The sequence below is a fragment of the Telopea speciosissima genome, chromosome 1 (assembly GCF_018873765.1).
Source record: "Telopea speciosissima isolate NSW1024214 ecotype Mountain lineage chromosome 1, Tspe_v1, whole genome shotgun sequence".
Classification (NCBI taxonomy): Eukaryota; Viridiplantae; Streptophyta; class Magnoliopsida; order Proteales; family Proteaceae; genus Telopea; species Telopea speciosissima.
The window spans coordinates 86677115-86820613 of NC_057916.1; the positions used below are offsets into that span (position 1 = coordinate 86677115).

A 143499-nucleotide genomic window follows, 5' to 3' on the forward strand; every position below is an offset into this window, starting at 1 on the left:
CTATTAATACCCTATAAACCCCTTTCTCAATATCCAACCCTAATCCTAGTTTTGCCCTAAATTACTAAACCCTAACCCAATCGGCCAGCCTTTGTGTGTGACCCCATTACCCTGGTTCCTAATGGGATTACTCCTACCTAGGACTACATTACAACACTTATAAGAGTTGTGTGGCAACCTATGTGCAATACTACAACAACACTATGACATGGCAAGACTTTGTGGCACGATATGGAGATGAATACTTAATTCGGCAATATGGCATGGGATGATTAATGTAGTCCTAGATTTGTAAAAGACCAACTAGGAGCCAATAGACCAGGATTTGTTATGAACAAGTAAATCGGCTAGGTCAAAATAGGTTTTTGGTGAAATTTGGGGCTAGGGTTTGGATCAATTATTCCTAGTGTAGGAAATGAAATTCAATTCAGGTATGGTGTGTTTCTAATGGTTGGATTGGTCTATGAAGAATTTTAGGTAAAGGGATGATCTCCAGATATAGGTGAGACGTTGTGGTTTAAATGGGGTAATGGGAAAACAGCTTGGTTTGAGATTCCAATTGGTCAGAAGAATACTTGATTCAATCATCTAAAAGTGTAGTTAGCTGAATGGTTTGTTAAGAATTTTAGGAGATGGGATGGTTTCAAGAGATTTGGAGGGGGGGAGAATTAGGGTTTTGGGGTGTTTGGAGGATTAGGAGAAGAATGGGTATCAATGGGATGATTCAAACTTACTGTTATTGCGAGGGCGGCTCAGTAGGTTAAAAGATCTTGAATAATTCTTGAGTTTGATTTTGAAATTGAAGGAGAGCTTCAAAAGAACCATTCGGGCTTCACAACGTAAGGTGTCAATCGGATCAAACACCAATCCAACCAGCCTTGATCAAACACAAGACAAAAATCTTCAATGTAGAAGAAGAGCAACAAAAGCTTTCATTAAAATCAAAATTTGTATTTAATGTTTGCCCCCCTTACAACCTTATATAAAAGACTCAAAAATCAACTCCTACACTAAAAAGGAAAGGTCTAACCCAATCCTTAACCTGTTAGGTAACTTAAATTAACTAGGAAACTGAAATGGACTCAAAACAGAGTCTTAATCTAACCCAACTTAAATACTTAAAAGAAAACTACTAAAATCACTTAAATTGAATCATTGGTTGAACCGGTTCAATTTATGAACAAAACACCAAAATAAAACTAAGTATGGAACTAAAACAACTAATCTCGTATGTAACCTTAATTACCCATATTTTAGACCCATAAAAGTGGCCTATTATGTAGAAAACCCATGGGATCAAAGGCCCAACATGTATATACCCAACCCTAGATTATTCCTAGCAAAGAAGCCCAGTTTGGTGATAAATCTGTATCAATGATAGATGTAATATATTAAGATTGATGTATTGTACACTTTTACATTTGTAATGTTTATTGTTTTATGTTAATTGTATGATTTGATTGCATTCAATTACTAAATTATGTGTAGAATGGGGCCTAGTAGTACATCGTCGCCTACCAACTGCCGCCTAGGCGGATTTCTAGGTGCCTAGGCGGCTAGCGTCTTTTTGTAGGGCATCTTGCACTGGTTTAATTGGTATCAAACTAGGTTCCGGCACTGATTTATGCCAAATATCATTTAATAAATCATTTACTTAAGATATTATTCATAATTAAACAAAAAACCCCTATTTGAATCCAATAAAAATAGTTAAAAAATCAAATTCCAAAAGGATAAAAAGTCAACTCCCCAATTCTAAAACAAAACTAGATATTTGACAGTAGGTGAAATTTTCAACTTTCTAATGCTGGAATTTTTCTCAAATCTAAAAATTCCACAAATCTTAACATGGTGAAACATTGCTAAAAACCAAAGTGCGGTAAAATATTCATTTGTTTTGATATCTAAAAAAATATTTTCATTCATAGCGATTTTGACAACATTCGTGCACACCAAATAAGGTTTGACCGGAACATAACTCCTTCAATATTAATCAGATTTAAGCAATCTTAAATTTGTTGGAAAGCTGGTTTTGTGCTCTACCTAATACAAAAAGTCTCGTGTAAAAATTAAATCATTTGATCAATCAAATTTCATAGAGAACAAGAACATTTCTCTAAATAGAGAGCAAGTTAATTACTTATTGATAACATCATATTTTCTAAGAACAATATAATCCAAACGTGAGACTAGGTGTATACCTGAAAATGACCAATTCCAAGAACATATAAACCAAATGTGTGTTTTGATAGTTTCACACATATAATTGATATATTAAAAAAATTAATCTTGAAACGCGATTTAGGCCGTCTAAGCGCTTAGGGAAGACCTCGAACACCTTGGATCACCTAGCGCCTTGACAACTATGGTCCGAAGTAAAACTCCCATTTGGACTTTGTTTTTTGGAAAATCTGATGGGGTCATTGTGTTTAAATGGCCTAAAATAGGCTGAGTACCAAGTTTCAACCCCAAAATAGGTCTAAAACCCACCAAAACCAGCCATCGAGTTCAAAAAAAAAAATTACCCCAACTCGCCGAGATCTTGGCCCAACTCGGTTTTTGGCCAGGGCGAAACCTGTACTGAAACAGAGTTCTTGAACCTTGGAGGAAAGACATGCAAAGTTTGGGCCTTGTCTCAAGTACGGCCTCGAATAGAGATGATTGGAGGAGGGCAAGGATCCATGTAGCCAACCCCATTTAGTTGGGATAAGGCTGAGTAGTTGTTGTTGTTGATTACATTAGCAAACTCATTACCATGTATTATTACTAATGGAATTATGACGTATTGAATCACTATGTATTAGTACATAGTGAAATTTGCACTGAAATGTTTTAATAGAGTTAAGCAAGCATTGTGAGTAGCACCTTGGATCTAAAGATAATTGTAGTTGTGAGTATGGGAACTTTGTTAATCCTTCCTAATTTTTTAAGCTAGGTAAGAGAATAGGTAGTAAGAGTCCCCCACCAATCCACAGACCACCTTAATCATAACTTAACCATTAAGCCAAATTACTCAAACACAAAGCCCTTTGTATTATATATTAAGCCACACAACCACCAAGTCTAAACATTTCATTTAAAGAACTACCCAGCTAAGCTAAAGTTAATTCATTTCATCTCCAAGTCAAAGGGGATCTATGTCTTGAGTATTATGCGTAGAACAACAACTCAGCCTTATCCCAAATAAATGGGGTCGGCTACATGGATCCTTTCAAAAACAATGTAAGATGAATGAAGAGGAATGCAGGTTAAAAATGAAGAAATGGGATAAGAAAAATAATTAGTGGAAAATGAAAAATGAAAGTAAAATGAAAGAGGATAGCATAGGAATCAAGAAAATCTCAGCTACATGGTGTCAATAACATGGATCCTTACCCTCAAAAAGGCTCTATCTAAGGTCATACTTGGCACAAGACCCATACTAAGCATGTCATTCTTCACAACCTCACCTATCATCATTATGGGCCTGCCCCTAGCTCTTTTAGCTCCTTCAATCGGCATCAAATCACTTCTCCTTACTGGGGGTGTCCCCAAGCCTCCATTGCACATGGCCAAACCACCTCAAATGGCATTAGCAGAGCTTGTCGCTGATCGGGGCAACTCCCACATCAGCTATAATATATGCATTCCTCACTTTATCCTTCCTAGTTTTGTCGCACATCCATCTTAACATCCTCATCTCAGCAACACATAGCTTCGCTATATGGCACTTCTTAACTGCCCAACATTCCGCCCCATACATCATAGCAGGTTGGACAACAGTCCTGTAGAACTTTCCTTTAAGCTTTAATGGAATGCATTGATCACACAGTACTCCAGTCGCACCTCTCCACTTCATCCATCCCACTTTAATTCTTTGTGAGACACCATATTCAATGACATTTGTATCTTTAAACAGAAAATAAAAGAAGAGGTCTTTTGTCATTTGGTTTTCTCCTTAATTGCCTAATCTCCTCTACTATTACTAGCAGACATACATCAATCCTGGAACCTTTTCCCCTTAAATACCTACTTAATGTGTTACTAGGGACTATTTAATTGCCTTATATACATTTCCTTTTTAGAGTTGACTGTGTAGTATAGAAGTTGTTAATATTGAGAAATTCAAATATGACAGTGTGAAACTATTAAGGATAACATAAAATATGGATGGATAAGGCCCTTCGAGATCTAGAGAACCTGGCATCGGTTTCTAATTTAAGATTTTATACAAAAACTTTGTCTTAGATGTTGATCCTTAGGGAATGTAAGTCACTTGAAGAAAATCCTATTACTCTTAACATCAAAACACTAGATTGGTATATAAAGATCTAAAGATTTGCAGAATTCTCTTTCTGAAGAAATTGTTTTCAGTTGGCCACTATTAGGATCAACTATATGTGAACCAAAGCTTCTTGAACCATCCTATCAGGAAAATCTAGGAAAAAATTGGAACTCTTTATTGAGATCAAAAGTACACAAACTTCGGAACTTTTTAAGATAGTTTACTTCTACAAAAAACCTAAGTATCCCTATAACAATAAGAAGTTTAAAAAAAAAAGGACCTGAAAATAGAAAGAGATAGTTGAACCACAACTCAAAACCCTAATAATGCAATCTACTGACGTGAAACATGCTACTGAATGTTCCAGCTTTCTACATTTAAAAAAAAAATAAAAATAGTTCCTCCAAAGAAAAGAAATTACGGCCTCTTCAGTTTGATTTCAATTTCTCAATTTCTAGGAATTTCTACTTCTGGCCCAAAAATGATGCTGGTTATGCTTTCTGAAGGCTATGAGAGAGAGAGAGATTCCCAGAAATTGAGAAATGGGTTGAACGCTTTTTCTACTTCTAACAGAGAAACTTTTTCCACTTATTTCTTTCACTAGTTTAATAAGCACATGCTTGTAATGCCTAAAAACTAGGGTCAGATTTGTCATTTACTAATTTTGAAAACAAAAGTCAGTAGGGTTTCCATTCCAAATCATCGAGGGAAGAATTTGCTGCTATGCAGAACCCGAACACAGCAAAGTCATCAGAAAATTCTCAAGCAACCAGATTTTCTTTGCTCCACAGGTAGTTTTCACCTCAGGCACTGTATTCCATTGGCATTTATGGCTACAAGCATTGATTCCTCGAGAAACTGAGAGGGAAGGTGTTCGATCTTAAATTACTTCTCTCTTTCTCCCCCTGTTTTCTGAGCATTAGATATCATTCTCCCTGTTTACACCTCATCTGCTTGTGCACTTTCAGGAGGTTTCATCAATAAAACTTGCAAGGCAATGCAAGAATTCTGACATCATCAACTTTTTCTGTTCTACATCTCCAGAACTCATTGAAATGATACACAGCTGCTCTCAAAAATTACATTTCTATTGTCGACAAAAAAAAATACAGTTATTTTGTGACACATTCACATTGTATATTCTAACAAGTTTTGAATGAAATTATTAACCCAAAATTCTGCTTGGTTTCCCATAAGTCCTTGATCTTGCACAATAGTAAAGGGCAAAATATTTACATCACAAAGGAATGCGTTTTCCCAAAAACTCAAAAGACTACCACTGTCCCTAGTTAATGAAGCAGTAGACATGCTTGATATTTAAAATCATGATTAGAAACATAATTTCAAAATTCAAAGCCTCTGTCAGCCTTCTATAAGCGACTTGTCGAGTCCCATTCAACCTAGTTGAGGCTTTGCTTCTTGTAGTCGGCCTGTAATTCCTCCCTTCATGTGCTTGCCTCCTTCCAGCTGATCGTAAACCACTCTCCAGCACCAAGTCTATCTTTTAGGCCGGCGCGGGAGCTACCGCTTCCATGACAAGTCGCTTCACCCCAAATAACAATATGTCTTTGCCTTTGTCTTCCTCTGATGCAGACCATCCAGCTGATCCAACCAATAGCCCACCATCAAGAAGGCCTAATCACTACTTTGTTAAGAAGTATGCTAGGCTAAAGGCCCAGTCCAAGCCCACAGCAGCCAAAGGCCCAGCCCAACTAAGAATTCATGTGCATAGGCCCAAGCCTGGCCAGCAGTAGCAGGCCTAGCCCATAGCTAATCCTCTTGGGCCTAGGACCAGATCAGACCACCTTGGCTGGCCCTCTTTATTCTTGTCTTTTGAGTTTCCCTAAAGTCATTAGTAGTAGATTACTAAAGTCATTAGTGGTAGGTTACTAAAGTCATTGGTGGTAGGTTACTAAAGTCTTGGTGGTAGGTTACTAAAGTCTTTGGTGGTAGGTTACTAAAGTCATGGTCATTGGTGGTAGGTTACTAAAGTCATGGTTGTAACCTAAAGTCATTGGTACTGGTTACTAAAGTCATGTTTGTAACTTGTAAGTCATTGGTGGTTGTAACCTATAGGCATTTATGCCTCTATCCTCATACTATATAAAGAGACTATGGCTGCTCATGGAAGGATGAATTACAACCAACAAATCAATCTCCTTGTGAGTTCTTTACTTGTTAACAAGTGGCCTTAGGTGGATCTCCCTTGGTGGTCTAGGTGTGACTCCTACGGCTGGGACACTAGTGGGACTCTAATTGTCCAATTTATCTTTTATTTATCATCTTTATCCTCAAGCATCCATCATCCATTACAACAGATCATCTTTAAGTAAATTATCAAGATATCTTATATTCTGTTCCTGTACCCTTCTTCCATTTGCACCCCTTTGTTGCCTTTTAACCCTATACATAACCCTCTTTCTATAACCCTCTAGCCGTGGTTTTTCTTTATCTCCATTCAAACCAGCAGCCAACCATCCTAATCAACCTTAACCTAATCAAACCCATTCCAGTTCAGACCCTATTCTCTACTAGTTTTCGATCTTGGCGTGCTAACAACTTCGTGCAGACCTGAAATGGTCAGCACGCCAAGATCGAAAACTGGGTTTGATTAGGTTAAGGTTGATTAGGATGGTTGGCTGCTGATTTGAATGGAGATAAAGAAAAGCCACGGCTAGAGGGTTTTAGAAAGAGGGTTATGTATAGGGTTTAAAGACAGCAAAGGGGTGCAAATGGAAGAAAGGTGCAGGTACAAAATATAAGATATCTTGATAACTTACTTAAAGATGATCTGCTGTAATGGATGATGGATGCTTGAGGATAAAGATGATAAATAAAAGATAAATTAGACAACTAGAGTCCCACTAGTGTCCCCGCCGTAGGAGTCCGACCTAGACCACCAAGGGAGATCCACCCAAGGCCGCTTGCTAACAAGTAAAGAACTCACAAGGAAATTGATTTGTTGGTTGTAATTCATCCTTCCATGAGCAGCCATGGTCTCTTTATATAGTATGAGATAGAGGCATAAATGCCTATAGGTTACAACCACCAATGACTTACAAACATGACTTTAGTAACCTACTACTAATGACTTTAAATTACAACCATGACTTTAGTAACCTACCACTAATAACCATGACTTTAGTAATCTACCACCAATGACTTTAGGTTACAACCAAAACTTTAGTAACCTACCACCAATGACTTTAAGTTACAACCAAGACTTTAATAACCTACCACAGATGACTCTAAATTACAAACATGACTTTAGTAACCTACTACCAATGACTTTAGGGAAACTCAAATGATAAGAATAAAGAGGGCCAGCCAAGGTGGTCTAATCTAGTCCTAGACCCAAGAGGATTAGCCATGCGCTAAGGCTGCTACTGCTGGACAGGCTTGGGCCTATGCACATGAATTCTTAGTTAGGCTGGGCCTTTAGCTGCTGCTGAGCTGTAGGCTTGGACTGGGCCTTTAGCCTAGCATACTTCTTAACAAAGTAGTGATCAGGCCTTCTTGATGGTGGGTTGTTAGTTGGACCAGCTGGATGCTCTGCATCATCGTCAGCCCCAAATCCTTTAGTTGAGTGCCGACCTACCAGCATTGAAAGGATAGGTTTCCAAAACTCCTGGTATGGATTCTTATAAGCAAATGGTTTTCTTTCTCCCGCTTCCTCATCTACACTCATCAAGCCAACTTTGCTTTTTGGGAGGTGAAACAGCGGTTGAAGTGGACATTTTGACCCCACGCTGAATGAGCAGATTGATGAGACGATAACATAACGGATGAGCAGTTTGAAGGATCGATTAGGAGAGAGCAAATAGGGCTTTTGATGGAAAGATTCAGACAGTGTTGTGATCGATTGGAATGGATTTCGATCAACAAAATCGTGGGATTTTTTGGGGTTTAATCTGTCATGTAGGACTTTGTAGATCTTGTTTGTATATACAACTAGACGATTTCTTTCTTTTTTTTTATAGAATGTTTTATCAGCTGCTCTCAAAATTACATTCCTATTGTCGACAAAAATAAAATAAAGTTCTTTTGTGACACCCTCACATTGTAGATTCTAACAAGTTTTGAATGAAAAGACTATGACACCATTGAAAACTTAAAAGGAAGGAAAAGAAACATTTCTGTCATTTTTCTATATGGAGGTTTTCTGTCAATGTTAAGGAGACTTCGATTTTTTAAATTACGTTTCTAACCATGTTTTTAAATATCAAACGTGTCTGCTGCTTCATTAACTTAGGGACAGTGGCAGTCTTGTGAGTTCCTAGGAAAACGCATACCTTTGTGATGTAAATATTTTTCCCTTTACTATTGTGCAAGATCAATGACTATGGGAAACCAAGCAGAATTTTGGGGTATTGGATTTTGTTATCTTATTTTCATAATTTTATAAGTTAAGATAATGTGATTCTTTTTCTAGATTTTCTATTGGTTTATTAATATTGTTTTATGCAATGTGATACATGGAATCACATATCTATTAAAATAAATACAAGATAAAATCAAAAGTAAAAAACATATGAAAATCAAAGACTAAGAAGAGTAGAACGGGTAGTTGCTAAACTCTCAAGTCTCGACCCTAACCCTCATCATAAAAACGATAAAGATGTCAACGGATAGTCGAAAATTCGTATTCGATCCGTGTTCATATCCATTTAGGAGAATCCGTATTCAAAAAATCACTATCCGGAAACTACCCAAATCCGGCCGAAAACCGATAGGATATTATCCAAATCCGTTTGAATATAATCGGACACGAATATGATAATGCCACTATCCGACCGAATTCGATCCATTTACATCCCTATTTATCTGTCGTAGCACCTCAAAATTAAAATTTGGAAGGAGCTTGATGTCCAACCATTGGATGGGCATGTATGCTGTGAGGTGGTGACCTGGGAGTTACGTGCAACACAATGGCCGCACAATTGAGACTGGATCCTCTGTTGTATTGCAGGGTGTGCGGTGCACACATGACCTCTACTGTACCGCAGGATATGCACCGTACACCCTGCAATACGTCCAAATATAATCGGATACGAATATGATAATGCCACTATCCGACCGAATTCAATCCATTTACAGCCCTATTTATCTATCATAGCACCTCAAAACTAAAATTTGGAAGGAGCTCGATGTCCAACCATTGGATGGGCATGTGTGCTGTGAGATGGCGACCTGGGAGTTACGTGCAACACAATGGCCGCACAATTGAGACTAGATCCTCTGTCGTATTGCAGGGTGTGCGGTGCAGACATGGCCTCTACTATGCCGCAGGATGTGCACCGTACACCCTCCAGTACGGCAGAGGATTTTTATACCAGGCAGTAGAGGAGCCCGATCATGCATGTCGAATGTATACCAAACACAGCTTTACGTGTATGATAATAACTGTACCTCAACCATGTCACGGCTGTAATTAATCAACGTAGGCAAAGCTCTCGTGCCTGTTTGAACTTCTGCAGATATGCTCAGGTTCTCAAGATGTAAGTTATCTTATAGATGTTGTATTTATGCCTGTTAGAAATGCAAATTATAGTATTCATTCTTATGGGAATGAAAACCATTGAGGGACATCCGAGGGACAAATAGAGGTCTTTCCCATGACAGGTAAACTACATTAAGGAGGATATACTGCAAGAACCTTGTTTTCGGCCCCGAAGGGTTGCTACGTTAGTTTGTGGCGTATCCTAATCATATATGGTCTAATTTCCTACATGATGCATGCAATAGGTAGGCTGATAGGACAAAACCAATATACCTACCGCTCGTGGTAGTGAATTGCCGGCACGTGGTTCTTTTAATATACCTGGAGAGTAGGTCACACGATCTCAGAGTAATCAAACTAATGCCCTTTTTGAGTAGCGGAGTACCCCACGGCACACTAGCAAATACCCTCGTCGGTAATTCTAAACCCGTACAGTAAATATCAAGGGCTGTGGCTTCGACCCCGAATTACCCATGACTACACATGGGGTTCAACGACTAACCACGGGGCTGTGTGTTCCCATGAAGTGTCGTGTGTGCGTGATAGTGGTGCAGGAAGCGGGTATCATCTGATCTCAGAGTATTTAGTATGTTGTACCCCACCTCCCTGAGGGCTGGGGGTAGAGGCATAACAGGGAGTACCCTCGTCGTTTGATTTCACTTCGAACACGATGCATGATGCAGTTAGTACAACAAAAGGGGTTAGTCAAACATGTTTCAATCAATCAATGCAGAAGGGAGAAAATTCTTGCGTTCAACGGTAGGGTAGCATCTAGTATTGAAAGCTTGACCATTAGTTCCCAACAGAGTCGCCACTGTGAGGATCCGTTCTTTTCCCAGGTGGCTTGCGGGCGCACGGAGCCGGAGTCTTCTCTTGGAAGCTGATCCCAAACCCAGTTGACACTCCTTTGATAATGTGTAAAAAAGGGCATACCTAGTGCACAAGGCTTCCACCAATGCAGGGTCGGGGAGGGTCATAATGTACGCATCCTTACCTCCATCTGATAATGTGTATTTTGTGTAAAATGCAGGTGGAAAATCCTGTTCTAATTGATATCTAGCCCAAAGGCAAGGAAGGACAATGCTCCAAATCATTTGTTTAGCAAAGGAGAAATCCAGAATCCACATCAGATAGATAGCCCATTTTACTATGTTCTGAGCTCTTCTTTTTCACTTCTCTGAGCACATAAAAAACTCTGAAAGCATTGAACTGATAAAGAAGCTTTACAATATCATCCTTTGCAGTTGTATAGCCACTGGGCAGGGACATCCAAAGTTTGAATCGCCTTATCAAATGTCATAGAACCCGTTTGCTATGTAATAGCTGCTGCTCCACATCTCAAAGCCACCTCATCTCACAGCTCTAGTCTTCGCTAAGTCAGTTGTGCCGGCACTTAGGCTGCGTTTGGTAACGATTTCGTTCTGGGAACGACAAAATCATCATTTGTCATTTCTTCATTGAAAGATCATTCTTTACCTACTGTTGAGCGTTTAGTAAACCTGTTCTGGAACCGTTCTCGGGATCGTTCCTGACCCTGGGATGGTAACATGCATTCTTAATAGGTTCAAATTATCTACAGCCAGTCTTTGGCATGCAACATGTTACTCTGAATCTCCTAAGATTAATTCCAGCATGTGATCAATCTCAAACACAAAAAGGAAAGAGATTTCAGAAAATCATCAATGCCAAAATAGATAACAAACAGGCAGCATAATTTTGATCATAGAAACTCGAATCACAGATCCGTCCTCGCCTATTATCCATGAATCTGACGAGACCGACCTTTCAGTTAACATTCATGGCAAATAAAAAATGCAGCCTTCACATGCATGTGAAATCGAATAACATCGAAACAAAATAACCATCAAATTTAATCAAAAAAGAGCTTGAAGGTTGCAGAGCTAGATGTCGCAAAGACCCTAGAAACGATTTAGGGTTACTGTGGGAGAGAAGAAAGAAGCCAAAAATGGAGAAATTATCCAATCAATTGAACCAAATGCTTATCTGTGGGTCATTGCAGTCACTAATGCCGGCGAAATGAGCAGCAAGCGGAAATCCGTGAGTCAAATTTAGTGAACAATAGAGAGAGAGAGAGAAGATTCTCCAAACCTTCTCTTTGCAACAGCGACTTCCCTTTGCAGCGGCGACCTTCAACTGAGAGATACGAATGAGGGCTTTCTTTGGGTGTTTCATCGGGTTTTTAGGTAACAACTTTTCTTAAAAACTCATCTTCCACTGTAAAACATGGGTCAACATATTTCGTAAAAGGTCATCCCAAGATGACTTTTGCACGTGTTTGGTTCTTGGGCACATAAACGCTCACCTGCATTACCAAACGCTAGATTCCTTCTTTTTGTTCCAAAAGGACCAAAAATGGAATAAAAAACATAAAAGACCATCTTGGGATCGTTACCAAACGCGGCCTTAGTAGCTAACAAGCACCCTTGTAGCACTAAGCCAGCCTTTCAACCTACCAAGAGAGGATAGGAAGAGAGAAAACTTAAGAACGAAAAAGAAAAGGAGTTTTGGAGAATGTTAGTATTGCACTAGAGAACTTGGTTGCTTGGTGCATGGTTTTAGGAAATGGGAGCTAATCGATGGAATCGACCAATTCCGATTCCAGTAAATTCTACTCGGCCAGTTTTGGGTATTTTTTGGGGTTCAGGCGATTCTAGCCTATTCTGACTGACTCGGAATCAGATTCGGCAAAGACTGATTCTGCTTACTTGAACCATGGCTTGGTGCCTTAGCCATATGAGGCCACCCCTAGTTATAGGCACTCAAGAATACAACGGATGGCCAAGATCATGTGCACTTGTCCTCCATCCAACGGTTAGGAACATTCAAGCCAAGGAGTCTAGAACCTTCCCACCTCCTCAAATGGAGAACTCTAGAGCTATCTACATACTCCTAGTATGTACAAGTACTTTCTTGAATCAACTAGATGATTCTAGCGTATTGTAGCCATCCTCCGCCCACATAAGCTGCTTATTGAGGCGTTTTGGTGCGGCCGATATGGAAGAGCCTCCCGAAATTAGCCATTGATGACATCCCCACCCAAGTTGACGACGCCCTCGGGCCTCGTCTCATCCACCTCATGGAACTTTTGTATCTCCTTCTAGAACTGCCACAAAGCATCTGCTGATTCCCAACTCGTCTCTCTTTCTTAGTAGCCCTTTCCACTTCACCAAGTACTCCCTACAAGTTGGAACTCCTTGCCTTCGAATAACTCGATCAACAATGATGTATTCAGCCTCCTCCTCATAGGAATCAGCTACACCCATCGGTACTCTAATTGAAGTTTCGCATCCTGGGCTTCTACGTATCCATGATATGGCTTGAGTAGACTTGCATACAAGACTGGATGTATCTATAGTTTAGGGTGTATGCTTATCTAGTTGGACACCTTGACCACCTTACGGTCTGAAATGGACCTTCATACCTACAAAGCAACCTTTTGTGCACCTTCCTTAGAGACTTCCAACTGTTTAGGTATGAGTTTGACGAGTACCAAGTCTCTAAACAAGAACTTTTTGGAGAATCAGTTTTTATGGTTACATTCAGAATCTTATTTTGGGAGGGGATTCTAGTTAATTCTAAAATAAAAAATTCTACTATAACTTTTTGGAATTCCATATTGCATTAGGAATTTGTTATCAATCCCCTAAACTTGCTTTATAATTACTTAAACTTCCCATGAAGGACTTCTTTTGTGAGGATCAAAAAAGGTATATTTCAACCTCTCTTTTACCCCCTCATACTTTAGAGTACCTAGAATACCCCTCTATATTGAGAAGCGCAACGAATATTTCGCTATCCCATTTGGGCTGGTTCAATTGGTCTAATATGCAGTTAAGTAACCCTAACGCATAGTTAGGGATATGAAAGACATACTACCCAGCTACGTATTGTGATTACCTAACATGTGTATTACTTTGTAGTTTATGATGTATGTGGCACTCCAATTATGGCATTATAGTTACCAATAAGAGTTTTCTCATTTTCCTTCAAACAAAGCTACACTTCCCTAACTACATATTAAGACAATCTAACTGCATATTGCCTCATACCATATGATATATTTGGCCTTCTAATTGTGATAAGTTCCTATAATACCAAGTAAATGTCCTACTTTTATCCAAAAAAAAAAAAAAAGTGAAAGCCCTAATACCATCCCATACTGCCTTCTAATTATTCAATATGTCAAGAGAGTTTTCCCACTTTCATTCAAATAAATCCCTAACTATGTATTTGGATTATCCATACTGTGATTGGTCCAATTGAATCACACTAATAATAACCAGCCCAAATGGGGTGGGAAAAGACTGGTTTCCCTACTCAATAGAGGGATAATCTAGGAATTCTAAGGTATTAAGGTACAAATAGAGGTTGACGTTTGTTTTTTCAAGGAATTAGATTAGAAATTGTAATAATATGAAACGCCAAAAAATAAAAAAATAAAAGACTTCTCTTATGTAGCAACTTCCACCACTTGAAGGAGTGTGTACCAACTTTGTTGAAATCGGACTTTGCTCAATTCAGATCTGCAACACTCGAATGGGTTGAGTCATGCCAAATGGTTACTCTCCTTAAGGTTGTAGAGGTCCCCTATAGTGCAACCGGTTTTCTCATTCCAATCAACCCCCAAGATAAAACAACTCCAAAATATGTGCGGCTAGTAGTGATGCACTTCACTTAGTAAACCAACCAAGGTTCTAAAACTCGGTCTCAACCAGGTCAAGTTTTCCGAAATCTCGAGATCTCGATGAGACAGTGCAGTTTTTTTTTATGTTTCGGTGGGCGTATGGCCATAGTTGGCTCCGAAACTTTAAGGTAAGCTTATTTTAGGCTTAATAAACATATTTAAAGGTTCAAATTGAAAAAACAAAAACACCAATTTGGTGTTTTGGATTTGCACCTTTGGTTGGCAGTAAAGGTCGAACCCTTAATGTAATATTGCCTATTCTATACATTGTTTGAATGATATGAGACATAATTGACAAGTAAAACAAGTAAATTATGCACATGATATTGAACAATTATATAAGAAATATTAAAGACTTAAAGTTTCTACTACAATCCACAAGATACAATAAAGTGTTCACAATGCATATTACATAGACACCCAACCTAAGTACAATGAATAATACATAAGTCAAAGACACCTTACTACCCTAGTCTTCTACGTCTTAACTTCCAAGTCCCAACAATACAATACCATGACTCCATGAGTACTGAGGAGGTCGAGATTCTCGAAATATTCGAGACTTCACCGAGATTTCTCCGAGATTCTCGAAATATTTGAAACCTCGATCGAGTTTTTCGAAATTGTGCATATTTTGTGTCTCGTATGTCATCTCGTCTCGAGAACCTCGAGTTTTCCGAGATCTCGCCTGAACTATGAAGCCAACTAAAGGCACCGAGAGCTATGCTCAACACTTCCAAAAACAAAGAAGAAGAAAAGGGGAAAGAAAACTTTAAAACTCTTATAGGAAGAGTAAACATTTTAGATTGAATGAAAATGGCAGCCATCCACCCTCTATTTATAGATGTGAAAGTGCCCCTTCAGGTGTCTCTATCAAAGGGTGTGTTCAAATAATTTGTGGTGGTTATTCAATCCCTTGGAGAATCTAAATCAATGCTTCTGGGTCTCTCTGCAGAGAGACGGCCAATATGAAGGGGTATTTCTAGAAGAAAAGACACAAAGATGTATCGATTCATATCAAGCCTAACACCATGCCCATGACTTAAATAAATACAAGTCAAAATCAGGGTCAAATGCTCAATAACTATTTGAGTCCATTATCAAAATAGAATAAGTTAATGGACCCAAGCCCAAGCCCACACCTTACCAGCCCGGCTCGGCACGCATGTGCGAAAAGCACCCCGGACACCCCAAACATTGAAGAGGAGAGATACCTCTCTTTAAGAACCTACCCTTATCACCCATACCATGGGGTGGTCAAGGGTTCAAATCTTGAAGCCAAAGAACATGCAATAGGAGAAATGTTTTCAAATACATTTTGAAACTGGAATAACACACATAAATACAATAATTCCCCCCCCCCAACAAGTTTCAAAATGTTGAGCATATAAGAGCTAATAGGACACATTGTTGCAAATGTCTTTTGAATTTTAATCTACTCTAGGTCTTATAGACTATGTTATAAAGTATGGGTGAAGTTAGACTTCTTGAACCTTTCCTCGTCAGTGTAGCCAAGGGCTTTAAATAAAATAAAAATATGTCCTATAGGGGAATGTTTCAAAATGCCTAGAGAGGAATGTTTTCAAATACAGTTCGAAACTTAAAAAACACATAAATAAAACAAAAATTCTACGTGGAGGAGGTTGAATAATTATAGGGCAAGCTTAAAGGCAGTTTTTCCAACCACAATTGATGTTTACTAATTTGAATAAATTGGAATGTTATTGTTGTAATTCGGGTATTAGTGTGCATAGTTATCAAGGCAACCAAGGCGATTGAGGGCCTTCCTAAGCGCCTTGGCGATAGGGCAGCCGCAAGGTGTGCGTTCTTTTTTTTTTTATATAACCATTTTATTTGGCACAAATAGTATATTAAAAATTATATAATTCAACTTATATGCTAAATAATTATTAAAGATTCATACCTAGAGACAGATACGAAAACAAAAAACAAAAAACAGAGGGACATGGGCAGGGGCAGGGAGTAGCATAAGAAAGAAAAAAAGGGTAAAAAACATAGAAGAAAGATCAAAGAAGAAGAAACAGAAACGGAAAAAAAAACAGAGGGGCATGGAGGAGCAGCAGCAGCGTAAGAAAAACAGAAGAGAAGAAGTAGAATAACACAATAGTACAAATGTACAATACACTAATTTACTAACCTTGCTGGAGACGAGATAGCCGGAGGAAGACTCGTCGGAGTCAAAATAGCCGGAGAACACTTGTCGGAGGCATAATCGATGGAGAAAATCACCGCTGCCAGTGGTTACTGGATTTCTCCGAAGACGTTCGTGAGCAGGGACTAGGGGGGAAAAAGAACCAAAAACAGCAGAAGATAAGAGATAAAAAAACGTAAAAATAGCCGTGAGCTGCGGGACATGGAGCAGCAGCAGCCTAAGAAGAAAAAAAAAGGAAAAACAGAAGAGAATATGAAAAAGAACACAATATAACATATTACTTACCTTGCTGGAAACGGGGTAACCGGAGGAAGACTCGTCGGACTCTAAATAGCCGGAGAAGCCTTTCGGAGCCGTAATCGATGGAGAGAATCACCGCTGGTTACTGGATTTCTCCCAACCAAAAGACGCAAGATGAAGTCGAGGGTTTTAAACGAAGAAAGAGGCTTTTATAGCCTTTATCCAATGAATATCAGTGTAGACACTCTATATGCGCATTCTATTGACTTGTTAAGAAATAGAATAAATCAATAAAATCAAAAACACATATATAAAGTGGGCTTTTCATCTTACCAACAAACAGTAGGCTTTTATAGGCTTGATCTAATGTATTTCAGTGTAAATATTCCATATACATCCGCCAATAATAAGTTAAGAAATAGAATAAAACTAAATACAAAATATTAAGTTAAAAAAAATTTAACCACATAAAGCTACCACACACGTTGTCATAAGGCGTTAGATTGACGAATTTTTATCCTCTGCTATTCGCTACCCGAACAGCACAGTCATGTTCTCTCACATGGGTGCGAAATGACGACTTAACCTCCCTCGGGCAATGTGTTCGGGCAGAGAGGTTAAGTCATCATTTCGCCCCATGTGAGCGGACAGCAGGTGCTGTTCGGGCAGCGGACAGCAGAGGATAACAATCCTTAGATTGACCGCCTAGGCAACACGCCAACACCTAGGTGACTTGGGGTGAAACAGGGCCGGAAAAAACCCAGCCCAACCCTTGAGTCTTCTTAGCTCAACCCAAGCCCAATCCGGCCCTAGGTCGGGCTAAGATATCTCAGCCCAAGCCCAACTCTGTTAGGTTCAGCCCAACCCGGCCCTAATTGACCCTGATCGGGCAGGGTTGGTCCTAATTGGCCCTGTTTTTTTGCCATTTAATTGTCCTATGCATTAAAAAAATGAGATACATGTGGTTGGGTATTGGTTTGTTTCATACTCAATCGACTATTAGACTTTCTTTGGGTTAAAAAACTTAGCTCAATCTTAAACTTGTATATATTTTCGTTCAATAGGTAATAAGTCTTTTTTTTTGGGTAAACCAACAGATAATTAGATACTAAACAAAAATTTCAAAATGTTAACAATAAATTATAAAGCATGACCTAACACAGGGTTGGCCCGGACTGGGCTTAGCCCGAAGCTTCAACCCTGACCCAGGGCCTGAAAATTTCAACCCTAACCAGCCCTCAGGGTTGAAAAATCCAACCCAAGCCCTGTTCGGGCTCAGGGCGAGCTCGGGTCGATAGGGCCAAACTTACCCCCCTATAGGTGACCAAGGCGGTCGCCTTTCTTACTCCCATAAGGCGTCCCACTACCTTTAGCTATTTTTTCCGCTTTGGCGAGGCCTTGATAACTATGTTAGTATAGGTATATCCTCTCTTGAGAGTATATTTGTACTTTGTACCATGGTTTAAGAACTCGCGAGATCTCGGGGGTTTTTTTTGAGAAATCGAGTCGAATTCCAATACGATATTAAAAAGTACACTATCTCGGCGAGAACTCGGATCCCCGGTCGAGATCTCGGGTCGACCCATAACTTGACCCATCTACCTCTTGTTTTACTTACCTAACTCGACATATCTCGGTCGAGTTCTATCCAAAACTCCCAACACTACTCTCTTCTTCCCCAATTGAAGCTCTTTCTTCATTTTACCTATAGATTTGACCTTAGCTGTACATTTAAAAGATTCAACTATACATTTTCAAGATTCATCACAAATTTGAAAGATTTTTCGAAGGTAAACTATTTTCCCCTAAATCTATATGACAATAGCAGTGGATCTCACGCCTCATGGCAACCGCCTCTTCCATACCCTAGGATAGGGAACTTGGCATACGTTGATGACAACATTTATATGACTGTTATGGCAAACTATGGCAAAACTACAGCAACACTATGACATGAGAATTCTTTGTGGATCATGTTGGGACTGAATATATTAACATATCACATTTTATGTAACATTTGTTTAAAGATTGATGTATTGTATACTTTAAGTCATTAACATTTCTAATGCTTATTTAAGTTGTTTTACATTAATTGAATGTTTTGATTGCTTTCTATTACTAAATTATGTGTAGAGTAGGGTATTTTAGTACGTCGTCACTTACCAACCTATGGTCCGAAATGAAACTCATTTAGACTTTGTTTTTGCAAATTTTGATAGTGTCATTGTGTTTAAATGGCCTAAAATATGATGAATACCAAGTTTCAGACTCAAACTAGCTAGGTCTAAAATCCATCGAGTTGAGGCTTCGAGTAAGAAAAAAAAAATGCACCAACTCAGCGAGATCTCGACTCGACTCGATTTTTCAAAGGGTCGAGTTGGTACCGAGTTCCGAGTTTTACTACCATGCTTTGTACTCATTCTCCTTTATTATAAATAAAGTTTAGCTATGATCCCTAGGGACACAAGTCATCATTCTCCCAATCAATTTAATCATGTTATCAAAGTAGGAATCAGGCTTGGGATTCCCATCTAAGTACCAATGTCACTGCCGTCGTAGTGAAGCAACACAACAATACCGCCTCTCCCTTTCTCTCTTGCCTCCCTTAAACCACCGCCACTTCTCTATCTCTCTCTCTCTCTCACCCCCCCCCCACACACACACCACCACCCTCCTTTTTCTCCTCTCGCGACTCACTACTATCCTTCTCTCTACCGCCAGCCCTCCGCCTTCCCCTTCTCTTCCTTCTAAAGCCCTCTTATCTTCTCAGAGGGGGGCCTTCTACATGACCTAACCCTCAGTGGTTATTTTTTTCCCACTGATGTCCCTTTTTATAATTGGTTTGCTTCTAATGGCCTAAACCAACGATTCTTATTTCCGCTAGAGTCTTTCCCTGTGATGCTCCTTTGTTGCATCCACTTTTTCAACCTTATCGTGCTGTAGCGAGCAGATGGGATTACCTTTTTTATCAGCAATCATGTGAGGCAATAGTACGATCTTAACTAGCACTGAAGGTATGAGTCGCAGCATCCATAGCGAGTTTCCCTCGTTCCCTGTGAGCTCCATCAAGTTGGATAGCAGCAACTATTTGATGTGGTCATGCGCTTGCTTCCTTTCTATTGCTACCCATGGCTTTACCGGATACCCTTACAGGTGACGTTGCAAAGCCTACGACTGTTGGTCCTCAGTTGCAAAAATGGAGTTCTGATGACTCCCTTGTTATGTCATGCTTGATTAACTCTATGCAACCTTCTATTGCCCGTGGCTATCTTCTCTTAGACTCTACTGAGATGATTTGGAAAGTTGCCAAGAAAGCGAATTCTCAGGTTAGAAACATTACCCAAGTCTATGAGTTGCGCAAGCGAATTCATGGGATTACCTAGAAGATGTCATTGTCTCAATACTATTATGAGTTGCGCAACATGTAGCAGGAACTCGACTTCTATGAGACCTTTTTCAGGCTGCATGTCCTACCGATGCTGCCAGTTTCAAGAAACATGCAGACATGATTCGCATTTATGCTTTTTTTTTATCAGATTGAATGTTGAGTATGATCATATACAGTCCCAAGTTCTTAGTCGCGATCCTTTCCCTACCTTGGAGTAGTCCTATGCTCTTGTTCAGCTTGAGGAGAATCGACGGACAGTCATATTACAACCTGTTTCTCGGGAGAGATCTGCTCTCTACACTGGCTCTGTTCTCAGTCTCGGGGTGGTTTCACCCATTCTATTGATTGTCCTTCATTTGATCATGACCCTATCAAATACAAGTATTGCGAGAAGGAATGTAACACAAAGGAGTATTGTTAGAAGTTACACGATCGTCCTACTTCTACACTTGGGTGTGGGCGTGGTCATGGTCATGGACGTGGTGACCTAGATCATCCACACCATACTGAGATGACTCCTACCGCATCCACAAGTGGCCAGTTTTCCTAAGATGAGTTGTTGGTTCTTCGACGTCTGATGTTCAAGTTGGAACCCACTTCCTCACCTTCACAAAAGCTTTGAATTAACTGTTGCAACGTGGATAGCTGCTGGGTTATCTCTTTTTCACCACGTGTCAATCTCGTTTCACCACATCAAGTATTTATTTATTTTTGGTAGAAACCACATCAAGTATTGCCTACTGCTTTGTCACGACATAAAACTGCAGGTCCACAGTTCCTAATAATACAATTTCTTTTGGTAAGTTTCCTAATATTACAATTAAAACTAATGGGGGAAAGATTAGTGGAGAACTGAAGAAAGGAAAGACAAAGACGAGAAATGGAAAAGGAAAAATATTGTAAGGAGGGATAAGGGTGGTTGAGAGATATTTCTTTTATAGGGAAAATTACAATAAACCCCCTGTAGTTTGAAAAAATTACATCAATTCTCTTCAAAATTACACTCCCCTTTGGAGGGATAACGTAATTTTGAGAAGGATCGGTGTAATTTTCACAAACTACAGAGGTGATAAACGTAATTTTCTTTTTTTATAATTTAGGAAATTGCCACATCTGATAAAGTCATGGCTGTTTTGGCGGTTTTCCCCCCTGCAACTAATGAAAAATCCCAACGAAATTCGAAAAATATTTGGTATGTAATAAGAGTACTTATCCATGTAACTGAAGAATTTGATAAGAGGAATTTGAGATTCTTCGTCCTTTTTCACTTCTCTCCCTGGTGGGTTTGTCTTCGGATCTCAGAACACTTGGTTGCAGACTGGAAATCAAGCTATTACCGATTTTCCTCATCTTCTTGGATTAGTGGGAATCTAAGCATTCAATTCTTATGCATGAATTAGTCCATTAAAGAGAAGAGAAGAGAAGAATGTTCTTAATCAGGTATTTCCTCCTCGAAAGAAAAACTTTACTCCCTCCCCTTGTTTCTATTTTCATCTTGAAGAAATTGTCAATGTTTCATGTCTTGGATCTGTGAAATTTTCTCGCCTTGCTATTGACGAGTTTGATTTTGTAACATCTTATGCTCCAACTCTTGCTTCTTGCTTCTTGCTTCAATATCTCTTTCCCTCTCTGTTTTTCAGATATATATTTTTCTTATCGGCCTTGTGATGGAGCGAGTATTGTTCTCTTCTCTCTTTCCAGCCGTGTTGGATGTGTTGGGTATGTTTTTTAACTTTATCTTCTGGCATTGGGGATGGTAGAGTGTGCGGAGTGGGTGTGTGTACAAATTGGGATTTTTTTTTTTTTTTTTTTGCTTTGATGAGGTTCTGAAGTAGTTTTTGCTTTCCCTGCCGCTTGTCGGTTCTGACTGATGTTGTGAAGTAGTTTCTGGATTCAGTGTTGGCTTGGTTCACTTTTAGTAGGAGCCTCTGGCTTCGGGGATCTGGTGATTAAGTTTAGATTTTCATCAGTAATGTGTCTGAGTGTGTAAATCTTAGTTGGGGTTGTATTTACTTCTTTTTTGAAGTAGATTCATTTCACTGATTGTTAGATTTTCACTGATTTTCTTAGTTTTTCAATGGATAAAATAAGATGAACTTCTTAAATGTAATATTTATATTTCTATGTGTAGCTTGACTACTTGTTGGGGACAATACTGAATTGGGATGCTGGATTTTCCTTGGGAGTTCTAATCAACCACTAGCCTTCCTGTTAAATTCATGACCAATAAAATGAGAAAAACCTAAAATATGAACTTCCGATGCCCTTATTGTTGTTGGGCATAATTCATAAAGAATGTTTAATACATTAGAGAGAGACATTTTTTTGCTTCAAGTGATCATTCATCAGTGAATATTTGGGTTAAAAAACAAAAAATGATCAATCATCAATGTATCAATCTGCTGGTGAACTTGATTTGTTGCCTCAACAAATTTTGTTCTCAGACATTGAACTCCTGCAACAATTCCATCAGAAGAAGTTCTCCTTAATGTAGCTGGCAACTTGTACTTTCACTTGGTTTTGGAATTTCTTTAAAACTATGTTATCTAGTGAAGGAAAATCATTTCTTTCTGACTAAGATTAAGAGCTTTACTTGTTAATGGTACTTTAATACCTGACAGTGGTATGATCACCCTGCATCCCTAATCTTGATGTAGCTTCGGAATCTTGATTGCAATTGTTCCAATATCTTGAAGTAAGCATCTGGATTAATTTTGCAGTGTATATCTCTGCTGTATCTTGCTTTTTGGAACTCATGGATATTGTTTGATTGATTTAGTGCCTTGGATCCACATAGCTTTCTGTGATTCTGATTAGGTTGTATCAGTCATAGTGCTGAACTTTTGCAGTTAATATCCTAGCACCTCCCAAGTTGTTATATGAGAATAACTATTGCGGGTAGGAGAATTAATCCATGACAGGTATAGAAAACTTTGTATTCTTGTGGTATTGGGCCAGAATACAATCTTATAAAGGATTAAGGTTACAAAGAGGCTTGGAGGAAGTGAAATATAAATGTTGGGGGGAGTAACAGAATATGAAAGAGTGTTGTAGGTATATATTCACTATGGGTAGGGAAGGGAAAAACTAGAGAACTCAAAACTAAGAAGGATTCCTAGGTAGTGAGATTTAAATGCTACTATAGTATAAACCAATCCTCCTTGTGGCTGAAGAGGGAGGAGTTTCCTTTCAGCTTTTTGATTAACAAATTGCTATAGAATTTTTTTGTAGGGAAACCAGCTTTGAACAGAAAAGAAAAGTAACATATCCATCAAGAGTTGCTAGATGGTATGTTGCAAAATGTTTCCATTTGGTCCATGTGCTTATTAGTTATAATTCAAATTAGGTATCTAATTTGACTGATAAGCAAGTTGCAATACCTAGATCAATGTTGTTAAATGTTTCATCAAAAGCACTCTGCAAATTAAGTTTATTTCTTGTATTATCCACCATAAAATTCAACAATTTCAACATGCACACAACTTTTGAAAGATAAATAAATGAAATAGCATAAGTACCTCAGGACAGATAGTATAAGATGTAATGGGTTAACCTAGCTGTTAAGGTGGCATCTTTTATCTGTTATATTCAGTCTTTTGCTTTACCTTACATTACAGTCTTGAATTATAAATGATGAGTTGCCTATATCATGTTCCAACATCATAGAAGAGTCTAGCTTTTTCTCTTTTCCCATAGTTTTCTGGTGAATGCAAGCAACCATTTGCAGAACAGTATCTGCATGTTATGAGTTTCATTTAGCCGAAGACTCATTCGCGGAAAGTGATAAACACTGAAAATTTTGAACTAATTACCACTTCGAATCCCAGATATTTAACATTATAAGAACGTTCTTACCAATAAAATGTGTGATTTATTTTTCTTATATCTGAAGACAGCTTTGGAGTGGGATAGTCCTGTCATAAATCTAATATACTAATTAAACTTCACGTATGGACTTATTGGTCTTTGTTCTAGGTCCAGGAAGCTTTTTTGTGAGGTATTTATCATGATGGATGGTTGTCTGTCAACCTTACTAATTTTACCACATCAAACCTACCATAGGGGCCCAGTTGATTGATACACCACACATTAAAATGATAAAGCTCTGAATATTTGTTGGTGAAATAAACAAACAGTTTCCTGGGATGTAGAATGGTTTGATATTGTAATGGCTTATATGATAGGCTGAAAGGGACAGCCAAGCTGTGACACTTCACATGACCATGTAAGTTGGAAACAACTCCACAAAGATCCATACCACAGATCAACCAACTTTATCATAACCATTCACCAAAACCTAGAAATTGTTTGTCTTTTCTTTGCCAGTGATTTATCTAATCAATTAGCAAGTTCCCATTCTTCTGCTTCTTTTTTTTTTTTTTGTAGAATATACCATGATCATCACCTTTTCTACTAACACAAGCAAGTGAACTTTGTCCAATAAGTCATGGATCGACGTTAAAGATCAACAACGAAACCTACAGTCGATTAATTAATTCACAAGAAAATAACTTATGCCAAACAGACATTTTTTTCCAACAAAAAGCTGTCACCAGCAGGTCTTTAGTCAACCATAAAATAGTAAAACAAAACTAGAAGATAAGTTGAACTTTAATAAAAAAATTTCCCCTTGATGAATAAATTCAGACCCAAGATACAATTAAAAGGGGAATGGTAGAGCGTACACTACAACATATTGGAAACAGCGGAGATAATGGTTGGAGGAATTGAGGAAAGTAAAAGGTTATTATGTACACAAAGATACTGAGCTCTCTCTCTCTCTCTCTGAAGTAGAGCCAGTTGCCACTGCATTTTCCCATGTGTGATGTACTAATTTATATTAAATATCCAGGAATTCAGGCAGAAACAACGAGAAATAGGGAACAGAAAAAAATTTTGGGAATTTAAGTGGGACTGATGTATTATGTGCCCAATAAATTTTTGTTTCTAGATGGAGCAGCAGCATCAAATTCTAATTTCTTATTCCAGATGAGGGTGTTTGTACTATTTTGTTCAGAAAGTATTCACCCCTCTTTCTTTCTGCTGAAAATCCTACCCCACACAATTCTTCTTTTATTCTTTTTTCCCTTTCAGGCATCAAGTTTTGAAGGACATTGAATTATTTGCAAGTCCATACTTGATTCTTATGGTCGGATTATAGATAACTGAAGCTTGCCAATGAGATCCTCGATTCCAAATCTTAATTCTCTACCAAAAGGCTAGGGAATTTGAGCTTTCCTTTGACTAGAAATTCCTACTTTTATCCATTCTCAGAAAAAATTCCACTCTGGAAGCTCTTCTGATGCAAATTCCTCCCTCTCATCTTCAAGCTTTCATTGTTGGCTAACTGATGACGGACAGTTGCTTTGTTCAATTGCAGATTGACAAGTCTGGACTCCAAAAGCTTTCCCTTTTTGTCCAATTCCAAGTTTCAAACAGACAATTATCTCAAACGTGGTGTTTTTGCCCCACAACTAAAGAACCCAATCAATGTTACAAACTCTGGAGCTCTTAGATCAAATGTTATTCCTGCAAATCCAGGGCTTCCTTAACCCACTTCAAATTTTCTTTCCTTAATTCTTCACTTAAAAAAAGAAAAAATATTTTTCTTCACCAAAGGGAGCAGCCTAATTGTGAAACAACAGACGTCTTCTTATGGGGCCAGGGGATTTAACTGTTGGAGGTGGAAGGACAACAGGGTAGAAGTGGAAAAAGAGAGAGAAACTGAAAGCTAAGAATCTTTTTTATAAATGTTTTATGGCATTTTCATGGTTGTAGAACATGTGAAGACAGTTGGGCATGTGGACAGTCCCCAGCCCTTCCCTTATGCCTCTGTGCTAAGAAAAGTTGGGTGTTTCTCCATTCCCTCTATGCAAGTCCATGTCTGACCAGCATCCCTCCTTACCCTTTCTACTTCGGAAGAGGAAAAAAAAATCTCTTTCCCTTATTTGGGAAGAGAAGAAAATCAACAACAAGAATCTAGAGAATAAAATAATTATGGGGTGCTCTATTGGATAATGGATAAACAAGTCATTACTTTCTGTTTTTCAAGGAACAATGTTTTGCACATGTTTTGGATTGTTTTCTTTGTTTGTCCTTCATGAATTATGGCACTTCTGACTTGTGTGCATTCACAGTTTTAGCAAAAATTTTCTAGGCTGAGTCACTGACTTGCACATACTTTAGATGACTTGAGTGCCAACTTTTCACTGCACATGAAAATGAATGTTCAATTATTCTGATTCTTAGAAGCTTTGTAGTCCAAAGATAATTCTTCGATTTGGGAAACAGACGAAGAAACCAAAGAAGGTAGTACCTAATATTTATATGTAATGAAAAAAATTGATTTGTTGAGGATTCGGAGCTTCTCTGTCAAGGATACAGACGTTAAACCTTAATTTCAGATCAAATTAGAGGATCATTCTGGGAGCTGCAACTTTTTGGACTCAATCCTGTGTTGGCAGTTTTGAATTATTAAATCAATGCGTCATATCCCATTCCCTTCATCATTGAAAGCATCAGAGCGAATGATTGTTCTTAGATACTAAGAGGCTACTGACAATTTAATTGAAATATTAATTTCAATTTCAGATATTGCTTCTGCAGTTCTTTTTCTTGTAAATAATGAAGACGGTTTTCGGTCCAGATCTTCAATATATATTGCTTTACTTCTATTAGTTCATTATCTGTTCAACCATATGCCTTCTAACAGATCTTGCTTTACCCCAGTGAAGTGTACCAGGGCGTAAGGGACTAATGGCTGCAGCAGAAGCAAGGGCTGCTTGGCAGCGCACGGCTAACCGCTGTTTTGTCCAAGAAGATGCCAAGAGAGCACCGAAGTTAGCTTGCTGCCCCTCATCTTCTTCAACTTCTAAACCAGAGTCTGATATTGGACCTGGTGATTTTCCAAATGAGCAAGATCATCCCCCAGAGGGGTTCATGCCTCTTAACTGGAACACCTCAAATTCCAATCTACCACTTGACACAAAATGGTGGCTGCAGTTGCAACCCAATTTTGCATACCAGAAGGATTTCTCATATGAGGAGTTGAATGCCTTGGAGGCTGAACTAGAAGTGCTGAGAGCTGGGGAGGTAAACAAGGCCCCCAAACTTGGTGGGAGCCACCCACTCAGTGAAGAAGATTTTGTCCACTTTGATAGCAACAAAAATTCTGGATCTTATCTTGACCCACTGGGTCAGACCCCTCTCACCTGTATGATGCATGGTGCAAAGTCCAAAATACACCAGCTAAGGACTGTGGGCACCAATAAAGCACAGGGGCCAGAAGAGTATAAGGACATAGGGGAGTACTGTTGTGGAAATGAGGAGTTTGAGAGCTTGGATCCTGGCTTAGTCTTAAAGCCATCCAAGAAGCTTTGCTCTCACTTGGAGTCCCCTTGGATGACATCCGAGAAGACTGAGCCATGGTGGCGCACTGTGGATAAAAACGAGTTAGTTTCTTTGGTTGCAGAAAAGTCACTGGAGCTTATTGAGAATTGTGATCTTCCACGGCCCCAGACAATGCATGTTAGCCGAGGCCCATTTACTTGTTCTGAAAGTTCTGACAATGGAGGCATTTTCTTGTCATCTTTAGATCAGAAGGCGAATAGTGGTCTCCCCAACCCAAGTGACTATCCACAAGGTAGTTGCACTTCAGGAAGTGTGGATGGAAAACAAACTAAATATTGTGAATCAGGCCATTCAATCTATGATTCAGAAAGATTCTTCAGGTATTGATTTAGGCTGTTATTTCCTGTAAGACTCTTTTTGAATTTGTTCATTTGGTTATTCCAGTTCAGATGGCCCAAGTTGGTTATGTACAAGTATTTATCTTCATGCCTACTTTCTGACATTCATACAAGAGAAAATTCATATTAACTTCTTGTAATAAGTGGAGAGGTGCGTCCGGAGTGCTGTGTGACCAACGTATTCCGTTAAAGCTTAAAGGAAAGTTTTATAGGACTGTTGTATGTTCGGCTATGATGTATGGGGTAGAATGTTGGGCAGTTAAGAAGTGTCATATTGAGAAGCTCTGTGTAGCGGAGATGAGGATGTTAAGATGGATGTGCGGAAAGACTAGGAAGGATAAAGTAAGGAATGAGCGTATCAGAGCTGACTTGGGAGTTGGCCCGATATGACAAGCTTCAAGAGAGTCGTTTGAGGTTGTATGGTCATGTCCAACAAAGGCCTAGGGACACCCCAGTAAGGAGGAGTGATATGATTCCGATTGAAGGAGCTAAAAGAGCTAGGGGCAAGCCTAAAATGACCATAGGAGAAGTTGTGAGGAAGGACATGCATAGTTTAGGTCTTGTACCAAGTATGACCTTGGATAGAGCCTATTGGAGGGCAAGGATCCACGTGGCTGACCCCATTTAGCTGAGATTCTCTTGGCTTGCTGGGCTGTGCCTCTTTCCTCTTACTTCCATCTTTCATCTTTCATTTTCCTTGTATTTTCCATCTTTCTTTTGTCATTTCTCATCTCATTGTTTTTTTCAGACCCCGGTTTCCCCTGCTTTGTTCTATTTGGATCCATGTAGCCGACCCATTAAATTGGGATAAGGCTGAGTTTGTTGTTGTTGTTGTAATAAGTGGGACCATTTAATGAAATTCAGTGGCCCATTAGTGAATTTCAATAGCAACAAACTCCAGGGCTTGAGGGTGATGTAAATAAGTCACCTAAAGGGTTTATTTTATTTAAAATAAGTTTTGGGTTGGGTTATATATGTATTGGGACTTTGATCCCATGGGTTTATTTTGTAATTGGCCACTTGTTTTTTTTGGTAATATAATTGGCCACTTTGATGAGCCTAAAATAGGGGTAGAAAGTAGGAACATGGGATTTACTTCAATAGTTTAGTTATTCTCCTCCAACCAATGTGTCTCTTGGTTATCTTTTGAGATCCCTCTTTTGGGAATCCCATTGCTCTCTTTCTTGTTCTTTGGAGATGTTCTATTTGATCCTGCCTGGGATTAGACCTATTCTGGTTCTAGTCTTACATTAGAGGGTCTATGCCACTCTTATAGGCCCAATACGCTGGAATATCCATGCAATGATAAAGAAATGTTAATTATGGTTTTAATTTATTTGTTAGCTGGCTGCGCCAACTAGGTTTTTTAAATAAATTACATAGGATAAAAAATTTAGTGATGTTTCATTGTCTTATATGAATATAATGTTCATGCTTTTCTAGAGACAAGATGGAAGATAATTTGGTGATGTTCCATTGCTTGTATTCAAGAGACAAGATGGAAGGGTAAAAAAGCTAAGGTATTGGATGACTTTAAGCTATGGTTTTCGGGAGATCAAAGTAATAGAGGTGGAGTGGGCATAGTGGATGATAATGGACGTTAAAAGAGTTGGAGATAGGATTTAGTGATGTTTCATTGCCTGTATTCAAGAGACAAGATGGAAGGGTTAAAAAGCTAAGGTATTGGATGACTTTAAGCTATGGTTTTCGGGAGATGAAAGTTATAGAGGTGGAGTGAGCATAGTGGTAGACAAAGAGCTAAAGAATGATGTGATAGATGTTAAAGAGTTGGAGATAGGATTATAGCCATCAAACTTGTGTTGGAGAGAGGTTGTCAATTTTATTAGCGCCTACGCACCCCAAGTAGGATTGGATGAAATTAGTAAGTTACAATTCTGGGAACACATGGATGGATTAGTGCAAGGCTTTGATCATGGACAAGATTATTATAGGGGGTGATCTAAATGGACATGTTGGGAAAGATCGTAGAGGTTATGAAGGTGTACATGGAGGCTATGGGTTTGGAGAAAGGAATGGCGAGGGTGTATTAGTTTTAGACATTGCAATAGCTTATGATCTTTCCCTGGGGAGAGCCTAACCACTCAACATAGAATGGTGGTTCTAGACATGTGCCTTACTTCTCATAAGCGTAGGATGGGCGAGCATAAAGATGATTAGAGAATTTTGACTATGTTTGATGTATTAGAAGTAAGGATGATAGAGTACTTGTACAGGATGAAGACATTGAAGAGAGATGGAAAGAGTACTTCTACGGGCTCCTTAATAAAAACTCTGAGTAACAGGGTTGCGGAAAGCGTCATTCATAAGGACACCTCTTTGCGTAGATATATACGCAAAATTAGGATGCTTGAAGTAAAAGAAGCGATAAGAAAGATGAAAGTAGGCAAAACTCCATGCCCATACGAGATCCCAATTGAAGTGTGGAAGAACGTAGGACCTTGTGGTCTATCCTGGCTAACCAAGTTGTTTAATAAGATTATGACCACTAGGAAAATGCCAGATGAATGGAGGAGAAGCTTTGTGGTCCGAATTTATACAAACAAAGGAGATGCCCAAAATTGTAATAACTGTAGAGGCATAAAGTTAATGAGTCATGCAATGAAGTTATGGGAGAGGATTATTGAAACTCACTTGAGAAAGGAAACTACTACTTTGGAAAACCAATTCGGATTTATGCCAGGAAGATCCTCAATGGAGGCAATTTTCTTATTGAAGAGACTCATGGAAATCTATAGAGAGGGCAAGAAAGATGTCCATATGATCTTTTATAAATCTGGAAAAAGCCTACGACAGAGTCCCTAGAGAACTAATCCGAAATATTTTAAAGAAGAGAAGGGTGTCATGTAAATAAGTTGACATTATTAACAATATGTATGCTGATGGGGTAACTAGTTTTAGAACGGCGGGGGGCCAAGGTAGTGAATTCCCAATCTTAATTGGGTTACACCAAGGATCAGCCTTTTGCCCTTATTTGTTCGCGCTTATCATGGATGACTTAACCAGAGACATACAAGATGATCCTATGGTGTATGATCTTTGCAGATGATATTGTTTTGGTAGATGAGACAAAAACAGGGATTAACGCCAAAGTAGAGCTATGGAGAATTACCTTGGAATCAAAAGGTCTGAAGATAAGTAGAACTAAGACCAAATATACGGTGTGTAACTTTAGCCGCTCTGGAACAGATAATGAGGTGATGAATATTGATGAGAGGAAGATCCCACAAAATGATCACTTTGGATATCTGGGATCAATCGTAAACAAGGAGGGCGATGTAGATGACGACGTTGCCCAAATGATTAAAGTAGGGTGGATGAAGTGGTGAGGTGCGACCAGAGTTCTATGTGATCGACGTATCCAATTAAAGCTTAAAAAAGTTTTATAGGACTGTCATTAGAACAGCTATGATGTATGGGGTGGAATGCTGGGCTGTGAAGAAGTGCCATATAAATAAACTTGGTGTTGCAAAGATGAGGACGTTGAGATGGATATGTGGAAAAACTAGAAAGGATAAAGTGAGGAATGATCACATTAGAGCTGGGTTGAGAGTAGCTCCGATACATGATAAACTTAGAGAGAGTCGTTTGAGGTGGTATGGCCATGTTCAACGAAGGCCTTCAGATGCCCCAGTGCGGATGAGTGACTTGATCCTGATGGAGGGAACCAAAAGAACCAGGGGTAGGCCTAAGATAATCATAGGAGAAGCGGTGAAGGAGGGCATGCTAAGCCTAGGCCTTGTTGCTGGTATGACCTCAAATAGAGCTGATTGGAGAGCAAAGATCCATGTGGTCGACCCCATTTAATTGGACCATGATAATGTGATGCTGTTGTTGTATTACACTCCATTCCAAGGCCTAGAGCGGAATGTTGGCAGTTAAGAAGCGGTACATATCAAAGAAGGGACGATGCCCTAGAGTTTGTGTCAATGTTGTATCCCCCCCCCCCCCCCCGCCTTACTTCTGTATTATTATTTTGCTGTCTCTTGTAAGATCCATGTAGCCGACCCCATTAAGTTGGGATAAGGCTATGATGTTGTTATTGTTGTTGTTGTTGCTTTTCTATAATCTCAGGTTTTAGTTCCCCAAATAATTCTTGTGTATGTTACTCATTTGGTCTTTATCTCCTTTTTTCTATTTGTTGATTTGCTGGTTTTTGTTTTCTGAAAAATAAGCAACTTGAAGGGCCCCTCTTGAAATTCATGAAAAACCTGTGCAACATCCTGTGCAACATCATGTAGTGATATATTTGATTAATCCTACATACTGTAGATCCCTAATGAGGCATGTTTTCTACCTTTATGCATGTGGCATTTGTTGGCTAACTTCCAATCTTACTCAGACTTATGTGTCAGCCGGGTGTTGTAATTGCACGCTAAAATTTGTAAATTTATCTTGTATTATGTTGGGGATAAAAGAAACTAGGAAAATACTGAGGCCATGTGCATTAAATGAGTATTACCACACATGGCCAGGATCCCATTTTACAGTGTGATGCACCCATGTAGGGAAGTGACTGAAGGTGGGACCCCCAGCTGAGTGATGAGCCAAGGCATTTAATGAGCATCAGCCCAGCACTGAAGAAACTGTTTGTCCAGTATAAGAAGAATATTTACTGGCTACCTTTTTTACATTTTTTGGTGGGGGTGGGGGGTGTTGGGGGCAGCTGGTAGAAGTGAAAGACTGTTGGAACTCTGGTGATAGCTAACAAACTAGATTCATGAGAAGCTCAACTCTACAAAGCTCAATCAATTAGGGTACTAAAGCATAGCCCTACTGCTTGGTTTCAGTTATATGAATCCCAGGTTCTGCCATTCCACTCTTAAAAGCCTAGTCCAGCATAAAAGTGTATATTTTAGTCATATATTAGGCCAAGTCCAGCATAAAAGTGTATAATTTATTCGTATTCCACAAGCATGGAACATGGATAGTAATCTTAGATGATGTTATTCAGAATATTAAATTTTGGCATCTGTGATGATTTCCAGCAGCTGCAATGGCTACATTGGAACCAACGGGGAACCAACAGAACCTTGCCACCTCTCTAAGACCAAGAGTGATCCAAGCAAGGCTCAACTGTTGGAAGCACTCTGCCATTCCCAAACACGGGCAAGGAAAGCTGAGAAGGCAGCCCAGCAGGCATACACAGAGAACGAACACATGATCAAGCTCTTCTTCATACAAGCCTCGCACCTATTCGCCTATATGCAGTGGTTCAAACTATTGCAACTGGAGGCCCTTTGCCTCCAGCTTAAGAACAAGGACCAACCAATCTCCAGTCTCTTTCCGATGGTCCTACCTTGGATGCCGTACAAAGGTAGGCAACCGATGAAGCGTCAGCTCAAGGCTGTGGAGCAGAAGCGAGGTGCGCTGAAATGCGACATCAGTAAGTATGCTGTTGCTTTTGCAGTGGGTTTGGGTCTTGCTAGTGCTGGTTTGTTCCTTGGATTGACCATGGGGTTTGTGCTACCTTCATTCTAGTAAAAATGATATGCAACACAAAATTTCAGAACCAAGTAAAACAGTTAATGGATCCTGCAGGACAAAAAATGTACAGTCAGTGTGAAGATTGGACTACAGGGGAATGAAAGAAGTGGGTTGTGTTTCTTGTCTTCTATTTATGTGTACTGTTTAGATTCCTCTTGTGTAATTAAAAAGCTTTTTTCATGGATGTTGTTTGGTGTACATGTGATGATTTGTACATTTGTATATATGCTGAACATATTTGGATTGAGGAAGATCTCATCGATCTACCGATGGAGTCCCAGATTGGTTTTACAGAGCTGGGAATCAAATAGTTGTCTTCTGCAAGCTATTTATTTAGTTCTGGTATATTTTCTTATGTGAGGAACAGGGGCTTTGCATGTAGCAACTGTTGCCACAACAGTGTTCCACGGCGAAGATTTCATGTTATTCACATGAAGCATGTTCCCTGCTTAAAAGTGTAGTGCCAATATCTTGGATGTCTTTTATTTTAAGTTGTCTTGAGTTGGTAGTGTGGAGCTCTGGCAGGTGGCAGCTTCCAAATAATATTATTTATGATATAAATCATGTATGATTTAAAGGATTATGTTTTCCTTCATCCATGTTGAAGACACAAGATAATCTTTTCACCATTGGTTATGTGACGTTTTGATTGGATTTTGATTTATCATAACTCTCAATCTCTATTTTCTAAAATACATTTTCTTAATTCAATCAGAAATTTTTATTGAATACATTATCGGTTACCAACCATTTAGGTAATTGGGCATAGTAGGCCAAGGCATGTGACGTTTTGATTGGATTTTGATTTATCATAACTCTCAATATCTATTTTCTAAAATACATTTTCTTAATTCAATCAGAAATTCTTATTGAATATATTATCGGTTACCAACCATTTAGGTAATTGGGCATAGTAGGCCAAGGCATGGACATTCTGTTGGTCGATAATCAGTTAATAATCAGGTCATGATAATTGGGCTTTAAATGACTTAATTATCTAATTAAGTCCTCTATCAAAGAAATTTATCTGATTAACTTTTAAATGCATTATAATTGGTTTAAATGGGTTTAAACAGATTAATTGGGCTGTTAATGGTCGATGGGTTGATTTTGGTCAGGTTAGGCGCTCATCGGGTTTCAATCAAACACCATTACCGATTGATTTACTAAGCGAATTAGGCCCGGCATCAAGCTGTTAATTAACCGATCAATGTAGTGTCGGGCCTACCGGTGCCGGTCAGCGTTTTACACCGCTAGAAGAAAACAATATTAGGGTAAAAGAAAAGAAAAGATAAAAAAAGAAAACACCAGAGAAGTGGCAGAAAAAAAAAAAAAAAAACCGGACTATGAAGAGAGGAGAATAATTCAAGGACCCATAATTCAATATCAATTTGTTGGTTGCATCTTTTGGACTCATTGATGAGTTGATTTGTAGGAGAGAGTTTTTGGCCACCCATGATTCTTTCTTCATCCAAGGAGATATGACCTTATGATCTTATGATCCGACTCTTGGACCGACAGCGAGTTCCATCTCTAAACTACCGCAGCCCCACCTCTATCATATGTGGTCGATAATATCTTTTCCCAGTCCAATCCAAGGGTCAAATAGGTGGTTGATGAGTGATGGGATTCCCTTTTTTCCCGTGGGTGAAGAGATTGCACAATATTAATTCACCTACAATGTTTTATAAAGTTTCAGTTCACAATGAAAATTTATCCTCTCAAGTACAGTGCACCGTACTTGTGCATCCGACGGGAGGCCAAGAACATATGGTTAATTATCAACCAAACTCTTGATTCGTTGAATATACTCTGCCATGTTGCAGTGCATTGGGCCGGACTTGAGAGGATAAAAATTCGTTTCACAATAGCACCTGGAAAGCATTTGTCAAATTACAAGCACTGCCCATCATGTAAGAGGGATTGGAGAAATGAATGTGAGGGCAAAAAGTAATGTTACTTGTACTTTGACACTTCAGATGTGTTAAAAAAAATAGATTTTTTTCTTTCTTTTTGGGACTAAAGCATGTGAAGAAAATTTTTTGCCTTTCATTTTTGTTGATCTTGAAAGGTCAAGTCAACAAAGTTGCAAATTTCAAAATATTGACAAAATAAACAATTACAGAAATAAATGAAACGTCAATATCTTAGACTAAAAACTCTTGGTCTGATGTAATGAGAAGAAGCTTCCATGGACTAACATCATTAATGTGCAAGGATTTGGCTACCATTAATAGAGGCCTTGCTATCGGATACCTTATAAAGGAGCTTGTAATTGCTCTAGAACCCATGGTTTAGTAATTGGTTTGGGATCGACTGGATCGGTCTATTTGAATTGGTATCAGTATTCTGATATCAATTCTTGGTCATTGGATCGATACAAACAAAGGGTAAAATAGTAAATAAAACCAGAGGTAAATTAGTATAGAATCGATATTGGCCAAGAACACTATAATATCCGATATCAATTCCAAAAATCCCTCCCTACAACTGGAATTGCAAGGTTTAAAAGAATGGAATCGTGATCTGAATCAATCCTGCCCAATCCAATCCAATTGGTTTAGATTGAATTGGTCAGGAATCAATCAGAATTGGTGTCTAGATTTATTGATCTAGATCAATTTGATCTCAATCTTGTAAACCATGTGGTACTGGAACCATCTTCTGATTATCAGATTCTAATATGGTTCTTTCATACCTCAGCTTCTAGAATTTTCATCTTATCAAGTGTGGTGCATTGCCTATAATTGGAATCTTATTGATCGAGTGAGATGATGAAATTTTCAACTTCTACCCTTTTGGGTTTTGATTACTACAGTTCTAGTTATGGTTTAAAAAATTGGAATCTTATTGATCGAATTAACTGATTCAGATCATAATCGATCATGACTAATCCCAATAATTTGACACCTCTAGAAGTCGGGATTGGAGAAATGAGTGTGAGGACAAAAAGTAGGATCTTTATCCCCTCCAATTCCTTACCCGGCCTAGTTCTTCAATCCCCCTAATAAAGGGGGTGCAATGACCACTCTACTCCTGCCCGAACACTCTATCCGACTGGGGTCCACCGCCTCCCCCCCTTTATTAGAAGGACTGAACTGGAGGAGAATTTTCTGCAAAAAGTATGGTTAGTAATAATTTTATTTTGACATCTCCAGAGGTGTCAAGCATAATAATCCTTGACAAATTCTATCAAAAAATTTAAAACAAAAAAAAAAAAACCCCTTCTTTCGTCCCTCACCTGTATAGTCATGTGACACCTACAGCTTCTAGATATAGAAGTTGAAGTAGTTGACAAAAGATTTTTTCTTTTGAGACCAAGCATGATCAAGAAAAAATTTTGCCTTTATTTTCTAATCTTGAGAGGTCAAGTCAACAAAGTTGCAATTTTTTTTTTTTAATGAAAAAAACTTATATATAATTTAAGGGAGTAAGTACATTGGGGTGCCCAGACAACGTTCTTACAATAATGAAAAACAATATTGTCAAAATTATCAGTTTTTAATAAAGTTACAATTTTAAAAATATTAGAAAAATAAAAATTTAGAGAAATAATTGAAAAGCTCTAGCCTCTAGGTCGATGTAATGGGAAGAAGCTTCCATGGACTAACACCATTAATGTACCGAGATTTTGGCTACAATTAATTGAGGCCTTGCTATCCGATACCTTGTAAATGGGCATGTAATTGCCCTACAAGTCAACCATGGTTTAGTAATTGGTTGTGGATCGGTTGAATCGGTTGATTTGAATTTGTTATCCGTGGGTCGATATCGATTCTTGATTGATCCAATATTGGTGGATCGATATAGAGCAAGGCTAAAATGTTAAGAAAAAAAAATACCAATTTTTAAATAAAATCAGAAGCAAATCAATACGGACTGATCTCGATCGGTATTGACCAAGAACAGTACCAATTCCTAAACCCCTCCCTACAACTAAAAGAATGGAGTCATGATCTGAATTAATCCTGGCCAATTTTGAATCCGATTGATCCAGATTGAATCGGTCAGGAATCAACTAGAATTGATGTGTCGATTGATCTCAATTTCAGCCATTCTGGAGCAGTTGATTTCGGTCGTGACCGGATTGCTGTATTTCAAATCTAAAGAGTCAATTTAAAAGTTTTTGGGACCGGTTATCAGAATTGAAATCAAACTGGCTCCGATTTCGAATGGTTTCTATTGTTGTTGTGGCCCACGGCCGCCGACCATTCTTCTTTTTAGCCTTTTCGATGGAGACCGACCATTCATACCTCGCTCGCTATTTTTCACTTTAAGCTGCATTTTTTTAACATGGAATAGCCAGTTGGGGTGGGGATGAAGATATGGCTCTAAACAATACGGGTTTTTTTTCATGGTTACCAGTCGGATTGCAACCAAAAACAACAGAAAAGGGGTTTGATTGGAAAAAGTCAGCTACCCATTTGAATCCAGTTCTAGTATAACCCAGTGCGACAGCTCTGTCCCTATCAGGCCCGTGGCCCGCCCCATCGCTTTGTCTTGTTCAACGGTCATTTTCGCCTTTTATGGGGATGGGGTGGTCATTTTAACTCTGTGTTTGGGATTAGACGTTACACTTCCTCACAAGAAACATTTCTCCTATAAATAAATAGTATCGATACTAATGTCTTATTGATACAATATCATGGGATGGCAAAATGGTGCAAAAAAAAAAAAAAAAAACTCATCAATATGTTGAGGAGTAAAAAAGTCTGACCTAGCCCAATACGACAATAAGTATCGATATCGATATCGATTGATACTAGCAAAAAAAATAATTCATATAGATATTTTTGAGGATTAAAATAGTTCGACCTAGTCCAATATAGCTGTGCATAAGGATGTTAAACGGTCCAGTTTGGTTCAACATGCTTAGGGATAGAAATCGAATCCAAATCGTTTAATTAAATAGTTTCAAAAAAAAAAAAAAAACCTAAACTGTCTATTAAATGATTTTATTAGGTCTATTTATAATTTTTATTCAAACCACTTCTTTATTATTAATTTTTTAATTTTTATTGGCATGAATATATACTTAACACTGAATTGAAATGTTTATTGTTATATATATGTTTTCTTTAATAATTATTAGCTTATAGTTGTGATACGTCCGCGGATCTAGATGGAGAAAAAATAAAGAGAAAAATTAAAGAGAAAATAAGAGAAAAATATTTGATTTTATGAACGAAGCCGGGCGTTTGGCTTGGATGTGGAAACCTACCTCGTCTCATTTAAGAAAAATTTTAAGTATTTCAATAGTCTAATCCATTCATCATACGTACGTAGGCTATTTAAATATTACAATGCAGTTGAACTAACTTCTGTCTTCTACTAGTTAGTAACTTCTAATAATTGAACCCACTTCCCTTAATTGAGTTTTAACTAACCCAAATATTCCCTTGTCGAAGCATGCAACATTTAAATTTAAATAAATAACAACTACAATATAACTATTCTCCCAAAGCCACACGTAACAATAATGTTATGTGCGTGCTTGGAACGTGTGGATGTGCCTCTGATGTGTGAGTTAGTTATGTGAAATTAGGGGTCCAAGTAGTTATATGGTTTTAAGAGTCTATGTGTCTATAGTAGTTAGAATTGCATGTACGTGGGAATAGTTATAGTCGTAGGAATTGTGGATGTTGTGTAGTTATCTAACTGTAATACTCCTTATAATTAACATTATACAGAATTAGAAGATTGGAAAATCTTAAATTGTTTCTTGAGTTTAGCTTGAGAAGAAGATTGGCGGCCTCCCAATTGTACCAGGACACCCAACTTTGTTGATAAAGCCAAAATCCATAGCCTCTCTCTCTCTCTCTTTCATCTCTTTCTCTTTTTTTTTTTTTTAAAGATCTTGCGCATCACAAGTTGTTGATATGTAATTGTAAGATTATAGTTATTTATTTTTTATTTTAATCATGAATGACTTAACTTACTATGTATACATTAATCAATTTTAATGGTTTATTATTAGTTTAAACGATTTGGTTTAATTTAAAATCTTTAACTAGATGATCTCAAATTTGAAATCAAAATTAAACCATTTATTAAACAGTTCAATTTAATTTTGATAAACGATTTCGATTTGATTTTGACACGTACACTAAAACCATACTAATGGTATCTTTATGTTTTAATAAATGTCTGAAAAGAAAAAGAAATTTCGAACCTTCAATACTTGAAATGTCATCAAATGATACCTAACAGTTGTAAGTTTGTAACTGGGGTTGGGTATGGGTCCATTTCCTTGATTCATTCTCCTCTTGAATCTTCATTGGCTAGCTGATTATTATTGTATTAATCCCTATCGGGTTAGGTTTGGTCCATAGTCAGCCAGTCTTAACTGGTGGGCGTAGGTGACCCAACATAACATAAATTAAAATTTTTTGTTTGGTAAGATATAACATAAATTAATCGATATAATTAAAAATTAAATTTAAAAGAGTCGTTGGAAACATGGTTCTAATAATCAGGATCGAATCAGGTGAATCAAAGAAAAAGTGATTCAGCCTTGAAATTATAACTGATTTCAGCTAAGCCATATCAGTATCTATCGATATTGACTGAAACCAATAAGAACATTGATACCGATACTTATAATCTTGATCGGAAAGGGCTCACCACTAGCACCATCGGGGGCCAGGGCAAAGAGGGTTGATTGAGAGGGGCATTGAAAAAGATAAAAGTATACGCTCTCATTGTGCATTCTTTGTCATAGTCTCTTTCCTCATTAAATATGTGGATCTCTCTTCTCCCTCAATAAATAACTAAATATATAGTTTTGTTGTCCCACATATATGTGGACAATGGGTAAATTCCTCTCCCATTAAACAAATTAGGAAACACATGGTTACAAGTAAATGATTAGTTTGGATACATAGAGAAAGCCTTATGCAATGAAAAATGCAAGCACGGTTACAAGGAAATCTGGGAAATGCCCTACCTTTCAGTGCGATTTGAACCATTGATTTACGTAATTGGAAGCCTTCAAATGTCCTACCCGAGCTTACCGCTTGGGCTTCAGTAATAGGGAGAAACAAAGAATGATTGGAGAGGAGAACATGTTACTTGTTGTGTAATCTAATTCTTACCATATTTAGTAAGGCCCCATTTGTTTAGAGGAGACTTACTTAGGTGGAGTGGGAGAATTGAGGTGGGAAAATCCTCATGTGGCACTTCAAAATCCCACTCCTGGTCTATCAAAAGACTTAGGTTATTATTTATGAGAAAAGTAATTTTACTTCATTCATCCCATCAACACCCCACCAACATGTGAGTCTCATCTTCCCCACAATCCCACCCCACATTCCCCTCTAGACAAACAGGGCATGGACATAATTTTTCTACTTCTACGGTAAAATAGGAATCTTTTCACCACTGCCCCACAACCTTATGAGAGGGGAATTAATGATGATATAGGAGTCAAATCAAATAGCCGTCTTAGCTCAGCTGGTAGAGCGCATGGCTTTTAACCATGTGGTCGTGGGTTCGATTCCCACAGACGGCGTCAATGCACCCAATTTCCCTATTAAAAAATTGTCATTATTATGCATAAAAGAAAAAAAAAACATAACTGGGGATGCTTGCCTGACTTGGTCAGTGTTTTGAAATTTTCTTTTCTTTTAACTATTCACATGTAAAATAAAATTCAATAACCAAATATAGAATCATTGAAAATTAATTATAAAATCATGATAAGTAGTAATTATAATTTTTTTAATGTTTCCTTGATAAGTAATAATTACAATTTTTTGTAAGGTTTCATTGATGAACCCTGATCCTATACTGTCGAGCTGCCCCGACAGGACCATACTATCAAAACACAATAAGGTGCTCGGGCAGGGGTTAGGCGGTCATTCCCCACTTTGCTATGTCTTGAAAGTAGGGTTTTACCAGACAACTTGGCAGTAGAGGATCCAAATTGTTCATTGAATTTCAATGGAACCTTCATGTGTGTGGGGAAAATTATGAAACCGATGACTTTCGTGTTTGAAAAATATACAAAAATTGTAGGGTCAAACTCAGGCTGTCCTTTTCATTTCAATTCTTGTTGAAAGTTGAAACATGTGTTGCCTTAAATAGAAAATAATAAAAGATAAAGAGGGTTGGGTTGTTGCCTTGGTCCAATGAAGGACTACAAGGCTTTCAAGTTTCAACTGTCGGATTGGAATGTATCCATCTTGAGTTTTTAGGTGTTACGCCAAAAGCACCCCTTGGACACCATCAAATTTCCTTGAAAAAGTAGTAAGAAAAAAAGAAAAAAAAAGTTATATATCAAAGCTTCCAATTCCAAAAAAAAAATAAAAAAAATAAAAAAATTTATATATCAAGATATATAAATGAAGAAAGAGAGCTAAGAAGTGTAAAGACGTATGCAAGATAACAATGGATTAAATATCATATGGGAGAGGGTTCCCTAAAAGGCAACGTGACCCCTATGCTAGTGTCGGGGTTAATGGTATCGGGATTGGTCACTTGCAAAATTGGTAAGAATCACCCTATACAATACTGATACCTCAAACCATGAATATTGGGCTGAGGATTGCTGTCTACACCAAAGCCCCAACAAATGGGATAGCACACGGGGCATCCAAAAGGGGATGGTTGGTCATTTCATAGCCCAGAAGGTGTTGGGGAATGTGACGGGCAGTGTTATAGTTCTCTGAGCTGTTCGAGCAAGGAATATTAGCATCACGCCATCACCGTGTCTATCTCTTTCCTCCTCATATGAAATGACCTCATTGCCCCCTTCTAAGTAGAATGCCAATGCCATTTCGTTCTAGCTCATTTATGCGCTATCCTAGCCGCTTTCTCAGACAACCTTCTCTCTCATATTTTAAATTTCACTTTTATGTGACCATGTGTTTATCTTTTCCTCTTCAAAACAAAGGGCAGATGTGTCTTTTTATATAGGAAGGAGAAATAGATTGATGGGAGTGCTGGTGTAGGACACCATCCCGGACAGAGTTTTTTTTTTTTTTTTTCCATTTTATAATATCAAACCATGAGTTGAGTTCACCTGTATGGCTGGCTGTATCTGTCTGTCAAAATAAAGAACACAGGATAGGATATAAAATGATAAGAAGAGCAGCTCATGACATGGAGTGTTCACTGTTTAAGAGTTCAATCAAAACACGTGAAAAAGGAAGAAAATTCACATTCAGACATGTTTTAAAAATTACTCTAATTCAATTTCAAGTTTATTTTACGAATTCTGATCGAAACCGCGTTTTCTTTTTTATAGTTTAGATTATATTTCCGTTTCAGACAATGCGAATATGGATTACCATTAAGACTTGATTTCCCGTATCCGCAAAGGGTTTGGATCTCTCTCTCTCTCTCTCTCGAAGTCATCAGTCATGGAGCGAGCGAGCGAGCGAGCGATGACCCATGAGTTTTTAATTCTCAGAATCTCAAGTATTTCGATGGTTTGACTCAGCCATGACAACCGAAATATCATCTGACGTGGCGTCACACCACTCATTCTCTCTCCCCCTTCTTGTTAAATCGTTTAAACTCACATCCCTATTCACAATTCTTATCGGAATTAACAAACCAATCAAGAAAAGGAATACGGGTTTCTCTTCTCTTCTCTTCTGAGTTGAAACAGAGCATTTTCTGTTCTTCTCAGATTCTCTCCCCTGCTTCCTTCTCTCCGGCACCCCTTTCTGTAACCTGCCCATTTCAGGAAACCATGCCGTTCTGTGATGTTAGCAAAAACCGTGAAGGAGAAGTTGGAAATAATGGAATTAAGATTTTTTATAGAACTTATGGTCATGGAACAACCAAAGTTCTTCTCATCATTGGTTCTCTCTCTTACTCTTCTCTTCGATTTCCTTTGTTCTTAATTCTTAATCATCTGCATTTCAATTTTCGGGGTTGTTGACCTGTGTCTATTCAAAATTTGATTAGGTTTGGCGGGTACCCATGATTCCTGGGGTCCTCAAATTAAGGGTCTCACGGGTGTGGAAACGCCGAACGATGCTGAATCGAAGACCCCTGAAACAAAACTGAACGACTTAGAAGAAGGTTTCGATGGTGACGACAATGAGGGGTTAGAAGTTTGCTCTTTTGATAATCGTGGAATGGGTCTTAGCTCGGTTCCAACCAAGAGATCAGAATATTCGTACGTTTTGCTTCTTCTGTTCAATTATTTCCCCCTTTTTCTCATAGTCGTATTTTCTGATCCGCGGCGATTGGTAAATTGACTTTTACTGTATAATAATTGACACTTCATTAGCACAGAAAGAAAAAAGAAAGATAAATTTCTGAGCTTTGAACTCAATTCCTTAAACACTTCCCTGCAAATGTGAGAGAGAAAGAGAGTTTGTGGAAACTAATAATATTAACATTAGTCTAATGGGTGGCAGAATGACGATCATGGCGAAAGATGCAATAGCTCTAATGGATCATTTGGGTTGGAAAAAAGCTCACGTAATTGGGCATTCAATGGGTAAGCTTGGAGTCCTTATCTCAACTTTGATGTTCCTGTTTTTTGTAGTTTGATGAAGCTGACAATAGCGTATAAATTTTCAGATATTTTTGGAGTATCTAACTTCCCTTGTTATAATACAGGTTCTATGATAGGTTGCAAGTTGGCTGCAATGGTGTCTGAAAGGGTATTGTCGTTGGCCTTACTTAATGTAACCGGTGGAGGTTTTGAATGTTTTCCTAAGGTATCTTCTTCAAGAAAATATATGCAGTTTATTCAGTTTTATTTTCCCAGTTACATGGTTGTCAGTCCTAGTTGAAGGGATGCCTCAGAAATGGTGGATAAGAGACAAAGCATAACCCATTAACTCAAAACTCAACCCTATCTACTTACCCCAGCTACTTCAAGATTATGTAAGCCATCCAAATATAGAGCCCATTACAGTCTATGTTTTATAAGTATTTAATGCACTAGAAACGAAGTCCAGAATTCTGAGTCCAAGAACCTCACCAAGCTCAAAGTTTATTATCCATAAATGACTTGGAAAACCTGTTGAAATCTATGGCTTCAGTTCTCCTGAAAATTCAATTGCATTTTAGGAGGGTTGTTGTTTTCCTTGTTAATTTTATTCTAACTAATTATTTCGTACTTTGGTCTTCAAGAATAATTTTTTTTTATGAACAAAGGAAAGAGTTCCAAATAGGCATAATTTTTATATTGTCTCACTCATTTCTTAAATATAAATATTATTTATCTTAAAATCCAAGATTTGCGGCAAACTGAAGCTTTAATCTCTATGGTCTTCCCTGTGCAGGGAATTATTCTTAGGACCATGGTTTGATACATGGATTGTACTTCCAAACATAAAAATTTTATAATGTCATATATGTTTTTGTTCCTTACATTTGTTTGCTGTCTTGCATGTAAATCTATTTTATAGACTTGATTACTATTCCTGGTAAATACTTTGGTTTCCATAATTCTTCTATTGATTCCACCAATCACTTATCCATCATCTAAGTGATTATGCATTTATACCATCTATTGTTGGGGACATAGACAAGTGTTTGTGTTTATCTATCATCTAAGTGATTATTTCTCAAACAACAGCTGCCTAGGGCAGTTGGTGAGCTGTGGTGCGCTTCATGCCCATGCTCACCAGGAGGTCTCGAGTTCGAGCCTCCTGGCTGTTACCTCCCCCCTCCCCCCCCCCCCCTCTTTAAAAATAAAAATAAAAACAAAAAAGTGATTATTTCTCTGCATTGACAACCTTCTGTTTCATACTTCTGCAGCTTGACCAACAAACAATATCCATTGCTATCCGTTTCTTGAGGGCAAAGACTCCTGAGCAGAGGGCAGCTGTTGACTTGGACACCCATTACACAAAGGTGAAATGTTGTTCAGTTTTTCTTTTTCAATTGATTTTTCTTACTTTAAAACTTATTGGCAAGTGAATTTTAACTGAAGCAGCCATCCTCATCATTTCTTTGGAAGTGATCTAGTACAGCAACCTGCATGCTGCCAAAACACTAAATCACATGGAAGTTTAGGATGCCCCATTTGAAATGGTGAGCATAAACCCATAACCCATCATTTTCCACCTTCACATGGTGTAAAGCCTTGCTCAAAATTTTTCTCCCCATCTTTAATCTTGCTATCTTGGTAATAAGCTAATTCATTCGAAAAGGGCAGAACCCTGAAAGTTCAAGAGGCCATACCCAGTGCATGAGGCTCTCCCGCCATTCAGGGTTTGGGGAGGGTCATAATGTATGCAGCCTTACCCCCGCTTCACAGAGAGGCTGTTTCCCGACTTGAACCTGCGACCACTAGGTCTCAATGGAGCAACCTTACCATCACACCGAAGCCCGCCTTCTGAAACCCTAAAATTTCACAACCCAAAAATGATGGTTTCACAGAGCACACATGGAATGCAATTAGAACCATTGACAGCTCAAATCTTCTCTAACCCAGGCATATAACCCTCTCCCTCCCCCCCCCCCCAAAGGGGGAAAAAAGAAAGAAAAGACGATTTGAGAGACTGCCTAGTGAGCTTACGCCAACAATTCTAAATCTGTTTTGAGATGCAGACATTTAATTGTTATCTCAATTTGGAATGAGTATGGGATATAAATAAATTCTAAGCTATTACACAATTCCATATTTTTCTCCATGCAGCTGCAAAGTAGAACTCAGGGGAAATGGCGATTATCCACCAACATTAAACTATTGCTATTATCCACCGGACATTTAACTATTGCATTTTCTTGTTCTTTCCTACATCCTGAAGTTATTTGTATATCATTTCTTTTTTTTCTGAGAAGTATTGCATTTTTTTTATGGGGGGAGGGGGAAGAAAAGCAGAGACCGATGGTAATGACTCTGCATGTGTTTCCGGGTTGGACAATCACAGGCCATATACAAAAAGGACACAAGGCTATGAACTTCTGTCCATTTGGGCATCTGAGTCCCAAAGGCTCTATCATTGTTGTACAGTCCTTCAGTATTAAGTCCGAAAAAAGTGAATTAGTCTTTGTCCAATGTTTCACTGCTTAAGAAGCAGCTTCCTTCTCTTAAATTTAGAGTATTTATCTCCTTCCACTAACTCCAAAAGATCACCAAAAAAGCACCATTTCAGCACTATCTTCCTCTAGGATCGAAAGACCGTCTGTAATTCGTCTAGATCACCCTCCTTTTCTTTGTTATTTGGTACCATTTAAACTGTGCATTTCTGTTTCTATTCAGTTCGTGACAATTTCTCCCATATTCTCTATTTTTAGGTCATTTTAATCGCATGATCTCCTTGAATTGGAATCTGACTATTAGTGTGCATTGCATATTTGTTCAAAAGCTTCGTGGTTCTTTGCAACACAGTAGATAAAAAATGTGGACTTAATTTTAGGATTAAAAATATTTTCATAGGTTGCTAACTCTTTCTTCAAGCAATTGATGAAGGTGATTCTTTTGGTAGCCGTATGTTTATTATAAACTTTGTATTTGAAATAAGTTTCCATTATCTTTTCTTGCTTGGTGAATTTTCTTCCTACGTATAAAAATTCTGCAGAAAAATTCAGCTTTTGGAACTTGGCAAAGTATATCTCTAACTATAGTACGGAATTAATCTTCTTTAGATATATTTATGTCCTAACCTGTGAAACATATTTCATATTGTTGGTTTACCCATTTGCAAAAACTTTAGACTATCACTGTACACACATTATTATGCACATAAAAAGGATTAGTTTTGTTCATATTGTGCTGGCTTTGCAGGAGTATCTTGATGAATATGTTGGAACTAAGACACGAAGAGAAATTTTGTATCAAGTAAGCAACACTACACTTTATCAAACTTTAGTTACCTTATTTTTTCAAAAGTAGAATAGTGACTTGTTGCATCTAAACTAAGCACATTGAAAGATTCAAGCTGTAAATTTTACCTCCTGTTTTGGCATCAAATTTTCATTTACATACCATAAGTGAATCATGGTTAAACTCCATCTATTTAGTTTGAACTGTTTACCATGGGTACTTGCTTCCTGCTATATTTACAGATACATAAAAAAAAAGGGTTTTTTACAATGCCCCCCTGAAAATGCCCATTTGTCCAAATGTCCCCCTACTTTCAAAACAGTATAGCACTTTGGTCCAATCCGTTAGTCTGGGACGTTAGAGGTTAGTTTCAAGGAATGTAATGACCAAAATGCCCTTACGATAAAAACCAACCAAAATTAAAGAATAAATGACCAAATTGCCCTCATCTTCCCCAAATTGTTTAGGGTTTGAAACTGAAAATCGAAAAAAACCCTAAATGATAGGAGAAGCCATGGTCACATGGATTGAAGCTTGGAATCCAATCTTCTTCAACAATTAGGGCGCATGTCCGGTTTGGCTGGAATCAACTATACTAGTAAACCTGAGTTTAGTAGGGAAATATGTAAGGCACTACAGCCTCAAAAACAAATTTCAAGTAATTCCGATTCTGTGGATTCAAGAGAGTTTGCTCAGTGGATTCTGAGTGGTGCTGCTTAAAGAGTTCTTACGGTATTAATCTTTGTGTTTGGTTAAAAGAAATCAATGGGTTGCGGTCCCTTGCTGAATCTAAGATTGATAAAGTGGCAGCTTTAGTGTTTATTAATGGGGATATTGTAGATATATAGAAATTGAAGTGGCTTTTGTAGCTTTGAACTTTGGAATACTGGTTTGTAACCTCCGATTAAGTTCTCGTAATGACAACATCATCGTCACTCTCCCTTGAGGGATTCATGTGACACGTCAGGGAAATGATGAGAGAGGAAGAAGGTTTTTTTTTTCTGCTTTCAGAGAACCCACATGGTTGATTGAAACCAAATTAAGTATATAAAGGTACAAATAAGCTATTGCAGAGAAGGAAATCTTCAAAGAAGAAAAGAATGTCTTCTGTAGTCTTCCATAGAAGAATTCGAATTTTTGAATGTTTAAGGACGAAGAAACCGCCAAGAGTGAACATCCTCGCCGTTCGAAGGTTGCCGCCAGTTGGAGAATCGTTAAACAGAAGCATAAAACTCTGAATTTGCTAATCCTGACTCCTGTTCACTGCTAATCATTAATTGATTTCAGTTCAGAACCCTAAATCGTTTAGGGTTTTTTTCGATTTTCAGTTTCAAACCCTAAACGATTTGGGGAAGATGAGGGCAATTTGGTCATTTATTCTTTAATTTTGGTTGGTTTTTATCATAAGGGCATTTTGGTCATTAGATTCCCTGAAACTAACCTCTAACGCTCCAGACTAACAGATTGGACCAAAGTGCTACACTGTTTTGAAAGTAGGGGGAGTTTGCAATTAGAAAAGTTGTAGGGGGCATTTGGACAAATGGGCATTTTCAGGGGGCATTTGTAAAAAACCCAAAAAAAAAAAGGGAAGGGGGGAAGAAGAAAGAGAGGAGGATAATTTCTTTAGGATTTACAGAATATCACCGTTGCAGCCTCATAAGCCCGTAAGATGCTTTTCTGGTGACACCAATATCATGATTTAGAACCATTCATTAAATGGATCGCAATTCGGAGTTTGTGTAGGAAGTTCATTAACTCTAGACCAAGAGTCTAGAAGGGTATCTCAAATTTAGGTTATTGGTATGTTTTATGAACCTATGTTATACTAAACACTGATCAGATTTGGGTGTCGTTATTTACCGCCCCCTCAAAAAACAAGGGGGAAGTTCATTATTCCTGTTGAAGTTCTATACCTGGAGTTTGAATGTAAGTTTTTTCCCTTTTCAAAAAAGAAGCTACTCTTCTCATCACAAAGAGGCAACATTTTGTCACTGTACAGATAAACTAGCACCTCAATAAATATTACGAGGTTAGACAGACACCTACAATGTTTCACTATATGTTAATGTTGGCCCAGTGTACTCGGAATACACTTTCAATTGTAAGTACTTCAGAAATAATTTCCACTTTTCAAGTTATGATTGCTTGTGTGCAACCATCATATAAGTCCATCAGAGCTTAATTAGAGATTAAGCCTCACCAGTGACCAGAGCAGTTAAAACCTGACCATGTATGTATGAATGTTTGTTGAGGGCGGGCCTCAGCGCAATGGTAAGGTTGATGCAATTGTGACCTGGTGGTTGCAGGTTTGAATCGAGAAAAAGCCTCTCTGTGAAGCAGGGTTAAGGCTATGCACATACCTGCCCCTCCCAAGGCCCCACATTGGTGGGAGCCTCATGCACTGGGTATGCCCTTTTATGTATGAATATTTGTTGGAAGATGAAAACCCCTTTGTGCCAATTCTACCTGGAAGGCAGTGAATTAGCCTGTGTTCAAGGTCCTAGGTATCTCACTCTATGGTCCAAGTCTGGTGGTTGGTTATTTTCCCCTTTGTATTCCTTATAAGCTTTGATGCAGTAAGAAATACATCAACATTAGTAACTGGACCATGACTAATTCTACAATGTCTGAAATTCTATCTTTTTTTTTAAATATTTGCTAAATAAGTACATGTGTAGTTTAGTGAGAACTTCATCAATTCGGATTTTAGAGTTGTACATCATTTCTGATTGGTAAATGTACTGATCACTTGTAGCACTACAACGTTACTGACCAGAATTCTACCAGTTTTGATGTTATGTAACTATGAAGTTTAGTTTATGCTCAACCCATAGTCAAAGTTTCACCTTTTCAATGTATTATTGCAATTCTGGTCTGGTTTGCCTTTTCATCCCTTCCATACCAAGCATTTTCACCAAAGAGAATTCCCCCTCTTTGGCAGGAATACGTGAAAAATATTTCATCAACTGGGATGCAATCTAACTATGGTTTTGAGGGACAACTTAATGCATGCTGGACACACAAAATGACAACAAAGGAACTGGAAGTGATCCGGTCTGCTGGGTTTCCGATTTCAGTCATTCATGGCAGGTTGAAACTCAAAATTCAAACTTGATAGTCCCATCTCTTCTCATCTCCTTTGAGTATGCTAATTTGATGTTTCTTCTTATCCTATAGGCATGACATTATTGCTCAGATATATTATGCAAGGAAGCTTGCAGAGAAACTGCAGCCTGTGGCTAGAATGATAGATCTTCATGGCGGACATCTAGTGAGTCATGAACGAACTGAAGAGGTATTTATTTTGTTTGCTTGGACTCAGAATGTGATAGATTAGGTCATCCTGTGGTCATGTAAATCCATTATATCATTCTCCTCCGATGTGAGGAGAGGGAAAGAGATGTCGTACACTCTCTCTCTTTCTCTCTCTCTCTCTCTCTCTCTCTCTCTCACACACACACACACACACACACACATGCACACAATTGTGGATAATTGCTTTCTAAGAACTTCTAGTCCATGTAGCCTAAACTCAGAAGCCACTCTAGTTTTAAGGGTCTTCTGTTCCCATTCTTTTCTTTATTATGAACTATATTATGAACTAGGATGTCTGCAAGAAAGAATATATATATTTGTTTACATGGGAAGCCAGCCTACTTGATTTGATGTATAACTTGCCTATTTGATATAATGTATATGAACATTCAGCAGTGTTTCTAAGAAATGGACTAGGAAGACCTAATAATTCTGGACCAGCAGTTTGTGGTCCAACCAATGCAAATTGTTTAAGCAAGAAATAATAGAGATGTAAGCAAGGATTTAAATCTCAGTATTACAAACCAGATCACACTGTCAATCCCAAATCAGCTTGGCCTATTACTGGCACATCTGTGAGGAAATATAAGTGGTATCAATTGGTGCCAGATGATCCCAAGACATAAAACTTGGATTTAGGTCTGAGTGAAAATAGAGATGTTAAGTTACATCATTTATAAGATTCACATGTTCAACATAGACGAACATGAGGACTATTGATAAGGGTGCATGTTAAGCAAAAGGTCTTGACCTGTGGGACCAGGTTATTCAGGCCCAGAAATTAGATATGTCAAATGTGACTAGTGGTGAGGGTTTTCTTATGAAGCAATAGTTCTTGACCTATTACTGGTCACCAATCAATGTCACCAACATCTGACTATCTTGTCTGATGGATGGTTCATGAATATGTTAATGTTCATATGCACTTTTTTGTTTAATAATTAAAGTTGGTTAGGTTAGGTGTTCTTAGCAAACTAAATAGTGAAGCTGTCAATACACATGATTTCCCACATCTCTAAACAGTGAATGAGACATCTGTAAACTTCATGAGAATAGAAGCTCAGAACTATAAAACGCTGAAAATATTTTCCTTCACACTCGCAAACTGTCTGCTCTTATTTTCAAACATCTGCTTACCAAAGTAATAATGTAGAGTTGGATCATGACTGACCTAACCCCAGGCAGGATCTTGAACATGATCAATAAATCTCAGATTCAAGTAACAAATCACAGCAACCAATTATAACCAAATCCGATATGGCAGAAAATAGGGTAAAATCTCAGAATTCCAGAATAGACTTTAAGGTGCTTCGATGGCTCAGATCTTCCAATTGAGTAGCCTTCCTTAGGTGTAGAATTTATCCTCAAAAGTTGATATTCTATTGTTGGACAGAATAGGAGATCGATCACCTTGTTCAGCTGCAGATTTACTCCTTTGAATAATCTTCAGCTCACTAACACATTTCCATGCAGAGATCGATTGAAAAATAAAACAGAAATAGAGAAGAAGAATAGGATATGATAAATAGGATTGAGCTTCTCACTCTCTCCCTCTCATAGCATAGGCATCTCACCCTCTCAACTGTATCTCACAGCCATTAATGGTTTTAACCAAGCTCATTCTTTTTTGTCAAACCGGACTTGGTTTGTTTCAGCCTTTCCTCTTCTTTATAAACCAATCGTTTACATCCTGAGCAATTTCTATAAATAAATAAAACTCCAAATATTAATTGGAAACTAATTCCTAAATTGTCTCTAACTCTAATTACATCAAATAACTGAAGTTAAACCTACATAGAAACATATATTATCCTAACAAGTCCTCCACGCTGAAATAGCTTAAAAACTCCCTAAATCTAGGACTGATGAATCTGTCAATTCTCGTCCATATCCTCCTCGAAATTTGGAAAAATTCTCTTAAAAATCATTTCCATGCAATGCTGCAACTCTCCCGAATTATCTTCACGCAAGCAGTCTGGCCTCCTAATATATCTCCATGCGAGGTGGCTATGGGGCCCACCAAATTGGAATAAAATCTCCCAAGTATGTTGATTTGATTTGAGGGGGGAGGATGAACCTGGACAGATTTTTGCTGATTTCTCTCAAACACCCATCGATCTACATCAAGTATCCAGCACAAAAACAAAGGAAGCAAGTGCTATAAATGTTTCCTTCCTTTAAGGCTCTTATATTCCAACCATCAATTAGACGAGACTTGTTAGATGAGATTTTCAGATCAACATTCATGGTCAAATGAGCGAATCAATGCAGTGGATGAAGGAGCGCATGACCCTGCTGTTAAAAAGTGGGCTTTTCCAAAGTGACACTCTAGGAGTGGCCCCCACCATTCTTCTTCCATCCAATAAGAAGTATGCTAAGTGATGAATGAATGGGACAATCCTGGAGCCTCTTTGATAGAACTATGTCAGCTGACATGAAAATGATGAAAGCACAGGTCAGAAATTCAACCAGAAAAGGGGGAGGGGGTTGGCAGTATAATGGCTTAACCTTCAAGACATTGAAGTGGATTACTGACTCTCACTACTCGAAGGTCATACAAACTCTTAAGGGGAGGAAGTTGAAAACCATTGACTGGTCAGTAAACCTTCTGCTTAGAGTGGTCAGGTTGTTCGGACACTCAAAACCAGATGATTGGACCACCAGACCATGTTCACTTTGGTACTAATAAACTGTTAGTACATTATGTACAATTGTTAGCTAAATTATAAGGTATAATGGTCTGATGTTTTCTGGTTTTCAAACATTGAGCTGTAGGATCATAGCATACAATGATTTCCTTATCCAATCAAACTGTTGGTTTAAATTTCAATCTGTTGGAGCTGTAAAAAATACCATATTAGTACCTGAGTCTGTATTTCGCACCAGGATACAGCTACTATGGCCATTTGCAGGAAGCTATTTGGGATCTTAGTTCAGAAGCGAGATTACCTGGAGAAGAAGTTTCCTGCTGGGTAGATTAGGGACACAAAGTGGCCAATCAGGTCCACCCCCCCCCCTCCTGCCACACAAAGATTTATGCGCTGAATGACAAAGTGAAAACATACCAAATTTGGTTATGTTCTTGAAGCCACAACAGGATATGCTTGGGAAAGCTCACCTGTCTGTTGGCAAATTCCAAACTGGGGGAAAAAAAAGGCATTTTACAACATTCCAAACATTTTATTTGAAATAACTAAGAAAGAGGATTGTGATGATAATGAATGACAATGCTATTTGTTGACATAAATATAATGTGTTAATGTGTGCCATGTGCACATATAATATGTTAATAGATAAGATAACTTCTTGACCAAAATGTCACATGGTACTCTTGACATTTAGCCATATTAATGAAATATTGTAATTAAGCGGAACTGTATTTGTTCTAACCAGACATTTCTTGTACATTCCAGCTGCATGATCAAAATCACATATCCCAATTCTGCTCCTATTCTGTGCAAAAACAGTTAATATAGCATTTTGTTATCCTGATTTACTTGGGCCTATCTAATCATAATGCTGCTGCGAAATCTCTCAGGTCAATAAGGCTCTTTTAGAGTTGATCAAGGTATCAGAATTGAAGTTGAGTCTAAGTGATTGGTCAAATTTGCCCAAGAAAGGCAATGGTAAGTACACAATACTAACGCAATTTTCTGCCCCGGTTTTACGATTAATTTTCCTGTGTCCATGAATATACGTATGTGTGTGCAAGATGCATAAGTATGGACAGACACATTTCACCTTATCCTTCTGCCTAAAGAGCTGGTAGCATGGAACATGAGCTTCCTAAAATAATTATGAAAACTATTGAGAATATGTATCTGTTGCAGAGCTCCTAATCAGAATGTATGTTCTTGATTCTCAGAGATCATGACACAATTTTGAGAAATAGGATCGTAAAGAGCTCTTTTACTAGAACCAACCGATTGAAATTTGCTATACCAACCTTAGATAATAACATGTCATAAAATCCTAGCAACTTATATAAAAAGTTAATATGGTAGAAGGAATAGGAAGGATTAACATATTAGCTATTTCAGAGAGAGTGAGTAATTGTCTTTCATGTTAATTCTGAATGCCCTATGCTAATTATGATATTTGTTGGATCTCAGGGTCTCAAGTCAAGGAGATACAGTTATCACTTTTCATGTGTGACATTATGGCAAACTTTTATCTTTGCCTCCTGTACTTATTTGGTCTCTTCATGATGGCAATCGAATGTGGGAGGAAAACTTTAAAAAGGTTAAAGTCTGTTCGAGTGGGACCTTCCATTTCATAAGAGGTATAGTCAATGAAGTCTTCACTCTACTGGTTGCATGGGCTATATGTTTTCCCACAACCAGGTTTAAATTGCTAATGTATACCAATTTCTCACATTAAAAAGTTAATCATAATCTATTTCCAATGTTGGCAGGTCGGGATTTATTCATCACCTGAAGATTTTTTTTGTTTCAAAATAAGTAACCAAGTCAATCGTAACCATCAAGTGTAAAGAAAGAGATATTATACTGGCCAAGATCCACTGATTCTTTTGTGATAAGAAAAGGGTCCTGTTCTAGCTTACTAATCTGGTTGTACGGGATCAACAACACAGGCAAACAATATCAGAATTGCCTTAATACTGAAGGTTTTCTACATGTACACTGAAAAGGGAATTCAGCAAGGATGGAACTTGTATGCTTTCAACAGATGCAAAACAAGCCCTATACCTTAAACATGAGTGTAAACACCTTGTACTACTAACATCTTGGAAATGAAAACATTGAATCCTTCACCTCTTTTTCATCATTATTTCATTCTTTATAGATAAGGAGAGAATTGTAGTATTTTATTTGTGGTAGACTTTGGTGACTATTTGTATCAGGGTCAATGAGAATCATCTTTGAAGTTATCTGATTCATACAGAACCATGGCAGCGGCAATTGAAATGTTAAAATGGATGAGCAAAGTTCCAAGTGGATTAAAATCTAATCATCTGTTCCTAAATAAGTCAAGCAACGACTGAAATTGCAATGACAATGGCCTTTATGGGACCATGGAGAGTCTTAATTCTTACTCTTACTTCTCCTTCTCTTTTTCAGAGAAAGAAATTAGAGAAGGTGATTAAATTATTAACTTAGCCGCACTGATTTATCAACTTGTATCCCACTGATCAGGACCTTAATTTTTATTAGGGGCTTAGGTGTCACGATACAGAAGCACACACTACTGAATTTGATTTGGTGCTTCTTAACAGACTTATCCATTCAAAAAAAAAACTTTCAGTTGTTGACTGTGTTTCACTCATCTGCTTACAGAATAACCAAAAAAAAAAAAAAAATTTTTGGGTGCATCCCCTGTAAATTAATGAATTGAGATACAAAAAACACACACATACAGAGAGACAGAGGGGCAGAGAGAGCAAAGATAACTTGGTTTTGTATTGGTAATAGCTACTAGTCGTGTGTCATGTTGTGTGGTGCCAGTACTTTCTACTCTGGAGTCTGGACCAGAGATTTGGGAGAGACAGAAGCAGAAATAGCAAAGATAACTTCACCCAAGCTAGTACAGGCAATGCAACCAGACCTTGCTCCATCTTCCCTTCTTAACGAGATATCATAGTTTAGGGCAATCCATCCAGCAGGAGAAATATACTAGCCTATGAAGTAGGATTTAGGAACTGAAATGTTACTTTGGCTGGGTCGTTGGGGATTTCCAAAATTTTGTCCTTAATTTCTTGAAAGTTACTCAGAGCATCTAATTGCCTGCCAATATTGCAGATAAATGTCATTATATTTAGGTGAGAGTTTTTTGTCATCCAGGGTGAAGAGAGAATCTCTTCATCCTTCTCTCTTCATCCAGCGTGATTTGATGCTGTGATTGGACTCCTGGAACAGTGAGTCTCGTCATTAACTCCCCCACCCCCCATTGTTGAAGGTCCAAAACACAGAGGGTCAGATCCCGTGACTTAAGAGATTATTTCTTCACCATGTGTGAAGGAAAACTTAGTCCTTAAACTCATTACCACGCGCATGTAATTATTCATATCCTAACCCATCATATTCTTGGATTATCAGTGGAAATATATGGGTATAATTGGTCTAATTTGGTTCTCTCAGTTGAAGGGAGTCTGACATATGTTTCCTGTAGTCACTGTCCATGAGAATCAACAGTTGATATATAGTTGTTCTTTCTTTATTTATGGATGCCTCAGAAATCACCTCTCTCTCTCTCACTCTGTCACTCACACACACACACACACACACACACAACATATTGGCAAGTAGGAAATTGTCCTCCTCCGTCTCTGTTGTTAAGTAAAGCAGTAAAAGTTCCATTTATTCTTCCAATTGTAACTCACCATCTCCTTACCAAGTTTGTGTGTAGAAGCAATATGTGAACAAGAGTTGGCTCACTGTCCTCTACTTGAGTTTCAATTGACAAATGGGACAGAGAACTAGTATGTTGTGATCTATGAATTTAAAATTTTCAGAAGGATTTATTAGTGCTACAGACAATTTAACATTTTCAACCAAAGCTCACTCATCCTAATTCCAAATTTCCAACTACTAGTAGTCAGCCCTTCCATTCCTTTTGCACCATCAATTTTGTAAAATGAATCCTGTGACAGAATTTAGGAGCACTATCTTCAATATTCAAAGAAATCCTTGATGATACTTAAAGAAGACAACTACAAACAATTTCAATAGTTACAAACAATTTCAATAGTAAAATACATTAGCTCAGGGTCCAAAAGGAATTGCATTGCTCTCTTCCATAATTTGTCTCGTGTGTCTACCATGATGATCCTCAGGGTATAAATCATTGTGAAATGCTCCTAGATGAGGCTCAGGGTATATGAAAGCACTCATCCTTGATCTGGAAGCAAAAATAACTGCTACAAATTGGGGTAATAAACAAAACGGCGAGATTTTAGATAAGCCAGTATAAGTCACATTGCATTGCTCGCTTCCATAATTTGTCTCCTGTGTCTATCATTTCACCACCAAGGCATCTTGAAAGAGGCCCAATTCTCTCTTTATAGATTTCTCGACATACCCTGTTGCAACAATGTACGAACAGTTCCTTGGTGTTGGCGCCTATATGTGTTTCCATCTCCATTGCTATCTCAGTATTCATCCAAGTAAGTATACAGCATATCGTCTTTCTTTGACTTGCGCCGACTGAGCAAGGCTTTGAGGAGACGTTTACTTTTGCTAGGGTTTTGTTCATTCTCTTTTGGGCTGTCCCTCTCAGCTGGGAGACATAGTGAAGCCGATTTCCTTGGTTCGGAAGGGTACTACAAACAGAAAAGAAAAAACTTTTCAATTCAGAATATAAACATGAAGTCAATGCCCAAATATTGCAGTATCATAATCTGAAAAGAAATGAAAACTATGAAATGTGGACATGCATTAGAACAAAAGCAACATGTTTCATTGGCATATTCAGTTCAGTTTTTTTATCGTTGTTACTCTGCTATTGTACGAGCAGGAAGCACTAAGCATTCTTCTCTCGACCAACATTACCCGTTGTCTTGCATTATTAGAGCTTGGAGTAGTCGCCCGGCTTCGGATAGGAGTGGTTGGCCTACTTGAGAGAGAACCAGAACGTAAGAGTGGAAATGCAGACCGGAGGGGTGAGACTGTCCGCTTCTCTGATTTACAAATTAGCATTCATCAGTAAAACATTCCTAGCAAGGGACTTTCAGGCCTTTCTAGCCCAAAAAAAAAAAAGGGGGACGTCCAAACAAAAACATTAAATAACACATTCGCAAGGTTTGACACTGGGAAATATAGTTTCCGTGGGAGTAGACGTGTAGTAAATAAACAAATGATCTTTAGGAGTCTAATATATAGACACTACACCTGTGAAGGTAAAGGTTCCAGGTTGTGTAGGAGCTCGTGGAGAAGGTGATGGAGAACGCCCTTTTCTGTACAGAGAATCTAGTAAATTAAATAATAATCTTGGTGAAATTAGGAATGGATGAGTGATCAAAGACTTAGTTCATAAATTAAACGTGTAGCATTTACCTTACCAACAATGATGGGGTTTCTCGAATTGTCGCTCGAACAGCTTTAACAAAACAATCAAATTATAAGACAATCAAATTCGACAAAGATCTTGTAAACAGCACAAAAGAAATGTCCAATAGAACCAGGATACAATATAAAATACCGTTCTTAAAATGATGCCTCTCATCTTCATTATCTAGGTTGCATCCTTGATATTTTGATGCTGCACAGCTAGAACCCCTGATTGTCTCACCAACTGAACATAAGATACAAAAACGAAACCAGAAAATTCACCCAGCTTTGTCTCAGTAATATGGCAAAAGAAATGAATATTTTCTTCTTTATTCATGTCTCTCCCCCCCCCCCCCCCCCCCCCTTTGTAACATTTAGCAAAGGGAAGAGAATATTTGCCTGGTAGGATGTACCGCTTATGATACTTGGGAGTTGTGATGACCAGTGATTGTTGGGTTAGTCCTTCATGATCAATGTATGTTTGGCATGTCCGTAGTCTCTAAGATTCCCAGGAAAAAAGGAGTAAGAAAGAATCCCAGAAAGAGGAAAAGAATATTTCAGTACTCAGTGCTATTGCCATTGTGTTTGTTCAACAGTGTGTTAAGAGTAACCAATTTGTTTGAGTATTTAAGCTCCCTGATGTGCAATATTCTATAAATAATGAAAGTTAAAGGTACTGGAGCATTCTTTTGATAACCTACAAAACTTTCTGAACTCTCAATTCGTGGTCTTACTAGAAAGAGATTCAAGTTGAAATTTCAATTAAAAAGAGTGCACTGAATTAAATTACAGGCAGGACAGAATTTTCCATCATCCCATAATGATCATTTAGTAAATCATCCGCAATCCATCAAATTATATTACATTACATAAACACAATAATACAAGTTTCGTACGAATATCTCCTGGATATCTCTGCTAGGTTAACTTCTCTAATTATGCGACACCTCACTCAGTTCCATGTCCCTGACTTAATCAACTGTAGTTTCAACCATCAAATTAAAATTTCCTGATACAAAAACCCCAAAAAAAGACATCCTTATTTTGCATATGAGAGAGAGCTGAAATTTACCATATGAATAGAGGGTGACGGGCCAACACATAAGCCCTTTTGGGCTACCAACTAATCTGCTACTCGTATTTTTTCTCCCCCTAATTTTATGATTGACATATAAGAATGCCTTCACAGTGGTAGCCTTCTGTAATCAACTCATGACAAGGCTAAACGAATTAAAAACTGTGGCAGGCAAGTGTTAATAAGCCCAACAAAATTGACCTAATCTACTAGCACCATAGCACAAGGGCAAGAGAGGTATGCACATACTTCACAATGTATGAGAGAGAGAACGGAGGCATATATTGCACAAGGTCAAGGTGGGATTTGATCCCAGGTTGTAGCAACTATAATCCCAAGACATTACCAAGACAGCTGGCACCTTCAATATTTCCAATAAATTAGCTCTCTTGTAGAAAGGTTTGTGTTCATTTCTATAGCTATAGCAAAGCTCTGCTTTGGGATCACAAGGGGGTAGCTCAGTTGGCAAAGACCAACACCTCACAATTAAGAGGTCATGAGGTCAACTCTACTTGGGTCCTACCTATCCAAAAAACAAACTCTGCTTTGGGAGAGCAAACCGGCCATTTCAATGCTTCTCTCCCAGTCACTTCTAGCGAAACTAAAGATTATCCATTAGAGAACTGAAGATTTTCATTCTTCAATTTCTTAGTTGAGATCAAAGTTCAACAATATCAGATGATTTCATGCTTAACTCTCAAGTCTCAGACTCTCAATGGACATTTACCTTGAAACCTATTCAAGCTTTATCAAATATTTTGCACTGCTGGATTTTTGTCAGAGGTTTTAAGAGATTTCCTTCTTCAGTTGGTGGATACAGAAAGTTAATAGCTCGATAAGAGTTCTAAGAAATAGTCCTATTGCAAATATTTCATTCTTTAGATCTAACTGGTTGGGATTTCTTTCACTATAACTTCTCCAAAACAAAAATCCAAGATACAGTTGTATAAACTGATAAAGAAGAATATCCAGGCTAGAAGTACCTGTTCAATGCAAGAGACCCGAAGCTCAGTTCCCAAAACTTCATCAACTTTTTCATCCAAGAAACCATTAACCTTAAATGTCACAGAACCCAAATGGTCTACTGTATTAACTAGAGCTTTTATAGCATAATCTTTCAAAGTATCCACCACCCTTCAAGCATAAGAAAATGAGGAATCAGAAAAGTAAATAAGAGAAACAAAACTTTCATCCTCAAACTGCATAGAAGTATTTGATCCAGTAAAAGTAAATCAGAGAAAACTTACATCTGTTTCTGGTCATCATTGGTATAGGACAATTCGAAGTACTCTGCTGCAGAATATAACTGTGTCCTTAGATTCTTCAAATCCTGAAAATCCAATAAGAAAAAAAAAAAGGTGTTTTGGGAGGAGGGGTAGTTGATGAATTAAGAACTAATTCCAGTAATACAGAACACCATCACATAAATCCTGGAATTTCAGAATATCAGAAAACGCTTCTGGATCATCAAAATGATAAGCAAAAACATTTTTAAACCCATCCTGACCACTGAGAAAGGAAAAAAAAAAAAAAGTACACTGCATATGGAACCAACAAACGGGATCTTCAACCAACCAACCCAATCATGTCCCTGGAGAAGCAAAATTAAACAAAGACCATGTACGACTGAACTGAAGACATTAATGACGCACCAAAACTCCATTACTAATGCTAAACTGTAATACTATATGTTACTAATCTAGGATTACTATCTTCTCATGCTCATTCCAGAGAGAAAGATTAATCTCATTATGTTTCCATTAAACCACAGAGAACCAATTCCATTCGGAAACCAAAACACCCACAAGAGAAAACGCGAAGAGATTGGAGAGTACCTTGAGATTGTCCGAGAATACCAAGCTTTGTTCCATAGACAGCTCATCGTAAGTGGAAACTTCTTGAGGAACAGAGATTGAAGAAGATGACGGCATTTTCTTCCGCGAGGGGGGAGGAGGGGAAATGACCTGTGCAGCCTGCAACAAGAACCAGAACCCGTTTGCCGTTCAAAACCAATTCTCCTTTGCTACCCAGTAACTAAATCATAAAGGGCTAAACGAAAAGCCAAAATTATTTCATACTGAGCTGTTCCAATGCTCAAAGGTCCGACTCAGTGCATACTCAAAATACGGGAAGTAATTAATTAGGATAGGAAGAAAATTAGTAATTGGAAGCACATCTCCGTTCCTCCCTAGCAACTAGAATCCAAATATCCTATTCCACATTCGAAGCAAACCAAAAGAAACCAACAGAAGGACGAGAAGAAGCGCTTCATTCTGAAACCATTCTAAGGAACCCACTAATCTGCTATGCTATCTCTCCATCTTCCCCAAAACCAAGAACGAATAAAGAGAAGATGAAGAAATCAAGCTGAAGAAGAGGCGAGTTAGAAAGAGAAGGAACAGGGAAGGAAGACTAACCGGATTTTCCGCCTCCAACGGCTGAGACCCAAAACCTACTCCCCATTCAAATCATCTCTTTTCTTAAAAGAAGAAACACTCAGCAGAGTAGGGAACAAAGCATCCATTGGGTGGAGAAGATTTGACCGATAAATTTTTTTGACCGAAGTGTGTAAGGACAAAGAAAAGACGATAAAGAGAGAAAAGGTGTGATTTTTATCTTCTTCTTCTACTTCTTCTCTGGTAATTGGTTAGGGGTGTGTGAGAGGTAATAATAAAGGATAAGTCCTTAAACCCAACTTAAAAAAGTGTTTCTGGTCATTTGAAAGTAGTGAAGGAGAGAGAAGAAGGAGAAGAAGGGATGAGCCCCTTTACGGCTTTAAGGCTTTACCTTCCAAAATCCACATGAACAAGAGAGACGTCGGTAGCCAGGGTCAGTTCAGTCAGGTGGAGCAGGAGCACTACTAGTAGCCCTCTCTTTAATCTGGACTCTGAACTACAGAAGCCGCTTTGAGTTGCAGCAGAACTAAAGGACCAAAGGTGCAGACCCCACCCCACACCTTCTCTCCAACCTCATCATTATCATTGCCCTGGGTCCCTGGGTCCCTCCCAATACATGAATACATCTAGATCCACCAAACTTTGTTCCCTTCACTCATCTCTCTCATATTAAGACTTAGATTTTGTTATTACACTCCCATTTCCCAAACCCTGTAAGAATAAAGAGGGAATGGTGAGGGAGAGGTTTTTTCCACTATGAAGGAAAGCTTCTGAGAAGTAATTATAGGATTGGAATGGTCTCATCATCAATTCAAGAAGTGTTTGTGTGTCATTGCAGTCTAGCACTCAGGTCTGTGAATGAGTTGAGGTTGGTAGGTAGGATTCATTTCAACATTTTAAGCATTCTGACTGTTCATCCTAAAGTCCCAACAACCAATTCAATATTTTTTATTTAGCGCTGGGCCATGGTCTCATGGTATGCCCACAAAACTCCAAGCCAAATTTCAAACTTTCAAACTCAGACATTATAGAGAAAGGGACACATCTTCATCCAAAAGCATACTTCTTCACAAACAATTAATATTGATCCACAATCAACTACCTCTCTCTCTCTCTTTCTCTCTTTCTCTCTGTTCTTCTTCCTGATTTTCTTCCTCTTTTGAAGAAGATAAGGAGATGAATTCACCCTCTCACAGTAAGTACATAAAGGGGAAGACTCATGATGATCGATAATACTACGTACCACTGTAAATGAAACCCATCTGTGAAAACTTATGAACCCTCACAATAATTAATGCCATCTACCACTAGCATTTCGTTCGATCGATCGTAGTGCTGGCCATGAAGGCGTTGAGGCATTGTTTCAATCATGGTTGTTGCTCATGAAGGTGTATAGTTAAGGACACTAATGAGTTTGATAGGGGAGAGTGCAGACATCTTCTGAAATGAAAGGTCTCGAGAGATCGCTATGTGGATCAGGATCCTCTGTAGTACCAATGGGATGGCGGTGCATATCCTGACGGTACACCAGACCAGGTGACAAACATGACACACATGGAAGAGTAATGAGGGAATTGTTATTATTGGATATTAATCCCAAATATCCTAGAATCATCCCCTTCAAAAACATTCGTGATTGAGATCAATCACAACTGCCGATTCCGATTTGAATCGAGCAATTCAATTTCAATTTTGAAACCATAATGCCCAAGAATTACCATCATCTGGAACCACTCCCAAGAAACAACTTGGAGAAACCAACAAGGCAAAACGGTTAAAAAGGAAACACATCATTGTTCAAAGGGTACTTAATTATTATAAGAACCTTGTTAAGAAACTTAAAGCCCTCACTTCCTAGCCGTCAAGTAATATAATTTAAGGGAGAAGATCGATGTCAGGCTGTTTTGTGGGGTCAATGAGAATGCACACAAGGGCATCAAGTCAATGAGGTGAGATATTTTCAATTCGAGAGAGGGGATGGGGTAGCCATTTCATGCAATCCTGTATTTAGGCGCGCAGACGATACACAGTTTGGTAGGGGCCTTTTTCCTTAAAATTGAAGATAGAAGATGAATAAGATTCGTCCTAGTAGCATGGAAGGGGGGATGAGAATTGTCAAAATCAATTTATTCCAATTTCCATTCATCATTTTTGGTCTCTTCGAACTGATTGATCGATGTGTACTAGGACTAGATTTTAGTGTTCATGTTGATCCCATGGCCTATTCTACTTACTTGAATCATGCTAATAATATGTTTACCAAAAAAAACAAATCATGCTAATTATCACGTACTGATGATATCGATATGTATTGGTTGATACGATCAATATACCATGATCCACGAAGATTAGGGTTATTGAAAATCAGATTCGGAATTTGGATTGGTCAATGCTGATCTTCATTCAAATCGAATTGGTTTTAAAAACCCTAGAATTGTCCCCAAAGAATTGAGAACCCAATGATCTGAATACTCAAAAAAAAAATTGGACCGAAATTTTGAAAAACAATATCAATCATCGCATTTTCAACTCAATTCCGAGTTTTCAATGCTGCGATTTTTGAATTGGACTCCCCACCCAATGAGTGCCCAGTGAGGCATCCAATGGCGGGACTGTTCTACATGTGTCAAGATGCGCATCGGGGTAACGCCAGACACTCATCCCGGCACGCTGCAAGCAGCCAGCCTTCGACTGTGCACTCACCTCTGCACACCGGACGAGGTGGTCGCAGGAAAGAGAGCCAAATTCGTGACTTATGGATACGTTGCGTCCATTCGTACGCAAGGGTAGGAGGATCAGAGGCAGAAGACATCAGAGGACCACGGTGGGGGAGTGGGGATGGGATGGAATGATAATAGCGGGATTCTCGCCGGGGAAAAAGAAGAGCAAAAGCTGGTTTTTTTAATTTATTTATTATTTTCCACCTCTTAATGAATCTTTGTCTTTAACTTGACTCTTTATTAATGAAGCAGGGGGGACGATTAGATTACAACCTGGGACCTGCTGCTAGCAGGGATACCACCTTGTATAAGTTTAAAAGTTTTGCTTTGGAATTAAGTTTACTTATTAATCATTGCTGAGATGCTAAATACTCTTTAAAATATTGTAAACTGAGACAGACTGAGAGAGAGAGTATTTTATGTGCAATTCTGAGCTTTTTAGGCTTAGGTAATGTTAAGAGTGTTCCTTCATGCAGCTAGGAGCATTATAAGACTCCAATCCAATGCCAACCATGGTTTGAGGTATCGGTATCGGTATTGGATCGTCCGATAGGTTGATGTTGTACGGTTTTAAAGGTGTCTGATATCAATACCTGATCAATATCATATCGGTGGAACAGTACAAACAAGGGATAAAATAGTTAAGAAAACCCATTTTTAAGAAAACCCAGATATAAACTTGTCTACAACCAACCTATATCGATACCGTATCGATTTTGAAGATGACCGATATTGTGCACTAAAACCATGATGCCAACACATCTCTGACTCCAACAGTAGTTTATTAGTTAAAACTTACAAAAAACACGAGTGAGACCAAAATGGATGATATCTTCGAAGGTCTTTCTTTGGACTATTGTTTTAGATTTAGTTTTTTTTTTGGTAGAATGTTGCCATTGTTTTAGGGATCACTTAGACAATGTTTTGCGTTGGGATTTTATGTTTGCTTTAAGCATCATTGACAATTATGACCGTGGGTGAAGATGAGATGCCCATGTCACAGTTTGAGGAGTCTCATCTATGATTTAACCATCTAGAAAAAGGTGGATGAAGAGATTCCTTTTTCATCATGGGTAAAGGAAAAATGTAATTCATATTTTTTTTGGTCAAACTAGTTGCAGAATTATTTCTCACTAAATATTAGAATAATGAATTAGCTTCTCCTAATTTAATCCAATTATTGTGCAATACTTCCAAAATAGTAAGGATATCTCTTTTATTTCATTATGGTAATTAGTATTAGGAAAAAAGATCTTTGCTTGGGGGTATATTCTATGCCCTCTCATAGGGCATTGTGAAATGATGCCCATGCCCCCTAGGTGGATACCCAGAGGCGCTCCCCCTTTTAGCCCAGGTGCGGGTGTAGAAACCATGCAACCAAGTAGTGATCTCATGCCCTTAATATTATTCAACATTCTGTATCTGAGTTGAGTACAACTCATGGAACCATTTGATTGAAGTTAAACTTACGACATATAATTCCAACTCTAACTATTGTAATGTTTGGTTTTCATACCGGGATTATTGTCAACAAAGGATGTTGTCGCCTAGTCGATTTTCGTTGCCTTCGCCGTCACCCCAGCAGAGCCAATTTTTATGAGTGGGTGATGTTGGATCTTTGTAATTGCAATGATTGTTGTAATTTTATTTTGTATTATCATGCGGTGCTTTGATCCGTTTTAACTTTCAACCTTTTTTATTTATTTTTATTTTTTTTTGTGTGTAATAATTGACGATAGTATACTGACACAAATAAAATTAAGAAGGAAATTACAACCCCATGAAGATAGAGTCCCACAATGTGAGTTTGATATCTTTCAACTCTTATTACACAACTCAACTAAAGAACCCATCGTTGGTAATTTCACACAACTCAATAGAGACACATGATTGTATAGTTGAATATGATTTAGATCCGGCTCAGGTTCGGTTTATACAATTTACATTATATTTGGTTTGGTTCAATTCAATTGATGATTTTTAGTCTAAAACCAACCAAATAAAAATCTACTTAAAAATTTTTTTTACCAAATTTGTACCCGATTTCTTTGGGCCATATTTGGTATGATTTCTATTTCAATTTCTAATTGATTTCATGAAATAGTCAACAAATAGATTCTTGATCAAAAAATTGAAATTGTTTTGATTGTATTAATATGAAATATTTCAAAAAAAAATTTAAAAATCCATTTGGTAGTTTAATTTTTTAAAATATATTCTTCATATTTCTTTGGGAATGGCGGCAGTGAAGGCGACGGGCAATAGTGGTGGTGGCAGTGGCAAGGACGAGGTGGTGGTGAGCCCATTAGGAGAAGTAGATGGGTGGTGTTTTATTTTCAACCTAAAATTACTACTTTACCCATCAAATTAACCATGTGCTCACTAAAGAGCAAGAGTAAAATCAAATGAAATAGAAATTCTGAAAGATCTCCTCAGCTATTTCAGAATTTCTATTCCACTTGATTTTTTCTATTTCACTAAAATAAATGTACAAAAATCATTTTAAACAATTTCTGAAATAGAAATCACCCCTGAAATTGAAGTAGAAATCACACCAAAATCAGCCCGAATCGATTCAAATTCATTCGATTGGATTTTAAACGGCCGATTTCAATTCTATTTTTGGTCCGGTTCTAAACTACTGACACCAAAGACCCATTCTAGAACTAGATGCCACGGCCGCTGGTTACAAACTGCGAGATCCCCCATAAGGCCCAGCAAAGAGAAGCTCTATAAACCAAAAAAGCCACCGGCGATACTCACAGTGAAGTTGGGGGGAAAAAGATTATAGAAGAAGAGATGGTGGTGATGGAGAAGCTGAAGATGTTCGTGGTCCAAGAACCTGTTGTCGCAGCTTCTTGCCTTATAGCCGGTGTCGGTAAGTTCGTACTTTCTCCCAAGCCTTATTTTGAGCCCTGATTTCTGTTTCTTTATGTTGATTTTCAGTTTTTATGTCATTTAATTAAGCTAAAAAACTAGGGCAATGCCAGGATAGTCTTAAGGGATGGTTTGTTATGGTGCGAAGATTGGATCAGGTTTTCATATTTTCAAGTTTAGAGATTGTTAATCAAATTAGAGATCATCTGAGTAGTATCCTCCTTTCGTGTGTTGATGTCCTTGAAGATTCGGGATTCATGATTTGATCGCTCTCTCATATTTTAAGATACCGAATTCCGGTTTAAATTAAAGAATGGGAGTTCGATTGACTAAGCTGGATTTGAGTACGATGGATCTTGTCGGGGTAGTTGCAACTGATTTTCATTTCTGGTAATATGGATTTCATCGATTTCGCTATTATGTCCTATAGATTTTCTGTTCCCATCTTTCTTGATTGTTGTCATTCGGTGGCATTGCTTCCATTTAACTTTGCATTGCACTTGGCAATAGGCTGAGAGTACGACCTGCAAGTCTGTCATGTGATCATCTGCATTGAGAATCAACTGCTTGGGATCCTTTTGTTTCGATGTAAAATTTTATATGTTCAAAAAAATTCCAATGTTTGTTTACATAAGCTCTTTTGCAACGAAAACATAAGTCAAATGAGGCCTTTAAGGCAAAGGCATGTAGCTGCCGGCTTCGAATGCAATCACAGGATCCAAGAATGCTCGCAAAGGCAAACTCAGTGGGAGGTGGTGGGTAAGCACGGAGGAGAAGAGTTGAAAGTAATCCTTGGGTCGGTCATGCTGATCTTAACCAATGATAAGAGAAGTCCAAGAAACAAGGTTTATGTCATTTGGTCGAACACTTGATGAGCGGCCTTCAAGCAGCCACACTTGGCGTATTTGTTTGATAAGATGATAATTAATGAAGAGGTCAAAGTCGTGGTTGTGGGCGAGCATATGGTGGTGGAGAGCTCGGCCTTGGTTGAGGCAGCGGGTGCCGGGTGCAGCCTTGGAGGAGGGTGGCGCAGGCTTGTGAATGGGGTTTGTTAATGGCATAGAAGAGGCTGAGGGCCTCTTGGAGTTGACCATGGGCACAAAGATTGCATATGTGTTGATGCTGAACAGAGTCGGGTTGGTAGATGCTTGAGTTGGGGATTGTGTAGAAGCCACTGTAAAAGGAATTCTCCTATCTCCATCGCTACGTGCATGTCCATCGTTCCAACCCCATGTAGAAAGTACTGGAATCAAGGGACCTAAATGGAGTCGATGCTCTGAAACCTTTTCCTATTTTCATTGTTTCGTTGATGATCAGATCATTGTTCCATATTTTCCAAGGATTTTGTCATTGAAGGGGGACTTGTGGTTGTGGCGCGTGAACAAGACATGAATAGATAGGAACAAGTCCAACAAAAGAATGGAGTTCTATGAAATAAACCCGGCAATCAAACAATCTCTTTTGACCAAATAAAAACTGGAAAAGAAACATGAAATAGAGAAGATACTTATTAGTTGGATCAATATCTCTTCGACAAGAAAGCGGAGGCGACGACCCTGAATAACAAGAACCAACTGAAAGGAACAGGACACATCAACCGAAAGCCTGAAACAAATCAAACCTATCTTCAGCCTTGTAGATTTCTCAAAGTACCATCGAATGTTAAGAATCATTGAGAGACCGATTGATGGAGAGAGATTACTCTCTGCTCACTGACCCGTTTGGCAGTTGTAGCTACGAGAAAATGAAACCTAAAGAATGATGAGGAATGAGAGAGGAGCTTGCAGAGGCTTCGTAGAGGAGCTTGTAGAGGCTTCAATCCCCGATTGGTTTGGGGGTCGCAGTGGCGAGAACGAGAAGCCTAAAGAACGATGGGGAATGAGAGAGGAGCTTGTAGAGGCTTCAATCCCCGATTGGTTTGGGGGTTACAGTGGAGAGAACAAGAATCCTAAAGAACAATGGGGAATGAGAGAGGAGCTCAAAGCTTCACAGAGAGGCTTGCAGAGGCTTTGGAGATCATGTTTTGGGTTTTGGGTTTTTGGGCCATTTACAGGGAACATTTTACCCACAAATCTAGGGTAATTTTCCTTACTTTATTCCGAAAATGTTGGTTGTCTGGTAAAATTTTCCCTCGTGAAAAATTTTCAACTTTCGAAACAAACAACGCAAATTTTAATTCTATAAAACTTGTTATACTGACTATTTTACGCCAAAACAAACAGAGCCATTGGGAAATTTGTTTACACATGTGGTATTTGAATCATAGTTGAAAAAACCAGGTTTTGACTTGGCCCCGAGTCAAGTCAAAAAAATAAAAAACCTGGTCAAGAGTCTTGAAGACTCGCCCAGTGTTAAAAATGACCAAACTTGGTCCGAGTCTCATATGACTGTGTTTTCACCCAAGTCAACTGAAAATCGCCAAGTTTGGTCATTTGCCCCTCCCATTAAATTTTTTTTAATTCTTGTTGTTGAAACCAAAACTTGATGTAGATCAAAACATGAAGAAGAAAAGACCAAAACACTGTTTAAAACATGAAGAAGAAAAGACCAAAACTTGATCTCCTTTATTTTTGTTTGAATTCCATTATACCCTAGATTTTGCTGCTCAGCCATATTTGACCATCAAAATTATTTCAAAGTCAAACTACAGCCTCCATACTACATCCCCTCCACTCGATCCAACTTGCAGCTCCATTCTCCCACTCCAGCCCTAATTTACATTGTCTCTGTAAACCCAAAAAAACCCTAAATTCCAGAACCATTACTTCCAACCACTCAAATCCAACCAAATTGGGTCCGAACCTCCCTCCCACTGTCCCCTACATTCGATCCAAAGCTCTGCCCCAAAATCCCCTTTTAAACCCTAGTTTTGACTGTTTTCCTATTTCCCAAAACCCAAAACCCAAAACCCTAACCCTAATTTCTGAAATTTTTAATCTTTATCTAAACCTAATCATTCCTACATTAATAGCTTCCCCTAGGCCTGCCTATTAAAACCATATAAGAATTACCCCATTCCCCCAAACCTAACCCTAGAAATTGACCTAAAAACCCTAATTCTGCCCCATTCGAACCAGAAACCCCTTTTGATCCTATTGCTTGGCCTCTAGTAGGATCCCTCTCCTATCTAGAGCTACATTAAGAATCTACTGAAAAGGTCAATGTCGAAGAGAACAAAGTAAACAAAGCTGAAACAACAGAAGATGTAGAGGTGGTTGAGAGCACTCCACAGGAAATTGTTGGCATTCAAGATGTTGTTCTCTATTAACATGACATACACAATTGATATTGATTCAGAGGTCGAGCACATAGAGTTTGTTTTGCCACCATGGTTCTTTGAAGAGAAAGCTCCACGCCTTGAAGATTACATTCATAAAGTCTAGAAGCAACCAAAATTCTGTTTGGGAATGGTCAAGTCTGCAACCCGCATGTTGTTTCCCCCTCATCACTACAAAATTCGAGGATCCTTCCTGGTTTTGCCACTCATCTATCTCAACATCCTCATCTCTGCTACACGTAGCTTATCTATATGACGCTTCTTAACTTCCCAACGCTCTGCACCATACATCATAATCGGTTTTATGACTATCTTGTAAAATTTTCCTTTAAGCTTTAAAGGGATCCATCGATCACATAGCTCTCTGGATGCACCTAATGTAGTCGTAGATAGGTAGGAGACCTACTAGGAGCCAGATAACAGGATCACTAGCAAAAGGGGTTTCTGGTTCAAATGGACGACACTAGGTTTTAGGTTAATTCTAGGGTTTAGGATGGAAATTTGGGAATGGGTCTTATATAGGTATAATATGCAGGTCTAGGGGGTTATTATGGGATAAAAATAATTGGATTTGGTTAAGTTTGAAAATCTACAGAATTAGGGTTAGGGTTTCGGGTTTTAGGTTTAAGGATCTAGGCTGAAAACTGGGGTTTAGATGGTCAGATGGTACTCAAATTGGGATTGAGTGTAGGAGGGAGAGGGAGGGATGTTTACTGGAAGTTTGGCACAGATCTGATGGTTGGAAGGTGAATGCTTGGGGATCAAGCTAAAATTCGAAGGAATAGTTGCAGGTTTAATGTAGGGGATGGAAGGCTGGCTGTAGTGATTTGATTGGGTCGATGGGAAAGGATGGATTAGGTTAGAGGATGAAGAGGGGAAGGATATATACAGGAAACTAAAATTACTTACTGGTTTGATCTCCTTCAAAGGCAACAGCAGCAGCTTGAAGAAGCTCGATTGAAGAAGAAAAAGAAGAACCTCCCGATACTGGACAAACGCAAGGAGTCATGAGAGTCCACTCACCCTTCACCTTGAGATCTACAAGGCAACACTCACACAAGGGAGCAATGGCAGCAACAAAGGCAGCAAGCATAAAGTTGAGTTTTTTATTAATCAAATTCGAATCCAATGCTGACTTCCCTTACAAACTTATATAGAAGACTCAAAAATAGACTTAGACACTAAAAAGGAAAGGCGTACCCCTATCCCTAATCTATTAGGTAACTTAAACTGACTAGGAAATTAGAATACTAAAGGAAATAGACTCAAAACATGACTGGACTTATAGAGTCCTAATCCAGCCCAACTTACATCACATGACCACTTTACCAAGTCACATGATCATTTAAATTGAACCAATTGGATGCAACTAATTTAAACCGGTTCAATTAAAAAACATAAAACTAAGTATTGGGCTAATCCCGTATGCAACCTATATACCCCTAGTTTAGGCTCATTAAAGTGGCCTATTACATAGAAAACCCTTGGGATCAAAGCTCCAACATATATATATATATATATCGCAATCCTAGACTTATTCCTAATAAAAGAAGCCCAGTTTGGTGATAATTTTGCATCAGCACCTCTCCACTTCATCCATCCTACTTTAATCCGATGTGAGCCATCATCTTCTATATCACCTTTCTTACTGATGATTGATCCTAGATACCTAAAATGGTCACTTTGCGGAATATCCCTCTCATAACTTTCGGCCCTCATTATCCATCCCGGAGTTGCTAAGGTTACATTACCATATACTCCGTCTTGATTCTACTTATCTTCAAAACCTCTTGATTCCAAAGTTGATCTCCATAATTCTAGTTTGGCATTAATTCTAGCTTTTGCCTCATCCACCAAAGCAAAAAGCATGCACCAAGGGACCTCTCCTTGGATTTCTCTGGTTAACTCACCTATGATAAGCGCAGACAGATAAGGGCTTAAAGTTGATCCTTGATGTAACCTAACTGTTATTGGGAATTCACTACCTTGACCCCCCACGGTTCTTATACTAGACACCACACCATTATACCTATCTTTAATTATGTCCACATAATTACTTGAAACATTTCTCCTCCGTAGCACATGCGGGATTAAATCTCTAAGAACTTTGTCAGAAGCTTTCTCTAGGTTAATAAAAGACTATGGAGATCCTTTTTGTTCTCTCTATATCTTTCCATGAGTCTCCTAGTAGGTAGATAGCTTCTGTTGTGGATCTTCTTTGTATAAAACCAAATTGGTACTCTGAAATAGTGCTCTCTTTTCTCAAGTGTGTTTCAATAACCATCTCCCATAATTTCATAGTATGACTTATTAGTTTTATGCCTCTATAGCTGTTGCAACTTTGGATTTCACCTTTATTTTTTGTAAAAAAGGACCACAATGCTTCTCCTCCATTCATTTGGCTTTTTCTCAATGCACATATTCTTATTAAACAACCTAGTTAACTAAGATAAGACAATTTCCTAAGTTCTTCCACACTTCTATTGAGACTCCATCTAGGCCTGGAGCCTTGGCTATTTTTATCTTTCGCAGTGCTTCTTTTACTTCAGAAACCCTAATTTTACTTATATACCTCCGATAGGTGACTTGATGTGTAGTGCCTTCTTCCGATCCACTATAACTTGGATTGGTTTCATTAAGTAGGCTGTAGAAATAACGATTCCATCTCTCCTCGATGTCCTCATCCCTTGGTAGGACTCTACCATCATCACTTTTGATAAATCTAACATGGTCGAAATCTCTACTCACCCTTTCCTTCATTCTAGCTATCTTATGGATAGTTTTTCCCTTTCCTTGGTGTTCAGGTTTTTATAGAGATCTTCATATTTCTTCGTCCTTGCATTCCTAATAATCTTCTTAGCTTCATTTCTAGCAGATTTATACCTTTTTAGATCTTCTACATCCTTAGTCCTTTGTCATGCCTTGACACTAATTTTCTTAGTCTTGATGGCTGCGTGGACCTCATCATCCCACCACCAAGTCTCCCTAGGAGAATAACATTTTCCTTTCGATTCCCTTAGGACCTCTTTAGTTGCCTTCTTAATACACGTAGACATCTTGTTCCACATCAAATTAGTATCTCCCCTCCAAATCTCACTTTCCTTGTTTGACCACTTTGTCAGTAAATGACTTCAAGGAGTCTCCGGTCAAGTTCCACCACCTTACCTAAGAGTAGATAGGCTTCTCTATCTTACGATCCTGCGTGATGAGACACCTATCCATGACCACCAATATATGTAGAGTAATTAAGCTCTCCCCTGGGATAACAAATGGAAAATTATCTTTATTCTTCTTGGAGTTGGGGTATGGGCAAAGTTTGTGTTGGGAACTTGGGGAGGTGATGACAATAGTGAGGACCATTTCTTTTCTTATACCTAGAGGTTGTTAGCTTGTGTTGTGAAACTGTTGTGTGCTTATGCATGTCCGGTTGATTGTGTGGTGAGAATTACTGTTGGGAATTTTCTTATTGTAATGCATTTTTTGGGAAGGATTATCCATCTAACCCGCTTGCTTATTCATTGCAAATTTCCAGGCCTTTTCCTTCCAGCTGTGGTCAGGCCTATCTTGGACTCTTTTGAGACATCCAAGCAAGTTCCTCAACCTGCTTTAAGTGAGGTGAGTATCTAGTTTTGGATGATCAAACTTACCGAAGTGTCCATTTTGCATGGTAAAATTGTGTTTTACTTGTGCTCTGTTGCTGTTGGAACTTTCATTATATTTGAAATGCTTTTCTGTTGTCTAAGAGCCCAATCATTTTGCAACTTTGAATGTGCTATTTTCAAACATCTTGCGTTCTGCAGGAACTTCTTACAACCTGTTTTTGGCGGTTTGACGAAATTTTCTACTGCCATAACCTACCTTTACGTTTAAGAGCCTAGATCCTCATAAACATGAATTCATGGTGTTGTGGTGCTCCATTATCTCAGAACGATTTTCTTTCCTTAATCACTGAGATTTTGGAAATGTTGTTTCACATGGTAATGTAGCCTTGACCTTGTATCTGATTCTTTGTTGCTTATTCAAAACAAACTTCGCAGGTGGTTGCAGGAATGACTGGTAAGAAACAGTAATAGTTTCCAATACGGATGGAGTTTGCAATTCATCTTTTTCATTTATTATCTGTTGAATAAGTCCTTCAGCAAACTCTGCATTCTGGAACAAATTTTGATCGATTGAAGCATATTCCATTTCATTGGACTTGTAAGCATGTGAATGGCTGCAGAACTGAAACTGTATTTTCTAGTTCCTTGTTCTCGTAATCTTTATTCACTGGTTAATTTAATGGGCACTCTGTTAATTTTTGGGAATGAACTGTTGTAAGGCCTCTGCTTGCCGCTACAGTATGAGTTACATTATACACTGTTAATTTGTTTGTGCCTTAATTAGTGTGTCCCTATTTATCTTGTCAAATGTCCATACCAATTGCCAACAAGATGAAACTCCATGCATGTGCATAGTTTTGAGATACCTGGGAGTCTGGGACTATAGAAAACCCATTTTGATACTATGTAAATATACATCCCAAAAGCTTGAACTATTGAATGGAGGTACTCCTAGGTAGGGGGTGTCATTTTCCAGCACAAACCAATTGGACCGACCAAAACCAACTTGGAAAACCAGACCGAACCGAACGAGCTAGTTTGGTTTTGATTTGGATTTTCATGAAACCAATAGAAGCCTGAACTGTGCAACCAAAACCGTAAACCAAAAAACCCGATTACAATCGATACAAAATTGGAAAAATATTATGAAAGAAAACATGTTTTCCACTTTTCCCGTTATTTTTAATGCATATATGAAAAATCGAAACCAAACCAAGAACAACTCGATAATAGATTGATAAAAATTCGGTAAATCAAACCGATAAAGATAAAATGATATTTGTCTTAATAATTTGGTTTCGGTTTGACTTGATATCAAACAAAAACCAATTCAATCCAATTGAAACCAAACCAATCGTTTGACAATCCTACTCACAGGTAACGAGGGACGGCAAGCCTCATCGGCAACCCAACAAACAAAGATGGAATTGATTGACAAAAAAAAAGAAGCTGAGGCAGCGATGTCAATGGATATTCGAAAATCCGTATTCGATCCACGTTCATATTTGTTTAGGAGCATCTGAATCCATCCAAAAACTAATCGGATACGAATATGATAATCCTCCTATCCGATCGACTATTATCCTATTCGTTTAACAATCTAACTATAAAATGTCTGAAATATATCTGTGTCCGTCTATCTGTTTAAGTTACCTTATTGGATTTTGTTTTTTTATTTTTATAATTTATAAGTTAAGATCATGGGATTTTTTTTTAGATTTTCTATTAGTTTATATATATATTTAATGGATTGTGATACATGGAATCACATATCTATTAAAACAAAAAGTAAAAATCGTAGAAAAATCAAAGACTACAAAGAGTAGAAGAAAGGGTAATTGCTGAACTCTCAATTTTCAACTCTAACCCTCATCAATAAAATGATGTTATCCAAATCCGTTCGAAAACTAATAGAATATTATCCGAATCCATCCGAATATAATCGAATATGAATATAATAATGTCACTATCCAATCGAATTCAATCTGTTTACATCCTTAGAGGCAGGCTTGCTCCAAAGCTAGCGAAGATCCTTGGGCCTTGGCTGCCGCTCTTGCTTGACGACCCTCCATCAACAGAAACTCATTAACCCATTCACATGGACATATATGACGTTCGAGTAGAGCAACTCTTTCTCTCTTAAATCCCAGCATTAAAAGTGAATAATTTGCACTTTACGGCTACCCATTAGTTTCCTTTTTTCTCATACAAAGTGAAGAGTTTTGCTTAGTTTTCTTCTCTTTCCCCTTTCTGTGGTTAGTTTCGGTGTGTGCGTGTGGACAAGACAATCCCTGGAAGAGAAAAAAGATTGAAAGTTGCCCATCAACTCTTTTAGCTATAAATCCCAAATCACAAAAACTCTTTTAGCTATAAATCACAAATCCAATCCCACATGATGGAACAATGATCTTGGGTAGATGACCATGAATTGTTTGATAATTGTGGTCTGTATTAACTATAACGACAATGACAATTACACCAAATGCAGAGTCAAAGTTCCTCATAGTTACTGATGATTTCGCACTTTATTTCTTTATTTTACGGCCAAAACCTTCTGGCTGTGCTTTGTCTATAGCCATGGATGGTAATTCATATTTACAGAAGAAAGATCAGAGATTCAACGAAGCGGCAAGGTTAAAGAAAGAAGACGCCTAGCCTGTAAGTGCTTCCTCTGCCACAGCTTGTGCTTGGTAGTGAAAGTGCGGCAGATCGAATGACTAGTCTCTGTCGATCAAACTATGTGTCCCATTTTGCTTTGTCTTCCTATTCCGCCATGGGACCACCTGCTTCAACCCTTGACAAATGCTTGCCTGCAAAATTAAATTTAATACAGAGATGTAAAGGTCTTCCTTCACAAAGTCACAAACAATGTTCTTCTTCGCTTACCTTCATGCAGTCCTGATGAAAAACATTACATTAGAACAGTATAATATACAGAAATCTGAAGCTCTCAACTCTGAAGAACACAGAAGAGGGGAGAAATTGCTACATGGGTAGATATTTTGTCTTGCTTTGCTTTTGTCCTTTTGTATCTTTTTTCTTTGGAAAGTAAAGACTAAAAGAGTGGATTGCCCAGGGGACCAACTCTGAAAAAGTCAAAGCAGGGGTTGTGAGTGAAGACTTTTAGCAATTTCATCCACTGAAAAGCTGTCTTATTAGTGTCCTCGGATTCTATCCTTTTTGCTTACCCACAAACAGAAAATTGTTTCTACCCACATTTGCCTAGTGAAATTATTGACCAAAAGAAAAAAGAATCCGGAGAAATCGTCTGAAATTTTCAAGAGAGTGAAAAAAAAAAAAAAGAATTATAGGACCCAACAAGTAATCTCAAAAAAATTAAGGGAAGGGAAAGAGTCTGAATGATTGAAAAATCCAAAGAATAAGAAAGAGAAACCTTGGATTAAATTTAAATGGAAGAAATTGGAAACAAGAAGATGACATTGGTAATAATGATAAGGAGTGAGTGCTTGCTTACCCAGAATTGAGACGATTTGCTGTAAGGGAGGCTCAAGAAACTTCCATTCCTCTTGAACCTGGTAATCTTCACCTTTGTATTTGTAGTTCCTCCACCACCAATCTCCCCAATTCCTACTCCAAGAACCACAGCAGAAGAAGAAGAAGAAGAGGAACGGGAGATGACGAAACCACAATCGCCAACAACCTGATTCCGCTTGGAGGAGGAATAGGAGGTCTTCCTACCCCAAGAACCAAAGTACCCTCTGCTGCTGCTGCTGATGTCTCTTCTCTGGCCATGAAGCATCCCATCACCTTCACTATCATCAGGGCTTCCTCCTCTGCGAAAGGAGGAAGAAGTGAAGGATGAGGAGCGGCCATGAGCAACGTAGGGGCCATCAAGAACAGTGGTTGGGGACAGCGTGCGGTTGCTGGAGCTAAATATTTTGTTGTTGAAAATGGACGATTCCGTCAACTGTAGCCGTGGTGGAAGCTCCAAACATCTGGCCACAGCGAAGGAGGTGGCAGTAGAGGTGGGAAGGGGCTTACCCGGTGCTTCTTCCCAGAGGAAAGGAACGGAAGCAGGGGGTCGGAGTGGTGGGGTCAACATGCCCGTAGGTGCAGAAGGGTCATACGATTGGTGTGGAATCCTTGAGAAGAGGGAGAGCTTTGGTGGTGTTGTGGACCTTATTGTCTTCAACCTTGCTTCCTCCATCGTCTCTGCTTGTGCTTCAGATTCGGATCCCATGCTCTGCTCTGCTCTGTTCTGCTTCGCTTCTAAGTTCTAACAGGTGAGGAGTGAGGTTTGATTGTGATTGTGGGGTCTAATTAAATTAAAAAGAGAAAAGATGACGAACGAGAGTGTCATTGAGAAAGAGTTGATGGAGAGCGTGATAGGAAACGCTCCTTCCCCTTCAACGTGGAGAAGCTTGGGTTTTCTTTAATAAATTGATAGATGGAGATTGGAGATTGTTTCAAGAATCGGAATCGGATCGGTCCAATCGGTTGATTTGGATCAATATTGATACCGAAATGTATTGGTCCATATTGGACTGATTTCAAATTAAAAATCATTTATTTTCTTTCATCAAAAAAAAAAAAATTCGATACCTTTTTGGTCTAGTATAGGTATCTGATGTAGTCGATTCTGATACTATGGATTGTTAGATGCAAATGGTTATAGTTAGGTGATGATGGTGTCATTTTTACTTATATAAATACTCACTTCACTATCATTAAAGAGTGCTTAGAGAGACATTTATGAAAGTAAAAGGACATGTGGTATCGCCTAATTGTAGGTGAGGCGATATCCCACTCGTTCTATGTTGCTTGAGCCCTTCTCCTATGTTAAGGATTTTAAACTCAGAATTAGTCTCAAAAACCCTGGAATCTGCTGTTCCAAAACGATTGGAATCGGCCAATTCCAATCCAAATTGGTCGATTTGACCATATCGATTCTAATTCTTGAACCAAGTCCTATATATGTTCCCTATAATTACTTTCATTTGTAAGTTTTTTTGTTTTTCGTCATTTTATTATCGTGGGTTAGGGGTCTCTCACTGAAGCTATGTTTTTACTTTATTTTTTATTTTCTGGGTAAGTAGAGTATACTTAACTAACATGTGAGAGCTCATGGCCTTAGATTACAAAGACCACAAAACCATAGAACAGAAACGGGTCAAACCATTGTACACGTCACCGATAAGGCTCATGGAAGCTATGCTGACAAAACTCATGATAAGTAGTAACTGATTTATGTGTTTTCTTTCTACTTAATTTCCTTTATTTATTTATTTTTTTGCTTCCAAAAATAGCCTGACCGACGATTCTTGTGAGGTGAGAGTGTAAGACTCTATGAGTTCGGTGGAAGGGAGAGGTGCTAGTTTAGATATGTTGGGAGGTTAGGTGGAATAATTTTCATGATAAAGATGGAAGGAAGGAAGGGATGAATGATGGCTGTGATTCCGTAGGGTTAAGGGTTTTGATGATGGAGACTGGAAGGTTTATCTTCATCTCATCTCATACATGTCATACATTTCTTGGGGTTTCAGGGTTTTTTATTTGTTAGGTTTTGATTGATTAGTTTGTAATTTTGTTTTTTTTTGGGGGGGGGGGGGGGGGGGTTCAAAATTGATTAGTTTGTAATAACCACACCATCATTCCATAGGGGCATGTTAGTCTTGGAGTCTCTCTTATGTTAATTGGGCCGAATAGCATTTTGTAGGAATAGAATCGGTCTGTGAAAAACAATTTTTTGTCTTAGACTAAAATATTTGGATATTTAATATGTGTTTGTTATGAATTCTCAAAATAGATTCTGGGTCTAAAACATATTTTGAAAATCGATTTCTTTTTATTTCTCGCTTCAAAATGCTTTCTAGATCCCATAATCTATTATTAGAATTCATACCAAAGATTATAATTTTTTTGGTTTGTATTTACATCCTAATTTTTTGGTCTATTTCGGTCAATAGACCAAAATTTATTTTAAGCAAGATTGAAACTATTTTTCAGTTAAGCTAGATCTATTTTCAATGATTGATAAACTATGAGTAATCGATAAACGGTCAGTGATCGATGAACTCTAAGTGATCGATAAACGGTAATCGATCATTGATCATTTACCAATCACTCACAATTCATCAGTCACAACAGCGTTTATAACGATAAGATTGATTCTGAAGTGTGGAAAAGCTCAGCGACAAAGCCAATCTCAATCCATCCTTTTTGTAGAGGAGATTTCATCCTTGACAAATAAAGCAAAGAAGTTAAAGAACCCAGCGGGAGCCCAGTTGGCATTTGGCAAGGGAAACGCTTCAGGAAAGTAAAAGAGTCTTGAATTCGACTTTCTTGAATTGACAGGTTTATATTTGTTGGTGGGATGTTTGCCCGCAAAGTCTTTCTTTTTTCTGTAGTTCGTTCGTGTTTGTGTGTGCTGAGGGTTCCTTTTCTCTCTCGTGTGCTGCTGCTGGCACCTCTCTCCCTACTTTCACATTCCTTTGCTTCTTCTTAGTACGATATTATCATGTTTATTTACATGCACCAAGTGTTTGATGGAAGGTTTTGTATAAAATAATGACTCATAAGAGGACTACAAACTTATCTGAACCGTTTCCAAGTAAAAATTGTTATTGGTGAAGCCTGATCTCAACTTAATCCAAGAAGTATCGGTGATGCTTCCCCAATATCGGTGATTGTTTATATTAAGGGCAATTTTGTACATTTAAGGATTAAAGTTTCTCTATGTTGTATTGCACAAGACCCTATACATAGGGGTGTGACTCGGTCGTGGATGTAGCCCACTTTGGGTGAACCACGTAAATCTTATTGCTCGGCCGTGGATATAGCCCACCTTGGATGAACCACGTAAATCTGTATTCTGTGTGTGTATGTGATCTGATATTCTTTTTTCCCTTTTTTTTTTAACAAATCGTTGTTCTACTGTGTTGTTAATTCCTAACAAAAATAACCACTCCAAATCAGGAGATGTACGAATAGGTCTCAAGATAAAATAGTCATTGGCTTCCGCAAGTAGTAGTACATTCTCCTACTGTGCCCTTTTGAGTTCTACAAAATTGTGCTCATACTCAAAGAAAACTTTAAAAATATGACTTACAAAACAAGGAAACATGTGCGTTCTATGGATGACCAAACACACAAGAAGGAGAGTTAGAGAGGAGGAATAGCTCTTAGAGTAATGCTCTAAATGCCAAGTATGTCTTCTATATATAGAGGGAAGGAACCCCTTAAAGGCACATTGTTGAACACACAGTGCAGATGGCAGTGACTGTGTGTTGGTTGTCATTGTTATCAACACAGTGCATGTGTGTTGTTGTGGTCAACACAATGCATCTTGGTGCAGTTATAACGCTCAGGCCAGTCAAGCAGCATTCTAGTTGAGTAGACATGCTTATGGCAGTGCAGGCAGTGACTGGATTGTGTCCTCACCATCCCCAGTAGTTCTTACAGTGTTCACTACGGCAGTGATATCATTACAGGGGTATGGCAGTGTATACAGAGGTCCCATAGTGTTTGGGAGTCATCCAGGGGCATTTTGGTCATTTGACAGTGTCGTGGCATGTTGGCAATGATACTGGAGCATCCGGGGATTATGTGGCAGCATGAGATTGTTCATTGCAGTGTTTGGATGCCTTATACAGCCTTGGGTGAAGGCTAGGTGCATTAAGAATATTGATTTTATAGGTTTTCGCACTAGCAGCATGTTTGTCGGTATTTTTGGAGGGTATATTGATAGCATTGGGTGGAGTATTCTACATGAATATTTTAGTTCGTCGAGTCTTCTTTCCATCGGTTCAAACGGTTCGTCAATCCGACGTCAAATGAGGGAGTTATGATTTTTTCCGTTTGGATGCGCAAATTAGAAGCAAATCTGGAAAGTTGGATTTCAAATTTTGCTCTCGGCCAGTAGCTTAAGATCACTTTTTAGTCTCAGGGGTTTAAATGCAAATAAATATAATTAATGTCTATGATGACATAAATAAGTGAGGTTAGAGGGGCTCTTTTTGAAATTATCAAAATTGAAGAGATTTTCAAAAAAAGGAAATCATTACTCTCCCACGTGAAGGCTGTGAATGGATGAGTTAAAAAGCTTTTCAAAAAATCTTTGATTCCATTTAAAAGCTTTTGATTGGTTATTCAAAAAGTACTTAGGAAGCTGTGCCAATCTCTCTCTACCTTAAGAGAAGTACTTTAATCAATGCTTGATTGAAGATTCTTTTTATGTAAATTCCATTGGTCAATCTAAAAGGGCTATTTAGTATTTTACTTGATCTTTTGTAGAAAGAAGAGGGAAATGGTTCTTCTTCTTCTCCAAAATGAAAAAGAAGCTTCAGAATCGTGTAGAGAAAAATAGAAGAAAAAGGGAGAAGGAAAAGGAGAGGAAAAGAGAAGGAAGGAAGAAGAAAAAAAGGGGTTGCAGCCCTAAGCCCTAAGAGGTGTTGTATGCATCTATGATTTGAGTCTCCCTCTCTATCTCATGTCTCCAGCCCTTCCTTGATGCCATTGATATTCTGAAATCATAGAACCAGAACTTCTTTAGGTGGTTGTAGCCAAGAAGGAAAAGGGAAAAGAGAAAAGGAAAAAGAAAGAAGAAGGTGAAAGGAAGAAGAAGGAAGGAAGGAAGGAAGGAAGAAAGAAAGAAGAAGAGAAGAAAAAGAAGTTTGAAGCCTCATCTCAAGCCCCATCTCAGATTCGGTGGAGGAAACAAAGAAGAAAGGAAAGGGAAAAGAAAAGAAAAGAAAGAGAAAAAGGAAAAGAAAATAAGAGAAAAGAAAGGAAAGGAAAGGAAAGGAAAAGAAAGAAAAGGAAGAAAACAAGTGGTTTCCCACATCGCTAGGAACTCCCAGACTCAGGTGTGAGCGCACTTGAAGATTCCAGTTCTTATCAAATTGGGAGAAATTGAAGATTCCAAAGTGAGCCACCGAGTTGCCGACTTTATCACCGGACATCAGTGATCAAAGACAGTGCATGGTTGTGAGATTTTCTACACTTTATTGCCTGTTGTGTTTGATATACTGTATTTCCATTGCATATGCTAGCTAGGTTATACTGCCATAGACCTATGCTATGTGGATTTCATTGTAGGGCATTTGTATAAGCCCAATTATTTTTATTGAGTTGTCCAGTTGCATCTGGACACAGTGCTGGTTACCAGTGGGTGCTGGGAAAACCATTGGGGGTAACACCCTTGTCTCTATACTTAGAGATAGAAGCAGGTCAGATGTCCTGAGTCATAGGTGTGACTGAAACATCATCTGCCGTGGGTGCGGCTTCTCAGTTTTATGCTGGGAAAATTAGTGATGAGTAGATGCTGAGGTCCAAGTGACCATTACTCCGTGCACGTAGGCAACTTGCCGAAGCACGTATATCTCTGTGTTGTGGATGCTTGCTTGCTTTGGTTAGAAGTGCCTTTTCTGCAGGATGGGTGTACACACTTGGTAGAGCCTTTGAGTCTGGCTGGGGTGTGTACACGATTTTGTGATTTGTATTCAGATCCTCCAGTTGTGATTGAGTCAGTGTGCTTGAGTGAGGGATCTCCAACGATTGACATAGCAGCTCTTGGCAACACTTTGTTTAGCGACTCTTGGCGCGATGACGGTGATTGTGGTTGTATGTAAGCGTGTCAAGATTGCTAATTAGAGTGTGGTTGTGTGTCTGTTTGCCTTTTAAGAAGACTGTGTGGTTGGTTGTGGTGAGTGTTAAAGATCTCAACAGGTGATCTAGGAGGTGAACCTGCTTGAGGGAAAATATTTTTATAGTCCACTGATTCACACCCCCCTCTCAGTGGCCATCACTGTTCAACACACATGAACCAAATGATGTATCTCTCAGAAGATATAGAAAAACTAGTCATTACCGACACAATGAGCATTAGACAACACCTGATGAAGCTAGTCGGTGTTAGCGATAAGCCAATGGCGTCAGATAGCCCTCCTCTGATGCCAGAGAAAATAGTTCAAGCGTCAAACAAAATTAGGAGCAAGCTGGGTAGGGGTCTTAACAGGCCCCAACACCCAAAACAAAGAGCCAATGCCGTCGAGGCCACCTCAACACCGAACAAACAGTGGTTCATACTGGAATAGTCCTTGACCAACCCCGATGCTTAATATATTTTGTTTGGCGTTGAATAGCCTGTATTCGACATCAGGAAACCTCCAACTGGCATCGGAATTGTTACCATTGACATTAGAAAAGCTTTATCTGATGCCGGCAAAAAGGAATCTGGATACAAGTCCAGTTCGGAGCAAAAATAAATTTCACACACCAAACCCCAGCCTCACCTTGCCTTGGCTCGGCTTAGCTTGTTGTGTGCGTGTGAAAACAAACCCTGGAACCCCCCCCCCCCCCAGCCCCCGAAACAAGGGAAGATAGAGACTCCTATCTTCAAGGAATCCTATCCTTACAGTTTTCATTCCAATACATTAACCTCTCTTCCTTCTCCCTACTTCCAATGTGAGATTAAAATTGATGCACTTAAAGTACTTAGCTAAAAAGCAACTACCCATGGATCATGGGTTCAAACCTCATGGGAGGAAAAACAACCAAAATCCATTTTTTGAAATAGATAAGGAAGTATTTTGAAACTTACCTTATGAAATAAAATTTCCAACAGAAGGCCTAATAGATACAAGAGTAGGCAGCCTCCTTTGATTGCATGGTTAGTGCAACCAAAGATAGTCACTCAATCCCCTTCCTTCATTTGTCGTCATCATCATCATCATCATCATAATATGCCCAAACCAACAAACACTAGGAGATGCTCCCTAGAGATGTAAATGGTTAATAAAAAAATCCGTATTTAATTTGTGTTGATATTCGTTTAGGGGAATCCGTATTTAAAAAAGCGATATTTAATTAGATAGTAAATGAATCAGTTCAAAAGCTATATAATCCAATCTGATTATAAAATTATGAATAAATAATAGTTTAATGAAAAGAAAAGAAAAAAACAATTCACGAGGACATCTATGTAATTTCAAATAGGACCTCTTCAACATCAATCCTGATGGATAGTGGCTTTGGTCCTTCAACATCAATCCTAATCGAGTTTTTGTCTTCTCTAGCTCCTCGATTCTTTTACATCTCTGTTTCTTTCCCCCCACCTTGGGAACTTGGACTTGGACTATGGAACCTCAGCTATGTATTAACTATGGGTAAGCCGTGAGTTAGAGCTAAATGGGTTTTCAGTACCAGAAAGGAAAATAGCTGACAGATTCTTTAAAAAACCAAAAAATCAAAGATTTGTTTGAGCATATATTCCTTATAAGACAGAAGGAGCTAAAGTGGTAGTGCTATTCATCCTTGGCCCGTGACCGTCTACTGTCCTATACTTTTTTATACCTCTGACCACTGGAAAACTAAATTGCCTGTGTGGGAATATGGAGATTTCAGAGATATCGTTAGGTCACTTAGGTGTTTAGATATGAGATCGCATGATCCTTAGGGAGACTCCATGGTCCTGCCCGCTCCTGCCGTGCCCACTGCCCATCATCTGAGAGTGAACGAATTCGTTTCACTATCATTTTTTTTTTTGGGTAAAAAAAAATTAGTTGAAATAGAGGGACAGTTTTGTAAATTCATTTTTTAAAAAATCCTTCTCCCCACTAGTTCTCATCTCTCTCCCCGCTTATCTCGTCCTCTCTATCTACTTCCTCCTTTCACTTTCAACAAGTGACAAAGGCGAGCAACAGCAAGGCATGCACATTCTTTGGGATTGGGGTCTCCTGCTGCGCGAGGCTGCCCCAAGTGTCCTGTTGCGTAGACACAGCAAGGCATGAAATGACTGCCTTACCCCTACTCGAGCAAGGCACTTGGGTAGGGGTCAGGCAGTCATTTCACGCCTTGCTGTGTCTTCGCAATAGGGCAGCTGCGTAGTAGTCTAGTAGACAATCCGGATCCCATTCTTTGGGAGGGGGAGGGTTATAGTTATTGGTGTCACAAGTATTTGTGATGTTTTTGAAATTCACAAGATAGATCTGAACTGTTGATTTTCTAGGTTTTTCCTATCCAAACCGTCTCAAGGGAGGGGTTATTCTAGGGTTTATTCAAACTATGAGTAGTTATTGGTGTCACAAGTGTTTGTGATGTTTTTGAAATTCACAATATAGATCTGAACTGAACTGTTGATTTTCTTGGTTTTTCCTATCTAAACCATCTCAAGGTTAGGAGAATGCACAATACTTGTTAAAATACTGGTATGCAAGCATGGACATACACGGGATTCATGCCAATACACATGCTAGTATTTGATTGAATAGACTTGAAAATTTGACACATGGCTAATCTAGACCATGTCCTCTCTACCCAATGGCCGACATGAACATATATCATCTGAATAATAGCAAAATAGGTGTTTTATGATATTCAAAAAAATAGCAAACCCTTGTGACTTGTGACGATAATATTTCGAGGCGAAAGTTTTTCTTTACCATGGGTGAAGAGAATCTGACCATTGGGGTGTTATTGTTCCCTTTGCCCCCTTTTTGTACAAGTCTGAAATGCCTCTTCCACTATTTCAGAAGTTCCATTCAACTATTCAAGAGTCAAAACTCTTGGCTTAAGAGATTATCACTTCACTATGTGAGGAAGAACTTGGTCCATAAAATAACAGAGAAACCCACATTATGTAAGGCTGTTTCCAATGTTAAAAAGCAATCATAAATGACGAGAGTACATCACAATCCAAATTATTGAATAATCCAAAATATAAATGGGTTAAATCTTAATAATAACTAAACCTAACCACCCCAATATTTGTGTAGTGATAGAAGGGAACAACTAAACAATGTAAATAGATGCTCACTTTTCCTGAATTAGACAGGGGGCCTAATCCCAGCAATAGCTTTTACAATCAAACCTATAAGGGCTCTCTGGTTTCCTTTTTCCAGCTCAAAACCAATGGCAAAACAGTTTTTCTGTCTCCACTGTAAATATTGATTAGGATCCATTTGTAATGCTGGAGTTCATCAGGAAATTTTTAAAAGGAAAAAAGAAAAATAAATTGACAGGTTTCCAGTCAACCCAAACCAAAGATTATGTCCTATGATTTTACAGAGCCCAAATTATGGTTTATCCTCCCTTGTTGAATATTGAACACTTGCTTGAGTAATGGAGATATGGGTCTCCTTGATATTTTATATCATGGGCTGCTTCAAAAATATAAGTTATTATCTTAAGTCACTGGAGACTACAGGATAAGATTTGCCATCACTGGAGGTGCCACTGCCTCTGATGCTCCATGGGGCATTAGTTAATTAATTATAATTCAGACATCTAAGTCACCTTAGCAAAGACATGTGTTATGTGGACTACTGCAACTATACAGCTAAAAACCATACATTATATGTTGAAGGAGAAATCTAATCTGCTTATCAATGACTATACTGTTCAGTTTCTATGCCTAAAATTGTATTTTCCTTCCATAACAATGATGGGAGTTCAATTATCATATGATGTTAAATTGGTTTTGGTTATGCGTATCTCAAATTCTTGTACCTGTTTCGAAGTTTGCTCAACTCCGACATTTTTTGGTGGCGACCCAAAAGTTTTTTTTTTAAGGTCTGCGATGGTAGCAAAGGCCCAAGCCCGGAGCCCATCACCCCTGCGGGGCACAGTAAAGAGAAACTGTGTAGATTATTCGTTTCTAATCTTTTCTTTTCTTTTTTTTTAATATGAGAAACTGCACCAACCCTTCTTTATTGTATTGGGATCATGATTAGTAGAATAGGCTTTAACCCAAAATAAAAGATTAGTAGAATAGGCTTCACGTATAAAATCTGTGGAGTATAGTTACAATTCCTTCACCCCCACCTGTTTTTTTTTTTGGGTGAAGAGGGGTTGATTCATTTGTTGTGGGAAGTGAGGATTCTTTTAAGGGTTATCAATTCATTTGGTATATACAAACTTCCTACAAGAAGAGATCAATCGCAACAAGAAAAGCTTCTTATGACTGACACGCTTGAATGAATTACAAAGACATACAAAGCCCATGCATCAACTAACTTTTCATCCATTGTTGTTACAGAAGGGAGAGATCTGGCAATGTTTTTAGTCTCCTCTATGTCCCCTAACAATAACCTTCACCTTACAAACTGATTCTTGGACTGGATGAAGCCTGTGCAACAAAAACATTCCTACATCCTACTCAAATAAACTTGGAAAGAATTAAATAAGTACATTGAATTTCATAAAATTTTGATGTTTGAGAACCAACCTCAAGACCATGTATGAGAACTCTCTCCCTTCCTCTTTACATTTTCCTTCTGAGGAGGCAGTATCAGCATAGTCTAATACTTTCTCTTCCTTATCTTGAAGGTTGAGGATCGAATAACATCGTCATCAGCCGTCAATATTGCCTCAAGTGCAGTAATGGACTCCGGTTTTGTGAAATAGGTGAAAAGGAGGTAGATACCATCCAAATAGGTGTTGCTCTCTCCGGCCCTGTTTTTCTTCTTGATGCTATAAGCAAGTGGAATAACTCCTCTGTTAAATACCTCAATGTACATGCCACCCCCAGCAACAAGCAACTGCAGGACAAAAGTGAAAATTTTCAGTTCATTACGGCTTTAGCTAACATCTAAATCACTTATATCCATAAAATTAAAGCTCAGAGTTGTACAAGTCAGTGGTAAATCACATATTTTCCTTTGTAACAAATGAGATTGATTTCAGTGAAGAAACCAGCGAGCATTTATTATTTTAACTGAACTCTTCTTCTGCTCAAAATAAAATAACAAAAGGTGATACCTACTGAAGATTCCAAGTTTGTGTTGTAACAGATTATGCAGGTGTTGGTTATTGGCACCAAAGGGGGCATTGTGTTACGATCCTGCTGTCCCACTCGAGAGTAATGAACTCTGGTGGGTATCCCACATCGGAGAGTAATGAACTCTGGTGTGGACCAATATAATCCTGGGCACCGTCACCTACTGAACCGGTTTTGTGGGCTAAGATCCAGGATCGTATCAATGGTATCAGAGCAGGCTGCCATGTCTACGGGTCGGGGCACCGGCAGGGGCGACCTATGGAAAGGGCTACCTGGTGCTCGAGGGGTCCGGAGTGAAAGCCGCCATGGAGTGGGCCGCCAGGGACGTCGGTCCAGAAGCGTGGTGGAATGTTACGATCCTGCTGTCCCACTCGAGAGTAATGAACTCTGGTGGGTATCCCACATCGGAGAGTAATGAACTCTGGTGTGGACCAATATAATCCTGGGCACCCTCACCTACTGAACCGGTTTTGTGGGCTGAGATCCAGGATCGTATCACATTGGTAGTAAGGCAAAGAAACCCATAAAGTCTTCTCCCAAATACAAAAGGAATCTGGTTTCTGTCTGATGTTTACCAAACCAGTCAAAGAATTCATTCTGAACTTGCAGGGGACAGATTTCACTTTGTTCCCCAAGACGCTCGGCGAAACATGCAACAGCAGGAACTCCAACAGTAAATACCTCAAATAAAAAAAACTAGGAAAGAAGATACTAATGACGCTATGAACTAGGAGTTTCGCTCCTTAAATAATGAAAGACATTTCTACCTAAAGACATGAATAATTTTTCTCGGCGAAACCTTTTGACTTTGCCAAGTATCTGAACCAACTCATAAAAAGACCAATAGGCATGTCCATGCGATGGATCTCAAGCTCTACTTACCACAGATATCTATGACCATTTGGTCTTTTCATTTGACTTAATCCTTCCCTCATATCTATGTGGGAAGTTTGTGCATATATACCTATCCTCCTTCTATGCATTTATTGCAATGTCTATAATGCAATCCTGTAACAGAGATATGGACAAGAGCACGAATGATCCCAATATCATCTTAGTGGTGAATAAATAGTTTTCATCAAAACCAAAATCAGTATATTCACACAATTAAGCATACAAATTGGCATCCAGAAAACGAAGTTGGAGAACCAAGAAGAGGACTTTCTTCTTCCATAACTGAAGCCCAGGAAGCAAGTAACCTAGCTGTTCTAATTGCAATGACTCGAGCAGGAAAGTAGATTTGAAATATAATATCTTTCAAGATGTTTTTCAATTCATCAGCTTCCAGTCAGATATCATGCCAGAACCTTGTCAAAAGCATCACCATTGACAGCATGGGTAGTCACTTTGTGCTATCGAGATCTACCTAATATGGCATAGTGAAACAAATGCTAAGGAACATAAATCCTCTAACATAAATAGGTATCTCAATAGTAAATATTATGGGGTGGAAACTGGAAGAAATAAGCACTAGTCAGATCCTCTGCAATGCCTTCATCTTGCGGTGCCACCGTTGGATGTCGCATCTTCTACGTGTCGAGTTCTCAGGCCCGAACTGCAAGGCATCGCAAGATTAAGGCACGGCAGAGGGGTTTTTTTTTTTTCCCCCTCTGAAGGGTGCTAGAATATGTTTTTCTTGAGTAAACCATTGGATTATATGCGGACAATAATCCAATGGATCTCACATTTAGATATTTCCACTCATAACCAAATGGAAACTATAGATATGGATTGCCAATGACGCATCTTGAATACTACACCTCAACCTGAGAGCAATAACTAAAAGGTTCCATTTGATGCCATGAAATTAAAGGCTTAGATGTAAACCCATTGGGTCAGGTCATTTTCTTATAGAAATGGTTTAAAAAGTTAGTGTAGTGCATTCAGATTAGACCCATTTATATAGAACAGAAATAAACTTGCATTGCTGGTTTGACACATCTCAGTTAACAGAAACAATCCAAAATGTAAACATCCCATGGCAGATTTATGCTGAATAAGAAAGTTGTTTTTTTTGTAGCTCATTTAGGCCTAACCAGGATCCCCAAAAAAAATCCAATTGATCTAGAGAGCGAGAAGAAGGAATAGAAAGAGAAAATAAACCTAGAGAGAGAGGAATTATAGGAGAAGACGATGAATGGATTACCTACCTCTTCGTACTTCTGGGTGAGAGCGAGACGTTCGTCCTCTGACATGGTGGGCCTCAATACGGCCATGGTCTCGTACTGTCGAAGTCCAGGCGGACACTGAGGCTCTTCCTTGTCCTCCGCCACCGAAATGGCCGAACCAGGTGGGGTTGTTGGTGGTTCATCGTTAACAACTCCTCCTTCGAAGAACGAACCAGAGAAATCTAGGGTAAGGGCTTTGACAGAAATTCCGTTGCTGCTCCTCTGCTGCTGGTGCTCGATTTTACTAGGGCAAAATCTCAGACGACGACCGATAGAAATAACAGATGGAACTGAGGACAAAGAAGAGGATGTGAAATTGTTGTGGAACAGCTTAGGACAGAAAGAAGAAGAAGTGAGGGTTGAAGCCATTGCAGGCGACGCCATGGCTGGAGGCTGAAGCTTTCCGAGGCAAAGCAGGGCAGAGTGGGTGGGAGACTGGGAGGGAGAGGCTGGTGATGAAGATTGTGAAATTTTGGATAAGATAGGTAGAAGGATAATTTCGTCCTTTTCACCTATGTTGAAACTTGAAAGAGGGGTTGAGGGTCAATTTAGGAGTTTTAAATTATCAAGGGAAAAAGTGAGGTGAAATTTTAGAATTGTAGGGGGATCAGAAAATAAGTTTTGAATAGGAGAATTTAAGTAATTACAGGATAATTTAGGGGAATAAGAAAATAAAATTTTTAAGTCTTTCTTGGTTCCTCTTTGTTTTATGTGCTGTACTAGGGGTGCAAGTTTGGCCCTGTCGGCCCGAGTCTGCCCTGGCCTACCTTGAACCTGCACAGGGCTTGGGCTGAGATACCCTAACCTAACCTTGACTCAAGGCCAAGAAAACGTCACATGCATTTTGTTATAAAAAAATATTATATATGAAGAGAAGTGATATATTTGATCCATGCTTGGTTAAGCCCCCTACGCCCTCTAACTGGAAACCATGAAATGATGCCCTTGCCCCCTGGGTGGATATTGAGGTGTGCTATCTCATTGGCCCAAACGCTGGTGTAGGGATCATGCGACCAAGTAGAGAGATCGCTTGCCCTAATGTTATTTTATGTAAAATTAATAATTTTCTCCCCAACCTATCCCAGCTCATGCATCTCTCTTCCCCTTCCCCATGATCAAGGCCAATTAGGGTCAGCCTGGCCCAACCTTGAAGGCGAGTCAAGGTTGGATTTTTCGGGCCCTGAGGCAAGGTCGGGCCGGGCTTGGCCCAACTAAGGGGACTCAGGGTTGGACTGGAGTTGTAAAAAGCCCGGTCAAGCCCAACCCTATTGCAGCCCTAATCTGCACACACAATGCTCCAAGTCTTACATAAGATATATTTTAATAGAAGTATTATTGAATATTACCACTAGTTAAAACCTATACAACCCTATGCCAGCCTATGCCCCATGTTATTGTTCTTAAAGAAGATTAGGGAATATAAGATATGTTCTCAGTGGCTTTTATTGTTTAACTGAAATAAAATAAAAGTATTCTTTTACTAGTCACACTACATGTGGACTAAGAGAAAAATTTCTAAAAAGTTTCCTTGTCTTCTGGTGAACAAAAGTATTCTTTTACTAGAAGCTACTTGCACCTTTTGATTCTTTAGATTGACAGGTTTAATCAGAATTGGATGAATGTCAATTTTGATGATCCTTCTACTTTCAATTTTATTCTCTATCATATACTGCACTGTTGTCCTTCATTCTCAACTGTGTAAATCTTTTTTTCAAGTTTGACAAAAATAAAAGTTTATGAATAGATGATGACATGAACTTTTTTGTTCTCAAAGTTTGATTTGCCAACTAGATTGCCATGTGGAAAATGTAATTGCCAATAGAGGAATATTGGCTTTATTCACAGTTGATTTGTCTTTCTCCTTTAGAGTAGGTATTATTAGGTATAAAAGAAGGTTACTTTTTCCCATTAAACCAAAAGAAGGGACCTTTGTGTGAGAGAGATCTTCATATCTTTGTGAATATCTAGTGATGAGACTCTCTCTCTCTCTCTCTCACATAAATCCTCCATTGAAGAGTGAAGACGTACCCAACCATTTGTGCACCAAATATGATAATAGTACACAAGAAATGACTCCATGATAGCATACAAGTTAAAGAGGCAGCTTACACAATTGGGGCAAGTTGCAACTTGTAGGACCTTAAGATAGAGAAGGAGGGGGGGAAAAAAAAATAAACAAAAGAGAAGTGCTGAGACATGAAAATGGGTCTCAACTATTACCTCACAAGCATTATCAGGTAAAACATCCAGTTTCCTCTATCTACTAAAATATACAAACATGCCAGGTTCTCTAAAATTAAGGGAAATTTTTAAAAACATGTTTCAGACCAGTGGGGAGTGCAAATCTTAAACTTTATGCATAGCCCCTTGCTTTTGACTTGTGATTTTAGTTCATACTAAATGTTTTGCTCTGTCAGCAATATCAGTAAACAGTACTGGAATGAAGTAACTTCAGAGTTGAGATCAAAATTCACTTTTAATACAAATAGGAATCACACTTTCAGTCCCAATTGAGAAAAAAGACTTTAAAGTGGAGAAAGCTCATCACCACTTCATGTAGCCATTTGCACTTCTGAAATTCTTCACCTTAATAAATATCAAATGAAACCAGCACTAGTTTTGACACAAATAAAATCGCGGGCCCACTTAATAAAATGATCCAAGGTTGTGCATAATGTGTTAATTGAATTAAGTGATAAACAGTCATTAGCCAACTCTACTTGATCACAAGTGGGGTCAACTGTAAAAAGTGTAGGCTAAAACCTACCTTGACACCCCCCATTGCTATGTTGGGATAAGGCTCTGTTGTTGTTGGTGTAAAACCTACCTTGCCACCCCATTGCTTGGCTTATCTGTTAGGCTTCTGGTAAATGTAATGTAAAAGCCATGGGTTGGTGTTGAAAAGCCAGGAGTCAATCTGACCTCGATCGCTATCTGTCTTAGCCATGGCTTAATTAATCACGTCGGGTAATTAACAAATTCTTTGCTATTACCCAAGTCTTTCAGACTTTTAGTAAAGAAAGAAGCACATCATGATTAAAACAGTCCTTTTAGTTGCATTCAACCTATACCCAATCAATCATTTGGACTCTATTTTATCTTCCAAGTGATAACCTAGGTATTCTTCTACATTGATGAAAGAAAGAAATAATCAATGGTGAATAAGGCTCATGCTTAGTGTTTCTGTGTGGGGCTCATATTCTTTAGTGGAGAGTCATGGCCTAGTCTCATCATAAAAAAGGAGAGAATATCATCATGGATTGTTGATAAAAGAAAAGCTCCAGGTATATTCCTATTAACAAAGTTGCTTTAGTCATGGATTCATATCCCAACCTCAAGGAATTTACATTTAAAAAGACTAGATGATCAATACCATGTCTCTACCTGTTTTCCCACCCAATATCTCTCTCACTTCACTTCTCACCATTAAATAGAACATAACATGGTTCCAATAATTCTCCCATCTCTGCAAATCATCAAGTTTTTTTTGTCAAAGCAGCCTTCACTCACAATCTGTTTTTTTATTTTTACAAGTTTGGAGATTAATGGGTCTTCCAAGTACTCCCAGCCCTCCACACCTCTATCCTCAAGCACTTCAACTCAAACTCTACCAAGCCTTCATATTTTCAGTCCCAATCCTCTTCTCCATAATTCTATTTCTCTTGTTTTACCTATTTTACCTGAAGAGGAGGGCCTCTAATCTATCTTCCTCTCCAACAACTCCTCCATGGAGATCAAATCAAGCCAGTACTGATCCCCTGGTAATCTCTCCCTCTCTTCTTCTTGTGGATTTGAATTATCAGAATATTAAGAAGAAAAACTCATAACTTGATTTAATTCCTTTACTAATGAGTGCTACCCCTAAAGATTTGTCTTTTTATCTTCTTGGTTTTTTAGATTGCCTTGTCTCATCCTGTTTTATTTTACTATTTGTAGCCTTTCACAGTTGACTTGAAAGAGGAACTCAAGGCCAAGCTTCCCATAGTCATGTTTGATGAGGATTTAAGGTCCAGAGAGTCACAGTAAGTCCTAGCTATTTTTTTTTTAAACCCTAAAACCTCTCTCTCTCTCTCTATGTTGGAAGACCTGTTTAGTAGTTACTGATAAGTGAGGAAGAGAGTATTTCATACATTTTATTCATGGGATTGGAGATCTGATAGACTGAACTATTCTAGTGATTGAATGGTTGAACCAGTAGGCTTAGCCTTCCTAGAAAGGTTTATGGCTTAGAATTTGAAGAGTGTTTCTTATAGTCTTGAAAGTCTGAGACAGGGGAACTGTAAGGTCATAGGTAATGTAGAGGTTCCTCATCCAACTAATAGTCCAGACTACTGCTTGGCCACTTCATCTCTCTGTGTGGCTGATGTAGGAGGGGTCAACTACTTAGCCCTTCTCCTTATCTTTTTACTGAATTATGAGTGTATCAATAAAGGGTTTTGGCTTGGCAGGTGTTGTGTGTGCCTGGGAGAGTTTGAAGTGAAAGAGCAGTTGCACCAGATTCCATCATGCAATCATGTATTCCATATTGACTGCATTCACCACTGGCTTCAGGCAAACACAACATGTCCACTTTGTCGAGGCTCCATAATCCTCGCGACTAGGAGGAAATCTTACTCTTCAGAGACACCACCATCCAGTACTACTGGAGTGAACTTGCAGCAAGAGGATCAGTTGGGACAAATGGAAGGATCAACCAGTGGGAGAACGCCCGGTTATTCGCTTCAAGACTCGATTGCTGTTCAGATATACCAATAATATGCAATACTTCATGACTGTTTTGTTCATTTTGAAGTATGATTATACTGTACCTTCATACAATACATGATTTATTCATTCATGTCTAATGCAATTACAAATGTATTTTTTAAGTTTATTATGGGGGAAAGCAAAGCATTCATAGTCTTGAACATGGTGGATTAAGTTTTGTGCTTCATAGGCAACTTGTATCCTATCAGTCCTCTTCAATAATTTCAACCTGAAGCTGTAGCCTGTAGGTGTCTCAAGAAGTGAAAGTTATTTGCTTCATGCATGGCCTATTAGCTTCTATACTATAAACTTTATATGGGAAGAGATATTGGTTCAATTCAAGTGGACATCTGGGTTAATGCATGCAGTTACAAAACCATTCAAATATCTAATAAGAACTTCATGAGAGAGAGAGAGAGAGAGAGAGAAAACTCAACATGGTTGTGTTGGAGTGTGCAACCTAACACCTTAAGGCATTAGGTGGAGAGAGCTCCTCAAGCATATGAACGCACCAAGGACCCAAACAAAATAATTTGAGACTATTAATTCTATAGTCCCAACATCTCAACATTCCCTCTCACGTCTAACTTTGACACACTTGACTCTACGTATAGAGCGACAATTTAAGGAGGATAATAAGGGACCTAGGCTCATATATATCATGTTAGGAGGTCCACTCAAAACCCTAAGGCATTAGGTAAAGAGCATAGTTATCAAGGCGTCGCCTAAGCGATGCTTAGGCGTCCAAGCTCCTTGAAATTTAGACCCTTTCCAACGCCATAGTCGCCTTGCCGCCTTGATAACTATGGTAGAGAGAGCTCCTCAAGTATATGAATACACCAAGGACCCAAAAAAACCCAAATGTAGGACTATTAACTCTACAAGACCTTGTTGGGGGTGCGATGTCTTGTATTCCGTTGCTTGGATTTGTGCGTTTCACTATATATTTGCAGCGAAGGTTATTTTTCTATAATGCAATCTGAGAGAGGTGTGAGGTTGAGCGACTGTAACCCCATTCTCCATTGATAGTGAAGCAAATCTCATCTCACCATGGATGTACGTAGGCAATCTTGTCAAACCACGTAAATCCTTGTGTTCGATTGTGTGATTTCCATCCTTTTTTGCGTTGTTATAGGTTTCATTTTCTGTAGACCAAATAATATCTCTACACTCACTCTCACATCTAGCTTTGACATACTTGACTCTACATGTAAAACGACAACTTAAGGAGGATAAAAAAAAAAAACAAAAAATGGACCTAAGGCTTTGATACCATGTTGGAGGATCCAACAAAAAAGGGTAAGGCATTAGGTAGAAAGAGATCATAAATATATGAAGACACTAAAGATCTGAACAATTGATGTAGAAATTGTTAGGGTTTAGGGTTTTAAGCACAAGGTTGCTTAAAACAATACACCATGCATATCAAGTTTGGAATAAACAGGTTGCTGCCTCCATCTAGTATTTATAGGAAAGACTAGGGTTTTAGATTAGATGGGTTCTATCTAGTGGGACCCACCACACCTTGGTTCCTTATTCAAGTAGACTTATATTAGAACATATATTAGGGTTATAGAATATACCCAACAGAAATATCTCTATAACACCCAACATCTCAATTCTCAATAGGTTAGGTTGAAGAGATAAACCTCTTTACCAGCTACACTTGGTTTGTGTGGCAATGGTCCTACCACCATGAAGAAAGAGAGAAATTTAATCATCTATTACTTCATGAAGATAAAGAGTGGACCAATCAGTTTACCACCGTCAACAGAAAACTAATTGATTTCAAATTCTCCTTTATTGAGTAAGGAACCAAGATAACTTAAGAAAGGTGATCAGTTAATAAACGATAGATGGAAAGCAATTCATCATTTTTCCAACTTCGTGGTTGCAAGAAGATGAGGCAAAGAGGGCAGGAAAACGTGTGTGCTTTTGGTTGGGCTTTACTAAGCTATGGTTACAAATTTATGTGGTGACAAGTTTATAGGTTTTTCTCTTCCTTTTTCTTTTAATTTACCTTCCAAACATAGCCTTAGGTTCATTTCATTGAGAACATATTGGTTGGGTCATAGTCAGCAGTAGGCATTAGGCAGATCGTGAACAACCCAACACTCAGCGAGACCGGATCATGTCCTTGTACAAGTACCATCTAAGGACCTCTAGGATCACTCACAATTAAAAACTAAAAAAAAAACCCAGGGTTTTCATGAACTTTAATTTGACTCAGTCTCAACCATGGAACAAAAACTCGACCGAAACCTGTCGAAACCACCGAGTTAACTCGGTTTCCCAGGTTTCCGAGATGAGTTGAAGGGGGATTTTATAAAATCCCTGGATTCGACTGGTTTCGATCATATTTTGGTGGTTTCAATACATGCCCATCGAAACTGGGGGAAATTTGGTTCGAAACTAGGATAGACAGGTATTTATGCTAGAAACTACCAGAGACCAGGACAGACACTTAGTTATGTGTAATATCATTTAAGTAAATGCTTTTGTATTTGTATTTCATTTACTCAAGATATTATTCATAAATTAGTAAATACCCCCTATTTGAATCCAATAAAAATAGTTAAAAAATAAAATTCCAAAAGTAAAAAAAATCACACCTTCAATTCAAGAACAAAAACTTGATTTTCGACGGTAGGTGCAATTTTCAACATTCTAATGCTGGGGTTTTTCTCAAATCTAAAAATTCCATAAATCTTAAAATGGTAAAAAATTACTAAAAATCAAAAGTGCGGTAAAATATTCATTTGTTTTGATGTCCAAAAAAATATTTTCCTTCAGCTCGGTTTTGACAGCATTCATACACATCAAATTAAGTTTGACCGATACATAACTCTTTCAATATAAATCAGATTTAAGCAATCTTGGACTTATTGGAAAGCTATCAAAACAAAACTTTCTAACAAATCCAAGATTGCTTAAATCTCATTTATATTGAAGGAGTTATATTCCGGTCAAACCTTATTTGATATCATGTCCAAGAACAATATATAATATCAAACTTAGATCAAAATCACAAGTAATATTTTTAGTGTTCTTTATGTGAAACTAATGCATGGATTGAGTTTAAAATGTCAAAAATAGGTAGCACAACAATAATCTGGGCAAATAAACAACTTCTGGGCCTCGAAACCAAGCTTCGAGTTAGTCTGGAGAAAATCTCAAGTTTCAATCGAGATATGGTCGAAACTGAGACAAACTTGTTTTCTGGCTGACCGAAACCTAATCGAAACCCAAGTTCTAGAATCTTGATCCCAACCCAAACCGAACTGGCCAAGTCGAATCCCGATCTCGATCTAAAAACCAACCCAACCCAACCGCACCGCCTCTTGGCTCTTGCTCACCATTATATGTTGGTCGCTAGAAATCTATGGATGGGATCACGAGTCATCGTGACACGTAGTCAGTCACGCACGCAGACTTGCAGATTCCGGATCACACAGAGGATCACACAGACCTTCCATTTCGGCGGCCGCTACCAGACCAGACTACTAGACTCTAGAGTAGCCTCTAGCGTTCACGATCATTATATGCTGATATCGCGCCGCTATCATACACTTCTATGCGTAGGAAGCAGAATTTTCCCACTTTGCCAATTTGAGACTTTTGAGTAAATCCACGTTTGGGTTTGTTTGGCAAGCAATTATCAAAATTTTGTTTTCTAGGGATTTTGTTGTCCTTGAAATTGATTTTAGCTTCTTCTATCGTACTTTTGGAGTTGTTGTTCGAAGCAAGGAGATAGGCTTCCATTGATTTTGAGGGTTTATTCTTTCATTGCGCTTGTCTGGTTTTTTGCCAAATTACTCAGTCGATGGGGGAGTGGAGAATGGAAGACTTGCCTCTACCCGCCTTGTTCGAACAAGGGCTTAAGATACATAATATGGCGTCTGAGTCCAGCGTTGATCTGGTAACTTTCATCTGCCGATAACGGTTTCAATGATTCTCAGGTTTTTTGGTTTATGTGATGCTTTATTGTTCTCTTCTTAATTTGAGGTTTTTTACAGGACACGCTAAAAAAGGGGTGTGAAGCTTTGCAACAGTGCGAGGAAATGATAAGCAAGCTGGGTCTCTTCTCCGCCAACGAGACTAAAGACGATATCAGCACGACCAATCTGAAATATTCGCTGGTAATGGTTTTAATGCAGTTCATATGTGTGAAGTCGAGATCTTTGGTAGCTTTAGTTGTGATTGCGTTTGCTGTTTGGAAATAACTAGAACTCCTCCCCCTCCCCCCCTCCCCAACAAAAATGACAGTGAATTGCAAATGTAATTTTTGGGGTTTGTAAAGTTCGGGGTATCTGCTACTCATTCTTCGTTGTTATTGGCATTGGGCATGTCTCCACATATCATACATTTGTCTTAGTTGTTTCAAACGACCCCCAAAGCATGATAAGTGCGATACATCTGGGGATGATTCCTACTCGAAAGGTGCAGGAGGGTGATTGACAGAAGTTCCATAAATGAAAAAGTCATTGTACAGGAAAATGGTGCAATCCAAGATGCCCTCTTTTGAGGGTTTTGGGTAGTGCCGTATAACCTACAAGAAGACACCCAGAAATAGAGCAGCTATTCAATATTATCCCCAATCGGTGTGAAATGCCCAATGATATTTCCCCTTTCAAATATGACTGCAAACTCAAATCTCTGAAGCCAACAATCCCTTGGCTGACGAACTGGGGTTGTTGTCCCACCCCCTTGGTTTCAAAATATCTGCTTTGAAATGATCTGACCAATTTAAGGATAAGCAAGTCTTCGTGATATTTATCTGTAAGTTGAGACTGCATAACTTTACTTTGTGCTCTTTTCACCTCCCATTTGTGTTGTGAGATATGAGGTCATACTATGAAACTTGATTACAGATTTCTCATTTCTGACCAAGGAATGATTCCGAGTCTGATGGTACCCATTGATCTTTGTAGAGTCAGATCCGGATAAGCTGAGCTGAAGACTATATGCCATAATGTTATTATGTTTGGATTAGTTTCAGTTAATACTCTTTACTCTTTTTCACAGGTGCCGTTCTATCTAGGGGAGTTAATGGAAAAGGTTGCACATAAGGACAGGATTCAGTTGCTTAAAATTTCCCAGGCAAAATTGAAGGTAAATGTTGAACCATCTTTGGATGACCATTAAGGCTGTTTGTAAACTTGCCTAAGGCCACTAACATATTTTGGTTCTTCAATGTTATAAACCTCATGGCTGTCTTTTATTGTTTTTGGTTTCTTGTGTTTTAAGGTACTTGGTCTGATGCAACTGGCTACATTTTCTAGGAATTCATTTCATTTTGTGAAGCAATGGAGCTCATACCTGACGAGGAGTTACAGACTTCTGCTCAAGAGGGCCCAGCTTCTCTAACGGATCATAGGGCTTTGAAGGTGAGTCCCATTGCTGGTTTTCCCAACCTGAACCAGGTGGCATTTTTCCATAATCCAGTTCACAGAAAGATTCCCTTTGCATTATAAAAACACCCATTAATTTTGAGAACATGGTACCTAAAGGGCGTACCCAGTGCACGAGGCTCCCGTCATTGCGGGCTCTGGGGAGGGTCATAATGTACGCAGCCTTACCCCTGCTTTCGCAGAGATGTTTCCAGACTCAAACCCATGACCACTTGGTCACAATGGAGCAACCTTACCATTGCACCAAGGCCCGCCCTCTTTGGAGAACATGGTACCATATCACCTTAATGTTTCAGAGAACGAAGAACAGCAAAGCAGAAGACAGTAGGAAGAAGGAATGGGCTTTTGGGATTTTAATCGGATTCTGATTGATTTTGGAATTCTCAGAAGTGCATTGAAAACCCAAAAGAAAGAGAAGAAGAACATACAAGATGTATGTTTAGGGAGAGATAACTGTTTTAGTTGTCACCGCCTTTGGGATTATTCCCTTATTCATTAATTGATAGTCTCAGAAAAGTTAGATCTGTATTTTATGATATAAAATGTATGTGCAAAATCGTTTATGGGCTTTCACATTGTGTTAGTTATAAAACTTAATATGTAAATAAAAATGCATTCTTGTTAATTACCAATTTTAGAAGCTTATTCTTGCATTACAGTAAACTATAATCTGTCGGATATTTAATGATGTGCATATAACTGTATCCATTCTGGTTATAAATGGATATCCAAATTTTTTTTTTTATCTGTCTCTGTCAAATATCCAATCTGGGAAATATTTGAGTAAACAAATCTGGATTTGACTTGCGTGTGGCTATTCTTTTACGATCCATCTGAATTCTTTCATGAAGGTTCATTGTGATGCTGTAAACTGTGTGAGGGAGGACTGTGGTTACCAACTTACCATTATGTAAATACCTTAGTTTTTAGTAGCATCAGATCCTTATTCTGATTTTGTCTATTTTAGATTGCTAGGTTCAAACGCCAGAGGGCTGCAGAATTAAAGCTGCAAGAAATTAAGGAACGGAGAGAGCGGAGGGGGCGTTCTTCCAAAGCAGCTGCTTTATCTACTCCTATTGAGGCTGGGGAGGAAGATCTGTTGGATGATGATGGAGAGGAGGAACGAGAGGTGAGCTGTGAGTAGTATCATTTGTTCATATTTATTTTGCTCTGACCAGCATGCTTTTAATTCTATTGTTCCAAGCCTGTGATTTTGCAATCTGACTTGGTGTACGTGTCATGAATCAGGATACTAACTAGAATTGTATCAATTGCTTTCTAATAACTTAGAACTGATTATTATTACATGCTGATCAATCTTGTATTTGTATACTATACTATATATATATATATATATATATATATATATATAATTTTTTGATAAAATTTCTCATATCTTCTCTATTTGGCGAGAGGAAATAACTTTCTCACAACAGTCCCTTTCTTTAGGTCCTCCAAGGCTGTATTCAATTTGAATGAGCTAATAATCCGTCTTAATATACTCTCTTGATTTTCTCATTTCAAACCTGCTGTTCTTTTTTTTTGCTTTGCCTCCTCAAATTATTGTTTTCTGTACCCAAGTTGTCATTAGCAACCCTATCCTCACATGGGTTATGAATTCTAATTGCCCAAGGGTTTAGGTTATAGAAACATCAGATATTCCAGAATTGCTGAAAATTTAGGAACCAAAATCATATTTCAAGAGAAATTCAATTACAGCTTAAAGGTAGGTCTGTTCTGGGTATTCTCCTGGTAGAGTATCCTTTTTCTGACCACAGATTATAATACTAAAAGTTGAAAGCAATCCAATGGCCAGATATCAAGACAATGAATTTCTCTGTGGAACAATGAAACTGAAAAATCAGAAACAGAACCAGAATACATATCAATAAAATACTGATCATCATAGTTGTCACGGCGTCACGGCGATCCAAGTCGGTGGAGGGGTGTCACGTCGATATATCGACATGTCGCCTGCCATGGCGAGCATGTCGACCATGTTTTATTTTTTATTTTCTCTATTTTTAATGTTTTAATAGATGTATACTCAAGCCATGTTTTATTTTTTCTCTATTGTTTCTCAAGTTTTAAGAAGAAAATTCAGAAATCGAAGAGGGAAAGAAGAAATCGAAAGAAATCGAAGAGGGAAAGAAGACAGGAAGAAGAAATCGAAGAGGGAAAGAAGAAATCGAAAGAAATTGAAGAGGGAAAGAAGAAATCGAAGAGGGAAGAAGAAATCGAAGAGGGAAAGAGAGACAGGAAGAAGAAATCAAAGAGGGATGCCATGGCGTAGGTCGCCATGCAGCCCTCTCCAGCGCCAGGACGCCATGACAACTATGCTGATCATAAAACAGAAATCAGGCTATGATCCATCAGCAGTAATGATCAGCAAACAACCAGAATATGACACTGAAATTAGGTCCCAGTGTACGAGGCTCTTGCCACTGTGGGGTCTGGGGAGGGTCATAATGTACGCAGCCTTACCCCCACTTTGCGGAGATATTGTTTCCTGACTCAAATCCACGGCCACTAGGTTGCAATGGAGCAACCTTACCTAGGCGCCAAGGTCCGCCTTCTAAAATAATAAAACCAAAATAACAAAGGAAATCTCCCCCCGTGCGTGAGCCAAGATGGAGTAGGAAACTGAAACAAAATAGAGACTTGATCAGGTCTGGAATTAAATCTTGAGTATCCCAGCCTGAATACAAGACTGAATAATAAATTAAATAAGAAAATAAACACCTAAAGATTAGCCCATTATTTGGGCTGAGCTAACTGCTGAACCAGAAATGGGTTCAAAACATGAGCCGCGAGCCTGAAATAAGCTCTTATTCTCATCCTGTTGCAAGTATTTCTCTTCTATTTTCGGATGAATATCTGTATCACAGCAGGTTCAAAGGTTTGGACGACTTAAGAACTTCCTGCATCCGGCTGTTTAATTTTTGAAATGCCCATCGCCAAAAGAAAAAAAATATATTCATCTTTTTTTTTTTAATGCTCAATTTTTTTTAACATTTCTCTTAATTGCGATGGTCCTTTTGTACAGGCATGGCTTACTGCCATCTCTTTGGCTCTCTGTAAGGTACCCACTTGTCAATTTTTTGAATATTTATTACCTGTATTTTCCCTTTTTATGTGGAAAATCCAATCGTACTTCCATGCTCTGGAACCGTTGAAACAGGCTTTTGATCTGCTGGAAATGCTCAAGAAAGAGGAAGAAATGCTTTCTGCTGTTAAGGAAAAGCAGTTACAGGTATCTATAATGCTTTATGTGATTGCTGGCAATATTTTAGCTATGATATGTGATGGAAAAACAACCTATGTAATCTTCTCATCTAACTTATCAGCACTTCATGAGTTCACTGCTTTTAGTTTTCATGTTTAATTTTTTCAATGAAATGGAATATTAGAGCTAATGATTATTATTTTAAATATTTTATTGTTATCCATTTGGAGGAAGCATGAAAGCATATGAGTCCTTCTATTTTATGCCAAAATGGGGATAAAATCCTATTCCTTATTTTCATTTATAATTGAATTCATGCCTGCCGAAGATATATATTTTTTTTGCTTTTTCCATTGTTAGAAAGCTAATTACCATTGAGCACGTTTTGCATTAGAAGCATCCGTTACCTCATTATTCATCCATTCTCTGCCTTTGCAAACGTTTTCATACTTGGGTATGGACTATAAATTCCCTGCCATTATGAAATTGTATTTTTTTTAATGCAAAATATTAATGTATTTTGGTCAAGATGGTGTGGAGTAGTTGAATAACTAAGTGTAGTGTCTATATTGAATATGTTCTTTGTATTCGTGCTGTTATACTGTAAATATTGTAGGGAATAGAATTCAAAGCAGATACTGACCATTTCATACCAATTTATGACACAGGCACCACTTTCTTACCTTGGCATCTGTTTAATAAGCTCTTCAATTGAGAATTTAAATTCAAATCAAAATCAAACTAGTGATATTATCCTAGAAGTCATCCAAAAACAAATAGGAGTTTGGCCAACCAGACTGCAATTTGGTTGTTTCTTTCAGTTTCTGGGATTTGCCGATATTAACTGATGCTTTGTGAGCAAGTTGGTTGAGTTGAGACCAGCTAAAGCCCAGTTGGTTCTGACTATTTATGAACAGTCTCATAAGTTGGAACTGTTTGGATCTCATATTGTAGATTGTCAAATTGTATTAACATGAGCAACCAAAGACAAAAAGTTTATGGCCTTAATTATGATACTTAAACATTGGTATTGCAGGATCCAATTGTGAGCCACCAAAGCTATTCTCATTTGTATGGGTAGACAGTTTTAAGAACTTTTATAGTGTGTCCATTTAATGAGAAGTAAATTATCGGGATGAAGCCTAAACACCATTTCTTAGTGTTTGTTGAACCACCCAGTGACCTGGAAGAACCTCTACTTATGAATTATGAGTTATAATTAGTAGACGTATTGAGGTGAATGATGATCAGTTAATATCTTGGTGAATACATTCCTGGTACAGTGAGTGCTGGGATTCCTTGGTAGAAGGGGGGGGGGGGCGCTTTGGGGCTTGATCTTTTGATCTAGATAGGTAGTCAAACTTGCAGATATATCCATCAAAAAAGAAAAATTTGCAGATGATTTCGCTTAGGAAGGAGCAAAAATACTGTTCCCTGGTGATTGGTTTCCACATTCTTTGGTCCGAGGGAACATAGAATTATTTTTCCAAGGGGGGGGGGGGAGGGCAATAAGTTGAATAACATTTCGGTAATGCTTGTATTCTCGCTTCTTTTAATCAAATAACTTTTCTAGGTTCTAATGTGAACAAATATTAGTGAACTTTTGAAATTCAGATGTGGCCATGTGGCATGCAATTGTTGAGACATTGGATGAGTCCCTTTTAGAGAAGAACCTGACCATCTCTTTGGTCAAATTTTGACCTATAATCAGCATGATACATAGGGTGAAAAGTATCCAAATTTGTAAAAATATCCCTAAAAAAACACTTAACTTCTGGCATTTTTTGGAATTTTGTACTTCTTAGACCCCCTATGAATATTCATTGGGTTGAAACTTGAATGGTGATGGGTTGTCCGCCATAGATTGCCACCTGGCAACTCTTAAAATTTATAAAGTTCACCAACCTTAATTAAACTTATATTATCCCAATTTCCATCAATTTTTATTTCATAATAGGGAATAAAAAAGAAAGAAATGATTAGTTAGCATGGTACAAGATCTCGGCGAGATCTCGCCAATAGCTCCAAAAAAACTCGGTTTCATGAAGTCTCGAGACAGTAGGCGATACAGGATTTGTGCAAGATCTCAATATCTCGCTAAGATCTCGTGGTATATCTCAATCTCGATTCGACTTGGACAAAACCAAGCTATAAAAAGGCACTCGAAATCTTGCCTCTCCCTCTGCCATGAAGGAAAAACATTTGGAGGTGAGGGTTTTGGTGCTTTTTTTTGCAAATCTAACCTCAAATGAAGATTAAAGCTTGGAGATTCAAGATTGTGAAGCATCAACATCAAGAGAGGGTTTTGGTGCTTTTTTTTCATAGATTCATGATCAATACTTGTTTGTTGACTATGTAGTTTTTATATGTGATACAATGTCCACCGATACTCATTTCAGTACTACTATCAAATGGTAGGACTTGTTACACACTTACGCTTGTATTTGTTTAGTTTATGTCTCTTTCCAGGTTTCTAACAATTATTAACAAATCGTCAACCCATCACCATGTATGATTATGAATATGATGCCAAATGCTTAAATGGTTTATGGTTTGATGTTTTTTAATTCCTAGTGCTTAATTAAGTTGTTTTACACCTTTACTTTATTTATGTGTTCTAAATATTGTGTGGAATAGCCTAGAGCAGAGCTCACCTATGCCCTAGACTACCAACCTAGGGTCCAAAGTCAAAGTACCATTTTGGGTTTGAGTTTGTAAAAACTAATATTTCTATTGTGTTTAGAAGACCAAAAATAGGGTGGGTGTCAAGTTTGAGGACCTATCTTGGCCATATGGCCACCGAAATCCACCACCGAGACAAGATGGGAAAAAATACACCAACTCCCCAAGATCTCGGCAGAACTTGGTTTCGTGGCCTAGCGAAACCAGGGGCAAAATCGAGACCTAAAACCTTGTTAGTTAGTTGATGTAGGTGCACTACCTTGGACCGACCCAAACAGAGATGAACTGGGTCCAGCTTGAGTCCGAGCATAGTTAGCAAAAAGAGGAATGGCAAAAAAACGGAGTAAAATTTACAAACGGACAGTCAAATTAAATGGTTAAAAAACAGAGAATGGTAAAAAACGGAAGGTTTTAAATGTCTAGAAAAAAAAACCCGGCACTATTCTCATAAAAATTGAGGAATTTTTATTTGAAATACATGCTTTTAATGTTCAAAACAACTGTAACATCCAAAATTAACTTTGGAAACCCTTTTCAATAGATGCATCAATTTGTAGCTCAATTTTTGGGGTCCGTGTATTGACCTTAAGTTGAAGGTGATATCATGAGATATGTAGCCCTTAGAGTCATCTTTACGTTGGTGAAAGAATCAAGTCAACAGATTTGGGAGAGAGAGATATGGTCAGTTAAGTATACCATTGTTTGATAAGTCCAAGATCTAAAACAGGAACATGTTTTAAACGCGTTTAAAATGGGAATGCTTGCCGTTTGCCGTTCTTTCCGGCAAAATGTGTTTAAAACAGTAAAAAATGGGAACCGTTTTAGTTAGTTGTCCATTTATTTATTTAGATTTATCTTTTAGTCTTTTATTTTACTTTGAATAAGCTAGCTAGTAGTGTAGTTCCATTATATTCCAGTTTTAGAATTAGAATAGGGTAGTGTAGTTCCATTATATTCCAGTTTTAGAATCAGAATAGGAGTGTTTTGATTTCTTTTATTTAAGTACATGTTACCGTGCAATTAGAACACAGATTTGAGAATGAATTGAAAAGTTGAGGTTGGAGAGCCTGCGTGGCTGTGACTTCCCCCCCCCCCCCTCTCCTCCTCTTTTTTCTTCTTCTTATTGAGTTTTTCCCCCTCCCTTAACCAGCCCTCCACCATTAGTAGCTGTGTAGGTATATCATGTATGGTGTTTCCCGTGATCCTACTTCAATTTTGTAGTTTGAAATTCTATCATAGTTGTTAAGGCCTAGACGTTCAGGCACACCTTGGTCGCCTAGGTGGGTGCCTTGGATGCCTTGTTGGTGTCGCCTTGTGTTTAGACCCCCCCAACGCCTTGGGTCGCGTAGACGCTTTGACAGCTATGAATTCTATAGGTTGAGAAATTGGAATACTTGTGTCTGTCTCATTGAAAACATTGTCATCTTTCCCCCTCCCCTTCTTTTTCTTTTGCTCCAGTTTCCTACAAAACACTGATACTTGGGGTACAGGAGGGGGACAAAGAAATTGATTGTGATATACTTGATGAGCGAACTAAGAGAGCAGAAGCTTGGCATCGTGATGCTGCAGTTCGAGCGCAATTCACAAGACCAGCACAGCCAATCACATGTGCCACTTTTGCTCAAGATGTTATTGAAGGGAGAGCAATGGTTTCACAAGCACATGAACACAAACACCAGCCTCTTTTATTTGGACCAGCTAGTCTAGTGGGTGGAAGATTAACAAGTGAAAGGGAAAGAATGGCAGCACAAGTATTCCAGCCTGGTCACAGGTATCGTTGCTCTACATCTGATTAGTTTAATAACAAGATTAACTGAAGATGGGAGGTTCTTTAGGTCCAGGACCTGAAACCCTTTATCTATATTTATATTATTAATTAATTGGGATCGAGTTTTATGCTCTTGTGTTTTGCAATAATGTCATTGTCTTTTATCTTTCATTTTTAAGCATGCATTAATCCTATAGGTGTCTGTTGGGAAATATTACGCTCAGGGGATAGGTAATATTACGAGGTTACACAAACCAGGGACCGAGTTGCAAAATACAAGAGCATGGACAGAAACATCCATGAAAATTAAGATTCCCATGCCAATCTTTGGAATATCTGAAAGGAAACATCCATGAAAAGAAAGATCATAGGTCCTTATCTTTGTTGTTTTTGTGATATCTGTAGATTACCAACAATGAGCATAGAGGAGGCAGGGCTGCGTGAAATGGAAATGATGAATAAATGGCAAGAAATGAATGCTAGGCTCATGGAAGAAGCCAATAATTCCTCATGGCACCAGGAAGGTCGAAAGCCTGGACCTAACAATGAGGAGGATGAAGATGATGATGCTGCAGTAGACAAGGCAAGGGCTTGGGATGACTGGAAAGACGACCATCCTCGTGGTGCAGGCAACAAGAAGCTCACTCCTTGTGGCTAATTATTTAGAATGCCTATTCATCTTGTTCTTGCATAACCTGGTTTTGGATGATCTCTTACAAGAAAATGAGTTCTTCGGATTCGCTATGAACGCAAGTTGTTGTGCCATTGGCCTGATCTACACCATGAAATAATAAGGGCACTTTTTTTTTTTTTTAATGTATAATAATAGTAGTATTTCTTTCTTATTTTAAAGACAGGTAAAACTTGAATCTGCAAGGACCTTTGTATCGTGCAAAATGTTGGTTGAATTGTGAGGTTGACGGCATCCATCAAATGATCTCTACTCTCTACGCTCACTTTAACGAGTTATAGAAATTTTTTCTTGAGCTTCTAATAAATAATAAACAATGAGTAAAAGATCCTGATTGTGACTGAACTTTCTCATGGGCAGAATTGCCTCACAGGAGGGGGCATTTAGCTCGTGTCCATGGAGCCCAGCACCCCAGGGTGTTATGAACCGTTGGGCTGTGTTGTACACATTTCTAAGTGTGTGTCGAGATGTGTGCGATATAGCTAAACCATTGGATGCCTTTTGACAGCACCCTGGGCGCTGGGTTTCCTAAAAACGATCCTGATCCGAGGAGGGGTCCTACTGGTGATGGTGGTTCATTTCTATTTTTCTCATGTGATTGGTGTATTTCGAAAATTTATCAAAAATTGACGGCATGTCTAAGTCTCTCCCATTTATTATTATTATTATTTTGGCCGAGTTGCTGAAAACAGGTTCTATGATGGTGACGGTTTAAACTAATAGGAATTGGATCAAGTGAATTGCCCGATTCCAATCAATTCTTGCAGTCCTCAATTGTCCATTATTTTATGTTTGATTGTCAATTTATCATTATTTCTTTCTTATAGTCCGTCAGAAAGAAAAATTCAAAGATTTTGGGACCTTGGATGACTTTAGTTGGACCTCACAACTTTAAGTGTTGTATAGGGCATTAGGCTCATCATATTAATTAAACATCTGTGCACCATCACCCAATGGAGGAGGGTTACACAAGCCACGTGAATTGCCACTGAAAAGAGGAACATGAAGGAGAATGTTGGGAATAATTCCACATATCAGTTAACTCACTCACGAAACACTTAGCCTGCCAGTGCTCGTCTCCTCCGATCCCAACTTGCCACTGCAAGACCCTTCTCTATTTTTCCCCAAATCTCCTCTTTGGTCTCTCTCCCTCCTCTTCATCTCTTCCTCCCTTGAACTCCACTCCTTTGTCATCTCTTTCTTTCACTTGAATCTCTCTCGTCGCAACCACCATTTGGTGCTCTGTCAATTGCAGAGCTCCAATGTTTCTCGAGAATGGATCCTCTACACATGCGTTCACTTGTACGTACATGTCAGGTGCCAACACCAGATCCTTTTGCTTTCCATATGTACCACTCTTCACCCTTTAAATGGTCAAAAACATAGAATAAATGTTGACACCAAACGTATGTGTAGAGGAACTCTTCTCCCATTTCTCTCTTCATTGGGAAGACGGCATTTATTGTAAGTTAAAAAAGCCAAAAGGGTAAAGGCTGGGCATGTGCCCAGACTAGATCTGTCCCTCTTCCACCCCAATAGAAATGACCCCCTCTCTCCCCTTCCCACCCTCTCTCTCCATTGGACACAACCGTTACCACCAGAAAAAGCCAGCAGCATGCCAACCCCCTCCTCAAAAAACAATGACATTCTTGAAAATCCTATGGAAAAAATGAGCATTTTTTGTGTTGAAACATTGAATTCATCAGAAAAAGTCAACCAAACATGCTAAAAATGGAGAAAAAAATGACTTATAGTATACATCTTCTGTACTAGAATCCTTCAACATGTGAGACCCACTCCCCTCCCCTACAAACACGGCTCTAAGTATTGGTATTCATATCAATATAGGCCCAGTCGGTATCAGTGGAATGGTTCTTATTGGAGGTATAACTGCTCAAAAAAAAAATGAATTTCTATTCATAATTGAAGGCAAAACTGTCTAATTTGACCCAGCTATATATATATATATACTGTTACAGATACCCATGCCCTGATTTAAAACCTTCCTCCAAAAGTCCAACCACACATTATACCAGCTATGTAGAATGTGTTTGTGTTTTTTTTAATCATATGGTGTGCCTGCTTTTAAAATTAGGAATCGGTGACGGAATTGATCCGATTCACCAATTTTTTTGAAACCATGGTGTGGGTCTGGGTCTGGGTCTGGGTACGGGTCTGGGTCTTTACCAACTGAGCTACCACACATTTGGGGTAGTAGGACCCAACTCCTTCCTCCCATTGTCTGGGGCCCCACTGCCTTTGTTTCCTACATCAACCCTCATTTTCAGTATTCAGCATTCACCCGTCCCCACCGCGAAGACTCCAAAGAAAGGGGCCACGTAACCCATGTTGCTCAAGTCATGCCGCCATCCTATGTGCAGAAACCACCACCTCAAGGCTCAAGCTCTCCAATCTCCATCCCCCCCCCCCCCACCCCCACTCCCACTGTTTGAGCCAATGGTTTGTGATTTCCATTAATGCTCAAAAAAAGTAAAGATTCCTCAACAAAATGACGTCACTCCCCTTGTCTTCAAAAGAAATATAAAACAGTTATATCTGATTTGTAGTCATCCCTCTCTTGATTATCAAAATAAAAAATAAAGGTTTCTAAATTCTAATAACAAAGATCGACCATTTCCTACAAGCTTTTGATGAACCAACCACCACCACCACCACCACCTCTCTGATTTCATTTCTGTTTTTGATCTTTCTTATTAGAAACCTTTATTTTATTTTGGTAATCAAGGGAGGGGAGGACTACAGATCAGAAGCCCCTTTCAAACCCCACAGTTTTGAAACAACAAAATGTTCAGACAAGAAAAACCAGTGTTTCATGTTAATGTTTCATGTTTCAGTTTTCAATTCTGAATCCATGGATACAACAATCCCCTCACCCTCTTCTAAAGATGACGTTGGTAACTTACTCCCTGAACTTGTTAGCTTCTTCACTTGTTGGGTTGAGGAGATTAAGATTTTCCTTGCCATCTTAACAAACTCCCTACAAAACAACATCACAAAAGCACATTCAAGTCAAAAAAACCAAGCTTTAAGACCAACCCAATCAAATGATCAAAAAACATGATAAAGCATTTTTTACTGGGTTTGTCATTTCAAGTTACTTACTGCCAAGGATCATCACCGATCAGCATCATGTCTCCTTCATCATCGGTGAACACAAGTAGCCATTTGTCCCGGTCCTGAAGCTCTCCTTTAATCTCAAACATATTCTCCAGCTCATTTATAAGCTGTTCATAACCTTCCAACACAGTCAAGTCAACAGCCCGACCAACTGCAATCCCTTCCATTTGAACCTTCAGAATCAAAATTTGGGTACATTCTATGAGTACATTATCAGTTGAAGGCAGGCCACTGTTGTGTTTTCTAATTAAAATATATTCTGCTTCCTGGACACTTCTAAATAGGGCCTCAAGCACTATAAATCCTATTTTACATTGATTGTTTATCCGGGCTCATCGTGCAACTTTGAATAACACACGACAGGTTTTAGCATTACCTTGATACGACTCCTGGTGGAAGAAGTACAGCAACTCTGCTTACTTTGACTCTCCTTCGGTGAGACGTGTAACGAACACTGTTTCTGTTCCTTCGGAGCCTTTGAGAGGTCTGAATCAGCTCCAGAACCAGTCGCCGCTGGGGTGGATCCATCGGTGGTTGCACTAGATACACTCATGGGGTGTGACAGTGCCTTCTCTGTAGAACCTGGGACATCTGGTACATTTACCAAATCGAACCCAAACAACCGGCAACCACTAACCATCTCAGGTTTCTTCCCCGTATCCACGAGGTCAAGCATCAAGCTGTTGCTTGGCTTTGATGTATCCAGGGTAGAACTACCTTGGAGAAATGAACATGTAATACCATTTTTGTGATCTTCTGTTGACTCCTGAAACAGACTCAGGGAAACATCCACTGGTGGAGATGGCAGCCAGCCCCCATCTGTCCAGGTCTTGGAGCTACAGCTGTTGCTACTATTGATGAGATTGCCCTTACCTTCCTTCTGCTTTGGATGCCACAAAACTTGGCTTTCAATGCTTTGGGCTTCAGCACTACTCGAATGAGTTGGATCATGGGACTGGCTCAATCCAGGATACCAGAAAACTGAGGCTGCAGAATTAGCAGCAGTTTCTACATACCAGAACAGGAAAGTTCAAAATACATCCAACCAACTCAGGTAGCGTGGAAAACAAAAGGTTAAAGTTTCTCTCACCAAGGGCAAGGGTGTCTATTGGCGGTCGGGGCCTCTTGTTCTTTACAGCTGGTTGTTGAGTCGGGTTAGGAGCAGAAGCAACAAAAGGTTCAATCTCCCATGGAGAAACCCTCTCTGGTCTTTGAATAGAGGATGCAGGTTCATCCCATTGAACCTGAAAAACATATATATATAAGAATCCAAGTATACAAGAGAAGAAATTAATCTACTGGCTATGAGGATTAAAAGAAATTCCAACCTTCAATGACCTCCATCTGGAATCTTTCCACTGGGGAGAGACATCTTCAACCCCAACAATTGTACCTGTAAACCTTAAGAACCAAAACAAGGAAAACATTAAGTGAAAGAGCTGGAAAACTATAGCAAACAAAATTCAAAACACAGGTAAGAAATGTTCCACCAACATCCACAAGTACCTTCTTTCAGGGCAATCTTCACCCTCGAATCTCATCTTGAATCTCATACCGACTGAAAACCCATTCTTAGCAGCCTCTAAATACTTGTTCAAGCTTATAATGAACTGACTCGTTCTAACAAAAACCATGAACAGGAGGGACAATTAACAAGGAGACTGTGAGATGAACAGAAAAATGAAGGTTTATTTGACAGAAAATAGAACTCAAAAAGGAACTTTTCCAACCTTGGTTTGTAAAAAACAATAAAAAGGGTCTGAGTGGCTACAGCATGAGATGCAGTTGCAAGGACTCCAAGATGCATACTTTGGCTCGATATCACAGAGGATGGCATGGTGCTCTGTTGACGAGCAAGACGCCTTACTCCAACACGTAGTTCTCCATTCTGTCCCCTGCATAACCAGTCCCTGAGAGTGAAAAGAGATCCTACTACAAAGTATAACTAAAATTCCAGAAAAATTAGAAAGTTGAGAGGAAGATGGGATCATAATTAAGACCCTTGCTCAAATACCTCAGGAATACAAAAGCATCCCCTGCAACCAATCTCTTAGAAGTGACAAACGTACTCCATCCTGTTGTAAGCAAATGTCTGCGGGGTTGACCTGGTACAATCAAATTGAAAAAGATATAACTACTACTTAGTCATTACAACCCACTGTTAAAGATTTGGAACACAATTTTTTTTTAAACAATGTTTCTGAAACAGCTCGGTCATCTACAAATAAGAACTACAACATAATTGGCATACATGCAACAAGAAAACGGAAAAATGCCACTGCAGGTACCTCTGAAGATATGCTTAAATCGCCACTCATACCCATGAAGATCCCTAGCTGCCAATTCCTGGGTTGGTGTTGGTTGGTTCATGTCCTTCAAGAAAGGACACCATGTTGAAGAAAGAAAATCGCACAGAAAATAGATATCGAGAAAGAGAAGAGAAGTAAATAGGAACAACAAAATAGAACGAGCAATACCAACGGAGGAAGACATTCGTTAGCATGTTTACGAAGAACAGAGAACCCGCCATGTGTGCTTGTATCAGACGCAGTTAAAATCTTGCAAAAAGAATGAACGGTGGGCCGCGGAGGTTCAGAAGGGCTTGGATCAGGACTCCTGGGCTCACTTTGCTGTAGAAATTATATATCAAAAGACTTAATAGACTAAATTTCCCCCCCTTCGTAATTAGATAATTTAATGGATAGAAATTCGGAAAGTAAGCAAGTCTCACATCTGCCTCAGGTTGTAAGGTGATTTGCGCGTAAACTTCATCTGTTTCTTGTTCGGCCTGGAAATGGTAGAAATCAACAAAAGGGAAGTTACAAAACTTAAAAAGAAAAGGAAAAAAGAGATAGAAACGACCAAGTTTTCGAAGAAGAATACCAGCAACTGAATGTGTATAACACGACAAAGGATTTTGGAAGGAAGATTAAACAAAGGAATTCGCTGATTCAATTCCTGGTTTGTAGATGCTTCTAACTGTAAAATCCCAAGGAACAGAAACCCCAAACCAAGGGGAGTAGAGAAACACAATTACTTCATGGAAGATAGATAGAACCACGGCTTAATTCCAGAACTCCGAAACAAAAGAAAGGAGCTGATAATTTAAAAACAGAACAGACAAACACTTACTTGCTCCATGTGACCTTGCGGGAAGTAGAAAACCCTCTCGCCCTCCCGAGGAACATCGACGAGAGGACCTGCACAAGCTCTCCAAAGAGAGGCATAGAGCTCGTCACCTATAAAGCCTGCCAAATACAGGAAGGAACCCAAATCAGCAACAAAAGCCCTAAGTGTGGTCCGCAAGCAACAGCATTACAACGAAACATCTCTGTGATAAACAGAAAGAATCCAGAGGAAGAAACCATCGGTCATTTCACCTGTGTCCTGCCGATCATTAGAGAAATTCGGCTGCGAAACCGACGAACCTCTGAAATTCTCTGCATACGCCATGGAAGGGAAGGAAAAAAAAAAAAATTCTCCAAACTCCAAACTTGTAAAAACCACTACTCAAGTCAATGAAAGGACATCCACCGTCTTCCTTACGCGTTACTAACCCATTTTATCTTTAAGTTTGAAGAAGAGAGATGAATCCAAAATAAGAAATAAAACTTTGAATAAAAGTGGGAACCCTCACTTGCCGCAAAGAGGTTCACAGAAACGATCCCGAACGATAAGCGAAACCGTCAACCACCAATCTTCTTCAGTTACAAAACTTCTCTATCATCAGTAAATCACCTACTCTCTCTCTCTCCTTTTCTTGGTCCAGAATCCAGATTTCAGAAAACCTCTTCGTAAAACCACTTCTCCAACCCAGAAAACTGCTCAGTTTCTCAGTTCCCACAATCCAATCTCTCCCGCGAAGAAAGACGAAGCTCAGAAAACGCCGTTACCGAATCCTGAAGAACGCATTTCGTGCTTGCTATTATACGCCTCTGTCTCTTTCTTTCTCTCTCTTAGTTAACCTAACCCTAAACCGTAGTTAAGTTTTGACCAGAATCAAAATCTGCAGTTCGTCCGTACAGCACGCTTCGAAGGAGTGATGGAACTGATACCGTCAGATAACGGCGGCGGACTTTTAATTGACAGTTGGCGTTTGCAGTGTGTTGCTGAGGGGCACATTGGGATGCATTTTAGGTGAGGCAAAAATGGCCGTTACCGTTAATTGGCCGTCTGTTTGGTTTTGTCGGCTTTGAGGCAGGCATGCCCTGTTGGCCCGACTAAAACCCGGCAGGAATTAGCTGCCTCTTGGGGGTTATAATTAACCCTGAAGAATATTGATAATTACGAATATGTGCCATTCACGTGTGTGAGGAGTGAGGACTGACTGAGGACAGATTCTTGACTTAGGGAATTAGGGATATTAGTTCTCATTTCATTTCTATGTATGTGGTGGCCCACAAACCGCCTATACTTATGGGGCACAAGCCTACAATAGGTACACGTAAGACATGTTTCTGTATGGAGCTTCGACACGTTTCACGAAACTGTAAGACACGTGGCATCCATGCATTTGGTTTTGACCAGCCACGAGGATTGTTCAGTCTTGTTTGACCTTTCCACCTCCTTATCCCGTTATCCGGTTTAATATGGATAAATAAAGCAACGAAACGCGATGGAAACTACTGTGTCTAGAGAAGAATAGAACATAAGAGAAAGAGAGAATTTTTTTGAAAAAAAGATAGAAAGATACATAATTTCATCATCATTATTTATATTGGGAGAAAGAACGCTAATCGGTGTTGTGTGCGGACATGTGTATCTGCGCCTAAACACAGCATCGTGTGAAAAAATCTATTCATTCTGTATTGTGTTACGCTCGCACATAGCATCGGTTAACTTTCTTTTATTTTTTTTAAATTTTTTATATTTTTTTAAAAAAAGATGCCAAGTCACGTGTAGGATACAAGACCGAAATGTCCCGCATCTTTAAAATGAATAAATCTAAACCCTATTGATACCTCTATGTGCACTCTCATTGGTCTACGCTTTGTGCAATGCCACGCAACCTTGACAGCAGCTTCTCTATCTTTTTTAACTTATGAGAAAAGCTTAAATACTTGTGAAAATAAAACATTTTCAACATTTGTTTTCAGGGGGGTTGAGTGCTGCTCATCCCTAGTTCTCTTAACTGTTTTTTTGGTAAACATCCTTAGTTCTCTTAACAAAACAAACATAATGAGTGAAGAAATTCCTTCTTCATCGTAGTAGGTAACATAAAATTCATCCCACGGTCTTTAGAGTTTTTCTTAAGGAGATCGTGAAATTACAATTATGCCCATCACTAAATATACATAAATACAATTCCATGAGGGGTATTCTGGCCATTGAACAGGTCTGGTACTGGTAGGATATTTTTATGGGTTTATGAATATATGGAAATGGGCTTGGGGAAACGGGTGGGGGGAGGGAATATAAAGCCATTAATGATAATGATAAACCAGAAGGTAAAGTCTTAATCAAATGAAAGCTTGTGAGAAAGAGGGAAAAAAAAAACCGCTACAACACGATCCCAATAAAAGGAGTTCGGCAGTTAGTTGGATTTACTGTTGGTGGGTTGGTGGGCGTGTGAAATAAAAATAGGGATTTCCATCACGTTAATGTAATCCTAACCATCGGATTGGAATCTTTGAGAGGGATCAAGGACTTCCCTTCAGGATCACATCCAATCGGAGACTGGTGAGTGGTTAATGGAATTGAATCCCTACCCGGCTACCCTCCTTGCCTCGTTTCTCAACATTCATAACTCGTAAGTGACCATTTGTGTATCAAACCATGACAATTAAGGGTGTCAAGTCGCAGTTTGATCCGATTTTAATCAGTTTTTTGGTTTCTATATATCGATTCGAACCGGTTTTAGATTAATAAGAAGTTCGGTTTATAGAAGCTAATTGCCTATTGGTGTCGGTCTGTTGTTGTTAGATTCCCTTATCGGTCTATTATTGGTTCAGTCTCAGTTTTTCATTTATAAAATAAAAAATACAGATAATATTTCTCAAAAAAAAAAGGAGTTTTTTTCCCCTGTTTTTAATTGATCTTTTTAGCTTCGATCTAAATGATCATTTTTTATCTTTTAGGTTATGTTCGGAAGCCAAGAAAAGAAAAGAAAAAAATTTTAAAAATTTTGAATTTGAGGAGAGAGAATTACATATAATTCAATCATTCTGTCGTCATGAATTTTGTTTTATTATTATTTTTCCTTTTGTTTTCTTGATTTCCAAACATAGCCTTAACAGTCTATATAAACTAAAATCAGTATCAATATCAAACCGATAATGGGTTCAATTGACCGATGTCAACTGATCTGATCTCATTTTTGATACCCCTACCAACAACTATCTATTTTAATTTTGTTATGGCATTCATATGCGGGCTATAAAGCTATTAAGCGAGTCGTCCCTTAACTAAAAGAGGTAGGGTTGTTTCCTACCCAAAAAAAAAAAAAGAGGTAGGGTTGAAAATTTGGAATCAGGATTCGGATCGGTCTTGACAGAATCAATCTGGATTGATAAAAATTCGATCAAAAGCAGCCTAAAGTTGCTTTAATCTTCGATTTTGGAAAAGGGATTGACCAATCCAAATCAGCTAAAATTAGAATCGATCTCACCAGATTTCAGTTCAAATTGATCGATCTGTTTACTTCAATCTTGATTCTTAAAACCACGAGAGAAGAACAAGGATCCGATTAATCCGACACCAATCCTTAAAACCATGAGAGGACGACATGGCATGGGTTTGCCCATATTGCTTGTCTTTTAGGAAGGAATAGGCTTTTCTCACAATGTTTCTCCCATTTATTGGTAAAACAAAATTTAGAAAAAAAACATCATTGCATAACCATCCTTAATATCACTCTTTCTTTCCTTGTGAATGCTACCAAATAATAGCTCAAAATTTTTAAGGAAGGCTACCAATAAAGCAACCACACATAACATTAAGTAGGAGGAGGTGCATATAACGCATGAAACTTGTATAACTCTATTCAATTATGGAGTTAAAATTTAAAGTAGTAGACCCGAAGGTCCCTTGTTCACATATTAAGTTTCCAATAGGTTGAAGTTGGTTACGTGGCAAAATAAAAAAAACCCTTAACTACCTAAAGAGCACATATGAATAAGAGGAGTGCATGGATATATATGAGAATAAATAGAAGGTAAATTATTGTATTTGAGGTTGAAATTTGACACGTGCCAAGTTAGAACTAGACATCCAATGGTCATGATTGCCACATCACTCTTCCATCAAGCAAGAATAACATAACATAAAAGGAAAATCTAATTGTAATCAAAGTGATGAACTAAGAAATTGTAATTATATTTTTTTTTGTTCTTTTAAGCTAATATTTTTTTTTAATGAGGGTAATTCCTATCATTTCACATAAATACTACATTAAATAACTTTAGATAGAGCTCCAAATTTGTGGAGCCATGGATCCAAAATCCTTGCTCACATGTGAATAATTCAAGTTTGTCAAGTGGCAAAACCATAAATTGAAAAAATCTTGGACCATGAAAGAGTGCATGTGGATTACATTGGAGGTGCATGGAAATATAACGAAAAATATGCCGTCAGATGGTAGGTTATATTGAATTTCAATGTAAAATTTAACATATGGCCAATCCACATCATACCCTAAACATTCAATTCAACTATCAAAATTGTGGCATCACCCTTCAAATAATTTGACAACAATTAAATTGTCACATGGACTTTCCTTAACAATCCTTTCTTCAAAGAAACAACTCCACTAAAAAAAATATGTATGTCAAGAAAAATTCTAGAAGATGACCAAACTCAACTATTCATTAATATTTTCCCTTATAGGGAAAAAGTTCTCTACTTGGTGGTGTTTCCTACTCCCTCTCATAGGGCACCGTGAGATGACGCCTCTGCTCCCTGAGATAGATACCCAGGTGTGCTCATCCATTGATCCAGACGCTTGTGTAGAGACCATGCGATCGCAGAGATCTCTTGCCCATATTTTTAATATCACAAAAATATTCTCCATATCCATGCTGAAAATTAGTCTCCGGATGAGGAGGTGAGTAAGATTTTGGAAGGTAAGTAGGGAACCATAGAAGGAATCATGCAGATGTGTATCTTTGAATGAATTTTACCTGCCTTTCTCCACAAGGAAGAGAACTATTAAGAAAAGAAAAAAAATAATAATAATAAAGGGAAAGAAAATATATGTTTAATCTCTAAAGCTGGGAATAATCCGTGCAGCAAACCAAAATCTTTGATCTTTGATATAGTCCATGGAGGATCTTGATTCCCTCTTAACAGTTCCTTTTTCATATTAAGCAACTCATCCTCCACCCCTCCATGGATTAAAATTTTCAAAAGATTCCTTCAACCCAACACTTCTGGTCTAGTGGTCTTTATTATGAGTTCATCTCTCCTCATCTTTGATTGGTGATTATTTTTAATTAACTTGTGGCTTTGTGAAATGCTCATTATGTTTCAATTATTTTTATGGGAGAAGATTCTCTATAATCACACCAGTATAGGGAGGAATCTACACGTCACACATTGATTGAAAATCGGAATCGGATCGATCGAAACAGCCAATTCAAATTGGCATTGGCCATGGCCGATCTCAATTTTGGATTTTTTGGAGTGAATGATTCTAAGGTTTTTTGGATCAAAGGTTTTCAGATCTAAGGAGCCGATTCTAGGACTTTTGGGGACCGATTGCAGATTCCAAACTTAAAATCCTTAACACTACACCAATGGCTAACCTGAAAAAAGTATCATCTATATGGGCAAGTATAATAGAGAACATAATAAAAAAATCCATGTGAAAGAGAACCTGTACTCTAGTGTTGTCAGTAAATCTTTCCCTGCTTTTGCTTAGGGTCGGCTTTCTCTGTGGGGAGCATGGCCCTACTACACATGCATGGGGGCCAACGAGAGCACACGCTGGTATCATGGGAGGGGCAGGATTTCTACCTTTAATGGGGTTAGACTTGTCATTTTGCCCCCTCTATGTCTAGGCGTGAGCGGTAGACTCCCCCACAAATAATTTTTCTCTTTTTGTTTATTTATTTATCTATTATTTCTTTTGTTGGTGGGTCTCTCATCATACATGATCGATGATGAATCAATCCATAACAGCACTGATCAAAGAAATGGATGGTCCATTTAACCCATCTGGTCTGATCCAGTAATGAGGGTGCAACATTTTTGTCGAGTCCACATCAGCAAGATTAGTGTAATTAAATTATGTTAATTGTATGAATTAGAATCCTATGTTTGGGTGTAAAGAACTTTTTGAGTGAGTTTCTTGATAGATTACAACGGCCGAAGAGGATTTAAGATGACAAATGAAGAATGAGGTATGTGAGTGTTTCTCCCTGGATCACGCACAATTATTAATTAGGTCCAAGTTAGGGTTACCCTCAATAAAAATCTAACCTAATCCCTTTAGGCCTCATTCTCCTTAATATGAAATGAAATAAATGGGTGAACCATGATCTTGGGTTTCTTGGGTTTTGTAGCTTGTTAGGCTTAAAAATGTCTCTTGCTGCCTTTCAAGAGTTAAAAACCCAATTCTCCTCATTCCTTAATAGAATTTTGCCTCTGGCTCTCTCTCTTGCTACAAGGAAAATATTGAAATCAAATCAATATTAAAATATTTTTATAAAGAAATCATTGTTAAAATCACATGGGATTTATTTATTATTTTGTTTTTCTTTATTATATTGATCTATACAGAGTCAGTCATTGGTGTGACGTGAGAGATTTCCCCCACATTCGTAGTGTAGGGAACTTTTTTCTTTTTTATAATCATTATCTAAAATAATTGTGTAATTAATTCAAAAAAAATAAAAAATTAATTTTTAAATTATACTTTAGAACAGTTTCTTTTCACCATGATAAAGAGAGAATCTCTTCAACCATGGGACCTGACCTTGATCGGACTAGGCAAGGATAATTTGGATCTCAGTTAATGATGAACCTAGAGTCCAATCATATTGTCACAATACCAATGGTAAAAAGCTTAATCCTTTTAGTTTACCAAGCAATCAAATCCTTTTAATCTCAAAAAGAAAATAAATATTACATTTGAAAAATCTAATTAACAAATATAATAAGAGTTTTAATTAGATTACACAACAAACATCTATGTTTTATATGAAAATGTATGTAAGGATGCTTCATTGCGATCTAGTGGTAACAAGTTTGAGTTGGAAAACAGTCTCTCCGTAAAGTAGGGGTAAAATGCGTATATTATGATCTTCATCAAACCCCAATTGTAGCGGGAGCCTCATGCATTGGATACACTCTTTTTTTTTTATTTTTTTCTGTCAAAACAAGAAAGACAGAAAACAATAAAAGGAAAAAAAAAATCAAAAATTAATCAAGAATTATTAATTCCTTTCTCTCATCATCGATTTTGTTAATCTTCAGTCTAACTTGTTGCCCTTTCTCTTTTCTTATTAATTGTTTTTGGTATCTTTCCAGAATCTTGAAAATTTCTTCCTGAGTTCCAAATACTTTGGATTGTTTATGCAGCTTTTGCTTCGTATTGGGAAATGTTAAAGTTGAATGATGACGATTAATAAATTTTAGGGCAAAAGGAAAAGGAGAAATGGAAGAAGAGGAAAAGAGAATACAATGTGAAGACCCACGTGAAGTGCTAAATGTGGAATGGTGATTCTTAGAAACTAATCTTTCATAATATGGCAAAATTGCGGGACTAGTGGTTTTATACTTTCATAGCACGACCCATGTGGAGACCAATTTGAGTTGGGTTCACGTTCATGTATTAGAACGTACAAGAACGACTCACAATCGTTCAGATAGAATCCACCCAATGTGGATTCCTCTGAACAGTTGTGAACCATGTGATCCTGGGAGACTAATTTGGTTGGCGTTGGCCTACACGTTACATATTACACACATGATATAGCGAAGGATTCTCTCCAGTTACTTGAAAGTACTCTTGAACAAAAAGGAAAAATTGGAGGGGGGCGGGTTAGGATTTGGATTTCTCCAATGATAATCCCGACCAATGAGGCATCCAACGGCTGGGTTGCCATACACACATCCCGATGTACCACGCATGCTGACTTGGTGTACGTCAGGATGTGTGTGCGGCAGCCTAGCCGTTGGATGCCTCATTGCGTGATTCCCTCATTGGAGAGGATCTGGATGGGGGGGGGGGGGGGTAAGGGGGAGTGCAAAACTCTTTGGACGTAATCCCTCCTTGTTAGGTCCAAAACATGATTTTAAGTATCGAGATCAAATCGATTGTATCGGTAGCATTTGAAGGAGGGAGGGAAAATGGTCCAAAAAGCCATGTATCCATATTTTGAAGAGTAAAACAATCTAATTCGATCGATTTGTATCGATATCAACAACGACAATGGTACTATTAATTATCATGCACTAAAACTTTGATTATAGTTAGTTAAAATGCGTTTTAAATGCCATTCTTTTTTGTCATCCTATTATTTTTATCGTTTTAAACGTATTTTTAGTATCTTTCCCCCCCTCTAAAAAAAAAAACTCATCTTCAGTATTGATTGGAAAGATACCGCCGTCATGAGGCACCACCTACACACTTGAGTTTCAGCCACTTTTGTTGTACCCTCAAGGCCTCAACCCATTATTTGTAGTCACCTAGAGTTTTAAGTATATTTTTTGATGTAGATTAAAAAATTAATATTAAATATAATAATTAAGTTTAATTATAATAAGAGAGTTTGATTAAGATTAGTTTATTTAATGTAAGTACGCTAAAAAGTATTAGATTAAAACAAGCATTTAGAGTTGGAATCCACGTTAAAACATGTGAAGACAATCATGGGCAACTAGAATTTTTAAGCCTTGGGTGGAGTTTGCATTCCCATCCATTCTTCTCATGTAAGAAAAGTACCTAGCAATAATTTTTTTATGAACTATATAATAATAATTATTATTATTACTATTATTATTTATTTATTTATTTCTATATGTAGAATAGAATATTAGGGGAGACTAAGTGGGTTATGGACCCCTCTCCTTATCATACAAAGGGTGACTTTATTTGACCATGTTCAAGGCTCTCCTAGCCGTTGGATTATTTGTAGGACTTGTTTCTAGTGCCTATGGATATAGTCATCAAAGGCCTAAATATGGCACTTTTCATGCCACAGGAAGAAAAGGACACAACTCCTGTGGTGTGGAAGTTATAAATTGGCATTAGCTACATGCATTTGGGCCCTAACCACCAAACACTTTTTTTTTATTTTAAAAATGCAAAGTGGTTTCTCTCTCTCTCTCACTCACATTAGGGTTTGAAAGAAGAAGAGGAAGAAAATAGAAACCCAAAAGGAGAGACATGTAATTCCCAAAGTAAACAAGATTCCACTTAGACAAGGTGTCTCAATTTGATACATTAAAAGTCTTATGCAGAGCAAGTGATTGGTCAATTCCCCATTAATCAAGTCAACAAACTATGCAGTGACTAATGAGCCTAAAGCCACACATCACATCTCATCGCACAATTACTATAACCATATGACTAAAAGTTATCAAGGGGGGGGGGGGTGCTTTGGGCTAGGGCTGACCCATAGTCTTTTGAACCAGACTAGCAAGATTGATTTCTTTGATCCGAATTGGATTAGGTTTTTTTGAAAATCGAACTGGTTCCAATTCAATCCAGTTCCTTAAGTTATATTGGTCCAGATTTAGAACCATGGGCTGAACTGGACATACCCCTTATACCTTTTTAAAAAAAAAAAAAAAAAAGCCTCCAATACCATTGATGAATAAACCAGGGACTATAAATAAGACCTTGTTTGTCTTGATGAAGGCCAAAGATTTTATGGATGGTCTTGTTCAATAAGTATCTATGTGTGACTCGCAACTACGAAGTGGATTGATGATGCGACAAATTTGACCATTGGATATCTAGAGATGGTTTGTATTGATTACTTGTCAAATTTTACCCAAAAAAAAAAGGGTTGCTTGTCAAATTCTATCATATAGAATTATATCAAAACCCAATTGATCGGACTGACAATAAATACCAAATATGACATCATGAACTTAAAAATAAATAAAGAAACTTAAGGAATCCGTGGGGCTAAGTCGTGCCACCGTTCACTTCCCTTAAAACTTAAGGATATCCAGAAAATGGTTTGCATTGGTCCCTATGGTGCAAAGCTGGTTCTTGTGAATCAATCTCTAAGATAAAACGGCCCTACAAACATCTCTATAATAATCGTTGCACTCGATTATTGGGTCATATTAGGACATTTTAAAGTTATGCTCAATTGACCAAAACAAATTGCAGTTGAGATTATCTAAAAATTGTTAGAGAAATGGGTTTAACTTCCTCTTTTTATATAAGAGAGGAAGAAACACCATCAAAGAGTATTTCCAAAAGACATGCCCAACAACATATCTTTTCCTACAAGGCATGTTTGTTTTTTTTTGTTTTTTGGTAGACAAGACATGTTTGTTGACTATTCAAACATATCTTTCAATAGACACACTTATTGATCATTTAGGTGTCTACTAAGAAAAAACACGACCCTCTAATACAAAATAATATTTAAAGCATCATATTAAAGGCATTTAAAATTCCAACATAACCTCCCATCATGCACCTTCGTAGTAGTCCATGCATTGTCATTCACCTTCTTGGTAGTTCGGGGTATATGAAAGCCTTATTTTACCACTAGAACCATGGATCAAGGTATCAGTAGCGTATTGACAATATCAATTGATATCACCTATACCATATATTGATACGGATCAGAAGTATAAAAAGTGATTCGTTTTTTAATGTAGGTCCAATATGGGCTGATACAGCTCGATCTGTATCTTATTGATGTGAGTATTAGTGGTGATCGATACGACCACTAATACTAATACTAATACCTATAACTTGACTAACCCCAACTGAACTGAGAATAGAGGTCATTTGGGTCTATATGTTTATAAAATTTCAGTCCAATCAGACCTACTACATAGTGCAAGAGATAAAAAGGAAACGCACGCCAATGCATATTCTTACGCACATTTTCTCACATACCACCCATGGGTCGTGTAAAAATCCTCCCCAGTAGGCATCGGACGATGACTGGGTGCTGGCCTTGGGGTGCATGCCAACCTACCCAACCGCCCGATGCACGCTAGACACACTTACGCGCTGGAGAGGATCCGGACTCCCCATGGGTCTCAGGTCTTCCCTTGTCATTAAATGTCCATCCCTATTGGACGATTCATCAACTACCCCCTCCTATAGATTCATAAGTACACTCTAAGGATATGAAACCATTTCACTATGGGCAAAACCATCCATAAAACCTGCTCCCATTTTGAGAATATAAAAAAGTACAAAAGAACCATTAAAAAGGTAGAAGGGATTTTATATGATAAACTTTAATTTGTTATGAGCTTATAATGGCTTCATTTTGCAAATACCATTTCAGAGACATAATCCCATAATATCATCATCTAATAGACTACTTATTAAGTGGTGGGGTTTGTGTTTTGGATCACCCATAGATTGTTCAAATGGATTTTTTTTTTAATTAAAACCCAAAAATATAAATATAATAATAATAATAAAAATAGTTTAGGTAGTGACGACAAAAAATATATATATAAAAAAAAATCTATTGATTAATATTTAAGATTGAAACTTACGCATACATGGCATGAGCATGATGTGAAAGAATGGCAGTGGAGGGATCACACGCTTGTAAAACAATTTCTTTTTTATTACTTTTTTTTTGGGGGATTTAGGGTGTAATGCTTCATGCTAGTTGGGAAGAAGGAATAAATGATTAGGTAAATATTATAAATAATTATATATTAGGTAAAGTATATTTGTCGGCTCAATTAAATAAGTTCCTTTGTATAATTGACCCAAAAAATCTGTGACATGGCATGTTAGATGGGGCTTAAATCTTGTAGACAAGTAGCTTCGCAAAGTTTAAAAAATTAGAATCAGATCGGTCGAACCAGTTGATGCGGATCTGAATTATTGGGTTTTCAGATCTGACGAGTCAATTCTAGGGTTTTTGAGATCGATTCCAACTTATAATGATCGAAGTATAGTACACAGAGAAGTGGCAATTTTCCCATTAATTGACAAAGCTTTCCAATTCATTGGCCTTTTTGGTATCATATATATTTGATTAAGTGTTTCACAACTTTAGGCTTCTGCCCTCCCTCAGCTGATCTTTGTTTACATTTTCTGCTTTTCTTTCTTGGTCAAGAAGTGGAGTGCTGCTATGAATGAATACTCTTTGAATCTTCTCTTGTCCTTTGGGAGAGGGATGACTCAGGATAAGTGGAATGCCAGTGCTTGTTTGTATAATAACTCTATTAAATGCTGTTTGCTGATTAAACAAAGCACAACTAATAGTTAGAATGTTTGAGAATCAACTCAACTTTTGAACTCAAAATTAAAGAGACAGGGAAGATTTCCCTAATGGAGAATAACAAAACACTTCCAAGGCCCCGTTTGACTAGAAGTTCAATGAAGCAAGCAACCATTAAAAAAAAAAAAAAAAGTGATCCCAAATTAAATGGAAGTATGGTTTCAAGAATCGAGATCGAATCGGTTGGATCAGTCGTTAGTCAATTCGGCTCGTTCAATCATTGTACAAAAACTAGGGGTAAGGCATTAAAACACCAATTCTAAGACTTAAAAGACTTATCCAAATCGATCAATTCCTGAATGAAATAAGAAAAAGGGTCTCTCTCTCTCTCTCTCTGCGAAGTGGGGAGTAAAGTTGTATACATTATGACTCTCCCCCAATGTGCACCACAATTGGAATCACATTGGTTCAGGCCTATCCAAAAACTACCCCAACCTAACAATTGGCCCAAAAAAGCACAGCCCAAGAGTAGGCCCGCATGGAGGCCGCCTTCTAGCTTGGCCTAGCTTGGCCAAAACCTAGTTCTTGCACACCTCTAACCTGGTCCATCACGAAACTTTACATGAAGCCTTCACATCCGAGGAGGAGCTGATCTGGACACTAACCTCCCTTACAATGTCGCAAGTCAAGTGGTTGACGAAGAGAACTTTTGGAGAAATTGAAAACCTGGGTTTGCAGCATTAAAGATGGAAGAGCTACACCATTCTTCTCTACAGAAACAAAATGTTCGTGTTAATGAAGAGAATGAGAGCATGGAGTACCAGGAGCCCCCTCGGAGATCTTTTCAATCTTACTGGATATTCATAATGTCGTGTTCTTGTTAGAACTTAGAAGGATTCAAAACATATGGTTGATTGTTTAATGCGAAAGGAGAATAATCCATGCCCTTCGGAAGATCTTTAAGGAAGGTAATTGAAATCAAATCAATGCATTACCTCATATAGTGGTGTAAAAAAAGAGCGTCACAGTGCACAAGGCTCCCACTATTGTAGGGTTTGGGAGCAGCAAATATACGCAGCCTTACCCATGCTTCTCATCACATGATGGTGTAATGTACTTCCAAAACTTCAAATTTCATTTTACTTCGCAATCAAGATACTTTGATTTCAAAAGTAAAATGAACTTTAAATAGAAAAGTATATCATGATAACAAAACTATCCCTTTTCTTTTCAAAAGAGATTTCACTACCCTTTTACTTGCAACCAAAAAGAGACTGAAGGTGACAGTAAGCCTAAACCCCCCCCAAAAAAATATATAAATATATACCACAGTTAACCGAGCTATGAATCGGCTAATGTATTGAATCCGGCCAAGAAAACCTCGAATTTCTTTCTCGGTATTAGGTGGTGGAATGTCCAATATAGCCTTTATCTTGGAAGGCTCGACCTCAATTCCTCTTTGGGTTCTTTTTCCCACCAAAATCCCTCTAGAGGGTACTCTAGCCTCTCTGATTCTCTCAAGGCTACTAAGGTCAGCAGGAGGTGAGTCAATGTCCATGTCCTGACATTCCTCATTGATAATCCAGAGTCCTTCAAGCCTAGCTGTAAGTTCATTATAGCCCATGTTCGTATCTTCTGTCAACACAGGCCTGCGCGGGCACGCAAGGCAGCCCTGCCACGAATGGGGTGACCGTGAAGGAAACGAAAACCGACTGGGCAACTATATCCTCTATTGCCAATAATCCTGGTAAGAAAACCAAACATTACGATAATTAGTGTTGGAATTATATGTTGTAATTTTAACTTCCAATCAAATGGTTCCAAGAAATGTACTAAACAAAGACACAGATTGTTGAATAATATTAGTTACCAGAAAGAAATAAAAGAGATATCCTTAATATTTTGGAAGCAATGCACAATAATTGGATTAAACTAATAGAAGCTAATGCATTATCCTATAGTATTTCAGTCACATAATTCCCCAACTAGTCAACAAAAAAATATGAAAGGAGTTTTCATTCAGTCATAGTGTAAAGAGAATCTCTTCATCCACCAGTTTTGATGGTTGGATGAGATGCCTAGAACAATGCCACAGACATCTCACCTTCGTACAATTCGGGGGAGTATTTATAAGATTCCTGTGGTGGGGATTCTCTTCACCCACGGTAAAGTGTAACTTTTTCCAATAATACTACTTCAATGTATAACACTAGCAAGTCAAACAGAACTCATTTGAGTTCCAAATCAAGAGTTCAAGACAATACAAAAAAAGGGGAAGAGTTTGGTTTGGGGGGGGAGGAGATCAGCAAACAAATGGGAAGAGGAAAGACCCACAAGTATTCTCAATTGGTCAGGTCAATAATTGCCAATTACTTGACAATTTCATTAATATAATGAAGGCCATGATTAGTAAGAAAGGCTAATTGACTTGCACTTCAAAACCGTCACACATTTGGAGAAGCCATGATGGCTTTTGCATGGGTCACAACATCCCAATGCAAAAGTGTCCCAAGTGATCACTAAAACAATGCCAATAGAGCGTAAAATGGAGACGATGCAAGGGATTTGGACTCCCTAAAAAACCAAGGTCGGCTCAGTTCACCTACGAGAACCATCTCGTACGCCCCTGAGCCGATCTGATGGAATCCACTTTGTGGGGTCCTGAGCCGCACTCCAAAAAACCCAAGTTCCAAGACTACGGGGCAGGAGAATCACTTTGACCATTGAAACACATGATAGAACTTGGAAGATGACAAGTCCTTGGAAAATTCTCTTACCTCCCCACCAAAAATCTGGCTGGCAAAAAGAACATGAAGATATTACATATTCATTTATAACAATGCCCACAAGAGATAAAGCCCTTATACAAAATTAAAAATTCTCATCCAAAGACCGTACACGCTAGCGCAAGTCCATTTTCGCAGGATACCAGGAGTGGTGAACTGGGGTTGATCCTAACCTTCAATCTTTTTTTGCACAAAGTAACCAACCTAGACTTGAACTTACATCTTCATGCTGATAGAAATTTTCAACCACTATACTGGACTCCTATTTTCTTATTACTTTTATTTCTGCAAATACACTACATTGAAATCTTCAGAAACAATAGTCCAAAGAAAGACCTTTGAATATATGTTGTATTATTATTTTATAGAAGCACTTTTTGAGTCAAAGCACTTGTTTCAAAAAGCACTTTTTCAAGTGTGTCAAAGTTTCAAAATTGTGTTTTGTTTCATTCCCTCCTCTTTTGTTTCCCTCCTCTATTTTGTTTGAAATTGGTTGTACTCTCTTGTGTGCAAGAGGCTAGAATTGAGCTCAAGAATAGTCCCACATTGGTTGTGGGAGAGTTACTTGAGGGGTATATATATAGGATTGTCTCCTTAAGGTGTGAGCCCTTTGGAGAGGTAGTAACCCTACCCTCTAGTGTGTGGGGGGTCCTTGGAGTGCTTTTGAAAAACGCGCGCCGAGCCTAGCCGAGCCGAGCCGGGCCGAGGTCAGGGTCGGGGTTGGGGTGTGGGTGTGGCAAAACCTTATTTTTTATATAAGATAAGTTTTGCACTTAGAATTTTAGTTTTCATATTAAAACTCGGTTTGGTTCACCCATGGTTCACTATACGGATGAACCATACACACCTATTCGTACACGTATACGGATAGATACACCCCCTCCCTGTACGTGAAGGAAATACGTACTATCTGTACGTACATCCTCTGTATTTGTATGGATATATCCCTTCATGAAAGGGTATTCCAGCTCTATATATTCACCAAGACATGCTTGCCTTTGAAGGCACAACAGAAACGTATTGTCTCTGCAACAGTCCGTTCCAGAGATAGATACTTACTGTATTTTCGTTTAAGTAATAAGAGGGTTGTATAGCCGTTTGGTATCCTTGGTACTCGTATTAGGTTCTGCAACCTATACGTTTAGGAGTTGCATTATCTTGGAGGGTAAGGTGCAAGGTCAACCCCGTTGCAGAAGAGGGGGCATCTAAATCCTTAAGGAAGGTATCTTTCAGATACGACTCAACTCGGTCGTCCGTGCTTCTTCCTTTCTGGTCCGTTGCACTCTGCAACTGTTGTGCGATAACAGGTATTTCTCTATTTCTGTATACCTGATTTGTCTTACAGTATATGCCTAGTATGACAATATATCATCTATTTTTTGCCTATATGCCATCGCTGTCCATCAAGGCCCAAATTTGGGTTAAATCCAAAGATTCTCCAGTTCTAACTGATATAAATGGTTCTGATATTAGCAGCAAACATCCTATTAAAAAAATGAATTATTTGTCTTCCAAATCGTTTTCAATACAATTCACAAGACTCGGTTTAATCATTTAAACAAGTTTAAAGAAATTACTTTCATATTCACCACTCAAATCGTAAGATTCCAGTTGTTTAAACATTGCTTGACAAATGACTTCTTGATGCCTCCAAATACTGCATTTAGTGGAGAAATTCACCAACAAGAAAAGAAGAAGATGAAGAGGCTGAGTATGATGACAAAGAAGAAGCTAAACAACCAAAAAGTGGAAGGATGCCCAAGAAGAACCCTTCATTTGTTCCTATGCATTCCAAAGGATGCTCAAATAACTTAAATGCACCCCACTACATTTTACATGAAAAAATAAATTAATAAATCAACAAACATTGTAAAATAAAAATATCTTAACTAAGCAATCAAAAAGCAGGAAAAAATGGAACGCACACCAACATCCATAAAATCACCAAAAAAGAGATGATGGGTCCAAAACCAATAGAAACAGAAAGACCCCTTTTGGAGAAATTGAAAACCTGGGTTTGCAAGATGACGATGGAAGAGCTACACCGTTCTTCTCTGCAGAAACATAATGTTTTTGTTAGTGAAGACGGTGGAGCGGGCATGGAGTACCAGGAGCCTCTCAACCATCACCATTATTATCATGAATTAGAATGTGAAAAGGATTAAGTCCAAGTTAACTAAGAGAATCCTAAAAACACGCATACCATCTCACAAACCTGATTTACTCTTCGTATGTGATATCAAAGTGATGAGCACAGCAAACAGAAGCAAGGGAAATCCAACGAGGAATCCATGGAGCAATGCAGATGGGAAACCAACTCTTAAGATATTGAGAACTTAGAAGGACTCAAAAGAGATGGTTGATTGTGTAATGCAAAAGGAGAATAATCCATGGCCTTCGGGAGATCTTTTCAATCTTACTGGATATTCATACTACTAAATCAGTCCTTAACTTCCATAAAACAGGACAGGTCTATTATTCAATTTGCACATTCAAGGTTTTATGAGCCATACAGATTCCAATGATACCGGCATAATCAAGGTTCATGGAGATTTCAATGATCTCATAATCTTCCAACAATAACTTAGCTTTAGGCACCATTTGATTGCAAAAGAAACAAAAGGAAGGTCAGTGAAATCAAATCAATGCATTACCTCACATGATGGTGTAAAAAAAGAGTGTCCCAGTGCACAAGGCTCCCGCTATTGTAAGGTTTGGGAGCAGCAAATGTACGCAACCTTACCCATGCTTCCCATCACATGATGGTGTAAAGTAATTCCAATACTTTAAATTTGCAATAAAGATATTTTGATCTGAAAAGTAAAAAGGATTTTACATTGAAAAGTATATAATGATAACAAAACTATCCCTTTTCTTTTCAAAAGAGATTTCACTTCCCTTTTACTTGCAACCAAAAGGAGACTCAAGGTGACAAATAAGCCTAACCAACCCAAACCACACCCCCCCCCCCCCCAAAAAAAAAAAAAAAAAAAAAAAAAACTTTGAGCAATTTTTAATTCTTGAAAGTACGAGGAAAACATACAATTGGAGGTGAGACATAAGATTTAATTAATGTCCTAGAGCAATTAGATACAATTGAAGGTGGGTCATTAAGATTGAATCAGAATCCAGTGATATTCTTCCAGTATGATACATCAGACAATCTGCCTTAGAGTAGTTACAACCTGATTTGATCAACAATGGCATTCCAGTTTATGACACATCAAATAGAAGTATTCTCTTCTTTAACTGCACAGATGCATATTACATATTGCATACATCTCAAGTTGCCCACAACTCTATTATTCATAGCCATAATCGCCACGCTTAAAAATTAAATCACGAGCAAAACAAAGTTTACACATTCAAAATTATTAAGTGAAGGCATGAAGCTAATCATATGATAAGGGAGAAGTCCTACATGAGTACTCTTGATACCAATGATAAAATATGCATCACCATTATGGGAAAACAACATCTTGCATTTTGTACTGATTAAATCCCATAAAATAATTTACTCTGAAACAAATGCAACCTAAAGAAGACCAGAAAGGTTCAACCCAGTTATTTATCTAAAATGCAACGAAGCCAAACCTTTTGTTCAGAGCAGCAACGATAAAACACAGGGATTACATCACTCATGCCCACAAGTGCCAGATCACCCAATTATACCGGATGATGGAGAAAAAATATTTGGGCGTATTTATGTAAACATACTGAGTGAGATAGTGCACATACTACGTTTTTACTATTCATGGAATTGGTCTGGCAAGTCACTCGCATTCACCAGGGATTACGACTGGGTACTGCAACATGGAGAGGAAGGTCGATCATAAGGGAAAATACAATGTTGTTTGGGCTGCCACAACTAAAACCCTGTTTGTGTATCACTAACAATTGACGAATTTCCTCTTAACTTCATCTCTTTCTTTCCCCTTGTTACTTTTGAGGTTGATTTAAAAATAAAAAAGTTAAAAAAAAAGGGGGAATGGAGAATCGGGAATCGACAATTTGACATAAAAGGGGTTGAAACAGGATCAAAGAGCTGCATGATAATACAAAAGAAAACTACAATACTCACTGCAGTTAAGAAGATCCAATATCATCCACTCATAAAAAGTGGCTCTGCTGGGGTGACCGTGAAGGAAACAAAAACCGACTGGGCAACTATATCCTCTATTGCCAATAATCCTGGTAAGAAAACCAAACATTACAATAATTAGTGTTGGAATTATATGTTGTAATTTTAACTTCCAATCAAATGGTTCCAAGAAATGTACTCAACACAGACACAGATTGTTGAATAATATTAGTTACCAGAAAAAAATAAAAGAGATATCCTTACTATTTTGGAAGCAATGCACAATAATTGGATTAAACCAATAGAAGCTAATGCATTATCCTATAATATTTCAGTCACATAATTCCCCAACTAGTCAACAAAAAAATATGGAAGGAGTTTTCATTCACCCATGGAGTAAAGAGAATCTCTTCATCCACCAGTTTTGGTAGTTGGATGAGACGCCTAGAACAATGCCACAGGCATCTCACCTCCGTACAATTAGGGAGAACATTTATAAGATTCCTGTGGTGGGGATTCTCTTCACCCACGGTAAAGATTAACTTTCTCCAAAAATACAACTTCAATGTATAGCACTACCAAGTGAAACAGAACTCATTTGAGTTCCAAATCAAGAGTTCAAGACACTAGGGAAAAGGGAAAAGAGTTTGGTGGGGAGGAGGATATCAGTAAACAAATGGGAAGAGGAAAAACCCACAAGGATTCAATAGTTGCCAATTACTTTACAATTTCATAATTATAATGAAGGCCATGATTAGTAAGAAAAGATTGCTTTTCTTTGTACAATCTCTATCGGTGATTCTAAGTAGGCATTGTTGGATGGTTGGAAAGGACAGGTTGTTAAAGAAGAATTGGAATCAGAGGAATTCCTCGAATTGTTGAAGTGTCATGGTAATAAATTGCACTTCCGCCTCTCCACCAAAAGTGAACAATCAAAGCAACAAAAAGAAGAAAACAAGTGTCTTGTGGAATTCTTGAAGAAGCCAATATGGAATCAACCAACTCACAGAGCAATAAACAACAGCAGCAACAACCACACTCTTCTTCTTTGCAGTTGGTCCCATTTGAAGGCCGATCAGGGCCAGGAGGAGCAGGTGGTACTGTGGCGGTGGAACTGGCTCTTCTACATCTGCAAGCACTACTACCGCTACTAGCCCTCCACCATTCCCCGCCATCTCCACCAAATCTGCCCTTCTCGTCGATCCCTTCAAGAACAAGCAACAACAACAGCTGGCACGTGAAGGTCGATGGTCAGGGCCGCCGCATTCGTATGTCGGCCACTTGTGCCGCCAGGATTTTCCAATTGACGCGTGAATTGGGTCATAAATCCGATGGTCTGGCTCTTACAACAAGCAGAACCAGCAATCATCCCCACCATGGGTACCGGCACAATCCCTGCTAATTTTCAACCCTTAATTTATCTTTTCGAATCAGTGGCTCTACCCTTTCAGCCTCAGCTTCCCAATCCACTCCTCATTCGTTCCATGGCGCATTAGCCCTTGCACACCATCCTCACCACTACGACGAAGGCAACACAGGTCGGAGACTCATTGTCGGTAGCGAGATGTTAGGGTTTCATCCTCAACAACAGGATATCACGACTGGGCTTTATCAAAAAAAAAAAAAATCATGACTGGGGATCAGATTAGGTGACAATGAAGAAGAAGAAGAAGACAATAATGTCATTTTACCCTATCAAGGGTATATTGATCATAAAATGTCTAAAAGCATGAAGGGCATTTTGGTCAACTAATAATAAGTCCAACGTTTTCAGTCACAAGTTAACAAAGTGGGTTTATTTATTAATTAATTTAAAAAACAGTGGAAATATGCGTTATTTTTCAAATCTCAAGAGTAAAAATGCAATTAAAGCAAATCTCAAGGGAGGCAAATGTAAATTACCCTAAAAAAATGAATTATTTACCTTTCAGATCATTTGTAATACAAATCACAAGACTCGTTTCATTTACATCGTTAACTAAGATGGTATCGATAAGATATCAATATTGGTCTCGCTCGATATTGATACGATTCGATTGATACAATCGATCTGATCTAAATACCTAAAACCAATCATGGAATGGAGCATCAAGCATGTCAGAGCTACAATTACCTTAAGGCGTAAACTTATAACTAAAATTTGGAGTTCATTTTTTTGGGCAAAAGATCGTTGTCTAATCGTGTAGCACTTGTAACAGCACAGAGGCCAATAAGAGCGCATACTAATTGAATGAAATTTTTTAGTTTACTAAGAACTGATTGGTAATTTGACATGTTCATGTGTCTAGGTATAGGAACCATGTGACCAATTAGCATTTTATTTTATTTTTTTAAAACTTTCCTTTCTCTTCCCATTTATCCTTACAAATTCCTTATATTTTTTTTCTATAGAACTACGCGCAATCATCAAGAATAAGCAATTGAAATAATAAATTTTCTTCTGAAAATCTTTTCTAAGTTGATCCCCCAATAATAGGGTTGAAGATAAAGCTATATCCTAATTGCTTCCTTGAAAGTCAAGGTACCAAGTAGAAGCCTTTCATCGTACCAAAGAAGCTTAAGTTGAATTTACAAGAAGCATCCTCTCCCAACAGCATTTCCCTTTCCAATGTCAATGTTAACCCTAAGAGGTAGCTACTCCTTAGGCAAGGGACCATGCCCCCTGAAGTGGAGGTCCTGAGTACGATTATTTTCCCACCATTTGGGCCCACCCATACAAGGTAACATGTGGCTATCATGTGGAGGACATTGGCTGGAAGAGATTGGGAGGTGGATTTGTGCTCCTTTCTTATCCCTTCTTTTCTCCTTTTCTCCTTCCCCTTTCTCTATTTAGACTTCAGTTTTTTTTTTTTTATTTTGTTTGGATCCATGTAGTCGATTTCATTAAATTGAGATTAGACTAAGTTTGTTTTTATTGTATATGATGAACCATAATAGGGATCAACCAATTAACAAATGACATGTTATAGACCGGTTCATAGTCGAACCGACTAATGTATCTGAATCGAACCACTAGGGACGTGAAAAGGTTGAATAACGTACAAAACAGGTTTACCGATCAGGTGACGGGCGAACAATCCCGAAGCGATGAAATTGGACGCTAAGTCAAGTAGAAGATCGGTCTGGTCTGCTCAGACCGGACTCCTCAAAACTCTGAATGCCTAAACCTACATAGTTAATTGACCTAACCAGGTACATGCCTAGTCTTGTCAAGGTCATGCTTTCTCCGTGACTCCCAACCCGATAGGTGTTTAATCTTAGGAATAACACCTAGGAATACATGAGACTCAAACTACTGTTCACAAACAGATAATTCTCATCTAGTGATTCAAACCTATAAATAGTAGCGTCTATTTCAGGTAAAGGGGACTCACTCACTTTCAAGTTCTTTGAAATTCTAAGAATTTATCTGTTTCAGAGATCTGGCTTAGACATCGAAATATACTAACCGGCTCATATCGACACTCTTTTGTCTTGTATTATTTACCTATACAGATCAACTCGGCTAGATGGATAACAATTCGGATTTCGCCTCAACAATATACATAATAACTATATGCATTCCCCTTTGTCTTTGCCTCCTCTGAGGGGCCAACAAAAGACGAGAGATTGGACATGACTTTTGCAAATCTTGCAGAGATGTGGACTCATGAAAAAACTTCCATTAAACAAAAGCCTTGTGGGCACGTAAAAAAGGTTGTCACGCACACATCTTATGGAAGTCGATCTGATATGATAAGTACTTTTAACATGTATTTGATCTCATCTCAATCTATTAAAACGTCCTCATCCTCTTTATTCATCTCTGAACTTATGTAGATTATCTGCCAAAAAAAAAAAAATTTTTATTTTGGATACACCGAAAACAGAAAAATAAAATGAGAATTTAACAAAAAACAGTGATTTTGTTCCTACGCCGTTTGGGTAGGTATGATGACTTCAATGACGCAAAGGTTAGGTATAATTTATTTTGGATATTTATGTTGTGTTTGGTATGCATTCTAGGTTGATAATGTATTTTAAAAAAATAATTGCAGACGTATCTTTAATTTCAAAAAGCCCATTATATGATTCTAAAAGCTTGAAAATATAATTGTATAATTCATTTTCTTTAACTACGATTTAGAATTGATCTTCAAGGGATGGGAGGTTTTTGAGGTCATGGGTGGAATTATCCACAAAGACAAAAAAACAAGGATCATGGATGGACGAATGAGGTTGTGTTTAGCATGATTTCTTGGAATGCATTATTAACCTAGAATGCATACCAAACACAGCCTTAACGAGTCTTTCCACATCTTCTTCTAGCTTTTTAATAAAAATAAGAGAGAGAGAGAGAGAATGGTATAAATTTACAATATTTGAAGGGTCTCGAAAATGGATCAACTCCCCGTATTGGAAGGGTTTCACTTTCCATTTGCTTTTTGTATCGCTTTAGGTTCATGTTTTTTAACAAATAAATCATATATATTGGACTAAACCAGTCACGTGATTCTTGTGATTAGACACATGATCCTATGAATTTACCATTTAACCCCAATGTAATTAAAAATACGATTCCAATAGATCCCTTACACATGTGAAATGCGCTAATGCAGACATTACACAACAAGACAACGATCTCTTGTCCTTATAACATATACATTTTTTTTAATTTCATGTGAAATGCATATTATTTCTTCCCTATAAAATCTGCAATGGCATTTCATAAAAATAAAAAACAAAACAAAACCAAACTAAACTAAACTGCAAGCATAATGAGCGAGATTTTATTACAATATTTGACAAATATAAGAAGGGATATCATAATTTAGATATGCTTAAAGAGATCTTTATACCCTCTAGTTCCTTGGCTGGCCCAGTTACCTAGTCCCCTAATAAGGGGCACAATGACCACTCTATCCTTGCCTGAACACTTTGCCCAGGTGAGATCCACTTCTTATTAGAGGGACTAGGGGGGGGAACTGGGCCGGACAGTGAACTAGAGGGGATAGTGGCAAACCATCAATGACCAACACTTAGCTTGGATCCTCTACTGCCGAGTTGTCCGGTAGGACCTTAATGCCAAGACATAGCAAGGTGGTAAATGACCGCCTTACCCCTACTTGGGCAAGACACTTGGGCAGGGGTAAGATGGTCATTCCCCACCTTATTGTGTCTTGGCAGTAGGATCATGCCGAACAGCTCGGCAATAGAGGATCCAAATTGACACTTTAATCCTTTAGGTAGTACGGACACGTACACATTTGCTTATTGGAGTACAACTTGGAGTGGAAGAATCGGAGCTTGAGGTCCTTCATTCCATCCACGTTGCTTCAGTAGAACACATGCAAGTAGTAGATATTCTAATTAACAAAACTCCGACAACCAAAAGGCGCTGCCTCCGCTCTTCAACTCCGGCAACTCAATCTGACCCCAGAAGTCATCGTCACCGTCATCGCTCCTGTTGGGTTTCTTATTCTCTTGCTTCTCCGACATTACCGATTTTGCCGCTGCTGCTGCCGCCGCCGCCGCCGCCTTCTGGATGTCTCTGGCGGCAGACGTGGAAGGCCGAGGAAGAAACTCAGTCTCTTCAGGGAAATTAAGCAGAGCTTTCCGTCCCTTGAGGCAATAAGCGGCGACGTCGTAAGCCCTTGCAGCCATCTCAGGCGTTGAGAAAGATCCCAGCCATATTCTGGACTTCTTCTTGGGCTCCCTGATTTCAGAAACCCATTTCCCCCATCTCCTCTTCCTCACGCCTCTGTACACAGGATGCCTCGTACCTCCAACGTCGGCGTCGGATTTTCGTCCAGTACCCGGTGATATCATCGTCGTCGTCGGATCTTCTGGTGGTCTTTCTGGGCATGGGGGTGGGGTTTTCTCTTTCTCCATTGGTAAAAGCTAACAGGAACATAACAGGTGGGCTCTGTGGCTGGCTTCCATAAGAATATATACAAAAGATGTATGAAGTCACAGAAGTTACGGTGGAGCCCTTAATCGTAGTTCACAGTGCTAGAAACTACTAGCATGTCGTTTCTGCCTCCAATTTTCTACCGTGATGTTGACCAAATTACGCTCCTCGTCGTTTACTTGCAGAGGGCTCAAAGTTCAAACCCATTCCTGCCTTTGTCTCGCAAAGGCGAAAGCGATCTAGCAGAGGTAAGTCTGCCAGTGGAACGGATATTATTCTAAATCCAAACGTTCCCAAGTACAGGAACAGGTTAATACTGGTCCTACCCTTATCTTATCTCTTTCTTTCTCACTGTAGATCGTACAGTGGAACAAGTTATGACTAGTGCTTGCGAGGTATTCGACTTTATGCTTAAGTGAGATTAGATAGAAGGGTTCCTGTCACATGTGGACGCTAGAACCGTAGCACGGGATATTGGTGAGAGATTCCTCCCCCCCTTTCCCCCCTCCCCCCCATTATTTTAGCTTTTCGCTGGGCCCTTTATGCATAGAGAGTTGATTAATGTGATCCACCTTACCCCCGACAAGTGTTGCTCTGGTTACTGCTACTGGCCACGTATACGAGGCTTCCTGTTTTTATTTTTTTATTCATTTAAAGGGAGAAAGTTTTCTGTGCTCGGATTGTAAGTTGCATCCAGACTCAAGCGGGTGAGTGAAATGACCACCCTGATCTTCTAAATGGCAGATCCATGTGTCCTGGACACAGTCTGTGCTGCAAGAACATCATCACTGAAATTAAAACTGTTTCTATTTCTATCTCTCTTTCTCTGTACCCCTACCCCTACCCTCAACCCTCAACCATCCCAAACCTAAATTGAACCAATTTTATTTGTGCTTTATGAAACCGGTATAAATTTAAAACGAATTGGATCGAGCAAAATCAGAAATCAAATAGAATTATAAGTATTTTCAATGATAACATTCGGTTAAGTCAAATTGAATCGAAACCAAATTTTCGCTTAGTGGTTTGGTTTTAATTTGATCCATTATCAGGACCAACAACTGGTTGGAATTCGAACGGACAGCATCCCTAGGTTAGGACCACAACCATGAGGAGCACAAGCAAGTGTTACGTGTGCGAAATCCTATATATTCCGTATGGTATCCAAACACTTCATCGGAGTCTATAGTCTCATAGACAATACGTGTCGTATGGGATTGGATCTCAAATCTCAATTATTCGTGAGACTTCTGTTAACCTTAATTAATTAATTCAATAATCATCTTACTTATTTGTCTCTTAGCTTCATTTCATGATGAGATTGTGGCTGGACTCACCAGAAACTGCAATAATTAATGGTAAACTGATTAGAACCTAATGATCAATAACGATGATTAACAGTTGTCTCACAATCGTGAATGCATAAAAAATTGTCTTCTCATGATGATACTTTTCCGGTCTGGATTTTGTACAAGTGGACATGGTGTCCATCTGTCAGATGGGAATCATTGGATGATCATCATTACATCGTGGATAACACCTTATTTATGATCCTAGCTAAGGCTGTGTTTGGTATCGTTCTTAATTTCTGAAATTCATTCTAAGTTGTGTTTGAAATGCATTCTTAGAATAAATTCTGGGTTTTGATTTTCTCTTCCATCCAAAGATACTTATGTCTATCTCTGGTTTGATTAAGATTTTCTTAAGCTCAGAATAATGAAAGAATATATATATATATATATATGGGATTTTATTACTTTCTCTCTTTCTATGATGGCTCATTAATGCTGTGCTAATGTATTCTTGGAATGTATTGTACATTGATAATGTATTCTAAGAAATCATATCAAACACAATCTTAATTTGAAATAGTCCACTATATTGTTTTGTTTCAAACGCTCTCAAATTGTAATTGTATAGTTTGAACTCTCACAATTTAGACTTAGGATGTTCAGGAGGTGATGTGCCTGAGACCCACAGAATGTTGAAGTTGAGAAGATGAGATGAAAAATATGCCTTAAATAAATAATGGGTCTAGTTGTTTAAGATCATGGGTGGAAGACTAAAAGGCTGTGTTTGGTATGATTTCTTAGAATTCATTAACGACTTAGAATGCATACCAAACACAGCCTTAATCTTTTGAGTTGTCTTTAATCTCTTTAATGTTTTATTTTTTGTAATCTTAATTGGTTCATGGTTTAATTACTTGGGCATTTGTGGGATAATTTGTTCTGTCTCTTCTCATCAGAGGGGATAGCAGGATGAGCCAAGTCTTTCCTTTTACAAATGATTGGGTTTCTGTGATTGCTTCTTTATG

The 143499-nt window shown here is 38.4% G+C and overlaps 10 protein-coding genes and 1 non-coding gene across 18 annotated transcripts; 6 read left to right on the forward strand and 5 right to left on the reverse strand.

The window, feature by feature from the left end:
- Nucleotides 1-21605: 21605 nt before the first annotated feature.
- LOC122638843 lies at nt 21606-33829 on the forward strand. 4 transcript variants are annotated; one of them, XM_043831694.1, is made up of 5 exons: nt 21606-21717; nt 23024-23029; nt 23092-23168; nt 27013-28000; nt 33025-33829. In XM_043831694.1, exons 3-5 carry the CDS (start codon nt 23150-23152, stop codon nt 33515-33517), a joined length of 1500 nt encoding a protein of 499 aa, XP_043687629.1. In that variant the 5' UTR covers nt 21606-21717; nt 23024-23029; nt 23092-23149; the 3' UTR covers nt 33518-33829. The 4 variants fall into 4 exon arrangements, with proteins under 4 accessions (XP_043687629.1, XP_043687638.1, XP_043687643.1 ...); XM_043831703.1 differs by lacking the exons at nt 23024-23029; nt 23092-23168 and having other exon boundaries at nt 21677-21710; nt 27000-28000; XM_043831708.1 differs by lacking the exons at nt 21606-21717; nt 23024-23029 and having other exon boundaries at nt 23070-23168; nt 27000-28000.
- A 7131-nt stretch (nt 33830-40960) lies between these two features.
- TRNAK-UUU lies at nt 40961-41033 on the forward strand. Its single transcript has one exon. It is a non-coding gene; the product is annotated as a tRNA-Lys (tRNA).
- Nucleotides 41034-43168: 2135 nt separating this feature from the next.
- On the forward strand, nt 43169-55180 carry LOC122643679 (putative aminoacrylate hydrolase RutD). The gene is made up of 11 exons (XM_043837587.1): nt 43169-43332; nt 43439-43652; nt 43897-43979; nt 44102-44202; nt 45251-45346; nt 47226-47279; nt 50206-50354; nt 50442-50559; nt 54118-54205; nt 54692-54861; nt 54994-55180. Exons 1-10 carry the CDS (start codon nt 43221-43223, stop codon nt 54856-54858), a joined length of 1182 nt encoding a protein of 393 aa, XP_043693522.1. The 5' UTR covers nt 43169-43220; the 3' UTR covers nt 54859-54861; nt 54994-55180.
- A 2096-nt stretch (nt 55181-57276) lies between these two features.
- On the reverse strand, nt 57277-62217 carry LOC122645062 (protein ABIL3-like). Of its 3 annotated transcripts, XM_043838423.1 has the most exons (11): nt 62078-62217; nt 61496-61633; nt 60908-60990; nt 60644-60794; nt 58985-59084; nt 58737-58829; nt 58592-58634; nt 58427-58491; nt 58088-58215; nt 57659-57858; nt 57277-57344 (listed from the first exon to the last, which is right to left on the reverse strand). In XM_043838423.1, exons 2-10 carry the CDS (start codon nt 61589-61591, stop codon nt 57688-57690), a joined length of 930 nt encoding a protein of 309 aa, XP_043694358.1. In that variant the 5' UTR covers nt 61592-61633; nt 62078-62217; the 3' UTR covers nt 57277-57344; nt 57659-57687. The 3 variants fall into 3 exon arrangements, with proteins under 3 accessions (XP_043694358.1, XP_043694347.1, XP_043694351.1); XM_043838412.1 differs by lacking the exon at nt 57277-57344 and having other exon boundaries at nt 57473-57858; XM_043838416.1 differs by lacking the exons at nt 57277-57344; nt 62078-62217 and adding an exon at nt 61822-61914 and having other exon boundaries at nt 57473-57858; nt 61496-61703.
- On the forward strand, nt 61391-75256 carry LOC122645091. The gene is made up of 5 exons (XM_043838439.1): nt 61391-61401; nt 65231-65236; nt 67571-67654; nt 74463-74545; nt 74968-75256. The coding sequence occupies exons 3-5, from the start codon at nt 67576-67578 to the stop codon at nt 74998-75000; spliced, it is 195 nt and encodes a 64-aa protein (XP_043694374.1). The 5' UTR covers nt 61391-61401; nt 65231-65236; nt 67571-67575; the 3' UTR covers nt 75001-75256.
- A 1981-nt stretch (nt 75257-77237) lies between these two features.
- On the reverse strand, nt 77238-78733 carry LOC122645083 (uncharacterized protein At4g00950-like). Its single transcript, XM_043838433.1, has 2 exons — nt 78008-78733; nt 77238-77342 (listed from the first exon to the last, which is right to left on the reverse strand). Exons 1-2 carry the CDS (start codon nt 78731-78733, stop codon nt 77250-77252), a joined length of 819 nt encoding a protein of 272 aa, XP_043694368.1. The 3' UTR covers nt 77238-77249.
- Nucleotides 78734-88467: 9734 nt separating this feature from the next.
- Nucleotides 88468-91874, reverse strand: LOC122643755 (30S ribosomal protein S6 alpha, chloroplastic). Its single transcript, XM_043837341.1, has 2 exons — nt 91420-91874; nt 88468-89030 (listed from the first exon to the last, which is right to left on the reverse strand). The coding sequence occupies exons 1-2, from the start codon at nt 91819-91821 to the stop codon at nt 88791-88793; spliced, it is 642 nt and encodes a 213-aa protein (XP_043693276.1). The 5' UTR covers nt 91822-91874; the 3' UTR covers nt 88468-88790.
- Nucleotides 91875-94785: 2911 nt separating this feature from the next.
- LOC122656109 (probable E3 ubiquitin-protein ligase RHA4A) lies at nt 94786-96192 on the forward strand. The gene is made up of 3 exons (XM_043850557.1): nt 94786-95198; nt 95374-95459; nt 95886-96192. Exons 1-3 carry the CDS (start codon nt 94983-94985, stop codon nt 96190-96192), a joined length of 609 nt encoding a protein of 202 aa, XP_043706492.1. The 5' UTR covers nt 94786-94982.
- A 3648-nt stretch (nt 96193-99840) lies between these two features.
- On the forward strand, nt 99841-110032 carry LOC122664277 (PP2A regulatory subunit TAP46-like). 2 transcript variants are annotated; one of them, XM_043860031.1, is made up of 9 exons: nt 99841-100102; nt 100200-100322; nt 101209-101295; nt 101466-101570; nt 102562-102723; nt 104641-104676; nt 104776-104847; nt 108993-109273; nt 109676-110032. In XM_043860031.1, the coding sequence occupies exons 1-9, from the start codon at nt 100007-100009 to the stop codon at nt 109926-109928; spliced, it is 1215 nt and encodes a 404-aa protein (XP_043715966.1). In that variant the 5' UTR covers nt 99841-100006; the 3' UTR covers nt 109929-110032. The 2 variants fall into 2 exon arrangements, with proteins under 2 accessions (XP_043715966.1, XP_043715974.1); XM_043860039.1 differs by having other exon boundaries at nt 108996-109273.
- Nucleotides 104974-116729, reverse strand: LOC122664261 (auxin response factor 9-like). 2 transcript variants are annotated; one of them, XM_043860020.1, is made up of 15 exons: nt 116480-116729; nt 116232-116347; nt 115983-116078; nt 115831-115887; nt 115577-115729; nt 115388-115472; nt 115114-115204; nt 114830-114994; nt 114606-114719; nt 114428-114500; nt 114190-114343; nt 113476-114107; nt 113085-113272; nt 112798-112959; nt 104974-104991 (listed from the first exon to the last, which is right to left on the reverse strand). In XM_043860020.1, exons 1-14 carry the CDS (start codon nt 116550-116552, stop codon nt 112806-112808), a joined length of 2151 nt encoding a protein of 716 aa, XP_043715955.1. In that variant the 5' UTR covers nt 116553-116729; the 3' UTR covers nt 104974-104991; nt 112798-112805. The 2 variants fall into 2 exon arrangements, with proteins under 2 accessions (XP_043715955.1, XP_043715947.1); XM_043860012.1 differs by lacking the exon at nt 104974-104991 and having other exon boundaries at nt 112775-112959.
- Nucleotides 116730-140641: 23912 nt separating this feature from the next.
- Nucleotides 140642-141119, reverse strand: LOC122656115 (ethylene-responsive transcription factor ERF023-like). The gene has a single exon (XM_043850568.1). The coding sequence runs from the start codon at nt 141098-141100 to the stop codon at nt 140642-140644; it is 459 nt and encodes a 152-aa protein (XP_043706503.1). The 5' UTR covers nt 141101-141119.
- Nucleotides 141120-143499: the final 2380 nt, after the last annotated feature.

Bases quoted from the DNA above. Each gene is read 5' to 3' on its own strand.
- LOC122645062 (XM_043838423.1), bottom strand. From the start codon at position 61,591: ATGCCGTCATCTTCTTCAATCTCTGTTCCTCAAGAAGTTTCCACTTAC. The intron at 60,991-61,495 runs GTACTCTCCAAT...TTGGATTTTCAG, and splicing joins TATTCTCGGACAATCTCAAG to GATTTGAAGAATCTAAGGAC. The intron at 59,085-60,643 runs GTACTTCTAGCC...TGGGAATCTTAG, and splicing joins GGGTCTCTTGCATTGAACAG to AGACTACGGACATGCCAAAC.
- LOC122645083 (XM_043838433.1), bottom strand. From the start codon at position 78,733: ATGGGATCCGAATCTGAAGCACAAGCAGAGACGATGGAGGAAGCAAGG. The intron at 77,343-78,007 runs GTAAGCAAGCAC...TTAATTTTGCAG, and splicing joins GCAAATCGTCTCAATTCTGG to GCAAGCATTTGTCAAGGGTT.
- LOC122664277 (XM_043860031.1), top strand. From the start codon at position 100,007: ATGGGGGAGTGGAGAATGGAAGACTTGCCTCTACCCGCCTTGTTCGAA. The intron at 101,296-101,465 runs GTAAATGTTGAA...TACATTTTCTAG, and splicing joins TTTCCCAGGCAAAATTGAAG to GAATTCATTTCATTTTGTGA. The intron at 104,677-104,775 runs GTACCCACTTGT...CCGTTGAAACAG, and splicing joins TCTCTTTGGCTCTCTGTAAG to GCTTTTGATCTGCTGGAAAT.
- LOC122664261 (XM_043860020.1), bottom strand. From the start codon at position 116,552: ATGGCGTATGCAGAGAATTTCAGAGGTTCGTCGGTTTCGCAGCCGAAT. The intron at 114,720-114,829 runs GTTGGAAAAGTT...GGTTTTTGTTAG, and splicing joins ATTGTTTTTTACAAACCAAG to AACGAGTCAGTTCATTATAA. The intron at 113,273-113,475 runs GTAATGCTAAAA...TTGATTCTGAAG, and splicing joins CCACCAGGAGTCGTATCAAG to GTTCAAATGGAAGGGATTGC.
- LOC122643679 (XM_043837587.1), top strand. From the start codon at position 43,221: ATGCCGTTCTGTGATGTTAGCAAAAACCGTGAAGGAGAAGTTGGAAAT. The intron at 43,653-43,896 runs GTACGTTTTGCT...AATGGGTGGCAG, and splicing joins ACCAAGAGATCAGAATATTC to AATGACGATCATGGCGAAAG. The intron at 50,355-50,441 runs GTTGAAACTCAA...CTTATCCTATAG, and splicing joins ATTTCAGTCATTCATGGCAG to GCATGACATTATTGCTCAGA.
- LOC122645091 (XM_043838439.1), top strand. From the start codon at position 67,576: ATGGTGGTGATGGAGAAGCTGAAGATGTTCGTGGTCCAAGAACCTGTT. The intron at 67,655-74,462 runs GTAAGTTCGTAC...GCAAATTTCCAG, and splicing joins TTGCCTTATAGCCGGTGTCG to GCCTTTTCCTTCCAGCTGTG. The intron at 74,546-74,967 runs GTGAGTATCTAG...CAAACTTCGCAG, and splicing joins CTCAACCTGCTTTAAGTGAG to GTGGTTGCAGGAATGACTGG.
- LOC122656115 (XM_043850568.1), bottom strand. From the start codon at position 141,100: ATGATATCACCGGGTACTGGACGAAAATCCGACGCCGACGTTGGAGGT.
- LOC122656109 (XM_043850557.1), top strand. From the start codon at position 94,983: ATGGGTCTTCCAAGTACTCCCAGCCCTCCACACCTCTATCCTCAAGCA. The intron at 95,199-95,373 runs GTAATCTCTCCC...TACTATTTGTAG, and splicing joins AAGCCAGTACTGATCCCCTG to CCTTTCACAGTTGACTTGAA. The intron at 95,460-95,885 runs GTAAGTCCTAGC...TTGGCTTGGCAG, and splicing joins TTAAGGTCCAGAGAGTCACA to GTGTTGTGTGTGCCTGGGAG.
- LOC122643755 (XM_043837341.1), bottom strand. From the start codon at position 91,821: ATGGCGTCGCCTGCAATGGCTTCAACCCTCACTTCTTCTTCTTTCTGT. The intron at 89,031-91,419 runs GTAGGTAATCCA...TTTGTCCTGCAG, and splicing joins TCACCCAGAAGTACGAAGAG to TTGCTTGTTGCTGGGGGTGG.
- LOC122638843 (XM_043831694.1), top strand. The intron at 28,001-33,024 runs GTATTGATTTAG...GATGATTTCCAG, and splicing joins GATTCAGAAAGATTCTTCAG to CAGCTGCAATGGCTACATTG.